The sequence below is a fragment of the Akebia trifoliata genome, chromosome 5, assembly GCF_017979445.1.
Source record: "Akebia trifoliata isolate Shusen 1 chromosome 5, ASM1797944v1, whole genome shotgun sequence".
NCBI lineage: Eukaryota > Viridiplantae > Streptophyta > Magnoliopsida > Ranunculales > Lardizabalaceae > Akebia > Akebia trifoliata.
The window spans coordinates 28261944-28400169 of NC_141379.1; the positions used below are offsets into that span (position 1 = coordinate 28261944).

General features: G+C 33.9%; 10 protein-coding genes across 30 annotated transcripts; 6 read left to right on the top strand and 4 right to left on the bottom strand.

The window, feature by feature from the left end:
* Nucleotides 1-3639: 3639 nt before the first annotated feature.
* On the bottom strand, nt 3640-6805 carry LOC147401954 (uncharacterized). 2 transcript variants are annotated; one of them, XM_086443452.1, is made up of 3 exons: nt 6452-6805; nt 4413-4740; nt 3640-4318 (listed from the first exon to the last, which is right to left on the bottom strand). In XM_086443452.1, the coding sequence occupies exons 2-3, from the start codon at nt 4692-4694 to the stop codon at nt 3938-3940; spliced, it is 663 nt and encodes a 220-aa protein (XP_086299578.1). In that variant the 5' UTR covers nt 4695-4740; nt 6452-6805; the 3' UTR covers nt 3640-3937. The 2 variants fall into 2 exon arrangements, with proteins under 2 accessions (XP_086299578.1, XP_086299576.1); XM_086443450.1 differs by having other exon boundaries at nt 4413-4748; nt 6452-6802.
* A 3609-nt stretch (nt 6806-10414) lies between these two features.
* On the bottom strand, nt 10415-21044 carry LOC147401955 (uncharacterized). 14 transcript variants are annotated; one of them, XR_015178763.1, is made up of 8 exons: nt 20891-20952; nt 16960-17044; nt 14480-14818; nt 13710-14386; nt 13596-13611; nt 11650-12443; nt 11368-11476; nt 10415-10714 (listed from the first exon to the last, which is right to left on the bottom strand). XR_015178763.1 is itself a non-coding variant. In XM_086443449.1 (6 exons), the coding sequence occupies exons 3-6, from the start codon at nt 14816-14818 to the stop codon at nt 10634-10636; spliced, it is 1113 nt and encodes a 370-aa protein (XP_086299575.1). In that variant the 5' UTR covers nt 16960-17044; nt 20891-20952; the 3' UTR covers nt 10415-10633. The 14 variants fall into 14 exon arrangements, 2 of the variants coding, with proteins under 2 accessions (XP_086299575.1, XP_086299574.1); XR_015178762.1 differs by having other exon boundaries at nt 11316-11476; XR_015178764.1 differs by having other exon boundaries at nt 11368-11481.
* A 2351-nt stretch (nt 21045-23395) lies between these two features.
* Nucleotides 23396-36325, top strand: LOC147401956 (uncharacterized). The gene is made up of 11 exons (XM_086443454.1): nt 23396-23801; nt 24973-25068; nt 25886-25962; nt 27675-27754; nt 30371-30431; nt 32149-32216; nt 32357-32438; nt 33925-34005; nt 34103-34180; nt 35348-35467; nt 35853-36325. The coding sequence occupies exons 1-11, from the start codon at nt 23486-23488 to the stop codon at nt 36027-36029; spliced, it is 1236 nt and encodes a 411-aa protein (XP_086299580.1). The 5' UTR covers nt 23396-23485; the 3' UTR covers nt 36030-36325.
* Nucleotides 36326-37184: 859 nt separating this feature from the next.
* LOC147401957 (xyloglucan endotransglucosylase/hydrolase protein 2-like) lies at nt 37185-40793 on the bottom strand. The gene is made up of 4 exons (XM_086443455.1): nt 40589-40793; nt 40014-40114; nt 39612-39805; nt 37185-37720 (listed from the first exon to the last, which is right to left on the bottom strand). Exons 1-4 carry the CDS (start codon nt 40758-40760, stop codon nt 37336-37338), a joined length of 852 nt encoding a protein of 283 aa, XP_086299581.1. The 5' UTR covers nt 40761-40793; the 3' UTR covers nt 37185-37335.
* Nucleotides 40794-49056: 8263 nt separating this feature from the next.
* LOC147401958 (small ubiquitin-related modifier 1-like) lies at nt 49057-52617 on the top strand. 2 transcript variants are annotated; one of them, XM_086443458.1, is made up of 3 exons: nt 49057-49277; nt 51652-51853; nt 52328-52617. In XM_086443458.1, the coding sequence occupies exons 1-2, from the start codon at nt 49197-49199 to the stop codon at nt 51823-51825; spliced, it is 255 nt and encodes an 84-aa protein (XP_086299584.1). In that variant the 5' UTR covers nt 49057-49196; the 3' UTR covers nt 51826-51853; nt 52328-52617. The 2 variants fall into 2 exon arrangements, with proteins under 2 accessions (XP_086299584.1, XP_086299586.1); XM_086443460.1 differs by having other exon boundaries at nt 49067-49277; nt 51652-51801.
* Nucleotides 52618-54881: 2264 nt separating this feature from the next.
* On the bottom strand, nt 54882-63772 carry LOC147401959 (ER lumen protein-retaining receptor-like). 2 transcript variants are annotated; one of them, XM_086443456.1, is made up of 6 exons: nt 63484-63772; nt 57466-57731; nt 57195-57310; nt 55462-55535; nt 55263-55326; nt 54882-55167 (listed from the first exon to the last, which is right to left on the bottom strand). In XM_086443456.1, exons 1-6 carry the CDS (start codon nt 63572-63574, stop codon nt 55131-55133), a joined length of 648 nt encoding a protein of 215 aa, XP_086299582.1. In that variant the 5' UTR covers nt 63575-63772; the 3' UTR covers nt 54882-55130. The 2 variants fall into 2 exon arrangements, with proteins under 2 accessions (XP_086299582.1, XP_086299583.1); XM_086443457.1 differs by lacking the exon at nt 63484-63772 and adding an exon at nt 58951-59834.
* A 17637-nt stretch (nt 63773-81409) lies between these two features.
* XRI1 (x-ray induced transcript 1) lies at nt 81410-84891 on the top strand. Of its 4 annotated transcripts, none has more exons than XM_086443464.1 (9): nt 81410-81678; nt 82707-82762; nt 82856-82972; nt 83059-83198; nt 83653-83716; nt 83803-83905; nt 83992-84032; nt 84137-84217; nt 84306-84891. In XM_086443464.1, exons 1-9 carry the CDS (start codon nt 81659-81661, stop codon nt 84719-84721), a joined length of 1038 nt encoding a protein of 345 aa, XP_086299590.1. In that variant the 5' UTR covers nt 81410-81658; the 3' UTR covers nt 84722-84891. The 4 variants fall into 4 exon arrangements, with proteins under 4 accessions (XP_086299590.1, XP_086299587.1, XP_086299588.1 ...); XM_086443461.1 differs by lacking the exon at nt 81410-81678 and adding an exon at nt 81950-82017; XM_086443462.1 differs by lacking the exon at nt 81410-81678 and adding an exon at nt 81950-82017 and having other exon boundaries at nt 83806-83905.
* Nucleotides 84892-94519: 9628 nt separating this feature from the next.
* OVA5 (Lysyl-tRNA synthetase, class II) lies at nt 94520-110951 on the top strand. 2 transcript variants are annotated; one of them, XR_015178772.1, is made up of 15 exons: nt 94520-94902; nt 96401-96619; nt 96850-96961; nt 98848-98956; nt 99529-99586; nt 99811-99879; nt 102366-102473; nt 102590-102682; nt 102794-102898; nt 107032-107238; nt 107485-107579; nt 108593-108683; nt 109709-109885; nt 110441-110589; nt 110691-110951. XR_015178772.1 is itself a non-coding variant. In XM_086443465.1 (14 exons), exons 1-14 carry the CDS (start codon nt 94645-94647, stop codon nt 110531-110533), a joined length of 1794 nt encoding a protein of 597 aa, XP_086299591.1. In that variant the 5' UTR covers nt 94520-94644; the 3' UTR covers nt 110534-110951. The 2 variants fall into 2 exon arrangements, 1 of the variants encoding a protein (XP_086299591.1); XM_086443465.1 differs by having other exon boundaries at nt 110441-110951.
* Nucleotides 110952-116901: 5950 nt separating this feature from the next.
* LOC147401962 (26S proteasome regulatory complex, non-ATPase subcomplex, Rpn2/Psmd1 subunit) lies at nt 116902-128176 on the top strand. Its single transcript, XM_086443466.1, has 14 exons — nt 116902-117178; nt 118288-118351; nt 120042-120147; nt 120242-120353; nt 120440-120608; nt 123499-123636; nt 123727-124085; nt 124207-124342; nt 124461-124709; nt 124822-125042; nt 125136-125394; nt 126004-126236; nt 126333-126852; nt 127394-128176. Exons 1-14 carry the CDS (start codon nt 117036-117038, stop codon nt 127721-127723), a joined length of 3039 nt encoding a protein of 1012 aa, XP_086299592.1. The 5' UTR covers nt 116902-117035; the 3' UTR covers nt 127724-128176.
* A 3942-nt stretch (nt 128177-132118) lies between these two features.
* On the top strand, nt 132119-137018 carry LOC147401963 (BSD domain-containing protein). The gene is made up of 5 exons (XM_086443470.1): nt 132119-132392; nt 132517-132623; nt 134760-134857; nt 136375-136550; nt 136635-137018. The coding sequence occupies exons 1-5, from the start codon at nt 132182-132184 to the stop codon at nt 136685-136687; spliced, it is 645 nt and encodes a 214-aa protein (XP_086299596.1). The 5' UTR covers nt 132119-132181; the 3' UTR covers nt 136688-137018.
* The last annotated feature ends 1208 nt before the right edge of the window (nt 137019-138226 follow it).

Below are 138226 nucleotides of genomic sequence, written 5' to 3' on the forward strand. Positions count from 1 at the left end.
TTTAAATAGTTATTAACTTTTGATTGGTACCTTGATAATCTATTTAGTAAATATTTTCTTTCTTAATAGTTCCTTAACCTCATCTCTCTATAATGTTTTTGGAATACCCAAACTACTCTGTTTTCTTATTTTCTTCACATATTTAAGTTTTTTAAAGATATCTGCAATCAAATCTGATGTTTTTTTATTATCGTGAATGACGAATAAAGAATGATAAAATCTTGACTTTGAACATTTAAATGTATTTTCAATTTATTTTAACGATTATGACAAATTTAAAGATTTTCTTCCATCTTTTGGTTCGAGTGTATGTTTAACAATTATGATATATCTGCATTTTAGGAATTTTGAGAAGATCTTTCAAATTTCAAAGTTGCAAAGTGAAAAAAAAAATAAAAAAAACTAAATCACATTTACAGTGTTGAGTTTGACGATTTGATTATGCAATTTTAAAAAATGTCTAATTCACACTATAGCGGCGAATATATCCACTGCTATAGTTGATATATCCATTGCTATAGTTTTTATCAACGAATTCATAAATTTTCCAAAAAGTGGTGAGTTCGACAATAAAAATATTAAACTCAACAATAAAACATAGTGAGCTTGAAACAGTAAATGTGATTCATATTTTTGATTTTTTTTTTCATTTTTTAACTTTGATATTGGATAAACCTTCTCAAAATTCCTAAAATGTAGATATCATAGTTGCGAAAATGACAATTGAATAAAGAAATTATGATGAAATCTTTAAAAATTATAGAATCTCAATTCCATTTTTCAAAAAAATAAAAAATTGTTATAAATTGATGAAATAAATTAAAAAATACATCCAAATGTTTAAAATTATTATTCTGAAATCACTGTTCCCAATTTTTATTTTTTTTATTTTTTGAAAATAATTGCAATCATGGTTGGAAAAACCTAAGTATGTGAAGAAGATGAAAAAATGATAATTTGATATTTCAAAAATATTATAATTTCAGATGAATAAAATGTTCAATAAATGGGGTTTATGTAAATAATAAAAAATATTTCCGGTTCAACTTGCTTGATTCGGTTGGTTTAAACAAACTACGGCGGCTTTTAAATGATGAGCTTAGTTGCCAGTTGAACCCACCGTGTTTTAAAACATTTGTTTGATCCTCACTATGACTCACCTTCCTTGCACAATAACGCTATATTTGGATTGAGGGAAGGGAAGGGAAGAGAAATTCATTAAGGGAAGGGAAGATGTTTCACCAGATCTGTAGACGTGAGGAAATTTGCAATGATACCGTTGCCATTACCACATAAAGATGTTTCACCGGATCTGTAGAAGTGAGGAAATTTGCAGGGGAAGGATAGACCCAACTGGTTGTCTAGAGCAAAGGGCCATTGCCGCTTCATGCCAACCATCTATACTACATTCTAACAAAATTCATCATTAGAAACAATCCCATTTCGCCATTTTAATTAGGAGAATAAGTTCAACTAGATTGTAATAAAGTTGTTAATGAAAATAAACCAACTCCATTGTCATAGGTTGTTTTTAAGTCATGAAATAAGATACGAAGAATGATACCACATACCTTCTCCTCTAACCAGAAAGGAGTTGGATAGTTGCGATAACAGCTTTGGTTTGAATGGGGATCCATCATGTCTTTAAACAATTGAACATGTTCACATTGTGAAGGAAACCTGCCTTCAGAAAAATGAAAATTTATCATGTAAAGGAAATTTAAAATAAATTGCAAATCCATACCCCTAAGAGACTAGCATTTAAGATACTTTACATTTTCCTCCTTACCGTCTTTTGTTATGTCAGTTCCCCCAAAAACAAAAGTGAGGTTAATCAAGTGTTAACTATATAATGAGATTTTGTACAAATCTAAATCCTGATCTCAAATGCGCCACGATAAAAGAAGGATAAAGCGCTTGAACCAACTGTTGTATAACAAAATACCACATTTCTCCAATCATACAAACCCACATTCAAGCATCACCAATCCATCACCCATGGACGCAAGTGAGAAAATAAAAAATTTATCCTTAGCTCCCTTTTCTCGTCCACCGGTTCAAGGAACGAGCATTGTTTCCGAATCGCCCATACGTCCGCAGCAGTCACAGTCGTACAAAAAATATTCAGCTAAACACTCCCAATGTGCTAGTGACATTCAATAATCAAATCCACAAGCCTTTCTCAACAACACATGTTTTCCCTTGCATTACAACAAGAGGAGATAAATTTAGTTTCAAATCACTCTGTGAATTTGATCCAACTACGAATTCAGTATCCAATTTGGTACTCTCCCCATTATGATTCAACTCTTGGGAAGTTACAATATAAATTTGCAGCACGCTCCAAGATGTCCTTAATGTCAGCTTTCCCCAGTCCTCTAGCATTTGTGAAAAATTTAAACCCATTTCTGTTGTAAGGAAGATGGCTGAAAATCTGACGAAAAATTTCAGAAGCTTTGAATTTATGGATGGATCTCAATTAAGGTCCCCTAGTCTGAAAATCTGATGATGGGCTAGTTTTCTTTACTAAAATAAACCTCGAACACTGTTCAAACGGCCATTATTAATGCATAAGGTTTTCTCTTTTTTCCCCTACCACATGAAATGCTTAACAAGGTAAAAGATACAATCCAGGTGTGGGAGTTCTACAACCTTAACAGAGTATTATGATTTCTCATGGTTCATTCATTGTTCTAACAAGCTAATGATATTAGTGAGTATAAAGAACCCACATTTGCAACATTTCAAGCTCATCTCACAAAACAGAACTAAGAAAGTTGAGTTAGAATGCTTACTTACTGAAACTAAATGTTAGAAACAAATCTGAATTCCTCTAAAGATTGGAGAATTCTATGTTGCCGCTTGTGATGAATATGAAAGATCCCATGACAGGGATGTGTTTCTATATGTACCCTAATTTTTCTTTATTTATCTCAGGACACAAAAATATCAAATTGTTCAAATTCACGATTCAAATCGTCAAGATTTTTGTAAACAAGATTGATCACACAATAATTTATGACCAATCGAAGAAAGTCATGATTCTCATTGAGCAAACAAGATGTAACTATGTACCCAACCTACAGCCATATTAAAACAATAAGCTATTGCATCACTAGCTTACAACATAATGAACCAACAGATAAAACATAAAAAAAAAACAAAAAACAACAAATAAGATGGCAATGCATAAGCAAAAACCAGATGATTCCTCATTGATTGGTCTTGATCTCAGGTTTTTCAAGTAACTACTCAATTTTAGAAAGTAATAAAAAGAACATTAGTACAAAGCCAAGTTCATCAAGATCACTAGCCACAAATTCACCAGTACAAGCTAAATCATCAAGGCAGTAGTGTCTAACTGATCTGATTTGATGTTAATTAAGTGTTCACATGTTCTCAAGTTCATTTGTCAGGTAGTGCTAAATCTAACAAGGAAAAAAGACTCGCCGCAAACGCACAAAAAACAAACTCAGAAGCACTTCCTGTGGATGATAGATGGACCTGATTCATCGTACTCACCCTTTGAGATCCACATCTGCAAATTCAATACAAATAAACAAAGATTCAAGTAAGAACCAACCATACTAAGTTCATATAAAAGAATCTTCCGGAAAATTGCAAAACAAAACTCACTGTTGAAAGGTACTGAATCAAGAATCCCCAGCACTATTCAACATTGTCATCAAGTATCGCAAACGCCTATCAGCCGGGTTACCAAAAAATGCCCTCATTCTTCCTGATTTTTCGATGAGGAAAGAGTAGGCACGATCAAGTAAGTTTGAATCAATTCCTAATCTTACCAACTCATCAAAAACATCCTCCTCCGAGTAAATACGTGATTGAGTCATTTGAAGAATCTCATTTCCGCCTCTAAGGATATTATTTCTTTCTCTAAGAATTTCATTTCCTTCTTTGATTGCAAATGCAATCTCTTTCATTGAATCCTCAATTCCCGAATAATCTGTTGAAGATGATGCCTTTCTCTTCTTGGATTGTGAGGAAGTTGCACACTGTTAGAAACTGATTCATAAGAAGTTGTTGGTCGAGTATCTTCATGCATATCATATGAACCTTCAAAGCCCTTCAAATAGATATTATCATTTATCACCATATGATCAATATGATCAATATGTGTTTTACCACGCCCACCCGCTTCCATCCCCCCACCTGTTTGCATCTCATTATTCCACCGCTTCACTTTTTCGAATGCAGTTTCAGCACCTTGTCCTGTTGCTTTATCCTTTCCAAAGAGCCTTGTTAGTTTTTCATAGTGAGGTAAAAGTATATTCATACACTTTTTTGCTTCAGGTTTTGCCTACAACAATAAAGAAAAAAAAAATTATGACTCATTATTGTATATTAATAAGCAAATTAAAGTGACATAGTTTAAATTAGTAAAAAAATTTAACCTCAATCAATGCCTTCCAAACTTCAGGCTCAGCATCCATCATCTTTGTCCCTTGATTCCAAGCAAAACCACTCAGACCACCCTTGAAAATATCGTAATACTCAGTGAAGTTCTTTTTAATTGTTTTCATGCGGTTCTTCACGAGTTGTTTATTAAATTCATACCCAAGTCTTTCATTCAATTCAAGCACAATTTGGTCATATGCAGTGGTTGTGAAAGTCCCATTAACTTTGTTTCCATTGTCGTTCTGGTGAACAAATGCGTCAATGAGAACCGTATCCATTTGCTCATTCCATTTCCAAGCTTGTTCATTTTCTGTTTTGTAAGACCTGCTCATCTATAATATATACATAAATAAAGAATTATATTAATTAAACCATAATTTGTAACATAGTAAGTTATTATGCAAACAAGATAATACATTTGAAACGTATATCCAATATCAAATAAGTTCTCAATGAAAATTTAAACCAATAATTGAACATAGTCTTATAATACAATCATCCAACTATAATTTTGCATGTAAATAAAAAAATTAAAAATCACACTTGATTCAGTACATAATCACTCCACATGGTAGATGCTATGTTAATAGGTTCTCCCCCTCTCCAACAGATTGGTCATTTGGAGTAGTTGGTTGGTTAACATTGGTCAACAAAGAGTTACTATTAATCAAGTCAAAGTGCTTTGCTAAAGGGCAAAATAGTATTTTTACGTTAATAGGTTGCTAACCCTAATTCATTACAGGTATTGCAGTTAAGGTTTCAAATCTCGACAGAGATGACTTGCCCAAATCATCTTGGTACCGTCCATGAACGAGATGGATAGACATGGCGTTTCAAATGTGTTGAATCTTATGAGATGACTCAGAAGAGATTTTAGTAAGACTCAACTGAGTCAATTGGGATTTTGTATATTATAATTAAAATAATTATTATTTTTAGAATTTAAATACATATTTTATCAATAAAATATGATTTTATGGCTAAATGTCTTCTATTTTACTGTATTTTAGAAAGAATTAAATTTATTTTGTTAAAGAGTTAAGACCCAAACAAAGGCTCCAAAAATACCTAGCGTTAATGGAGTGGAAATTTAAGTCTTAACCTAAGTATAATAACATATTTTCATATAAATAAGAATAATGATTTTCTGACACCCCCTAATGTAGCATGTGTTAGAACAATAGATTATTTCCTCGTGATACACACTACACATATTTATGGGGATATACAATTGTGTATCCCAAGGGGAAAATGTATGGTTCTAACCTATGCCATGTCCGGGGTCGTGTGCCAGAGGAGACATCAGAAATCACGACTCTATAAATAATTGTAAACCAAGTTAAATGGTTTATCTTGCCCAAGACAACTCGGTCTTGTCGACTAATGAGACAAAAGCCAAACCGAGATTTGAAAATTGAAACTATGATTATGGTAGGGCTCATTAGCCATAAAAATAAAATTGGCAAAAACTAATAGAGGAGAATCATGTTCAAATAAATAGAAGAGAGCTGTTATTTCCACATTAATTTTTGCTAATGCCACACCAATTCCTATATAAATCACCAAAGAATTGCAAACAGTTGGTGTGGCAATAGCAGCTCTCTAAATTGAATCAACTGAACTTGGCTAACATTGCTGACAGATTTATTCTAGTCTCAACCCACGGTTGAGGCTCTCCATCAACATGACCTTTGGGATTTGAGGGAAAATTCAGATTTCCTTGGGATACATTTCTCTTGGGAATCATTAACATCCAACGGTCATATTGATGGAAACCATTTCGAAGATAAAATTAGGAATTGCTAGAGATACAAAGACTTCTCTAGCAGGTTGAGGCTCTCCATCAAACAGATGGCGTATTTCCTAGAGATCAGTACTGGCCTTTTAGGGATTAATTTTTTTTTCTAGAGATATAATTTTCTTGGGAATCGCTACCATCTCAACCGTCAGTTTGATAGAGAGTTCGAACCCTTAGTTTGAGGATCACCATCAAACATACGGTTGAGATAAGAAAATCACAGAAAGAAAGACTTACTCTTGGTTCCGGATTTACAGAGCTTGCCCTCAACAATTAGAGCATCACAGTAGTTGGTTCCAGTGGCCAAACCTCGAGATGAGAAGAAGGAAAGGAGGGATTTCCAAGTAACAGAGGAGGAGATGAGATCGACTCCTCTGCTAATAAAGTAGCCGTTGAGTCTCAGTGTGGGTGGGTCGAGCCCAAAGGTCCGAGCTATGGAACCAAGGTCCAGCCTTTGGTCTTCCAAAGCCACCAAAGGGACCAGCTTCGACAGTGATGGACAGAACAGCTTGATCGTTTCGCTTCTCCCACTCTTCTCCCACTCCCATCTAATCTGATTTCTTTCAAACCTTTGTTGTATTTCATCTCTCTCTCTAGTCTCTAATGGCTTCTCGAAGTGTGTAAAACCTTCTTTCTATTCTATTCGCACCCCAACTTTTATTTATTGCACTCCAAATTTCTTAAATTATTTCTCTCCCCCATTAAATATAAAAACGTACCTTTCAAACATTACAAAAGTTTGGCTTAAATTCTTGAGTTGTGCCGGGGTGATACAGGATTTACTGTGATTCTCACAATTCTGACATGGAGATGCATATATAACTGTTGATGATTTTTACTCGTATTACGAGAAAAACATCTACGGTTATGTGTACAACCTATGTTAGAATTGTGAGAATCGCAATAAATTCCTTGTGTCACCTCAGCATTAGTGTAAATTATTATCTCAACATTATACAATATTATAACACTCGTTCAAACAATTTCGAAACTTCTAATGAAATTTTGAGTGATTTTGGAGATCAAGTCTTAATAATCGTAAAATCATTTTTTCATAATGCCCCCACCGTGATAAAACGGGAACACAAATCATTGATCTCAATAATTTGAATCGTTGATCTAGATGATTCTTGGTGAAATATCAAGAGTGATGATTTTGATAAGATTGATTTCGATAATTTGAATGTTGATATTGATGATTCGTGTTCTAGTGTCAGGATTGATAAATTACAACCTTTGATCTCAATTGTTGTAAATTTCAAACTTGCCAATTAGAACAATGGTAGATGGATATCAATGATACAAGTAGAAATGATGGCCAAGAGTCATTAATAAAGAAATGGAAAATGCTAGCCCCACTAACAGGTTAACATTGTCCATCAACATGATTGTCGAGATGATAGGGATTTTCAAGATAATGTATCCCTAAGTAAAGGTGTATTAATCTGTCATGCCATGTTGATGGTGAGCCTCAATCGTGGTTGAGGCTAGAAAAGTCTCAAAGAAAAAAGTTGTGAGAGAGGTTTATTTTTAATTAGTTATTAACTTTTGGGCGGTAACTTGATAATTCATTTAATAAATCTTTTCTTTCTTAATGGTCCCTCAACCTCATCTCACTATAATGTTTTTGAAATACCCAAACTACTTCTTTTCTTATTTTCTTCACATATTTAAGTTTTCCAAAGATATCTGCAATCATTTCTTATGGTTTTTTATTATCGTGAAAGACGAATAAAGAATGATAAAGTCTTGACTTTGAACATTTAAATGCATTTTTTGATTTATTTTAACGATTACAACAAATTTGAAGATTTTCTTCCAACTTTTGGTTCAAGTGTATGTTTTGCAATTATGATATATGCATTTTAGGAATTTAGAGTAAATCTTTCAAATTTCAAAGTTGAAAAAGCGAAAAAACAAAAAAAATAAACAAAAAACCGAATGACATTTACAATGTTGAGTTTGATGATTTTATTTTGTAATTTTAAAAATTGTCTAATTCACACTATAGCGGTGAATACATCCACCGCTATAATTGATATATCTATTGCTATAGTTTTTACCAACGAATTCATAAATTTTCAAAAAAGTGGTGAGTTCGACAATAAAAATGTTGAACTCGACAATACAACGTGGTGAGCTTGAAACTGTAAATGTGATTCATATATATATATATATATATATATATATATATATATATATATAGGGTCCCGTTCGGCACCCTAAGTTTTACACACACTTTAACAAACGCGTTTTGTCTTACATGGGTTAGAAGTTTCGGAATGAGCTGATTTTTGGTGAGGATGATCTCTATGGTGAGGAGATCATCCTCACCAAAAATCAGCTCATTCCAAAACTTCTAACCCCATCAAAATTGATTTACAAAAAATGGACGGTCCACGATTTTTCAACGTGTAAACATGGGGCTAAACATTTCGAATGGGCTGATTTTTGGGAGGATGATCTTCTAATCATAGAGATCATCCTCACCAAAAATCAGCTCATCCAAAACTTTTAACCCATGTAGGACAAAAAACGTTTGTTAAGTGTGTGATAAAACTTAGGGTGCTGAACATTTCCATATATATATATATATTCTTTTTTAACTTTGGTATTGGATAAACCTTCTCAAAATTCCTAAAATGTAGATATCATAGTTGCGAAAATGACAATTGAATAAAGAAATATGAAGAAATCTTTAAAAATTATAGAATCTCAACTCCATTTTTCAATTTTTTTTTTTTTTATAAATTGATTAAATAAATTAAAAAATACATCTAAATGTTTAAAATTATTATTCTGAAATCACTGCTCCCAATTTTTATTTTTTAATTTTTTTTGAAAATATTTGCAATCACGGTTGGAAAAACCTAAGTATGTGAAGAAGATGAAAAAATTATAATTTGATATTTCAAAAATATTATAATTTCAGATGAATAAAATGTTCAATAAATGGGGTTTATTGCACAAAGGCTTGGCTTGTTAGCATATCTGCATTACAAATAAAATTTTATTTGTTGGTTACTAGGATGAATCACGATGATGTAAATGGTGTAACATTAAATTGTGAGACTGAACCTTGATGCGGGGAAGTCTATAACCGCAACCGTCTCATTTATGTTTGAGTCTCCCCATTCTTGAAATCCATCTCTCGTTCCCCTGTGATCATCGCCATTTTGCGAACCCTTAACAGTGTGTAGATCAACCATAACCTTCATACCATATGTCCTGTAGAAATTCCCTATTATCAAACTTAAGAAATACAAGACTGTATATCATGAGAGTTTACATTTCCACCAATGTTTTAAAAATCAAATTGAGTCCCTGGTTCAATTTGGTTGGACAGATGTATGTTTTTATTAAAAAAACTAAAAATACTAGTTCATCTCATTGACTCGAAATCCAAGTCATTTGGCACACTAAAATATGCAAATTTGAGATTAAAGACATGGTCCTAGACATTTAAGCCTACAATGACGGACCTTTTCAAACTTCTTTCAATTTTTACCTCTCTCAAAATATTGAAGTAAGCTATTTAACTTCTCAACAGTTACTAGCACACATCATCTGTAAACCAAATTCAAGCAGATTATATAATTATAATGATTTATTAAGCCATTTATTTTCGATCAATTACTAGTGAGAGTGGATAACATGGATTAGAAAGGCTCATTTTTTTTATTATTAATATCGTAAAGTTATAATGTTTCTCTAGACTATTTTGATCTAGATTATTCTTGATCGACTGGCGCTAATAGGGGATATTCCATACTAAATATTTACAAAGTCTTAAAAAAAATTTCTTCCTTCCCCATATAAAACATAGTAGTAGAGCTTAGTTAAGAACCTTGAAAAGTTGAAGACAAGATCAACTGTCAATGAAAGCTTGAAGGGCAAGATGGTTGGGAGTTTGATCTTTGAATTAATTTGCTTAACCTTTCCAAGCCACATGTTTGACTCAACCCCTTATCCTTAGTTTTGCTTGTTAACAAATGAGGGTGGTTCATTGTTGACTCCTCATGCATTACTTACTTGGTGGCATTTTTTTAAGGTTATTATAGCTATTTATTTTGATAAAAGGATAGCCATATATAGTAGTCAAATTACATAAAGGATGTTATGTTTCGGGTCGCAATATGGTCTCCATATATAGATGTTAGGCAATTATCTTCAAGTTCTCCTAGGACTGTTTGGACCAACTCATGATGAACATCAATTAAACCAGTATGATCAGTGGAGGATTTGTTTTTCTTCATCAAGGAGCCAGAAAAAAAATGTACATTATCACAATTATTGGTCTCTACCCAACAGATCCCTCAAGCTTCGAACTCATGAGCTCATTCACTTCAACTTGTTGAAGACATCTTTGCAGAAATCAGAAATCAGGGCTTTGACTGCCTTCTTGTGATCAATGCCCCTTCACTGAAAGTAGAATAGCTGATCTTCACTAATTTTTGAGGTGCTAGCTTCATGTTCGACACGGGCTGAAGTGTTCTTCAGCTGTTGAGCAGATTAAGATTAAATTTACACAAAAGAAAATAAAATTCCTGTCTGGCAACATTAAGTTTCGTAAAATCTCCATGCAGGATATTAAAAATGATGAATATATAGATATGTAAATTCCACAGATGCAATCTCCATCGTAGCCTACCACCAGTGCTCAAAACATGGCACGTACATCACAGGTCCAACAACCAACTTAATTATAAGCTACAAGCCAACCAAATCAATGAGCCATTCTAGCAAATGGTACAGAGAACTCCATCCAAAAGCCAGATTATAATCACCAATCGGGCTGAATTTGACCTAGACCTATCAACTAGATTAGACCACACCCATCTTCACGGCATTATAAATGACATAGCTGGACTGGAATGGAGTTCCAAAGCAACTGACATCCACTTTTATATTCACCTTTCTTTGTAGATATACATGGTGATGACCTCCTTGGTTATGATGTGACTATTATCCACTTTTATACACTTAAAAGATAATAAAAATGAGTGTACAATAGGAAAATTGGATACCAGACAACTAAACCACCCTTTACCATTCAAAAACCCTCAATCTAAGCGGAAAAAAAAATAAACATCAATTCAACCTGAAAATCGCATTCCCCTTTTCAAAATTGAACATGCCACCGTTGCCATTACCACATAAAGATGTTTCACCGAATCTGTAGAAGTGAGGAAATTTGCAGGGGAAGGACAGACCCAACTGGTTGTCTAGAGCAAAGGGCCATTGCCGCTTCATGCCAACCATCTATACTACATTCTAACAAAATTCATCATTAGAAACAACCCCATTTCGCCATTTTAATTAGGAGAATAAGTTCAACTAGATTGTAACAAAGTTGTTAATGAAAATAAACCAACTCCATTGTCATAGATTATTTTTTAGTCATGAAAAAAGATACGAAGAATGATACCACATACCTTCTCTTCTAACCAGAAAGGAGTTGGAGAATTGCGATAACAGCTTTGGTTTGAAGGGGGATCCATCATGTCTTTAAACAATTGAACATGTTCACATTGTGAAGGAAACCTGCCTTCAGAAAAATGAAAATTTAACATGTAAAGGAAATTTAAAATAAATCGCAAATCCATACCCCTAAGAGACTAGCATTTAAGATACTTTACATTTTCCTCCTTACCCTCTTTTGTTATGTCAGTTCCCCCAAAAACAAAAGTGAGGTTAATCAAGTGTTAACTATATAATGAGATTTTGTACAAATCCAAATCCTTATCTCAAATGCGCCACGATAAAAGAAAGGTAAAGCGCTTGAACCAACTGTTGTATAACAAAATACCACATTTCTCCAATCATACAAACCCACATTCAAGCATCACCAACCCATCACCCATGGATGCAAGTGAGAAAATAAAAAATTTATCCTTAGCTCCCTTTTCTCTTCCACCGGTTCAAGGAACAAGCATTGTTTCCGAGTCGCCCATATGTCCACAGCAGTCACAGTCGTACAAAAAATATTCAGCTAAACACTCCCAATGTGCTAGTGACATTCAATAATCAAATCCACAAGCCTTTCTCAACAACACATGTTTTCCCTTGCATTACAACAAGAGGAGATAAATTTAGTTTATGAATTTGATCCAACTACGAATTCAGTATCCAATTTGGTACTCTTCCCATTATGATTCAACTCTTGAGAAGTTACAATATAAATTTGCAGCACGCTCCAAGATGTCCTTAATGTCAGCTTTCCCCAGTCCTACAGCATTTGTGAAAATTTTAAACCCATTTCTGTTGTAAGGAAGATGGCTGAAAATCTGATGAAAAATTTAAGAAGCTTCGAATTTATGGATGGATCTCAATTAAGGTCCCCCTAGTCTGAAAATCTGATGATGGGCTAGTTTTCTTGACTAAAATAAACCTCGAACTCTGCTCAAACGGTCATTATTAATGCATAAGGTTTTCTCTTTTTTCCCCTACTACATGAAATGCTTAACAAGGTAAAAGATACAATCTAGGTGTGGGAGTTCTACAGCCTTAACAGAGTATTATGATTTCTCATGGTTCATTCATTGTTCTAACAAGCTAATGATATTAGTGAGTATAGAAAACCCACATTTGCACCATTTCAAGCTCAACTCACAAAACAGAACTAAGAAAGTTGAGTTAGAATGTTTACTTACTGAAACTAAATGTTAGAAACAAATCTAAATTCCTCTAAAGATTGGAGAATTCTATGTTGCCGCTTGTGATGAATATGAAAGATCCCATGACAATGATGTGTTTCTATATGTACCCTATTTTTATTTTTTAATTTTTATCTCAGGACACAAAAATATCAAATTGTTCAAATTCACGATTCAAATAATCAAGATCATTGTAAACAAGATTGATCACACAATAATTTATGACCAATCTAAGAAAGTCATGGTTCTCATTGAGCAAACAAGATGTAACTATGTACCCAACCTGCAGCCTGTTAAAACAACAGGCTACTGCATCACTGTCTTACAACATAATGAACCAACAGATAAAAAATAAAAAATAAAAATAAAAACAACAGATAAGATGGCAATGCATAAGCAAAAACCAGATGATTCCTCATTGATTGGTCTTGATCTCAAGTTTTTCAAGTAACTACTCAATTTTAGAAAGTAATAAAAAGAACATTAGTACAAAGCCAAGTTCATCAAGGTCACTAACCACAAATTCACCAGTACAAGCTAAATCATCAAGGCAGTGGTGTCTAACTGATATGATTTGGTGCTAACCAAGTGTTCACATGTTCTCAAGTTCATTTGTCAGGTAGTGCTAAATCTAACAAGGAAAAAAAACTCGCCACAAACGCACAAAAAACAAACTCAAAAGCACTTCCTGTGGACGATAGATGGACCTGATTCATCGTACTCACCCTTTGAGATCCACATCTGCAAATTCAATACAATTAAACAAAGATTCAAGTAAGAACCAACCATACTAAGTTCATATAAAAGAATCTTCCAGAACATTGCAAAACAAAACTCACCTGTTGAAAGGTGTTGAATCAAAATCCCCAGCACTATTCAACATTGTCATCAAGTATCGCAAACGCCTATCAGCTGGGTTACCAAAAAATGCCCTCATTCTTCCTGATTTTTCGATGAGGAAAGAATAGGCATGATCAAGTAAGTCTGAATCAATTCCTAACCTTACCAACTCATCAAAAACATCCTCCTCCGAGTAAACGCGTACTCGAGTCCTTTGAAGAATCTCATTTCTGCCTCTAAGAATATCATTTCTTTCTCTAAAAATATCATTTCTTTCTCTAAGAATTTCATTTCCTTCTTTGATTGCAAATGCAATCTCTTTCATTGAATCCTCAATTCCTGAATAATCTGTTGAAGATGATGTCTTTCTCTTCTTGGATTGTGAGGAAGTTGCAAACTTGTTAGAAACTGATTCATAAGAAGTTGTTGGTCGAGTATCTTCATGCATATCATACGAACCTTCAAAGCCCTCCAAATAGATATCATCATTTATCACCATATGATCAATATCATGAATATGTGTTTTACCTGTCTGCATCTCATTATTCCACCGCTTCACTTTTTCAAATGCAGTTTCAGCACCTTGTCCTGTTGCTTTATCCTTTCCAAAGAGCCTTGTTAGTTTTTCATAGTGAGGTAAAGGTATATTCATCCACTTTTTTGCTTTAGGTTTTGCCTACAACAATAAAGAAAAAAAATTTATGACTCATAATTGCATATTAATGAGCAAATTAAAGTGACATAGTTTAAATTAGTAAAAAAATTTAACCTCAATCAATGCCTTCCAAACTTCAGGCTCAGCATCCATCATCTTTGTCCCTTGATTCCAAGCAAAACCACTCAGACCACCCTTGAAAATATCGTAATACTCAGTGAAGTTCTTTTTAATTGTTTTCATGCGGTTCTTCACGAGTTGTTTATTAAATTTATACCCAAGTCTTTCATTCAATTCAAGCACAATTTGGTCATATGCAGTAGTTGTTGTGAAAGTCCCATTAACTTTGTTTCCATTGTCGTTCTGGTGAACAAATGCGTCAATGAGAACCGTATCCATTTGCTCATTCCATTTCCAAGCTTGTTCATTTTCTGTTTTGTAAGACCTGCTCATCTATAATATATACATAAATAAAGAATTATATTAATTAAACCATAATTTGTAACATAGTAAGTTATTATGCAAACAAGATAATACATTTAAAACGTATATCCAATATCAAATAAGTTCTCAATGAAAATTTAAACCAATAATTGAACATAGTCTTACAATACAATCATCCAACTATAATTTTGCATGTAAATAAAAAAAATTAAAAATCACACTTAATTCCGTACATAATCACTCCACATGGTAGCTGTTATGCTATCCCTTAAAATTGCTCCTAGTCTAGAGTTTTCATCATCATTCTCTCGAAAATGAAGATCTTCTTAAGATTCAGAATCATTCATGGTCTCTCTATCTACTTTAGTAATAAGACGCTCATCAGGATCAACACCCATTAAGGAATTGTGGAGAATACAACATGCTAAAATTATCTCTGATTGCGTGTCAACTGAGTAAGTGGATTTTGTTATACTTCTTATAACAGGAAATATTTTCTTCGATACTCCAAAACATCTTTCAATTGCATTGCGCAAAGATACATGTCGATGATTAAATAGCTCTCGAGTATTTTGTGGCGCATGTGTAGAATATTCTTTCAAGTGGCAACGCACACCTTTGTAAGGTGCCATAAGTTCACTCTTAAGCATATATCCAGCATCAACAAGGTAATATTTACCTAATAACATTGAAAGTCATTATTACAATAGTATTTTTAATTAGATAAAAGAAATATATATTAATAGTTAAATAGATCACCGTTAAGAATTTTTAAATTATCTTCTCTTGTTAATGCATTTTTAATTATCCTTGAATCTGATGCAGTCTCTTCCCATCCAAGTATGACGTATGTGAATTTCAAGTCAAAAGTACATACTGCAAATACATTGTGTTGGATATTCCTTCCTTCTACAATATCTTGGTGCATTTGTATTAGAAATTTTCACACGAATATGTGTTCCATCAAGTGCACCTATGCAATCCTGATATTAATGTAATATATCAAATTCTATTACAAAAATAATATTTTTACTATTTAAATGAAATTTATATAAAAGGAAGTAATAATTATGTTTACCTTGAAGCATGTGTAGAATCTACTATTGTTGAATATTTCTGGAGAAACTTCTAATCCATTAGGTTGTTTAAGATAAAGTTCAGCTAATGATATTATGCTTCATTCAACACGATGAAAATGACGACTTATAGTCTCACCAGAACGACAAAAAAAAAAATGAAATAGTGCAGTTCCTTACATTTTGTGACAATATGTGAAGAAATTTGGCAACTTACTCTTTAACTGAAACTCGTCAAATGGGAGTAAGTCGACCAAAAGTTTGAAGTAGATTGCATAAATTTTCAAAAGCTTTACGCCCCATTCGTATATATCATGACATTTTTCATTAGTCCTAAGTTCGTTCATCAATTCTTGTCTCACACACTCTCTTTCTAAATTGTTCGGCATTATAGAGCGATCCACATAATTTCTATACTCAGACTGCTTCACCAAATAGGCAACCACAAGACAAACCACGTGTGCAGCCATACGATGCCTTCGATCCCATTCCACAATAATTTTTTTCCAAATTTGACAATGATGAAAATAATCTTCACAAAACAAATCATCAAATTCTTCCTCTCTATTCATCTAAAACTACAACAATTACAATAATAATTATAACAACTATATAGTAATTAACCGTACACATATGTTTACATTATAACACGAGAAATTTTTTAATCCATATAGGTGAAGTGAACGGGTACAATCTATATGTTTATGCCCCTCTTTTAATGAAAATTAAAATATGGTATACAATCAAAGAGAACCCAAAGAAAAAAAACATCTAAAAAAAAAACATCATCACAAAGGAGATCCCTTACACCAATTCACAAAGGAGATCCCTTACACCAAAGGTCGCCAAATTCGATAATGCAAAACATTGAACTATTGGATGGGTTTAGTCGATTATGGTAAAACCATTATTTAAAGGAGAAGAAATTTTATATTTAGCAATAAAAAAAACAGCAAACCCTCTTAATCGAGGGTATGACATTAACAAGAATAGCAGTGGAAATAAGAACCAATTTATTTGATGAATTTTCTAATACACACTCAATGAAATATATAAATAAAAAAGCAAACTAACCTTTACTACTCCTTCGGAGATACTTTCAATAGGAAGTTGATATGTAACGGATTCCTTGAAGTTCAAGTAGTTGTACACGAAAGAACTGTAAAAAAAGTTTAAATGTACATGTGAACCATTGAGAATGGTACAAGGGTGGGGGTTTTACAAAGAAATTCAACACAAAGGAACATAGAATGCAATAGGGAACACAATGCAATCATCTAGATGCAAAATAACAGAAATTACATATGCCCCCCTTCCAACACCACAAAGAGCTATAAAAAAAGTTTAAATGTACATGTGAACCATTAAGAATGGTACAAAGGTGGGAGTTTTACAAAGAAATTCAACACAAAGGAACATAGACTGCAATAGGGAACACAATCCAATCCCCCCCCCCCAAAAAAAAAAGAACACCATTTTGACAACAAAAGAGTTCCATAAATACATTCCAAAGGTATCTTTTTGGAGGATTTTATAGGGCGGTGGGATTGGGATTAGACTGTAGTAGTTTATTATCTACATTTATTGATAATAAAAAAAATAGACACATTCCAAAATTCATTAGTAATCTAATTTCTACAGGTCTCTGTCTCCTTACTGCATCAAATCTCTACAGAAAACACCTCCATATTGCACTCAAGGCACACAGATCGAAAAATAAACAGACTATCTAATCCATTTAAAGAATCAAGACTTAATCTTCATAAAGACCCAAGTCTCTAATTAGAGAACCTTTTCCAAGGATCAATCACAATCCATATCAATGAAAAAAACAAAAGAACAATCAATCATATGTTCAAGGCACACAGATTTACATGGTTAAATACACCTGGAATAACAAAACACGTGGTTTTAGACAAAATTGAATAGAGGAACAAAGTACTTTCAGCGGACCCAAATTATATGCCAATTGAAAAAGGAACAAAATAAACCTAAAATGATGGAACAAGAGTAAATTCAGTGATTAAATATTTACAATTCAATCTTAAAACTAGAGGTTTTAATCAAAAAACGCTTGCACACACAAGAATTAAAATTCAAACTAATTCATCAAATTCAACTAAGATGATCTGAATTAGGAGAAAAATTAAAATCCATTGTAGACTTCGAAGAAATCTTTCCATGACAGAGATGAAATTCACTGACCATACATATGCTCTATCACTATACCTTGAATCCTACGCAACTTTAATGATAAGTGGGTCAACACCAAGTAAATTAAATCAAGAGAACGAAAGAAAAAAAAAATAGAACAAGAACAAATTCAGATCAAACAAGTAATCTAATAAATCTTCTTTTTGAAAACAACAAATGATCCAAACTGTTTTCAACTTAATTTTAAAAAAAAAAAAAAAAAAACCGCCAAGTAGAATTTCGAATTTAGTCCTGAATAAGTGGAATCAAAAGAAATATGGACAGAATCTTATCTACATTTTGTTCTCTGGCGATTAAACTTCCTTTAAAAAATTGATGAATGGTGCATCAAATATCAATCAAAGCAACAATTAAAATTAAAAAACAATAAAATAATTGAAGAATAAATCAGATTTCCATTAGAAGCTTTCGAACGGAATCGAATAAATTACTAGACATTAAACAATAATAAATAAAAAAATACCAGATCTCTCAAATGTGATAGAAGACGAAACTCTGAAATTTGTAGAGTTTGTTTTTATGAAACAATACTGTTTATATTGGCCAATTTGTAGAGTTTGTTTTATGAAACAATACTGTTTACATTGGCCAATTTGTTTTTTGAGGGTTTCTCGAACGACCTTTTATATTGAAGAGGGTTTCTTGAAGAAAACCAAAAGAATGAGAGAGAGGCTACCTCAGGTCGTTACCTACTTGAGTTCAGCTCCTTCGTTCTACACCTCTAGGGTTTCTGAAATCAGATCCAATTTGTTTAAGAGGGTTTTTGAAAAAAAAAAGAAGAGAAATGTGTGTGACGTTGAAAAGGCTTTCTTGAAGAAAATCAGAAGAATGAAAGAGGAGAGGTCGTCTCCTACTCGAGTTTGAGTTCGACCGCCTTCGTTCTGTAATATGTACACCTCTAGGGTTTTTGAAATTTGTTTTATTACTTGGGGTGTGAGTAGTAATAAACAGCCTGTCAATATCTATTTCTTTTGGAAATTTTACAAAAGAGTGAGGGCAATTTTGGAATATAAAATATGGTCTCTTCCCTTCCCTCCTCGTCTCTCCACTTTTGGGGGGAACAAAATTTTTGAGTTTTTCCCTTTTCTTCCCTCCATTTTGCTTATCTTCCCTCCTCACTTAACAATCCAAACAGGAGAAAGGAAGAGAAAATAACATATTTTCTCTTCCCTTCCCTTCCCTTCCCCCATCATCCAAACACAGTGTTTACACTATATATTTTCCTCCACTCCCGGGTGTGTCACGCCCTAGTCAACCCTCGTGACCCTGTTATATACATAGTTCTCCCCCTCTCCAACAAATTGTTCTTTTGGAGTAGTTGGTTGGTTAACACTAGTCAACAAGGAGTTACTATTAATCAAGTCAAAGTGCTTCGCCAAAGGGCAAAATAGTACTTTTGCGTTAATAGGTTGCTAACCCCAATTCGTTACTGGTATTGCAGTTATGGTTTCAAATCTCGACCAAGATGACTTGTCCAAATCATCTTGGTACCGTCTATGAACGAGATGGATGGACATGGCGTTTCAAATGAGTTGAATCGTACGAGAAGACTCAAGAGGAGATTTTAGTAAGACTCGACTAAGTCAATCGGGATTTTGTATATTATAATTAAAATAATTATTTTTTTTAGAATTTAAATACATATTATATCAATAAAATATGATTTTATGACTAAACATCTTATATTTTACCTTATTTTATAAAGAATTAAATTTATTTGTTAAAGAGTTAAGAACCAAACCAATGCTCCAAAAATACCTAGGCGTTAATGGAGTAGTAAGTTTACCAAATGTTAAGACCCAAACCAATGCTCCAAAAATACCTAGCATTAATGGAGTGGAAATTTAAGTCTTAGCCTAAGTATCGTAATATATTTTCATATAAATAAGAATAACGATTTTCTGACGCCCTGATGTAGCATGTGTTAGAACAATAAATTATTTTCTCGTGATACACACTACACATATTTATGGGGATGTACAATTGTGTATCCACGTCCGGGGTCATGTGTCAGAGGGGGCATTAGAAATCACGACTCTATAAATAATTGCAAACCGAGTTAAATGGTTTATCTCGCCCAAGACAACTCGGTCTCATCCACTAATGAGACAAAAGCCAAACCAAGATTTGAAAATTGAAACTACGATTATGGTAGGGCTCATTAGCCATAAAAATAAAACTGGTAAAACTAATAGAGGAGAATCATGTTCAAATAAATAGAAGAGAGATGTTATTTCCACATTAATGTTTGCTAATGCCACACCAATTCCTATGTAAATCACCAAAGAATTGCAAACAGTTGGTGTGGCAATAGCAGCTCTCTAAATTGAATCAACCGAACTTGGCTAACATTGCTTACAGACTTATTCTAGTCTCAACCCACGGTTGAGACAATCCATCAACATGACCGTTGGGATTTGAGGGAAAATGCAGATTTCCTCGGGATACATTTCTCTTGGGAATCATTAACATCCAACGGTCATATTGATGGAAAGCTTTTCCAAGATAAAATTAGGTATTGCTGGAGATACAAAGACTTCTCTAGCAGGTTTTGAGGCTCTCCATCAAACAGATGGTGAGGATAATAAGGAAAAAACACAAACGCAGATTTCCTAGAGATCAGTACCGGCCTTTTAGGGATTAATTTTTTTTTTTTTTTTCTAGAGATATAATTTTCTTGGGAATCCCTACCATCTCAACCATCAGTTTGATAGAGAGTTCGAACCCTTAGTTTGAGGATCTCCATCAAACATACGGTTGAGATAAGAAAATCACAAAAAGAGAGACTTACTCTTGGTTCCTGATTTACAGAGCTTGCCCTCAACAATTAGAGCATCACAGTAGTTGGTTCCAGTGGCCAAACCTCGAGATGAGAAGAAGGAAAGGAGGGATTTCCAAGTAACAGAGGAGGAGATGAGATCGACTCCTCTGCTAATAAAGTAGCCGTTGAGTCTCAGTGTGGGTGGGTCGAGCCCAAAGGTCCGAGCTATGGAACTAAGGTTTTGCTTCTCCCACTCCCAGACATCTAATCTGATTTCTTTCAAACCATTTGTTGTATTTCATGTCTCTCTCAAGTCTCTAATGGCTTCTCGAAGTGTGTAAAACCTTCTTTCTATTCTATTCGCACCCCAACTTTTATTTATTACACTCCAAATTTCTTAAATTATTTCCTCCCCTCCCCCCTATTAAATATAAAAACGCACCATTCAAACGTTACAAAAGTTTGGCTTAAATTGTTGAGTTGTGCTGGGGTGACGCAGGATTTACTGTGATTCTCACAATTCTGAATGCGTATATAACCGTTGATGATTTTTACTCGTATTACGAGAAAATACATCCATGGTTATGTGCACAACCCATGTTAGAATTGTGAGAATCACAATAAATACCCTGTGTCACCTCAGCATTAGTGGAAATTATTATCTCAACATTATACAATATTATAACATTCATTCAAACAATTTCGAAACTTCTAATAAAATTTTGAACGATTTTAGAGAGTAAGTCTTAACAACCATAAAATCATTCTTTCATAATGCCCCCACTTTGATAAAAGAGGGAACTCAAATCATTGATCTCAATAATTTAAATCGTTGATATAGATGATTCATGATGAAATATCAAGATTGATGATTTTAATAAGATTGATCTCAATAATTTAAATGTTGATATTGATGATTCATATTCTAGTGTCAGGATTGATAAATTACAACCTTTGGTCTCAATTGTTGTAAATTTCAAACTTGACAATTAGAACAACGATGGATCGATATCAATGATATTAGTAAAAATGATGGCAGAGTCATTAATAAATAAACGGAAAATGCTAGCCTAACCAATAGGTTGAAGTTGTCCATCAACATGACCATCGGGATGGTAGGGATTTTCAAAATAATGTATCCCTAAGTAAAGGTGTATTAATCCATCATGCCATGTTGATGGTGAGCCTCAATTGTGATTGAGGCTAGAAAAGTCTCAAAGAATAAATTCGTAAAAATTTACTTATTAGAGCCTATGGGAGAGGTTTATTTTTAAATAGTTATTAACTTTTGGACGATACCTTGATAATCCATTTAGTAAATCTTTTCTTTCTTAATGGTCCCTCTCCTCATCTCTCTATAATGCTTTTGAAATACCCAAACTACTCGTTTTCTTATTTTCTTCACATATTTAAGTTTTCCAAAGATATTTACAACCATTTTCGACGATTTTTTTTTTTATTTTTATATCGTGAATGATGAATAAAGAATGATAAAGTCTTGACTTTGAACATTTAAATGTATTTTTTGATTTATTTTAACGATTATAATAAATTTGAAGATTTTCTTCCAACTTTTGGTTCGAGTGTATGTTTCGCAATTATGATATATGCATTTTAGGAATTTCGAGAAAATCTTTCAAATTTCAAAGTTGAAAAAGTGAAAAACAAAAAAACAAAAAAATAATTAAAAAACTGAATCACAATTACAATGTTGAGTTTGACGATTTTATTCAGCAATTTTAAAAAAATGTCTAATTCACACAACAATGAAGAATATATCCACCATTGTAGCTAATATATCCATTGCTATAGTTTTTATCAATGAATTTATAAAATTTTCAAAAAAGTGGTGAGCTTGACAATAAAAATGTTGAACTCGACAATAAAACATTGTAAGCTTGAAACTGTAAATGTGATTCATATTTTTTTTCTTTTTTCTTTTTTCATTTTTAAACTTTGATATTGGATAAATCTTCTCAAAATTCCTAAAATGTAGATATCAGAGTTGCAAAAATGACAATTGAATAAAGAAATTATGACAAAATCTTTAAAAATTATAGAATCTCAACTCCATTTTTCAATTTTTTTATTTTATTTTATTATAACTTGACAAAATAAATTAAAAAATACATCCAAATGTTTTAAATTATTATTCTAAAATCACTGTTCCCAATTTTTTTTTTTGAAATAATTGCAATCATGATTGGAAAAACCTAAGTATGTAAAGAAGATGGAAAAATGGTAATTTGATATTTCAAAAATATTATAATTTGAGATGAATAAAATGTTCAATAAAGGGGGTTTATGTAAATAATAAAAAAATATTTCCGGTTCCACTTGCTCGATTCGGTCGGTTTAAACAAACTAAAGCGGCTTTTAAATGATGAGCTGAGTTACCAGTTGAACCGACCGGGTTTTAAAACATTGGTTTGATCCTCACTATGACTCACCTTCCTTGCACAATAAGTAAAAATTTTCTTTCCCATGGCCATAAAACGACTCAAAGTATAAATACCCGAATCAGAATCAGAATATAGAAAAGCAAAAAAGGGGAATTAGGGTTCCTGATTTCCTGATTTCCTGATTGTTCTTGAGAGATTCGATCATCTATCAATAAATCCTCCAATGGCGGGTCTCTCTCTAAGATGCGGAGACTGTGGGATCCTTCTGAAATCCGTAGAAGAAGCTCAAGAACACGCAGAACTCACTTCTCACTCCAATTTCTCCGAATCGACCGAAGCCGTCCTCAATCTTATCTGCACCACTTGTGGAAAACCTTGCAGATCCAAAACTGAAAGCGATTTGCACACCAAGAGAACTGGCCACACTGATTTTACTGATAAGACTTCGGAAGCTGCGAAGCCGATCTCGTTGGAGGCGCCGAAAGCCATTTCCGATCCTGAGGAGGTTGTTGGAGCTAGTGGAAGCAGTGAATCTGAAGGTGGGTTTAGAATTTTATTTTTTTTAACAATTATTTTCTTTATATTTGTTGTTGTATTTTAGTATTGATCACATTGAGTTCATAGTATTAAATTTCAACACATTTCCACGAAATATACCGAAGTATTTCCATTTCCACAAGTTCCAATACGAAATTTAACCAACAGTTTATTTTTGTATATATTTAGGTGGAAATCATTATTTATTTCGCAAAATGTTTCGATGAATAGTGAATTTCAAGCGAAATATTCTTTTTTGAAAAAACTTATAATTTCTTTTAGAAAGAATTTATAAATGGGTGGCGATCGGAGGCCCTAAAGAGATCCAATCATTGTGCCAAACATTTTTTCAATGTATGGGTTAGAAAGTTTCGGAATGGGCTGATTTTTTGCGAGGATTATCTCTATAATGAGGAGATCATCCTCACCAAAAAGCAGCCCATTCCGAAACTTCTAACCACTATTTTGAAAAATGTTTGGCTCTCTTTAGGGCCTCCGAATGCTTCCCCGTATAAATTATTAATACAAAATTGCATATAACACTCATTCGTTAATATATATGAATTATCTGAATATATTCCAAGTATATTAGTACATTTATATAAGCATGCATACAATCAACCATGTTTCAATTAGTTGGATACATTAGCAATTTATTCATATAATTATTTGTAAAATAAAAGAAATATAATAATGGATGAATGCACTACTTAATAGTTTCTTCATCTTAATGTCTTATATATTAAGTTGTATGTGGTTAATGCAACATAATTATTCTAATTTCCCCTATCAGCTTCTCAATACATGTGTGCATGTGTAGCAAAATGTTGTTGATATTGAATTTCACACTAGATATGGTAGCTTATTGTATTTTGACGTCTTAATTAGTGTGTTTTACTGCCTATTCTATCATTTCCTACTGGTTCAATGAAAATTTCTTCAATATTTCAATCATTTCCAAAAATTGTATTCATTTACACACTAATTGAAATATTTCCATTTCTAGACTAACCGAAATCAAAATTTAATACCTTGATTGAGTTTAATAGCTTAGGTTTTGGGTTTATTGGATCGGTGTCATTGGTGTGTATGTTTGATTTTTTTTTTTTTATCGTGGTTCGCTTATATGAAATTACTTAAATATATCTCCTTTTCTTTCCTTGTAATTTACAGAGATGGCTGTTCCAGTGGTTGATAAGAAATTGCTTGAAGAACTGGAATCAATGGGATTTCCTACACCCCGAGCAACACGGGCACTTCATTTTTCCGGTGAGTCCGTTTATAATTGTTTTTTTTTTTTTCTTTAGATACATTTTGTGCCCAAAGACAAGTTATGCTTCATAAATTTAGTAAGGACATTCTTTGGGATGAGACAGTAGTTAAGACTTAAGACCGACCATTATTTGTTCATTTATCTGTAGAGATGGATAGATTGGTAATGATGTGATATGTCGAATAAATGTTGATTAAACAAAATGGGGAGTGCTTTGGAGTATAATGTGATTGACGTATAACAATCAAACTTAAGGAAATTTTTTTACAAGACAATAATTTTGACCATTCATAATTTAGAATGTTGGACAATTAAGAAATATTTTTCATGGAATTAGCATAGTAGAGATTAGGATCATGGGACGGATGCATGGAAATACTGGGAAAGAAGATAAAAATGATTATCAATGCTGTCAAGGTGCAAGATGAGGTGAGGCACCTTAAATTACTGAAGGTGTTGTGATTTCAAGGAGGGACATGACTCATGCACCCAAGATGGACTTTAGTAAAGTTGCACGGGTGCATACTTCAATGACATTTGAAAATTCTGTTCTTTGTGGAATTTTATTCTCACGTGATTATTGTTGCTATTTTTTTTTTTTGGTAGTTTGTAAATTTTGGTGTCCCAGTCTTAGTAAATTGTAGACGATGAGTTTTGTGAATATTTGGGTATCCCTTTTCCTCTCTAGCGAAAGTGAACTAATGAAATTTACTTCTTAAACTTATATTCACTTTGTATGCACTCTCAGTTGTATACTTGTAGCAAAATGCAGTTATGGGTCATTGAGTTCATTTGAGTTTTTCTTTTCTACAGGCAATGCAAGCCTTGAGGCTGCTGTAAATTGGATTGTTGAACATGAGAACGATTCAGACATTGATCAGATGCCCTTGGTATGATTTCCGTTCTCATAACTGGTCCCTGTGTCACTTTTCAGTTTTTTTCATAGATACAATCATTTAAGCTCACTCACACTGTAATCCATACTTTTTAAGTATGTACAGTGTAGTTTTTATTATCCATATTATATTGCTATTAAAAATGTGGCATCAAGTGATGAAATTGTTAGAAGGATAACTCTCTAAATCCCCACTAAAGGGTGAGACGGGTTAAAGGTTTGAAAATAGACTAAGTCTTTGCTGTCATTCTTGTAGCTAGTCTGTGAAGGAGTCTACAATGTACTGGACTAAGGAGAACATTGGAAAACCACATAAGAAATACTGATTAATGGAAAAAGGGTTGGATGTTTGCACTTATCCAGACAAATGTAATTGAAGTAGTTTGCATAGGCAGGTTGGAGGTGACTGCCTAGAAAGCAGGTGATCACTTTGGATTAGAGAAAGCTGCAATTTTCCTTCCACAAAGCTAAATTTCAAGGCCCCTCCTTTGCATCTCAGCACTCTCCTAGGCAGCTAGGCCACTATCTTTGACCACTCAATAATGTTATCGAGTTCCTCTCCTGTGAAAGTGTTTCTTTGTGAGCAAAGCTTCTCGACTGTTGTTTATAGAAAGTTTTAAGAGCAACAATTGTGTGGAAAACATAATGGATTTTGGTATTTTGAGGGGGACTTGGAAGTGGATTTTTCTTACTCCCACCCTTCTTTAATTGTTTCTGGCATCATCATCATTGTTATAATGTCTAACCCTTATCCCAAAATTTGGGTCGGCTGAATGAATCGTGTTGCACCATTCAATTCCATCTAAAACTATATCTTTTATTAATCCTAGTCTGTATGGTAATACCACAGATCTGTCTGTGATTGAAACCCCTCCTTCATTCTTACACGTATTAAAAAGAAAAGGAAAGAGATCTTTGATTAATTCAAGTGTGTTCTTATTCCTCTCACTACTTTAAACTTCCTCTTTTTTGGTCTCCCTCTCACTATTTGAGAACCTTTACTTATAAGTAGGGCTGTTATCTGTCTTTCTTGCATATTATCGAACATCTTAATTGACTTTCCCATTGTTTATCTCCGTTTTTTTTTTTTTTTTTTTTTTTTTTGGGGGGGGGGGGGGGGGGGAGTGGAGGGGATTGGGGGGACTCCAGCATTTTCGTGAATGCATTCCAAATTAGTGATTTATTTACTTTATTATGACTTGGGGAGGCACTAAGGAATTTTTTTTTTTAAATAAATATCCATTGAAGACATTAATTCCCATGTTCTTCACATGTTATATGTAGATGAATATTAATTCTGATATTAAAGAATAGGGAACATAAAATCAAAGAAGAGCCTGCTGACCTTTTCATCGTGGAAGGTTAAGTTCCATTCTACTAGTTGGCCTATATGGTATCTTTGAAATCTTGTCAATAGATCTCCACTTACACACTAAGTACAAATGTTACCTTGGTTTGAACTCAAGGCATTTTATAGTATTTTATCATGTGTATGTGGTGGGGAGTGAGAACAGGGGGATTTTTCAACCTTGTCAATCAATTTTATTTGGTTTTATTTATGTTATTTGAATCCATTTATAATTTTATGCAAAATATGGAATTAGCTGGCATACAAAATCTACATTTTGATGTATTTAGGCACTACTGTATTTGGTAGGCACAATAAAATTTAGTAATACACTGTCTCATTTACTTAACTGAATTCAGGTACCTATCAACATCAAGGTTGGAGCCCCCAAACCATCTCTTACTCCGGAGGAAATGAAGATTAAAGCACAAGAATTAAGGTTTTTTCTTTAGCAATTTGTTTGTGCCTTCATCAATGTTTTCGATAGTTCCATGTTTACCAAGGTTTAAAGTTTGTGTATTATCTAACATTTTGGTAAGCTAATGGAATGAGATTTCTCAAATGAGACAGCACAATGAATTGAAATTCTTTTTTACATTTTTTTATTGATAGATAAAAAAAAAATTATTAGAAAAATGGAACAAAAAGTAGAAAATACAAAGGCACCTTAAGAGGTCCAGATGGCCATTCAAAGGAAGGCAAAGTCAAAGGAAAAAATTCAAATCTAACCCTTCCCGTCAACAATAAGCTCTCAAAAAAACACTTTTTTGATAGACAAAATTTTATTAAAGGAGATAAAAAAAAGGAGGTCAAGAGACTTTCCTACAAAAGGACTCAAAAAATCAAATCAATGTTACAATCATTTAAAATCCTTTTGAAATTACAGTTCCTATGGAAGACGTTCTCCTACCATGTCAACAATTCCTTTACAGGTTGATCTTCCTAGAAAAGAAAAAGAAAAGCATTGAAAGGCCTCTTTATGGAGAGATTTACCACACCATCTATCTTTACAAAACCTTTCCTATCCTCCTTGTTAAAGCTTTGAGCGGATGGATGCCTTTGATGAACTCAGTATGCACTCCCATACAACCTCTGAGTCATATGGTTTTTGAGAATTGCCACAACCCCAAGTTTCATTTGAGGTAGATTACCTACGAGGTTGCAAGCATGGGGGGAGAAAGTAAGAACGTGTCTTAATTTGGTTGGAAAAAGGACTTAATTACCACATCTCTTCCAATATAGCGAGGAAAAATGGCATGTTAGTTGCGCATGTTACTCATTTGTGGAGGGCAATGAAATCCTAGAGAAACATATAAGGATTTTGATGACCTTTGAAACCTATTTGGAATCTTTGTGATGATAATCAAAACCCCAGGTCATTTGCCAGCCTTTGGTAAACCCTTTGGGTTGGAATTACTCATATGTAGACTCTATTGTTAGTTGATGGAGGACATGAGGACAAATATCTTGAGCAATAACATAGTCCATCGTATAAACAACATCATTGCATGTGGTAAAAAATTCCACTGTCTATCACTGGGTTTATACCGGGGTCATTGGCTGTTCAAGGTTCAAACGCCAAGAGGTTTTTTTTTCTTTTGAATCCATAGTTGGGTGAGAAATGTAGCCCTTCCCCTGATGTAGCTTGAAAAGACTTCCTCAGGAAACAACATTTTTAAAATCTGTGATTGTTGATCTTTTATGTAGGTCTTAATTTGTTTGAGATTGTTAAACACATAGTGAACTTTGACCCAATTAGAAACTTTATATAAGAGAAAACTGATATTCTGTTGTTTGATTACTCTAGTGAAATTCTTCATCTATCCCTTTTCGTACCCATCATGTCCAGACTCGGAACAAATCCTAACAATCGTTGCGAACAAACTTTTTAAAATTTGAAATCCATCCATTTTCAATCATGGAAGGCATTATTGGCTTGGACCCCATTACTAAACCACATTGTTCGCTCAAGCTGATTCACCACCAATTACCATATCAGTTTGGGTAACTTTTTACTCCATGTCAGCCACCTTCTTATTCCTTCCTTCTTTATCGAAAACCTAGGTTTTGTGTTTCTCTTTGAAACGAGTAATCGAGATTCGTCATTCGCCTCTGACACTCCTGTGGTGTTTTCCATGGATTATGGCCGAACTTTGCCGAATTGTCAGTCTCCTGGATTCCAACTACATGACCAATGAAGAAGCCATGATTGGTGTATCTTCCTAGAATACTCATGTCTTCCAAGCTTGTTCCCCATATCAACAGTAATCGAGAAGTTTCCCTCTTTTCAGATCTTCCTAAGACATTGGATAGCATGTCAACATGGCATGTAGATGTGCATGAAATGTGTCATATGGCTGAAGCCATGATCTTTTTATATCAAAATAATATTAAAAGCAGCCTAGCAGTAGTTTCAGGGATAGAAAATTTAATTACATATCTGATAGATAGGAGATATTGAAGCATCAACTAAAGTACTATAGTACTATTGTGCACCTTGTGATTTTGTCGTTAAGCAAGTTTGAAAGTTAAGAATCAAACATACCCAAAACTTTTTGTACCAATGTAATGTTTTTGGTTGTGTTGCACATTTAAGTTAAATCCTCTTTGTACTTCAAAGGGATGAAGGATTGAAGTTCAATGCAGGCATTTTCAATTCTATATTTTCCTGGACAACTTGTGTTCTGAAGGCCTTTACTATTTCCAGTTTTAGTTATCTCTGCAATGGAGTTAGAATACCTGTGTTGACGAGTTTCATTGATGGAGAACTTAGTTGTTTCAAATGACATGAGTTGATTTGATTGATAACTTTCAAATCTGCATTCTTTTTTAAGAAGTATTCATTTGTTTTTTTTTCTTTTTTGATTTCATCCCGCCATGAGTAAATAACTAGGAAATCCATCCACTTTTAAGAATTTATTCATTACTTCTATGACGTACTTAGAAATTCAAAGTTTGCTGTTGTTGTATGCGGATTTAATCTCCTATCTCTTCCATGCTCCTATTTTCTACCTTTGTTATCCCTTATAGTTGTTAATTTCTTACATTTTTCTAGGGAACGAGCACGCAAGAAAAAAGAAGAGGAGGATAAGAGAATGGAAAGAGAAAGAGAGAAGGTATTAAACAATATTACCTTTGCACAATTTACAGGTTTTGTTGTGTTGGCATGACATGACACTTCATGGCACGACACACACTTCTGGGCACTTTCCATACATGTGGTAGGACCAGTTTTCTAGAAGGACCACTTGATGGCATTCTTTTTTAGCAGGTTGGCCCAACATGCAAGGCATGTGGCCAGCACCCACAATGTGCTTATCTTAACCCGTCCAAGCCAAGCCAGGTTCATGGCCATGATGAGTACATTAATTTTCCCACAAATTTAGATTTTCGTCAAGCTTTTCAGGGATGGAAATGATTAGGTTACCCGTTTATCTTTTCCAAAAGTTCTCGCTAGGTAATGCTTCCCTTTACCATGTGTTGGTGCATTTGGAAGGAGTGTAACAGGCAGTTGTTCGAGGGGCAGAACACGCTTTACAAGAAATTATCATTTCTATATCATGGGCCTCCCTTCATTTCTGGTGCAAAGTTTTTAAGGAGTTTAGCGGGATTTCTATCACCTTCAATAATATTTTAACTTATTGTTTATTACATTTTTATGAAACAAACCCATGAAGTTTCTGAAAATGAATGTTCCTTGAAGCAAAAATAACCTTAATATATACTCATTTATTCTTTTTTTATTGTGTGTTGAGGGGTGGTGTAACAGGGCATAAGAAGCATATCCTCTTTTTTTGTGTGTTGAGGAGCAGCGTGGGGCGGGGATAAGGGAGTAGTGTAAAAAAGGCACTATAAAGCATAATGGACTCATCATAAACAAAACTGATCATTACAATGTATTAAATAAGAATTCCAATTGTTTTTTATACCATGACCTTCCCAACCACCTTTTTTTTTTCTTTTTAAATTTTCCAGCTATTTCAGATTGGAATATCTTACTTTTGATAAATATTGTTTGATTAGTAAAAAAAGTTATTTTATATTCTCCACATTTCATTGGTATCCTGGAGTTGGGCGTTTCTCCTCAAATGCATATCTTGGAATTATTTTTGTTTTCTTTTGTAACTTTTGAAATGGATGTTTCCCTTTAAATATTTTCAAGAGGGCATTGTGGTATTCTGTGACCCCTTTTGAACTAATTAATTGATTGACATATGAAATATCAGCAAGCAAAAATATGTGAAAAATGAAACTCTAAAATGTGCCTAAAGATTGTCTACTAGAGTTATGTCTGATGTTTTAATTATTGATCTCCGAATTTTCTGATTGTTATGATATAATTTTCTAGATGTGTGTGTGTGTGTGTGTGTGTGTGTTGTGTGTTTTTGTTTGTTTGTTTAAGCAAGCAAGTTGGTGGGTAGTAATCAGTAGGTGTTCGTATGCGTGTGCGTGCGTGTGTTTGTTTAAGCAAGCAAGTTTGTGGTTAGTAATCCATAGGTGAAGGTTGTTTAAAGTTCATAAGTGTTGATGCATCATGATTTGGGTTCAAAACCCTCTTTCACAAGCAAGCGAGTTAGTAGGTGAAGGTTGTTTAAAGTTTGTAAGTGTTGGTGCATCATGATTTGGGTTCAAACCCCTCTTTAACCAATTAATTACTTGCCCCTAACTGACTTGCTTATCAAAAATAAAAAAGTGAAGGCAGGTTTTGGTCGTGGTATCAACACTCAACCAACTTAGCTTTGCAGGTGTTGTCTTGGCCTTTAGTTGCAAGTTTTAGCTTTGTGCTAATCAAGGTTCTTGCATTTGTTTATCGTAGTTGTTCGTTTGTTGTAGGAGAGGATTCGTGCTGGTAAAGAACTTCTTGAAGCAAAGCGAATTGAAGAAGATAATGAAAGAAAACGGTTTGTCTGGATCTATTTGTTGTTATTGTCAGAATGCCTTTTGGTCTTTCCCATTACTTGGTGTATGCTTTACTTATTGTACCATGCAGTTCACTTAATATTCCTCTCATTAACAAAATATGCATCCTGTGCTATTGTAGTATATTGGCCTTGCGAAAAGCTGAGAAAGATGAAGAGAAAAGAGCAAGGGAGAAAATACGTCAGAAAGTGGAGGAAGATAAGGTATTTTTTTAATTCTCTCCACCTATTTTTTGACATAATTACAGTTATTGAATGATCCAAATTTTGGTTCATATTCATGGTATGATGAAATCCCTTGGCTGTTTTTTTTATAAGTATATCCCTAGGCTGTTCTCATGCATTCAATCCTCATATCTTCAAATTTATGAAGTTTTCTAAAAGTTAAATCTAAATCATAGATTGGCGAAGTTGTACAAATATATAATTGGCTCATGCACATTGATTGATGTTGAGCGTGCTAAAAGGAATCGTTGTTCTCCCCAGTTTGTAGTTTTTCCACCCAAGTATTGTGTCAATGTGCACACTGATCTGGACTAACTGCAGCTTAAATCCGTAAATCCAATGCACTTGCATTCCTCGAACTATTCTATCAAAAAAATTATAAAAATTTGAATGCTCTAGAGAAATTTCATTATCACCCTGAAAGTGAATGAGACAACCCCAAATTTTGGCTTCAACCCACTCTAACAATCAATTTAACTTCTCCCCCCTTCAACAAGATGAAGTTGACTTGTTGGTTTTTGTTTGGGGTCTAAAGAAGAAGGTTTGGAGGTTTCTATACCTTGCAATTGAATTATTTCCTCCGGTTTTAGCTAGTCTTACTGTTGTTTTATATAATTTTCTGTTTTGTATATTTCCTCCGGCTGTGACTTGAGTGATTATTGAGTCACCCATTCAACTCTGCTTGACTAAAGTCACTTGAATCACTCTTTCTGTTTTTTCTTTTGAAGTTTGAAGGTTACAATCCAAAGGATTTTCTTTAGAGTTAATAATGAATGACTTAAAATGACTTAAAAGACCTCAAGGAAAACCCCTTTTTACTATTTACACTTTTCTCATTCATGTTTCCAACTTTGAAAATAGAATCCACATTTGTGTACCAATCTGATGTTTGACTCCATCCCGTAGTTGTCTTGGATGAATGTATTTTTATTATTCTCCATAGATCTTTGAGCTTAAAAAGAACTTCATGGTTTATTTCTCTATCATATGTCCTTTCCCCTTAAAACATCTTTATTTCAACAATCAAGATTTCAAAGTCAACAATTCTAGTTGACCTGATTTGTTCGAGTTTGAATTGAGTCAGTTTCTTTTTCTTTTCCTTAATATTTGTTCACTACCGCGTCAAAAGTGGTTAGATGACTCCAAACAACAGTTGTCATCTGAAGGTGTCACCTCGGTGAGGTGGTAACTCAAGACTCTGTGGCGATACCACATACCTAAAACCCACCTTCACACTTAAACCTTAAAAAAAAATACAGTTGTCTTGTGTGGTTTGTGAATGCTTAATCTTTTGACTTATTTGTATCTCCCTTTTTTTCCAGTGAGCTTAGTAATCATTAATAATAAAATTATTAGTCCTGGATTGCTGACTTTTTTTTTCTTTTTCAAATGGGTAAGCTGGAATTGAACCCACAACCTCAAAGTTACTTTGCACTGTGTCAACTGTTTATGCTTATCTTTGCAGGCAGAAAGAAGGCGGAAGCTTGGGTTGCCAGCGGAAGACCCAACAGTTTCAAAACCCCCCACACCAGTTGTGGAGAAAAAGGTCTTGCTTTGTCTGAATAATGCCTTTGAATCAATCTCTTGTTTGTCATGCAAAAAGTTGGTATTAATGAACACCTATCCTCATATGTAAATTGCAGAGTTTTCTCCCTGTTAAACCTGCTACAAAGGCTGAGCGCATGAGAGACTGTTTGCGATCTCTCAAGCATAATCACAAGGTAAACAAAATTGTTAATCCATGGACTTGATTTGAGCATCACTTCACCAAATGATCTCATCTTTCTTTCTTCTTTTTTTCTTGTAAATGAAAAACTTAATATATCCAAAGAGTTTGTAGCTAGGGAAGAGAGTTCTGCATGTACAAGATAGGCACTTCTACATCATGTACAACAGGAATGTCAGCTCGATTTTGGTCACGGGTGGTCAAAATAATAGTCCAGGATCATCATCCTTGATGTCCATGCATGATGCTAAGGCTCCGTTTGGATACAAACTAGAAAGTAACTTTGGGAGAAAGTAGAAATTTATTTCCTTTTACTTTTAAAAAAGTTTAGTTCATAGACTTCATCAGAAGCGCCTGGTGAATGCTTAAAGGGTTGGGGGAAATCCTGCCCCTCCTACTACTTTGCAATGTCTTCAAAGGAGTAATTTTCTTTCATCTCTGCCTAGTAACATTACAAACAACAGACGATCTGTGACTTAGGTGGACAACCTTGAGGATCTTGTGTGCTAAATGTCCAAACAAAATCTGGCACCCTAGGAGGAAAAGGAACCCTCAAATATTAGAGAAGGAAGATTCATTCACCAAATAGCTGTTAAATAAGCACATAGGAAGAAGTTGCCTGTGATATGGCCTTAGATACTTGAAGAGGGTTTGGAAAGATTTGGGCACCTTTAATTATATTAGTTATACATAAAGAACCTTTGCAAACATGATCACAGTTATGGAAATGCTTTATTTAGAAGAAATATTGTGTGAAAGGGTGAGCCACCAGGGTTGTTTGGGACTCACCTTTCTATATGCCAACTGGTGTACGTTTTCAATGATGTGATACCTCCCATTTATAGATCTCCTCTGCATGATGAAAACAGCATAGAATAGGTTGTAACCAGTTGATTAATATTTTTTATTTTGGCTGAAGCACCATTTATGTTTAATAATCAATATAAGTGATTTATCAAGACAGTTAGCATAATCCAGTTTGCGTTTTCTTTCTTTGTCCGATTGTGAACACCAGTGTTTCCTGTGTACAGTATAGATCCAGCTGAGGCTTCTCATGGACATGACATTTGCACTTAAAAACAATGAATCTAATTGATCAACATTTTATAAACTAAATCTTGTATTCAGTAACATCACCTGTGTTCTATTTCTATGAGGGTAGGATGAGGATGCCAAAGTCAAGAGGGCATTCCAAACGCTTCTAACGTATGTCGGGAATGTTGCGAAGAATCCTAATGAGGAGAAATTCAGGAAGGTTCGACTCAATAATCCATCTTTTCAGGTATGATAATCCATCTTCTTTGAGTATAAACTATAAATGCTGCTATGTTTAGAGTTTCCTACTGACCCGAAATGTCTCAGCCTAGACTAGAAAGAAACTTCAACACCGAACCGTTCATTTTCTTGGGTTGTCCCGGTCGATAAAGTCTTGGTTTTCTCCTGACCAAGGCATCATCTTAAGACGAAAATTTAAACCTTACATGCATGAATGTGCTATAGATGCATGGAAGTTCACCCTAATCTGCTTTCCCTATATAGCAGACTACCCTCTGCACTTAAATAACCGCTCATCTCCGCTTTATCTTTTCTTTTTCTTTTTTTGGTCCTTTTCTTGTCATTCTCGTCTGATAATCCTCTCTTTTTCTTCCAACATTTGGTTAAAACAGGATAGAGTTGGTAGTTTGAAAGGAGGCATTGAGTTTCTAGAGCTGTGTGGATTTGAGAAAATTGAAGGTGGGGAGTTTTTGTTCCTTCCGAGGGACAAGGTGGACATGGCAGTGTTGAACTCAGCTGGGTCCGAGCTGAACTCCGCCATAGTAAATCCCTTCTTTGGAGTTCTCTAAGAATCGGAGAATATATATATATTCTACCATAATGGAGAGTCGTCATGTTATCTTGAGGTCATGGAACTGTGTATGAAGAAGATTATGAAACGATGGCATGCATGTGATGGGCAATTATCGAAGAAAATAGACTCAATTAGGCATTTGTATGTAGTTTTATAAATTTCGTTTGTTGCTTGCCTTAGTTTAGTGATCATACTGTGCACACAGTTCATGATACTTGATGAAACTCTTCTCCAAAAAATTTCCTCCCCTAAAATGGGTTATAAAGGTGGTTCTGCCTTTTTTCTTTGGTATGATTTCTATCTTTGTTGTGCATTTACCAAAAAGAAAATAGGTCTTTCAGTTTTGTGGATTCAAAGCATATTTCATTCTTGACTTGTGATGTCAAATGAGAAGAGCTCCATTGCAAGTCATTTGATGCAGGCAAGATGGATGGGTGTGTTTCCTAAACCTTCTTTTATTTTTTATTTTTTATTTTTTAATTTCTATTTTTCTTTTACAGTAAGGCTTTTTAATGAGATGGCTCAATTAAAGTCAGTGGGCTGGATTGGATTCATTGACCAAGTCAACAGTTTTGATTGTTTTGGGTTGACAAATCAAAATCTCCTTAGGAGATGTTTGCTAAGGGTTAAAGAGTTAACAAGGTTGCTTGGTTGCATAGTTGAAGTTATATTTGGTTAAGAGATTATTTGGGGATTAAGGGATTCTATCATTGTTTGGTTGTGATTTGGAGGTGGTATCGAACCCTGATAATAATTAAAGACTGCTCCATCTTTGGAGATTTTAATATGAACCTAACCGACACACTAAAAACACCTACTAGTGTAGCTCTTTCTCTAGTTAACTCGATCCTTATGGACGTTGTTCCCCTCGTATTTCCCTGCAAAGCAGAAGTTAAAAATTGATCTTATCCAAACCAACTTTTTGCCTACATTCTTTTCCAATGATTAAACAGAACTTGTGTTTTTGGGACAATATTGCCTGTTTTTTTTTTTAGTTAATAACTAAAATACCCCATAGATTTTCTTCGGGATATCAATTTAATGACCAAAATGTTCAAAAAATTTAATGGAACTTCCAAAAAGTGTCGAGAAAAACAACTTAATCATACATCGCCGGATCGCAAAAAACATTTTCCTAATACACACCAAAGAACCAATTTTCCAATCACTATTTTAAAGATAAGTGCTTCTATAGAATTACATCCATCTGAAAGTGCCGCAAACAAGGCCTTAACATTCTTATTTTAAATGGTGGCAATACACAACTGTATTTTCTCCTTGACATTCCATTAGTGGGTCCATCATTGAGGGCATTCGGGGGGAGGTATAGGGTACCTTGGTCCATCAGAACAATAGTCATAGTTCATGTAATTTTTCTTCACATTTTGATATTCTCTCTCCTGGGTAGAGTTTAGTGACCAATACTTCTCTCTATTCCACCAAAGCTTGGTAGAGTGACAATGCTGAGTGTTAGAGTTGTCAGAAGGACATCCAGTAATATTGAAGCCTTTGAAGTTAGCTCTAAATGGTGCTTGAGTCCAATTAGTCTTTGTTTTGCCTCCATCTGTTGCCCAATCTTCCCCATCCCATAGACTTGCCACTATTTGCATTGGGTGCCTTGGGTAGTCTACTCCAATATTTGTTTTGTTCTTGAAAACCCTAATGGGAATATCATCCACAAAAAATCTGCAAAGCCAATTTTACAAAAATATATAAACACGCAAGTTGAGGATTCTAAAACCGTAGGCAATCGAGAGATAAAAAAGAACATGGATTGAAGAAGTGCGAGTAGATATGAATATTTCAACTTTCAAGTTGACATAAAACATTTATATAGAGTTTCAATTGTTCAGTTTCTTAATAAAAATAAAGAAGAGTTGTGCTAGAGTGACCTCATCAGGGAACACCTTGATGTGGTGAAGCGCACATGTCTATAAATGTGTTTACTCATATCTTGGAGAAAATGCATCTACGGGCATGTGCATGCCACCATGTCAAGATGTCCCCCCCCCACTAAGGTCACTCCAGCATTAATCAATAAAGAACATGGTTTCAAAAGTCATCTAAGATCGAGATGTATTGTCCAAGTTGTCTCGATATCAGGCATGAATGAGACGAACGCATAAATCAATTTTTAGAACGAGATTTAATACCTCACGTTCATTTTTGAAATTTTTGGATGAGATGTCTCAAACATATTAGAGAACTCGTCAGAAATGACTCGGTATCAGGCATGGGCAAGACGAGATGCAAAATAGAGTTTTAAAACCATGATAAAGAAAGAACTAATAACACTAGAAGTGACATAAAACCTTTATATAGAGTTTCAATAAGAATAATGATTTTCGTGTCCGTAACACGTCGGCCAAGTATTGACAGAGTGAAGATTTTCTAGTTAGAATATCGGCACTCTTTCAATAACTAAGTTTTTAAAAGAGTTTCAATAGTTAAGTTTCTAAGGCGGTGTTTGTCTGCGCTTATTGCTGGAAAAAAAAAAAAATTCAGCACTTTTTGTCAAAATAGCACATTTGTTTACTCCATATTTTCAGCGCTTATCACTGAAAATAAGTGAAAAAAAATCCAGCACTATTTTGATGTTGAAAATAAGTGCTTAAAAAGTAAGCACTTCGTTTTTTCAGAGTGGACAAGTATGCCCTTATGTTTAAAAAGGATATTACCTCTTATATCCCATGAATAATTATATAAGCACCCCACAAATTAATAAACCCACGCCATGGCCAAATTGTTTTGTCTTATATAGGTTAAAAGTTTTAGAATAAGTTGATTTTTGGTGAGGATGATCTCTACAATGAGGAGATCATCGTCACCAAAAATCAGCCCATCTCGAAACTTCTAACCCCATCAAAACAAGTTCAAGAACCGTAAATCGTCCATTTTTATATTTATTTTAAATCATTTTCTATATAGTTAGAAGTTTCGGAATAGGCTGATTTTTGGTGAGGATGATCTCTAAACCATCTAGATCATCCTCACCAAAAATTTGCTCATTCCAAAAACTTTAACCCATATAAGATTAAAAACAATTGGCTATGGAGCGGGTTGCCCTATTAATAGGGTGCTTTATAATTACACATTCTTCATTTCCATCGAAAATTATTCATCCAAAATTAATTTCTTTTATTGTTAATTTCAAATTTTTGTGACTTGTATAACATTATTATTTTTAATTTAAAATTTATGGGGTTTTAGAAATAAAAATTATTATTTAAAAATGAAAATTTTGGTATTAATTATTATTTAAAAATGAATTGTATTTTAATTTGATAAGAAATAGGCATTTGAAACATGCAAACAATATATAATATGATTGTAAGAGTAAAAAAAGATAATTTACTTGTTTCAACAATGTGTAACAAACATAATTCTACATCTAAACAAACAACTTGTTCAGCGCTTATAAGTTTCAGTACTTAATGCTATTCAACACTTAATTTTTTCAGTTTAACAAACAGCACATAGATGCATATAGAAGGCATATAGAACACTACAAGATGCATGAAAGTTTGTGGAAGCCCCATACACACATGCAGAGAGAGAGAGAGAGAGAGATTCTTACACTATTTGATATAGGTTCCACAAGATTTTGTAAGTATGGAAACCTGCACTGGGATCAAACCAAAGAAGGATCCTTTGTTCTCTATCACCTTTACCATTTGTATAGATATTTGTTTGAAGTGTGTAGGGCTTCCCTTCTCTATTACCCAGGAATTCAAAGTCTAGCTCATCATGGTCATTCCCATGTGAAGTCAGCTGCCATGACAAGAATATATATTCATTCAGAATCACTAACTTCTCATATACTTGATAGATAATAGAAACAAGAATAAGAAGGCCTCTTCACATTCAAATATAGTTTGCAAAATAATACTTATGGGGCTATAAAAGAGGATGATAAAGCTCACAAAACCAAAACCAAAAAAAAAAAACTTAATGAGAAAGAGAAAATTAGAATCCTTACGTAGAAAGCTGTAACAATTCCTGCAGAGTCTTTGCCAGGCAACTTAATCCTCATATGAAAGAACCCAGATCCATAACTCAATTTGGATCCAAATCCAGACCCTATATAAAGCACAGAATTATTTATTTATTTTTAAATTATTAGATTAAAAACAATTATCTCTAATTAAAGGCCTTAATTAATTAGAACTTAGAATATTTTACTATTAATCTTTAAAACAATATCAACTACTAAGTCCAATTCAATAATAAAATCCAATTGGTTACTTATAGATTTCTTTGATACTTTTAACTTATCGAAATAAAGTTAAAATAATAATATTAATTATAATAAAAATGTTATTGCTTTAGAGCTTTTATAGTGTGTGTACCTGAGTTGCAATCATGGTTTAAATTTTTCATACCATATTGGTCGTAAAGCATCAAACATTTTGGGGTTTTAGATTTTAAACCGTGGGTGCAACACTATACATTATTTTTATTTCATTAATTTGGTTTATATGTACTTGTTGACATTATAATAAAATCTTAAATAAACTAGAATTTAAAATAAATAAAAATATAAGAAAAATTAACCAGAGGACTTATCCATGGAGAGTTGGATTTCCCTTCCTTGAGATAGATACGAAACATGGTCATTCCCCCAAGTAATTTCATAGTTTTGATCAAAACTAAAATAATTTGATTTATTCCCAAGTACCCCACTTGCAAAGACAATAACAAAGATACACAATAATAGAGAACCCATTCTTTTTTTAATATATAAATATAATATTTCCAGTGTTGCTCATTGTTTATATATATATACATATAGATTATTGAGAAGCTCATGAAGAGGCAACAAGGGTGTGAACTGTAATCCTGATACCTTACTTCCACGCAATTGCCACTTCCATGATATACCCATAACAAACCATGCATGTCATAATACAAATTCTTTTTAATAGGGGTGAATTGTTGTGGGTCCATGTGTCGTCAATCTGAGATTGCAGTGTCGACGATAGTGATGATCAATACCAATATCTTTATTTTTTGTATACAAGATGAAGATATTATTAATAGAATTATATTTATGTACGAAGTCGTACATAAAATATACTCATCACCTCGGGATATATATCATTTATCAATCACTCAAATTTGAAAGACATCTTTGATTTCGAAAAACTGATCAAGATAGATAGGAATTATTGGGACTTATGAAAATCAGGAATCCTCATAGGCACAAGAAAACCTGATGAGGAACATTGACCTCAAAAGTTTATAAATAATGTTCATTAATGAAATCAACTTAACATTATTCTTTAACATGTCAACCTAGTGTTGAAGGTGTAAGAGGAAAATTATTTCTCATCCCAACAATATCCATGTTTTATTTAGGACCCCTATTAAATATTGAGCAATCAAGTTAGTCGTTTTTTCCAAAAAAAAAATATGGCACTTTGTAATAAATTTTGTTGAGTCGCCTCTATGAGGAAATTATTGTTAAATGTATATAGAAGAATACTAAAGTTCAAGACCTCATGGGGACAATCCCAAAGGGTTGGTCTAGTGGTCAAGCCTTGATAAGCTCTCTAGGAAGGGTAGGTCAAGTGTTCAAAACAATGCGAAGCACTGAATTCCGTGGGGCCACCCTCTAGGTCCGATTGACCCTCAACTCAACAAGTTGCTCATAAGACTTTCAAAGGGGTTAGTGCAGGTGACCATGTGATTAGTCTCATCACCAGAAGGATGGGGATACCCATAATAAGTCACACACAAAAAAAAAAAGAAAACTCGTGAGAACATTAGCATTTTCTATTACATCCACTTATCAATAATACCCCTGCTTATTTGGTCTTTTAGTGGAAAAACAAAGGTATATTAATCTTTTGTGTAATGGCATTATTGTGAATATAAAAAATATTATGGACATATTAAATGTATTTAGCATTTTCTATCACATTCACTTATCAATAATATCCCTGCTCATTTTGTCTTTTAGTGAAAAAAACAATGATATATTGATCTTTTGTGTAATAGCATTATTGTGAATATAAAAAATATTATGGACATATTTAAAGAACTGTAGTTAACATTGATTGTAAACACGACATTTAAATCCAAATATTAAAATACCCTTAGTATTTATTATGTAAAAAAAAAATCAAAAGAAAAAAAAAAACCATCATTGATTTATGGATGGATTGATTCAAGTATCATTTTGAACGGGTCAAGTTTTTTAATTGATTCAACGATTCTTCAACTTTTTTTTATGGGATTAGAAGTTTTGGAGCGGGATGATTTTGTGTGAGGATGATCTCCTCGTCATAAAGATAATCCTCACAAAAAATCAGTTCATTCCGAAACTTTTAACCCATACAAGACAAAACAAAATGGCCATGGTGTGAGGTGGGGTGCCCTTGGTTATAATTGGAGTGCCTTTAACAATACCCTGAATAAATAAAACTTTCCCAACCTCCTTTGTTGCATGTGTTATGTTTGTTTTCATCAATCATCATCACACACGGCATGGTGGGGCCATGTCTAAAGAAGGTGACATCAAAGTGTGTGTGGATTGAGTTGTCCCACACGTCTTTATACACAAAAGTTGTAGCTTTTTCCCACTAACGATTTAATTCGAAAGGGACCTAATTTTTTGTTTTTGTTTCTGTTTCAGTTCCTTTATTATCATAAGGGTCCTCATATTTCTGTGGGCACCTCTCAAAATTAAAAAAAATTGTTTTGGGCACTTCATAGTAAAAGCAAAATTTTAAATTTTTGTTTTCCACTTTGGCAGGCCCTTCGAGTTCATGGTGTGTGTGTGAGTGTGTCTGTATGTGGGTGTGTGAGAGAGTAATTATTTTTAGGAAAATGTTGAACTGCCTTCGTTGGACATTATGTTGATCAACACCGAGATGATGTGGTGGTGCATAGTAAATCGTAGATTTCTTTATTTGTATCTCGAAAAAAAAAAGAAATCTGAGGTTATCTGTGCACTGCCACGTCAGTTTAGTGTTGAACATAGTGTACAACAAAGACAGTGTAGGACGGCTCTTATTTTTATTGGATTGATTAAGAAATAGAGTAATCCAAAATACAAGAACTTTTCGGGAGATTATCCATCCTATTAGTACACTTGCGCAAACACATGTAGGGAATGAGGAGTGACTCCAACATCCACCAAACATGCCGTGAAAGTTTAGCCAGTGACAAAAATGTTGGATAAATGTGCCTGTGCAGAGTCAATTATCCTTTTATTGTTGAAAATTTATTTTTCTTGTAATCCATACTTACAATATTCTTTCTTTATACATGATTTGTTAATGATTTTCTAAATCGGAAATTTTTTGATTTCCTAAATTTTACATGGTATTAGACCATGTCATTCTCTCATCCACATCACTCAGTTCATTTCTCTACGTGCTTTGGCCCAATCTAACCCACATGTGAGGGGGTGTATTGAGTTTAGTCCCACCTCAGACACTCATTGCCTTGCCTCTCTCCTTATAAGCTTTTGGGCATCTCCACTCATTGCCAATTGATTTCAAGTTGGACTCCCAAATTCTACATGGTATCAGAGCGGCTAACCACAGGGATGTAGGAGGCACATTACACATGAGGGAAAGTATCATGACATTGAGATGTATATAAACCTAAGGCAATCCTCACCTTACAAACCGGTTTTGAGAGGATGAGATAGGCTCATGAGCTTCTACATTACTCAGATGACGCGGCAAGGGCACAAAACCGTTGATCTTTTCCTTGTGTATCCTGAAGAAAAAGATCTACGGTACTGTGCCCTTACCATGTCAATCACATACAAATCGAGTGTAAATTTTCAAGTCATAAAATCACGACTCTACATTATTATATGTTAGTATGAGGTATTCTTGTTTTTTTTTTCTCATAAGGTGAAATATGGTAAAGAGGCAATATTATTTATAGCAAGTTCATGACATGAACTTACATTCAAAAACCTGTTTGTCCAATTTCTTGTAAACTTGAAATGGTCACAACTGAGAATGAAACTAGGCATCTTAGGCAACGGTGGGTGTACTAGTTAGTTTCTTAATAACAAGTATATTTATTCAATAATAAATAAATATACTGTAATTTTTACCTACGTCTCTTTTTTAGAATTAAGGTATCTAGGCCTCTCAAAGCATCTGACTAATCCTCAGAGCACATGCAATCCCCTCCCCCCTACACCCACTAGGTAATTTTTAAGATATATTCCTAGAAGTGACCACTAATGAGGGATTCGAACTCAAGACCCGCATCCTCTTGATCTAGCCCTGTGTGGATTGGATTTGGCCTACATAGTGTAACTTGACCTTTTTAGATCAGGTCCGACTTAGGTTTGGGTGTTAGGCCAAACCCAATATGTAAATAGGCCTGAATATGTGCAGGCCGGGCAGGACTTGGACATAAAATGTTATTTTGTTTGCCCTAACCTGCCCGAGCATTAAAGGAAAAATGTGTGACACGTAACTCAACCCATTTGACAACAAGGATGAGACTTTGATTTTGCCCAAACCTAACTCGAATTTCGATCAAGCTCAAAGTTACAAGCACAGCCCTAATTAATGAAACATAAATCTTAGCCCAAGCGTAGCCAGGGTTAGATTTATCCCACCCAAGGTGCACCGTGCACCGTGCACCTTGACATGAATATGCTTCTTGAAGTAATATTGTATAAATTTTCATTGAAGTATTCGATAGTCTCTATTCGTGGTTAAGTTGTTGTAATTCCTTAATTTAACTAATTAATTGTCTTTTATTCATAGTTATTCAAGTTTCCTCTTTTGTGGAATCTAAAGCAAAAAATGTTTTTTTCTTTTTTTCCTTTTTTGTATTTATTAAAAAAGTCAAAGATTCTTTACTTTGTTTTGTATGTAAAGAGTTTAGTAATTTGAACTATGGCAAAAATTAGATTCGTAAAAATTTTGAGTTATATTCGATTTTGGATTGCAAAAATCCGATATAAAATTTGGCCAAAAATATCAATAAATGACAAATATGTGGCACATGCTTCATGCATGTATTATCCATTTCATTTTAAAAATTCAAAAATAAAAAATTCGGCCATATGATAGTGATGGTGATGGTAATAATGATGGTGATGATAATGAGGACATTAGGGTTATTGTTCCATTAATTTTTTTTTTAAAAGACCAAAGTCAAAGGACAAATCATCAATTTGAAAAATTAAGATGTAATCTCAAAAAGATGTAAAGGGTTGTGTCATTTTTTTTTTTTAAGATAAAGGGGACATTTATCATTTAAAAATGTGGATTCCTCCAAAATTTTGAAGTATGGCCACTTCAAAGAAGACTTATGTTACATGTCACAATTTACAAGTTTACACTTTGCAACATTTTTTTTTCCACCGAGTTTTATAAAAATTCATAAAAACCGCATTTTATTTTTTTCAAATTTAAAATCCGTGAATTATTTAGAATAGTTCAATAATCTGAAGAATAATACTTTCATTGAAAAAAATGAAAAATTCATGAATTTCTAACAAAGGTAAAGACAACTCAACTTTAAAATCTTTAGTCCCGCATTGATTAGAAATGAAAATTGTGGTCAACTAATAAAGACATTCACTCTACCTCTTGTTTGCATGTGAATGAGAAAGAGAGTTGGTCTCACGCCTACATGGGAACTTAAGACATTGTGGGATTGTAGTCCATTGTGTTTGGGTCAATCCGTCAGAAAATCTTAATGCACACACATGAGCAGGACGTGCACGCAATAACTCGCATGCAATGGCCAATTTTTATATGTCCTATCCCTTTTGTAATGTTTACCTATATTTATGTTCGTATTCTCTTCTCGAAATCTGCTCCATAGGGCTTATTTGAATGAAAATTTAGAAGATCTAATCCTAATCGAGTCATTCTTAATCATAGTTTTAAAACTTGTAGAATTGACTAGAAACTCAGCCGATTTTAGATTTTGAGGTGACTCAACCCCAGAACTCAATGGAACTAACTCATCAAAACAACTCATTCAACCCAATTAACTTTGCTTGAAAATATCATTTTGTCAGGTAAAACTTCTTTTTATATGTTTACAATTTTAATGTTTTGAAATTATGTTCTCAATGTGGAGATCGTCATCGTCAAAAATAAAAATAAAAATAAAAAAGAGCTCATCAAAAGTTATGGTTTTTTAAATGAACAATTCGATTTTTCAAGTCGAAGTAGATTTTAATGAGATCAGCAATGTCAGAAAGAGCTCATCTAAAATTAGGATTTAAATAAAAGTCGTGATTTTCTTACACCCCCCTACGCTCCCGGACATGGCATGGGCTAGAATCATGGAATTTGTAAGTCACCAGATTTTAATAAATCAGGAATGTTAGAAAAAGTAAGAGTCAGGATTTTTGTACATCCCATAAATATGTGTATTTGAGTACCACGAGGAAAATATAAGATAGAAATTTAATTATTATTATTATTTTTTAATTTATTATAAAGAAGAGTGTCAGTGTCAGGGTCAGCTTGCGCGCACTAAATAATCTCTCCTCCCTGAACAAGGCTTACTGAACATGACTTTTAACCTAGTTGTTCGTAATCACAAATATTAGCAACCAGTGAGAGTCGAACTTGAGACCTCCTAAGAATTGATTGTATAATTTATTAATCTGATATAATATTTATCTAGGCCTCACAAATGGGAAGTAAAATCAAAGAATAAATAAATGTAGGTACATTACATCGTAAATTACTTTTTTTTTTTTTAATAAAATGTAGGTAAATTACATGGTAAATTTAGATGTTATTCTACTATTTAACCCACTTATCTTATATTATTTTTTATAAGAAAAATAAATTTTAAAGAAAGCACACAAATTCTAATATAAATAAAAAAAATTGCACACGGTTGGTGTGGCATTAGTAAAAATTGATGTGGCAATAGCAATTCTCTATTTAAAATATTCCCCATAAGCATTCTTTGAACTCATTTTTTCACAGGCCTGTGTTTCATTTATTAACTGTTAGCTTGACTGCAATTTGACAAAAGGGGGTGAGAGAATACTTTAGATAACTATAAGACAGGTAAGGGCAATTATCAAAATGTTAGGGGTTAAAATGAAATTATGCCAAATTATAAGGGTCAAAGTGTAATTTACCCTAAAGTAAACTACTTCAACAACACATTTACCTCTCTTTTAAGTGGGTTGTATGTACTTTATCATGAGAGAAGGGCTCAACAAAGAAATTTTTCGTGGATAAAAAAGTTAATTCGAAATTTCAGAGAATCCTAATCAACCATTGCAGGACATAAAAATATATACGTTAGGATAGCCCTTAACACATGCAATGTCCTGCGATTTGTTAATTCAAGATTATATGAAATTGTAGATTAACTCTTTTATGCTCAACAAATTATCGATGTTGACATAAATCTTCATTGATTAATATTTGTAAGAATAACGATAATGTGACACCCCTCTCTAACATATGGGTCCCCCCTACACGCCATCACAGAGCTGTGGATCAATTGCCTCGGGATACATAAAATCATAAAAAAAATTCTTGTATATTCTAAGGCAAATGATTTATAGTTTTGTGATGGGGGAGTATATATCAAAGGGGGGCATCAGATTATCATGACTCTATTTTTAATAGTTCAAAAGTACGCTTAGATTTGGATAGAAATCTATTAATGCATTTGAAATAATATATTTATAATTATATAAATAAATATTTTTTATCTTTTAAAATTTTTTTAATAAATAACAAATACGCAACAGACAAAAGTCCATGATTTTGAGAGATTTTTACTCTAGTAGTACATGTATAATCCATGTCTCTTAGTAAATAATTTAAAAACCCCATTAAGGACTATCATAACAAATATTAATATCCATATATATTACTATTATAATGGGAGTAAAGTGAGTGTTGTTGATATAAATCTACTTTATATTTATAATAATATTTTTTTTCATTATTAAAATATTTTTTAATGAATAATAAAAAAATACAACAATAAGAGCCCATGATTCTGAAGAGTGTTCACTCTAGCAATACATGCACATATACTCTCCCTAATTTTGTTTTATATAAGAGAGAAACAGTAAGATTTTTTAATTCCATAAAAAAACTACTAACCCAATGTTTGGATTAGTTTCGATATGAGCTTCTAACTTCAATAGGAAATTGGAAACTTGTTTCTAGCTTTCGATTAAAAGCTCTTTTTTACAAAGTAGCCTAAGACTGCACTATGCTTCTACTTACGATGGAGCACTCCCCATTAGAGCCAAAAAGCACTAAATTAATTCAAATCGGTCCTAAGAGTTGAGCTTTTAAAAGACCCATTATCCTTTCTTCTTTCTCTTTTTTTTTTTTTTTTTAAAAAGCTATAAAAAATTAGAATTAGAATTTTTATTTTTATTTTTTATTGAAGATATAAAAAAAAAAAAAAAACTAAACGACGCAATTACTTAAAGAATTATTTTTTACCAAAATAACCCCAGATTCTAATTTCCTAACTGTATTTATTGGACTGTAACGTGTGCCCTTAGCAAGACGTAAAGAGTCTTAAAGGAGATAAGCAAGAATCTACACATGGACCATAAATAAAGGGAAATCGTGAAGCTGCAGTCCAGAATTCTTCACTGTAATACAATGTTTTCTTGTCTCATAAATTATTGAACTAGAAATCAATTCTGAACATTCATTAAATATCTTAAATCAGCCATTTGGGGACTTCCCCTGTCTATTTAACATATAAATTTATAAATTTTTAACTCAAAATAGTGGCAAAATTTGAAGATGAGAAACAAAGTCAATGCAACTCCAGGGAAAAATTCTGAGGTGTAGCTCCAGGAACCCATCCAGATTTTAAGTACAAGATCTCCACCGTTGAAAATCATAAACCGTATGATATACACGACAAATTACAGCCGTCCCTTTCAGTTCCGCGAAACAAATTTTCAATGGGTGGAAAGCGCATCAAGAATGTCAGTCTTTTTGCCTTTCTCCGGATTCCAAATTCTATGAAATATAATTAATTATATGGTAGTTTAACTGAAGTCAATAGAAAACTGAGAGGTTTCCGTATTTCCAATAAGAAGAACAAATACTTTCGTCTTCTCTCTTTCTATTTTCAACTCTTTGCGGGAAAAACCCTAGAAAGAGAGAGAGAAATTTGGAAAAAAAAAAAAAACCTAATTTTGGCTCTGAAAATGTCAGGAACTGCTGCTCAAGAGGAAGATAAGAAGCCGACCGATCAATCGGCTCACATAAATCTCAAGGTTAAGGGTCAGGTAATGAATCTCTCTCTTTGTAGGTTCTGTTTGGGATTTTTTTTTTTGGTTCTCTTTCATGGGTATCTATGGTTTGTTCGATGAGTGTTATTTATGGTTGCTGTTGTTATTTCTGTGTTTGATTTGTTCGTATTGGATTGATTTGTGCTTCTATTTGTGTGGGTGTGGAGTTGAATCAGTGGTGAACTTGATGGTTTGATCTTAATTGGCTCTATATTGCATTTGAAAATTGGGATTAAAGTTGATCTCCTGATTGAATTTGATTAATGATCATTTATTCTAATTCCAACTTATGATAGATTGGAAAGATTGTATATTTGAACATTTTTATGCATGAATGTGTTTTTATTATACACATTTATTGGGCGGGCGTTTATAGAGGACAAATTAGTTAGATTATCTGATAATGGATCGGCGAATTATTGGGCCGAGCTGGATTTGAACCAGCGTAGACATATTGCCAACGAATTTACAGTCCGTCCCCATTAACCACTCGGGCATCTTCTGATGATCGATTCAACCTCTGATCAAAAAGATATACCTTGGTTATATTTCATCTCTTCAACAAGTTTAGTAATGAGCATAACGGCCCTATTGTTCCGATGGAGAGAAGAACCTATGATTAGCTTTTTGGAAAATTTCCAAACGAACAATTTCAACGACCGATCAGAGTTACGATTCTTGTTTTTAATTTGGGTTTCCAGGGATTTTAGAAGAAGCTGCTTCTTGGGACGTGTTCTTGTTGAGAATTTAATTATTGGCTTAGACATTCTACTTTTTTTATTGAATTTTCGCTTGTTCTTTCTGTGTACATGGCTCATCATACCATTTATATGCATATGGTATGACATATCTGTTGAAATAAATGAAGCAACAAAGAGAATAAAATCACCTGCAAACACAAGGATTGACGTTGTTCGCCAAAATTGCCTACATCCATAGGTGGCAATGAAAATATATTATTGAAGTCACAAAAACAGTACAATTTTAGGTTTTCCAGAGAACAGAATGTATATAGCGTCCTAGGGCTTCTAACGTATTTTATAGTACCGAAAATATCTCCAGAAGTTGTATGGACACCAAAAACTTCTTTTAGGGGCCTGGCCCCATTGAACCCCCAGCACTCTGCGACGAACCTGAGTCTTGCATACCTCCACCGAAGTAGGCTGAGGTTAGGGCCAAAACTAGCAATATCATATGTTTAGGATTCTGTGGAGCATATAAATTTTGGATTGTGCTATACTGCTATTGGTATTAGAATGAGTTTCTTTTCCTAGGTGCATAGGGAATTTTTTTATTGATGGGAAAAGGACAATAAATGGATGGTTGGGAAGGAATGTCTGAATTGTGCGACTCTTGGTTGATAGTGCTTATATATATAAGATATATCAGTTTTTTCCCCTTATTGGAACCCGTTATAGTGGATTATGGGATCTCCTTTTGTGGACCCTATTGGTTGGATGCTCGTCAACATGAGTTTCATGTTTATTTGATTGTTTTTGTGAATGAAGATTTTTATCTCAAAATCGTCTATGCCATTTTTCACGTTTCTTGTAAATATTTTTTGTCTGACGTTGGATGGGAAAAGATGGTGTGTCTCATATATGTAAACTTCTGTTAGGCCTTGTAAACCTCATTAAGAGAGGTTTATAGGAACCTCATGTGCATGCACACTGAATCCTGTTTCAGGGTTTCCCAAATCTAACACTGTATCGATGTCAGACTTTGATGCTCATACCCATATTCATTCAACATAGGTTGCTAGTTTGCAGCAAATACACATCTTCACTCCTATAACAGCAACTCATAGTTAATGAGTTGTATCTATTTTTCTTGAATTTTTTGTTACGTAAACTATGACATTAAATATATGTATGCTGTTGTCTGTGTTTCTCGTGTATTTGACTACCATTTATGATAAACAATGAGTTGTATCATTTATTATAATCATTGAGTTGTATCCAGTTGAAAAGTCTCAATGCTTGAGAGCCTTTTGCATTTATAAGTGTGGTTTGGAAGTGGAAGAGCGGGACCCCCAACCAAGGGGTTTTGTCACATGTCAAACATTTCGGATTGCTAGTCAACTTGGTTGAAACTTGCCACATTTGACAAGATAACTTGCTATTGCTTGGTTTTTTGGGTAACCTGAAGCTTACTGGCTACTGTGTGTTTTCTTTAAAGCACTAAGCCTACCAAAGTCCTTACTGTTTCTTGCTCTTGTTTACATTTATTGATGATATTGCCACTAATTTATTGGTGGAATTTCATATTTATTTCACAAATCCTCAATCATGTGTGGTGGTAATTCATGCATGTGAAAAATCCTCTGTTCTCTTCACCCCTTCTTTGTTTTACTTATATTTTTTTATTGTAGGAGGGAAATGAGGTATTCTTCAGGATTAAGCGCAGCACCCAGTTGCGGAAACTCATGACAGCTTACTGTGACCGACAATCAGTAGAGTTCAACTCCATTGCATTCTTATTTGATGGTCGTCGGCTTCGGGGAGAGCAGACCCCGGATGAAGTAAAATTTTCTACTATTTCCTGAAAAGTGTTATTTTGTGGATATGCTTTTGGTAATGTTACAGATCTTTTGTATCATTCTATAGTTTCAATAGCATAGCTGAATCCTCTTAGGTCATCTAATGCCAACCATTTTTCCAATTAGACAATAGTCAATCTAATCTAGGACACTCTTGAATGGTTTGAAGAGTATGAACCATTGAGGAAAAAAATTTCCTTATGGACCACCACCATTTTTTCAAATGCTATATATTTCTCAGTAAGTCATTAGGCTGGGTAGATCATACTACATTTGACATTTTTATGCCTAGTTCTCGGAATATCTCGGGCAAGACCTGGACAGAACATTGAATGTTTTGGAATGGTTACAGATTGTTTAATTATGTCTTAGAAGAAATAATTTCAATTTTTATCCTTAACAAGTCAATCTCTCTAGATTTCAAACATTACTACTTGTGATGCCTTTTTTTTTTTTTGGTTGCAATTTGACTAGTCTGATATTTTATCATATATGTTACTGAGTGTAGCTTGATATGGAGGATGGTGATGAAATTGATGCAATGCTGCACCAGACTGGAGGAGGCTGTGACCATCACCTGCTGTGAAGGTCTCTTGTTGCAAGGAAACTATGAACGGTAAAAAAACAAAGGTGGGGGATAGGACTCCTGTTAAGTGTCTAGTTTTGGGTTACTATATTAAGACTCTCCTGTAAAGAAAGAGGATCAAGTCGAGATTGTTATACTATTTTGTTAACTAGGTTTGGCTGAATGTTATTTAGGGTACTCTTATTTTGAATATATTATGGATTGACTGGAAATATGTTTTTGGTTCTTTAGTGGTTTCAGTTCTTTTTTTCTTTTTGATCCAAATAGGCCTATGTAGTTAGGATTCGAAAAAAAAGTTCAGAATTTTTTTAAATGGGTGTGGCTTTTTATCCAGGTAGGTGGGTACTCCACACACGGCCTTAACCACCTCTGCCACTTTAAAGTTTATCTCAAACATGTGCATAGGTTTTTAAAATAAAAATTTGGAAAAATTACTGAAAGAAACCTCGCAGAGGGACTTCTTTCTAAATAATCCCTAAGTTTTGGGTAGTTTCTTAATAGTTCATTTAGTAAACTTTTCTCTTTTAACAGTCCCTAGACCTCATCTCCCACATTTCTCACGATTGAATGTCTTAATTGTTTGAATTTATCGTTTTCATCTCAAAAAAATTTTGATTTTTGACTTCTCAAACGAGTTTTGAAGGCACCATTCCATTGGAAAGGACTTAAGAACGAAGAAGACATTATTTTTAAGAGGGATTTTCAAACATTTTGAAAATGTATATAAAAAATTAGGTTTTTTACTTTTTTTTTCTAATTATTTTATGAAAATTGATTAAAAAAAAAAGGTTTTTTTTATTTGAAATCATCTAAACAAGTCATCATCTCAAGTTTTTAGTTTATCTTTTCATGTATTCTAGTATATAAAAAAAAAAAGTAGAAAGTTGAAAATGGGTGGATTTTACTTGTGATGAACTCAATAGTAAATAAAAATCATTTGAGTTCCATAGTAATTAGTAGTGAGTTCAACAGTAAAAATTGTGAATTCGACAGTAAATGAAGAAGCGGTAAAGAAAAGTTAAGTTTACTAAATGTCCCATAAAAAATTTAGGTATTATTTAGAAAGAAATCCCTCCACTAAGGTCCTTAAAGTAATTTAAGCTAAATTTTTTGATACAATGTAAGGACACAGAGAAAAATGTTTATTTGCAAATTTTGAATCTGGGTCTCAGCACTAAGGATCAAAATATTGTATATGATGGGTGTAACCGTGTAATACATTGTTTGATACTGAGACATGTTAGTTTACTACACATTTCACTCCCTTTCATGGTAATTTGACAACGTAGCATGCTTGTAGTTTTTCATCTTTACCTAAAAGATGAGGTGAGTGCCCTTTTCATTTGAGGGATTAAAACGTGAGCGTTAAGTTCAAATCATAGTAACTAAGTTGCCATTATTCGATTTAATTTTGGGAAGAAAAAAAAAAGGAATATAAAAATAATAATATTTTTGAACAATAAGTGCATCATGGAATAAGGATTTCAAGAAATGGAGGCAGAGGTTAAGACGACTTCAGTGGATTGGAAGGAAAAATAAAAGTCGATTCAATCGCCGATTAATTTAGGAAATGACCAATTAATTCCCTGAATTCTAATACGCTATCCCATTCCTATAGGAAAATACGGTGTCTACTAAGATGCGTGCATAGAATACGGTGTCCCATTCCTAAAGAATAAGAAAGGTGTCTACATGGCATATTTTGGTGGTGCTCAAGACACATTAAGCTCTTAACCAAGCCATTTTTCTCTATGGCAAGCAGCACAACATGTTTAATCTCCAATAATAATATAAAAAAAAGTGCCACGGATACACCGTATTTTGCCATAGAATCAGGAAACGGGACTCCGTTCTGAATCGCTGACTCTTACCAAAAATAGAAAAGGGAAATTGAGAGGATTCTAAAGAACAACATATATGAAAGGATTCTTAAAAAACCCTCCCCAGTCAAATCTCTTAAGTTGAATTAAACAATCCTTTTTTTATTGGGCAAAGAATGTAGTCATTGAACACAGTTCTCTAACATAATAATGCATACTATCAAGGCCACTCTACCTTGTTATAGAAACCCATATCAGATAAGTTGAATGTTTATTTTGTTCTTCCATTCAGTTCTGTCTGAACCACATCTCTTGTAAGTTCAAGTGTGTTCATAAGACACCAGTGTTCTAAATGAACCCTAAAATTCTTTTAATGCAGAATCGAAGAGGAATAAGGGTTGCTGGGTAATGCAAAGCTGCAACATTCATATATAGATCTTACAGATTTCCTCTGCTCTTGAACTTCAACCCATTTTCAAAAGTCTCTACTACTTTCAAGCTGAAATGTAGTATGACTTGATGAAAAACCAAGCAATTTGTCAAAAAAAAAACTGGTTTTGTCTAAGAAAAGTATACCAAACTATAACATAATTTGTTGTTCTGGATCTACCATTATATAATTCAGAGTGTTTGTCCATATTGTTGCCTGAAAAGAATAAAAACTAATAAAAAGGTTTAACATTTTCCATGCTCAAATCTTAAAGACGAAATGTTTTTTTTCCATGATGCCATTTTAGGTGTAACCCTCCTTTCCAAGAAAAAGACAAAGATGGCCACCTATTCAACATGTTGAACCAAATAGAGGTACAGACAAGAAAAAAAAAAAAGAGAGAATCTAAGCAACTGTGCGTAAATAACAATTTATATTCATATATTAGCTTGCAATTAATTAGTCGAAGGTGACATCAAGCTGGTAACTGAAGCTTCTCGTTGTTCTTCCAACTGCAAGCACAAAAAAAAAGAGGAGTGAGTTTACAGTTTTCAGGCAAACATCAGAAGATGTTTTACATCCATCTGGAAAAAACACGACCACTCACCTCTGGAAGTAATAATAGAAGAAATCAGCATAGAGTAGCGTCTGAACAAGCCCTGATACCCAAACTGTGACAACAGAACAACAAGAACGTGTGAAGGAAATTTAAAGGTCAATACAAGGATAGGAAAGAGAAAACATATGCAGACATAAATACATACATGTACAAAGTATTAGAGAGAGAGAGCGAGAGAGAGATATACCTATCCAATGGACAAAGTGCGGCTCACTAAAGAAGCGATAAATCCAGTTGAGAATGTACAATGCTCGGTATGCACTGAATCAAGACAGGAATAATAAATATAATGGAGAAATTCTATTTGAACTTTTATAAAATTGAGAGGATTAGCTAGATAAGTGTAAATTGACAAAAATGCAGAACAAATCAATGACTAAAGATAATAAATGCATATAATTACAAGAAACAAAAGGTAGTTTGATTTATATAATAATAGAGATCATCATCATCACCAAACAAGGCTTATCCCAAAAGTCAGGGGTGTCACTGCAAGAAACAAAGGAACAATAGTAGAGATAATCTTCTTTTTTTGTGTGTGTGTGAAGCAGCAAAAGCAGAATTACATGAAGACTTAAAGTGCCCACTTAATTTTTGTTAAGTTCCAAAAAGGCTCCAATATGCATTTAGGGAAACATACAAGAAATAAGATTTGCCAATTCATGTCAAAAGTTTCATGGTTGACTCCGACAATTGTTTAGATACAGATCATGTAAAGGAACCAAAAGTAATAGGTTATCCAAAATCCAAATCCATAGGGGGACTCTAAACCATAATGAACACATGTTGGGTAAAAAACAATCGGGAACTTTAAGATCTCTTAGATTGATAGGCAGTCGGCTTTAACAGGTATAATATTTTTCCCAAGTATCTGAAATTGAGAAGCCATCTTTTATATCAGAAAGGTCATTTTAAGCTCAAAAATAGTCACCTTAGTTTTTTTACATGACTTCTAATATTTAGGACATCAAAACACTGTTTGAAATCTGTTTTTTGGGTTAGTAACAAGATTTAAGGTGTTTTCATCATTATAGAAAATATATATATTTAGATTTCTTCGTATGGACAAGAACCAGAATAGTTTCTTGGCCCTCAAATTAGCTTTCAGAATTTATTTTTTCCCCCAAATAAACAAATGTTATGAGAACAGGGTAAGAAGATTTTTCTTAATAAACGATATGCCCTTTAGTTCCTTTATGAATAGACCCCGAACATGTGAAGGATGTTATTTGATCAACTATTTCAAGATTGGAAGGCATCCCCGTTAGTCTAACAGGAAGTGAAAGTAAATGCCAAGGGCCTCTTCAAAGAACACTTCTAGTTGAATTCAAGTCAAGTTAGCAAATGGACCCCCTTTCAAGGACGAAACACAAATGCCAAGTTTAAGTAATCATTCTAACCCAATTCTAAAGTTTGAATTTGTATTAACTTCATGTATCTCGCTGCAAAGAAACTATGAAATTGTTATGACATCAATGTGATGCAGGAGAAATGCTTATTAAGTGAACACAGACGGAAGAAATGGTCTTGCCAGAGCAAAATGAAGACCAAATCCAGAATATATGTATATGAAAGATGGAGATAACCTAAGTGCAGACCCATAATATTATTATGGAAAGCATCTGCATCATCCCAAATATGGAAGCATATCAGGAGGAGAAACCAATGATCTAATATGTACCATTTGAACAAAAAAAAATAGGTATAATTTGAAAAAAAACAGAGAAATGACAATTTTATTGCTTATGATGTGATATGAAAAGAAGATAATTTTTTTTTTTTAAATGTCACTAAAACATTAAATGAGGAAAAGACCATGAAAAGTCTATAATGTAATTCAGGTAATTATGCAACTTTAGACTTCGTAACAATACATGCTTTAAAAGTCAACTAGAGAATAATTTAGGAATAGTGGTTCACCCGAGAAGGAAAACATATTGTCCTGTCAAGTTGTCAATATTCCGAGTCCTCTGCAATAACACCAGCTGGGGAACTATGGCAACAGCCTCCAGATACAAGGAAAATGTCCACATTACCTGTTCCACAGTATTGTTGCAGACAGATGTAAGAATGAGTAATCCTGTGCAGCTTTAGATTGACCAGAGAGACGACATGCAAACTGAATGGATAATGACAAAAAACAGTAACCAAAAGTATCAGGTATTGACTCAAAGCAAAGAGATGGAAGTACCTCCCTAAAAGTGAACTTCTCATTAATAAGGAGGGCCAAAAGTAGGCATGGAAGTACAAGAAAATAATGGCGGAAGGTGTCTTGTTCTTTATCATAAGATCTACGGACGATCTTGTGGCGTCTCATGTACCAGACAATAGAGAATGAGCTCCCCAGGAATATCAACTTCATGATGGTATTATATAGTGAGTGAAAATTGGTAAAAATATCCAAGTATCGACTAGCAAAAACAATAGCATAGAGTTCTTGAGTCTTCAAAGAAACGCCTGCAAATAATGAAGGTTGGGTGTCAAACATTTTGCATATGTTAACCATATAAAACTGCTTGCTTTGGCCTATAGAATACCAACTAGAGAAATGGAAATGTAATTAAAATAAATTTACAAGATATAATACATAAAAAAACAAAGACCAATGAGATTTAGAACTTAGAAGGTGGCTCGTGTATGCATAGGCCATGTTGCACACATAGGCAAATGGCCAAGTCTCCTGCCTATGTTGGGTTCCAATGGACATATTGGCTATTCCACACCATCATGGACAGGGGCGGAGCGGCCAAGTCTCATGCCTATATTGGGTTCCAATGGACATATTGGCTATTCCACATCATCATGATTCATGGATCAGGTGTGACTTACTTTGGAAAACTCGATGCACCTAGGCTGAGTTGTCAGTCCTCACGTGGTGTGCTACCACAATATCTGGGAGGTGTTATATGTCCAATGAGTAATGATTGGCATGATGGCTTGGTCTAGTGTGGTTATGGTGTAGGTGTCCCAGAGTCTTCAGTACTATGCATGCATGTTGCATATGAGCATTATGACATGATTATAAGTAGGTGTACTTAAATGGTACAGCTTGTGTTGGCCTGACTTGGCAAGTGCACCTCTTGGTCCCTCCAATATTAAATTATAAAATTATACAACCATGACAGTATTATGCTAGACATACATTATAGGAAACACCATGAATGTGTTGGGAGTGGAAGTGTCATAAAAAACCAGAAATTGAACTATTTTATAGTTAGAAGCGCGGGGGGGGGGGGGGGGGGGGGGGGGGGGGGGGGGGGGGTGGGGGGTGGTGGGGGGGTTAACAGAACAGGGGGGACACGTTGGGTAGAAGACACCTGCTAGTAGGATTAATATTACCCTTGTACAATTTGTATCAGGGCGAAGTATGTGTATCAACTTCTGATACACAACCAGAGACTTGGTGATATCAAAATTACAGTGATCAATGGTGTTTTGGTACTCATTTGCATCGACATTTATGCATTGCGCACAACGATTTATATTCAGATTTCATAGAAACCCAAGACTCATACTGTGGTTCAGAGAAAGTGGTGAACTACACCACGTTTGGATTTTTTTAATATTTAGGAGGCAATATAAAGAAGACTGAAACATATTTGAGCTATTGATCAACAACATTATTATGTGTGAAATTCGCTCATTTTCTTTTGAGCTTAAGTCGGGGAGCACGTACCATTTCATCAACAATGCTATGTAAACCAAGTTCACATGTTGCTTTGTCGAAATGTGTGACATATTGATGTGAAGTCATGATAACCAAGTGCTTGCTGAACGTGAAGATACAAGATGTCCAGATACCAGAGGGCCACAGAAACATATCTACTTTGGTAGGTATGGTTGGATGGTTATACTGCAACCATGGATTGGTGTTTGTTCAAGGAACTAGTGGGCAAGATCAAGAAAGGTACCATACAAATGAAGATAAGTCCTCTGTGAAGTCATGCCTTGATGTTAGGAGTGATTTTGTGGTTCCTAATAATGATAGGGTTCTTGGCCATGCAATTTCAGCAGATGCGAGTTGATATCGAGTAGTTTAACTTGAGGACAGTCCAAGATTCTGAAGTGAAATTGCATTCCGAAATGAGAATGGGCCAATGAATCATTGTGTATAGTGAAGAGTAGATGCGTTCAGCACCAAACGATTGGTAATAGTTGCCTAGTAAAGTATAGTTGTGTTTGGCAACAAATGATTAGTGAAGGAACAATGCCTGTTGTGTACCTAGCAAAGAGTAATTGCTTATAGCAATGAATGCTTAGTGAGGGGTGTAGCGAACTATACCAATTGTTTGAGAGCGAATAGGAACATACTTGGATTCACAGAAGGTATAGCTTCAGATAGAATTGAATGGAGAAACATGATTCGTTTAGCTGACTCCAAACTTTTGGGATAAGGAATTGATGATAGTGATGATGATATATTGCGAGCGTTTTCTTCATCACCCTTTATTATGGATCTCAAAGATGCAGAAGGGACCTTTTTCCACCCCATTTATTCAGCAAAAACCAGCCTCTTCCTACTTTCAAACTTGATCGTGAGTTACCCAAAAAAACTCACTTAAGAAAACCAAAAATGCATGCAAAACTTCCAAAATTGCTAATTTTCTTTCATTCCTTCCGAAACTTCTTTTTTTCTTCCTTTTTGGTTAGGTAAAAGAGATATATTGACGAAAGAACAGCGGTTGAGAATACCAGCCCAACAAAATTACAAAGAACTTCCATAACACCCTATGGCAGGCTAATGTTACAATCCCGCTCCAACTTGCCCACAAAATCGTAAAAGAACACACCCCTAAACTCCAAAAATATCTACCACATTGAAAGGAGAAAGAAAATGCCACCAAACCTTCTGGGCTAACGCGAAATGGATAAGCATGTGATCAACTAACTTCTTGCAATTTTTATAGAGAACACAAAAGTTAGGACCAAACACTACCTCTTTTAATTAAGAGATCCATGCTACGGAAATAATTTTTCCCATAGCTGCTGATCATAAAAAAAAAATGAGATTTTTGAGGGCACCTTACCTCAAATTAATGCAGCTAGTAAATGGGAGACGGTTTCACTAAACCATCGACTGATAGAATGCCCTAACTAAGAGGCACCCATCACAAGTTCACACCTAAATTCCACAATCATCCCCATCAACATGAACCAGAACCAAATAAATACTACTAGTCAATCTCACAATATTATCAATCTCTCAATCATTCAAAGATCTACTAAAACCAAAATACCACGAGACTTCATTACCTGCTCTACTTAAGATGGAGGAAATCAGCAGTCCTTTCTTTTGAGATATACCATATAAATCCAAAAACTCCTCCTTCAAGGGATTCTCCCTGCACCAGCAATCCTCCAAAAAGCTAACCCTATTCCTTCTTCTAATCAGGAACCACACTTTCCTTCTAAACACTGCTTCGACCTTTAGCACCCCTTTCCATGCATCACACCCATGAGACCCCAACCTTGTCCACTTTCACTTTCCCAAGCATAGGCCTCCATAGCAAACTTCTCCGCAGTAACACACTTCTAAAGGCAATAAGTTCATCTGACTCAACCTTCAAAATCTCAGGTCACCCTAATTTTTGGTTAACAAATCCACTTCCAACTCACCATATGAAATTTTTTCCTTACCCTCCACAACATGTCACAAGAAGCCGTGAAATATCTTATCCAACCTTAATTCCACACTACGGGGGATTGAGAAGGGGGGCATGAAGTATATTGGGATACTAGCCAAACTGCTTCTAATAAGTGTGACCTTGCCCTCTTTACAGGGATATCTCTCTTGCTATAAGCTAATTTCCTTCCAACCTTTTCTAACACTTAATCCCAAATCACCTAGCTATCATAGGTCACGCCTAATGTTAGCCCCAATTAGGAAGACGAGTAGACTCTCACCTTGCAACCAAAACAAGCCACCAAAAGCTCCACATCCGAAACACTACCTATCACAAAAACCTTACATTTATAATGATTAACTAGACGAGCAGGTATTGCTTCAAAACAACAAAGAACTCCACTCAAGAATCTCAGATGATTCAAATATGCATCTAGGAACACCAAAACATCTACAAATTGAAGATGAGATATTCGAGACTCTCCTTCCAACTAAAGAACTCAATATATTACCATTACTAGCAGCCTTCAAAAATATTCTACCAAACACTTCAAACACCACAATGAATAAGAAAGGAAACAACAGGTCCCCTTGCCTTAAATATCTAGAACTTCTAAAAATGCCACAAGGAGATCCATTAACAAGAATTGAAAACAAAGGCAATGACACACACTTCATAACCCACCAAATCCATCTCTGAACAAAAACCCCATTCAAGAAGGCACATAACTATGAAAACTCCAATTCACACTATTGTACGCCTTTTCCAAATCGATCTTACACCCAGCCCCACTTTACCCACTATAATTTTTTAATCAATTCATTCGTGGACTGTTCCTTGCGTCTAACATTATAGGCTGTGGTCAGCCCAAGGGTCACATGTCTAGTGCAGCTGAGACAAGACAAGATGGCCGGTGAGAATTGGTGATAAAAGGTCCCCATTTGACCAAAGGTGTAGAAGGATCTTGGCCTATGAAGGAGATGGTTGTGTCAACATTACCCAATGACACCATTTACCCATACTTGGAGTATGGTCGGCCACTGGTTCTGCCAAAGCTGCTTAATACCTTCCAGAGGGTTCATCCACCCATATATACAATGGTCTGCCCAATAAGCTCAAGGCCCTTTATTATCATCAATCATAGAGATCAATAGAAACATGAAAGGATATTTTAATCCTTACCAACTTGATCTTGTTGCCCACAGCAACAAACATGCATGAACCATTTCACGAAGTATGTGTCCGGATAACCCAAAGTCTCGATAGTTAGCTCTTGGTCTTCTAGTCCAAAAACAACGTCGATGAAGACGTGTAGGTGCACTATTACGCGGTGGGGATTGTAATTTTCCATGAATTTCTCATTTGTCACTCAACGACAGAAAATTTTCTATTTTTAGGCAGCCCTTACTCTATTCTTCTATTAAGGAATAGTGGGTCAAGAGTTCAGTGGCTTGGGTGTGGGCCTGCCCCCCGAGGGGGGAGTAGCTCATTCACATGCTTGAAATGCCAGAGCCAAGAGCAGCGCTTGAGTGTACCTACTTTATTGACCTTCAATTTTTCTGTCAGGAAAATTGAAAGGATTTAAAGCCTCTCCATACTCCCCCAGGAGGTGAAACAGAGCTGGAAGGCAACCCTCAGGATGAGGAGAGATACAGATACTTAACATTACATGTCTACTAGAAGTAATTCACTAGACTTAAAACCATTACACTTGAAGCTTCCTTCGGCCCCATCAAGAGACAGGCTAGGTACTAAACTCCCGATTTCAGTAGGCCTAATGACTAAACTCTCTATCCAGTAGGCTAACCACACTACCATAATGATAGTGCTTTCAGGCACTGACTACAAATGATGTTACCTTTGTTAAAGTAGTAAGCCTCAGACTTGAAAAAAAATTTAGGCGGCCCTTACTCTATTCCTCTAGCAAGGAATAGCAGGCCGGGAGCTCAGTAGCTCAAGCATGCCCCTCCCCCCACAGGGGGGGAGTATCTAGTTCTCCTGCTTGAAATCCCAGATCCAATAGCAGCGCTTGAAGTGTACCTACTTTATTGACCTTCAGTTTGTCTCAGGCAAAATTAGTAATTAGAACACCACCTAGGATCTCTTTCCCTGCAATGAATGTCTCTTCCAAAGCATTATTTCCCTCATCCAATGCTTAAAATTAGCTTCCTGTGTATCCTAACCTACCATGAACACAAAGTAAAACTAACACACCAAATTTTTACTCCCAAAAAACAAAACAAAAAAAACATTATTTGCTAAACTACAAACTAATCCAAGGCCACCATACCGAAAAAAAGTAACCAACACTGCCTAACAAGCAGAAGAAACCAAGGTTTTTTCTTATGTGAGTGATACAGTTCTATTAACAGATCTGGGACAAATAGAGAACTTTACAGAGGAAAACATCTACTGATATAAAATTACTTCAAAGATTTCCAGAAAAAACTGTAAATTTTTCGGAAAATCAAACCAAGTATTATCTGCCATTGTTTTAATCCTGAATGATATGTAGATAAACAATCGATTAACCAAGAATCCATAATATAAGGAGCAGAAAACGAAGAGAGAGGAAGATTAGGTACCAGCGCACGATTTAATGGTGTGGATCTTGAGAAGTAAGACAAGAACACTTGCCAGATGGGTCATGTCCCCTGCTAATCTGAATATGTTCATCTTCGATTGAAGAACTGATTAAGGAATCGATCAAATGGAGAACAAATCCACTAACAGATGCGATGGATTTGAATCCTTGATACGTATACGTGTCCTTCGATCGATCCGATTAATTTCGGAGCAAAAAAAAACCAGATATATATATAGAGGGAGAGAGACAGAGAGAAGGAAAAACAAGTTAGCTTAGTCGTGGGATACACGGACACGGTGGGATTTTGGGACTAGATAGGGAAAAAAATAGCTTCTTGGTTGATGGAGTTTGAACCGTTAGATTCCAAGAGAAAAACCTGACAATCAATTGGTCCGGACCCGAAATTCGAAATAGCCATTTTCGAGCATGATGGGGTCCGGATCCAATAAAACCGTGTGTAAATGTGAAACACTTTCCTTGCCAATTTAGTAAGATTTCAAGTTTTACTAAGCTAATTTTGGATTAGCATTAGGGATGTCAATGGGTACCCATTTATCCGGAATTGAAATCGAAAACCCTAGTTCCGATTCCCTTTTTATTGGAACTGATTAAAGTCGGGTCTAATATAAAACCGAATTGATAAGAATCGAAATCATTAGGTTCTATCCAATGGGTACCCGAAACCGATTTATTTTAACATTTATTTTTACATTATATATGATTCAAGGTAATCTTATATTTTAAAATTAGCATATGCGATATAAAGTTCTTCAAATTTCATATAAACTAAATATTTGAACTTAAGATGAGTCATTTATTTTTAAATGTATTACTTGTAAAAGAAATACATTTTAATATTTGAAAATAAAAATCATTAAATCATCATTATAGTGGAACAAATTTTTATTAAGTTGATACTTTACAAATAATATATTATTTTTTAGAAGGATTTTTTTATTATAATGATTCTGAAATCATTTTTCTAATTCGATTCTTAAGAATCAAAATCGATGGGTACCCACGATTTTTAATGGTTTCGGTTCCGATTCCACTTATTTTAAAATCAGAATCGGAATCGATAAAATATAAAGATTATGGTTCTAAATATCAAAGGAACCGAATCATTGACACCCCTAATTACCACGTCAATAATCCAATACCACAACTCTCTAAATTTCTTCGAAAAGCTTAGATTCAAAAAAGAAAAAGAAAAATTCATTTGAACTTGATTCAAGATTTTGAAAATGGACGGCTACCAACTTAAAATTGAAATTAAGCAGTGAAAAATAACTATTTTTTGAAAGAAAAGGAATATACATGGGTCCCGTTCCCCACCCTAAGTTTTACCCTACACTTTAACAAACGTGTTTTGTCCTACATAAGATAGAAGTTTTGGAATGGGCTGATTTTTCGTGAGGATGATCTCTATGGTGAGGAAATCATCCTCACCAAAACTCAGCTCATTCCAAAACTTCTAACCCCATCAAAAATAGTTTACAAAAAATGGACGATCCACGATTTTTCAACTTGTAAACATGGGGAATGGGCTGATTTTGGTTGAGGATGATCTTCTAATCATAGAGATCATCCTCACCAAAAATCAGCCTATTCCAAAACTTCTAACCCATGTAGGACAAAACACGCTTGTTAAAGTGTAGGGTAAAGCTTAGGGTGTTAAACATTTCCCTATATATATATATATATATTAAATGGCTAACTTTTTGGCAAAATATTTTTCAAAACATGAGTTAGAAGTTTTGGAATGGGTTGATTTTTGATGAGGATGATCTCTACGGTGAGGAGATCATCCACGCCAAAAATCAGCTCATTCCAAAACTTTTAACCTATGTTTATAAGTTGTAAAATCGTGGACCGTCCATTTTTTGTAAACTATTTTTTATGGGGTAAGAAGTCTTGGAATGGGCTGATTTTTGGTGATGATGATCTCCTCACCGTAGAGATCATCCTCACAAAAAATCAGCCTATTCCAAAACTTCTAACTCATGTTTTGAAAAATGTTTTGCCAAAAAGTTAGCCATTGAACGGGACCCATATATATATATCAACATTCGTAACAGTCTGTTCTCTACAACCCCAAAGCATCAGATCATGTTTTTTAGATGCCACAAGGTGAGCCCAGGGACCTTTAGTAAGACTGGAATCCTTACTAACTTAATAAGGCTAGTCACTCTATGTAGAATATATTATACACTTGAGTTCGGCCGTACTACACATCTTCCATGCCAATAGGGGTAAATGAAGAAATATAATAAAGTTAGAGATGATATTATTGAAGAAAGGGGAGGGGAAGAGGTGAAAAATAACAAAGTTGAAGAGGTGAAGAGGAATTAATGTGGACCCTACTCCACTATAGTTGGAGGGGATGTCTATCCCACCCAAACCATAACAAAGTGGGACCTATCGTCGTATTTTATTATGTAGATTTTAGTTATATACTAAAGTTTACTCATGATGTGGGCGTCCTCTTTAGGTTAGAAGTTAAAGAGAAAAATAATAACATTTAAAATAAAGAGTAAAAAAAGGAAATATACTAAAATTATAGGGGTATTATTGAAAGATAGGGGAGAAAAAATAATAAAATTGAAGGGTTAAAAAAAAAAGGCAATGAAATGGGTAGTGTGGACCCCATTTGTAATGATCCGGAATTTTAACTTGTATCTTAGGAAATTGAAGTTGTGATTCTAAAATTTTTAAATTTTTACTATGATTTTGAAGTATGGACTTTTATTTACAAACTTTTAAGGAAAATGACATCACCATTAGATTAAAAAGGGTCGAAAAAAATCATTTAACTTGAAAGCATGCTTTAATTAGAGGTCGAATTAAAATATTGCCTAATCCTCGAATTTCATGTCAAATTGTGTCAAAAGCGACAATATTTTTCTTGAGTTAGAATTTTGGAAACTCGATTATACCATTAAATCAGCATCAAAAAATTACCAAAAATAGAATATAAGTTCATTTAAAATGAAATTCCAGATATAGACTTTTTAATTAAAAATAAAACAAATCCAATAACGAGCCTTAGCTCATTGAGACTCTTTATATACCAAACTTAAGAAAAAAAATTCAGATTTTTCACATCTTTAACATTCTTCTCCTCTAAAAATAAAATCTTAGAAAAAACCCATAGCCTTTTTGATACCTTTCGACTAGATTTTCGTGTACGTAGAATTTCTTTAAGGGTTCACGTAGGAGAGGAAATAGATCATCGTCGCAATCATCAAGGGAAATAAAAAAAATTAGGATTTTCTATCACATCCAAGAGGAAAGCTTCGAACCAAATCAATATTTCACGTTCTTCGAGGATTTCTCAACATAGATCTAAGGTAGGAAACTTATAGATCTTCCTAATAGTCATAGTTTTCAATGCATGTAGTTTTCGTTTCAAATTTTTTTATATGTTTTGTTATAAATTTAGGAGAAATTATTCTTTTTACAATTTCATGATTATAATTTTTTGTTTCACATATTTTCCTGTTGGATCGATTTGAAATTTGTTTTTGAAGAGTTTGACGAATTTGGGGCAAAATCATCGAATGAGACAATGAAATCCATTTTACTCAGTCGACCCTAGAAAGCAAGTACAAAGTGCACAACTCTTAGTTTGTTGACCCATCTTCCACATCGGTTGATCGACCATTCATCCTACAAAGAACTTAAGAGTGAGCAACTTTTGGGTTCAGTCGACCCAACTTCAAGCTCAAGCAACCTACCCATAGCCTCATGTACAAAAATTCAACATTTTGTAATTTTTAAATTTAGTTGCCCGAACTTGCATTGGCGGCTTGTACATATGCAAATTGCCTTAGAAACCTATTTTAAATCATTTTTCTCATATATTTTAAGAAAAATGAATTTTTACAATTTAAAATTGCTTGTGAGCTTTATTTTCAAAGTTATTCAATATTTGTTGAATTTAAAAAGAAATTGATTAAAGTGTTGAGGGCATAATGTAAAACATCTTGAGTGGGGCCTTATATTTTACAAATGAGAGTATAGGCTCTATTTAGATGTGTATGTTGGCGAGTAGATATCCACGATTATTATTTATTTTATGTTATCTTGAGTCGGTGTTGCATGTTTATTTACTTTTACGTACAAATAATGAGGAGACGATTGTTATTTTATTTGTCATGTTTGACGGTTTTCGTGGTAGGAAACTGGATATCCATTACACACACTTGTAATGTTAATTTTTATTTTGTTTTCAAAAAGAAAAATATATATGTGTAATTATTTTGATATCTATTAAAGAGCCTGTAAATGCTTGAAGGGACAGTCTGCCATGTTATTTCCGGAGTGACATACTATCATAAGATATACAGTTGGGATGGTAAACTCTTATGAAGTATGTGATGTATAGGGGAGTAGCATCACAACTAAAATCTGTGAAATTTTATTTTATCTTTACTAGTAAATTATGTGATGTAACAATAATTAGTAAAAGTGTAGAGATGTATTTTGAAAATCGTATGTTCAACTGACAAGCATAAATGAAGATGACTAATTAGTGGTCACAGTCAATAACCAACTTGAGCCAGATAAATAATGATCCAATCATGGTACGTGCAGTTGAAAGCGCCCTCGATTCCCGGGGTGTGCAGATCCGCTTTTGATTTTCAAGATTTGGGAGTCGCTACCTAGTTATTACAGTCTAGGAACTGAGCATTGACTTAAGATAGATAAAAACAACTAATCTACAAAAAGAAACTAAGTCCGAGGATCATGTTACGGGGTGGAAAGTGTTAGGTACTAACCCTGTCTGACAAAAGCCGATCTCTATTATTTCTCAAGAAGATTACATTGCTAGCAAAAATATAAAATAAATAAATAAAATAAATAATAAAAATAAATAAAAGGAAAATATACATATACGATCGCAATAAGTCATTCCCTTAGAACTGGTAAAGTGATTCTTCGTAAGATATTCTTCGCTTCGTTTCTGTCACTAGATCCGTTTCAGATATCCAAGATGAAGTGCCTCCTTCTTAGATTTGAATGTTTCCTAAATTTTTTTAATGGATTTCTGAATTTTTTGTGGAGAGTTTCTGGGTGTTTGTGAACAAAAACTAGGGTTTGAATGATATGTAAGGGGTTAAGGCTTTAAAATTAAGGTTTTAGGAAGGTTAGAGAGGTTTTTTGACTTACTTTTTCTAGGATTTTTTTGACCTACGAAATTAAGTTGTGGAGGCTCTCTATTTATAGAGTTTTTTAGGCAAAGTTAGTGTTTGATTAGATTTCTTTTAGAATTTTGACTTTAGTCTTATGAGATTGACTTTGTCTTTTTAGATTAGGGTTTTAATTATGGTTTTGACTTGAGTCTTATGAGATTGACTTGGTTTCTTTAGATTATGGTTTTAATTAGGATTTTGACTTAAGTTTTATGAGTTTGACTTGATTTCTTTAAATTAGGGTTTTGACTTAAGTCTTATGAGATTGACTTGATTTATATTTTAAAATTAATTTTATTAAGGTTTTACTTTACATTAATTAATATTTTATTTATTAATTTCGAAATTAAAGATTTTTAAAATTAAAAAATTATCGTTTTTGCCCCCGAAGAGAACTTTTGCGTTTCAAGTTGATTTTCGATGTTCCGAGATGTTTTGGAATCAATTTTTCGTAAGGAATTCAATGGAATTATTGGTTTGTGTATTTATGAAATTTTAGCGTGAAATGATTGTCAACCTTTATGGGGGGTATTTTCATAATTTTGTCGAATTTGGTGAAAATTGATGAAATAATTTATTTGATTTCACTTTGTTATTTTATGTGTTCGAATGAATTTTTCTAAGCGTAAGGATGTTTTGATGTTAGGGGTATTTTGATAATTTGATCATTTTTTAGTGATTTTTATCGTAAAGCTTCTTTTTGTCTTCAAAATGATGATTTTTATGTTTTTGGGATTATATTTTCCTAGCGTAGCGTGATTTCTACAGTTTTGTTAGTTTGAGATACCTAATCTGAATTTCTAAAACATATTTAGTAATAAATAAAATATTTGAATAATCATTCTTTATTAGGAATCGTTGCAATCGGGTTGACTAGTTGATTAATCAGGTGAATACAAAAAATGGGGTGTCTACAGCAGCGTAATGACAGGGTTCCACATCGGTGAAGTTTGGAACAATTAGAATCCTGATTGGGAGTTATCTATTCGTGATTCTCATGCTCTTATCAACTACACTATCACTGCTTGTATTTAATACTATTAGCAATGTTATATGGATTTAAAATTGGATTATTTACAAATTAATAAAAAGATCTATTTATATTTTCAACCTTATTTATATTATATTATAAAATGTTTCATGATTTTTTAAAGGATGATATTATATTTTGATAGTAAAATTGATAAATTAATAACTGTTGAAAATGATTATTATTTTTCGATTATTCTTTACTTCAAGATTTATGTTATAACAAAGCCTACAGTTATTTAAATGTCTAGTATGATTATACGTTTTGCTATTATTCACACTAGAAAACTTACATATGTTTCAAATGATTTAGAATAATTTTCACCCTCATATTTAGGAGATTGTTAGTTTGAGATAGTTGCTTACTTGTTGGGTACCTCCATTGTTACTTGTCCTATCATTCACTGTTTCAGATGTCAGCTATTGATGAGTTAGTCATTGAAGAGCCAAATTTCGAAAATATACTTAAGGTTATTTATATTGATGAGTTGCAGTCCCCTCAACTTTAGGATGATCTTAGGGTTTAATTGTTTGTATTATTTTGTAAAAATTGTGTATTTGAAGTATTGCAACTAGATCATAAGTTATAATTGATGTTTAGTTTTCGCACTCTGATATTTTGGGGATATTAGTTATATTTTTCACTGCAATATTATTATTTTATCATTTGTCGCTTATTTATGTTATTATCATCTTTGGGTAGTATTTTTAGTGCCTTGAATTCTTACATTGAATCATGGGGATTTGTGTTAGAATTTGGAGGCGCTACTCCATTTCACTGTAACTAGAGTGGGATATTTATCCTCGATAAAATTATAATAGTGTGGGACCTACAATTGTTTTTTATTACTTAAATGTGAAGTTTATTAGTATTTAGTATTTCAAATCATTTTTTATCTTATACAGACCTAATTCAATTAAGTTAGGATGGGATTTTATTGAAATGTTGAGGGTTTGATTTAATTCATTATTAAATTGATTCTGCGTTCCAATCAATCCATGTCAGATTGGTCTCATATAGTCACAAAATTCTCCAAATCTTTCAAAATTTTTGTAAAATTCGTTGAATTGATTGTTTGTTGACTAAACCGATAAATTAACTACGAGCTCCTCAATTAATTGTGGAACATGGTAACATATTTACCCTTCACGTTCAAGAGGAAGATCAAATTTTAGAGAGGTTGAAAATGGTGAGTTTTGGTAAGGAGCTCAAAAATATAGTTTGTATAATCATCGAAATTTTTACAATTTCTTTTTTACTCATCTAAATTAACTCCCACCCAATAATTACCAAACCTGAACTTTGTTACTATGGATCCCACAACAACCCTAATTTGATATCCAAGGTTCAAAGTGAAGTATCTAACTTAATGATACTATTAGTATTAAGCTTTAGTCCACTCATACAATATTTCAAAAGAGTCGTTCTAAGCTTACTTCCTTGAACACCACGTTCTAGGGGTGTACATTAGATTGGGTAAATCCGAGAATCAAATCAATTCAAAGCCTGTTGGATTTGATTGGTTCGGATTGAGCATGATTTGGTTCGGGTACAGATTGTATATAAAAAACATTCGATTGATTTGGTTCGGTTCCGGATTAGGGGTATAATAAAACCGAATCAATCCGAGAACTGAACTAATCCGAAGTATATATGTTACGAAGAAGTAACTCATCAAAGTCTTCAACTTTATCTCCTCTATTTTTTTGTAACAAAAACTCATAAAAAAATGTATACAGATCTCTCTCTCAACTCTCAAATGAATCAATCCATTTATGGAAAAAAAATTCAAAGCGTTTGATTCCTTGTTTGTTAGATGAAATATATTATACGAACTTAGGCTTGGATTCGTTAATCTACCATTTATGGAATAGTTTCCTCACTAATTTTTTTTTAGTCTTATTGAGCTTCCTCTAATTTTCAATTTATACAGACTTCAATCAAAATGTAATCATAAAATCATTTTCATTTTAAAAATAGGCATTATTTTTTATCTGATCCAAAGGGTTGAAAGAAAAAATACTAGTTTTTCTATTTTGAAAGTATGAGAACTGAGAACCGATCCGAACCAATCCGAATCAAGGTTGGTTTGGATTGGTTCAATTCTATAGGGTAATTGGATTAGTTCGGTTTCAAATTTGTAGAACCGATCATGTTTGGTTCGGTTTCAATTTTATCAAAATTCGAACCATGTGCACCTCTACTACGTTCAACATTGCGCTAATGTGACAATGTGTAAAAAATCATATATAGTTTTTCCTAGATATACAAGAAAAAAATATGGTTAATTTGCACATTGCCCCGTCTGCCCATTGTTGATTGTAGTGTCCAAGGAAGTCAATTCGATATTTTCCATTTCAAAATTTAAAATATAATTAACATGTAGAATAAATTAGGACTCGTGTAAGATTAAATTTTGATTATTTTAATTATATAATTTAGTTTTATATTATAACTTATAATTTAATATTTTACAAAGGTATTTTTTTCAATATTTTATGCTTCTGAACAATGAGATCTTAGCAACTTCAATGACTCTTTTGAGGTGTTATTTTTTTTAGGTTGACCTTTCAGCTGAAGAGATATTTGCAACAAAGAAAAGAAAATTGGTAGATTTGGGAATGATGTCATTTGTTGATACTTAGTCAAATATTAAATTCCTAAAAGAGATATTGTAAATGTGTAAAAATGGAGATAATAATATTGTTAAATTTGGATTGTTGTCTTTATCGGTTGCTTAATCAAATATTTATTGAAATGATAATTAACTCTAAATCAACCAAAACTCTACTAGACTAAAAATCACGAGGTCAAATAAAAAATTCCTAAATCAATAACAGTTGAGACCTATATTTCACATTCTCCGTAAAACCCCAAATCAACCAAAATACCATAAATAAAATAAATAAATAAATAAATAAAATAAAACTAAATCCAAGATTAAATTCTCACTTGAGTTACGTGGCGAAGATTTACAAAGAGGAAAAAAGCGAAGATGACGATTAAGAGGAGAAAAATATATACAAATATTAAAGAAAATACATAAATATCGTAGAAAATTTTAGATTAAATAGTCATCTGATTATGGTTCAGATATAATTTTACGATATTCATTCAATTTCAACAATAAATCATTAAAAAAATGCCCACTTTTCGTTTAAGAGCAACATAAATGAGTGCTCAACAGGAACCAACATAAGAGAGAAGAACAATTTTATGAGTTTATAATGTGAGCCAATAGTAACGTTCTAAGTAATTATTGTCGCTATATGGATGTCTCTATTTGTATGCCTCACTTTTAGAACGTCACTATTGGCTTAAGAGTCATCGAATTTCTCTCACTCTCCATTAATTTGACGATTTTGGCCCATCGAAAAAAAAAATCGACAATGAAAATTTTGATGCCTTGGTCCGTTGAATTTTATGAAATTCGACGGCCTTAGGCCATCAAATATGGGTATTTTTTATGTTGTGAATATTTCGTTATTTCAATACCTTGTTACTTATTGAGATGACCATGTATTTGACCGTCACTATAAGAAATTATAGCAATCAAACTAATTTAGATGCCACTAAAAATTCATTTACTTGTAATGTATTCTTTCTACTCTTTTTTTTTTTTTTTTTTTTTAATACAATTTTTCACATGCAACCAAACAATAAATTTTGTATCGCACAATCATTTTTCCATGGATTTCAAAATACATGAAAAATGAATTTTCATACAATCAAACACACCCTAAATGGAGAAAGAAGTAAAGTTACAAGTTAGTAACATAACTTAATAACTACCCTAACTACATGATATAATCTTTATTAACGTAAACATGTACATACACAATAATAAAATAGATCATAAACTAATACTATAATATAATTAAATACATACAAGTTATATATATATAGAATTGAAAATTATGTCGCATATGGATCGATACGGATTGAAATGGGCCATGTTGATCACATAAACAATCAGATCCTACAAGTCCATTTTAGTTGGTACTATTACGAACCGGATGTAATGGGTTGAATTTTTGTGTAGACCCAATACATTGTCAACCTTTGCCTTAGATTGTCTCGATGTTTAACATCGATCTCCCACGTGTCAAAAGATTAGCTATTTGAGCAAATGGAATTAGATTGTCACTGTAGGTCGACATATATCCAATTGTGAAATACTTTCCTTACTAACATAGTAAGATCTTAAGCCTTAATAGAGTTATTTTGCTCAAACATATCACCACATGAGCAATCCAACACCACAGCCCTCTAAATTTCATTAGAAAACTCAGATAAAAAAAAATAAAAAAAAATTCAAAAAACAACTTCCTTGGAGTTTTATCCAAGGTTTTGAAAATGGATAGTTACAAAACTTCCACCAACTCCCAAACTTGAAATTAAATTTCAACGGTGAAAAATATATTTTATTTTTATTTTTCTTTTTCAACGTTCATAGAATTTTGTTCTCTACAATTTTGAAGCAGCAAATCATATTTTTGGATTCCACAGGGCGCTCAAGGGTGAAATCCTTACTAACTTAATAAGGTTAGTCGGAATCTATGTAATTTATTTCAATACAAGAATAAGAGAAGTTAAAATAAATTTGTCTTGATCTTTATGAAAACGAGTAAGTAAGGGGATCAAATTGAAAAGTATTAAAGACTAATTGAATATGGTATTTTAGATAAGTTGATTAGAGATGAGGGGTGTGGATTTGTAGGGAATGATGAGGGTAGAGTAAAGAAGGGTATGGGTTGAGATGTGGGTAGATGATTTTTTATAGAAAGGTGATGAGTAAGTAATTGAATGAGGAAGGTGAGTTGAGGTGGTGACATGTGTCCCACCTTGATGATATTGGGCGATTAGTTGTGATTTTAGAGTTTGGATAGATTGATTGGGTAGTTGGTTGAATAAATATGGTGTTGGGTTTTAAATCTAATGGGCTTAGGTGGTAGGTTGGGCTTGGGTATAGTAATATGTTGAGTTGAATTAGGTTATGGTTAGGTTGAGAAGTGTAGAGGAATGGAGATGAATCTTTGGTCCATGGGCCACGTGGGAAGGGCTTTTGACCAGTTATTGAAAGAAAGAGAGTTTTTTAAGGTCTGGGCTTTGGACCCCATTCTAATTTTTATAAATTTTGGGGTATTTTGCATCAAGGGCACAATCAAATTTGAGTGTCTACATTTAACATCGATCTCTCATGTGTCAAAAGATCAGCTTGTGAAAACTAAATTTATTCAATATTCTTAGTTGAATATTACATGAACCCTGATAGGATATTTATTGGGATTACATCAACTAAGATAAGAAAACTAGACTAACATAAATATTCTAATTTACCTAATTGAACCTAATTGATGCAAATCTAAATCTTCAAGATATGTGATGAGATACACCATAGCATTGATATTGTGTATCTCATGCACATTATTATAATACATACACCTTATCTCTATTACTCGAGAAATGGGTTTAGATTGTCACTGCAGGTGGACATATATCTAATTGCGAAACACTTTCCTTACTAACATAATAAGATCTTTAGTCTTGGTAGAGTTGTTTTGCTCAAACATATCATCACATGAGCAATCCAACACCACAACCCTCTAAATTTCATCAGAAAACTTAGATAAAAAAATAAAAATAAATTAAAAAAACAACTTCCTTGGAGTTTTATCCATGGTTTTGAAAATTGACGTCTACAAAACTTCCACTAACTCACAAACTTAAAATTAAATTTCAATGATGAAAAATATCTTTCTTTGTTTTTGTTTTCAACGTTCATAGAATTTTGTTCTCTACAATCTTGAAGCAGCATATCATATTTTTGGATTCCATAGGGTGCTCCAAGGACCCTTAGTAAGGCTAGTCAGAATCTATATAATTTATCACGATAAGGGGAATAAGAGAAGTTAAAATAAAATTGTCTCAATCTTTATGAAAACGAGTAAGTAACGGGATTAAATTGAAAAGTGTTAAAAGACTAGTTGAAAAGGGTATTTTAGATATTCACACGTGTTTTCAAATAGATAACATACCCCTTGACTTCATTTTGCCCTAAAATATTAATAAAAAATGACCTAAACATCCTCGTCTTTTATCTTTAACTAGAATCCTTGATTTTTCTCCTAAAATTTAGTCATACTTTTGGGAAGTAGAATATGATGTATCTTTTAGTAAAACGATAAAAGATTTTCTAAAAGAGACTGAAGATTATGGATTGAAAATAAGTATGAATAGTTTAAAACTATACAACTTGAAAATTTGAAATGAACTTCAACAAATATCTCTTTGGAGTAGTGACATACCACCATGTTTCGCAATTGGTCTTTGTGACAATCTACTCTATGATGATTTTCACTTTGGCTTTTTTGTTTCTGAGTCCCTATGCCACAAACACCCGAAGTTCCCATTTAGTGATCGATATCACTCTTATGCTCTTCTTTTAGGGTCCATGTGTAGTCTTGTCCCCACCAACTCGCTCCTCTTGAGGTTTAAGCTCAATACATGATGTTGGTTCTGGTACCAAATAATTCAAACCCAATCAAATGCATAAAAAATATCAAAATTTTAATAGTACAAATGATTAAGTCTATATCTTTTGGGGGTCGTAACAAGATTAAAGGTTGATGACGAGGGTGGTACTTTGATAAATTTATATTAGTCTTCTACTGTAGACTGAGGTCAAGGGATGTATATCATTGATATGTGAATTTAAGGGTATCTTTAATATTTAGCAAAACTTGGAGGAGTGTATTTAAATCATAAAAATCAAAAATAAAAAAGAAAAGAAAAAGAAAAAGGGAGTGGAATTGTGGAACGTTCAGCAACGTGGAGTCTTTTTTGAGTACGTTACCGGCCCTCGCCTAAAAAGGAACCCACGTTTTCACCTCGGCTTCGGATGCGGGCCCCACTGCTCCGTTTCCCAAAACATATGGCCCAAATCTAGCACTCTTCTTATCTCTCCTCCTTTATTATCCAAATCTCCATCCCTGTTCACTTTATTATGAGTCTTTAAATTTTCAATAAGACTAAAATACCCTTTTATTTTGCACAATTTTGGGAGAAAATCAAAGTAAAAAATGAATTGTGACATCTTTAATAAATAAATTTATTTATTTAGGATTGTGAATTAAAGAATGTATCCACTATCTTAATTGGTAAAATCTACAAGTGATGATGTCTAGACCAAAGTAAAAAATCAATTTAATCTGGATAAATAAAAAAATTCAAATATATCAAAGTAAAAAATAATTTATTTAGTCTTTAAAAAATAAAAATGAATTGTGACATCTTCAATAAATAAATAAGTTTATTTAGGATTGTGAATTGGTAAAATCTACAAGTGATGATGTCTAGACCATAGTAAAAATAAACTTATCAATAAAAATAAATAAATTATTAAAGCATCGATTGAAATTCCATAATTATTTCTATGCAATATCATATGTTTCTGAAGATCTTTAAGTGCTTATTCTACGAAGAGGGATTATGATGACAAATGCCCAATTTTTCGTTTTCTTGCTATGATAAAATTAATGTCTTCGTATATTCGTCCAACACAAGGATGGCTATAATGTCCAAATTTCTTTGTAACGTTATGAAATCTACTTAGCTCTTTTTCACCTAATTCCATTCAAGTAAATGAAAATTCTTCATTCTTTATGGATGGACATAATTTAGTGACTAAGGAAAGGTGCACAATCACCCTAGGGATACATATCTATATTATAAAGAATGGATTGATGGCAATCTCGAAAGTTAATCTCAGAATCTCTAAGTGCTCTGGGAAGCAAGAATTGAAGTAAGAGCTGAGAAGGAAGACCAACAAGTAACCAGACTTATACTAGGGACTCTAGAGCGTTAATTGGAAGACGACGAAATATAATTCCTTGGGGGCTACCTGTGAGGGCGTACCCTCATTTACTTGGTGCGTGTGATGTGCGAGCGTTATACTTGTCCCGAGGCTAGTCCTTGGACAAGACCATGGTCTGTGGACTGGGCAAAGCCCAAATAAGAGTTCAGTCTGCTATCTATAGCGATACTCAATTATTTAAAAAAAAAAAAGTTATTAAAGATTACTAAATAGAAAGAGTTTAATGAAAAAGGAAAATTCTACACTATAAATAGAAGAAAAATTGTTTGTTCGAAGTTAATTGATTCTACACTATAAAGTTAATTGATGTTAATCCTATTTAGGCATCAGAGTTTCTTTGACATGTACCACAATGATGCTTAGACAGTTTCTTGCAAAATTTGATCTAATGATGCTGTGGATCTCGAGGTGTTGATGGGAAAAAATATACTACACTTTCCTGTTTTAATTTTATAAGTTTATGTCGTAAAATTTGTATCGACGACTAATATACCTCTCAAAATTAGAGGAATTAAAAGAGAAAAACAATGAAAGTATGATTTGATGGATAGTGTCACATTGTAACTTTGAAAATAACAACACGGATAATTTCTTAAAAAATATGATCTCAATTTATTTACAAACGATTAAATTGAAAATCCTTCACTTCTCTCTGTTTTAGCCTTATTTATGGGCTAAAATACCAATGTATTTTACTAAGCTATAATTAGAGAAACTAAAATTATTGAGCCCAAAATATCTGATTTGATAGGTCACAATCTACTATGCTACAAAGGGATGTATCAAACAAATTGAGACATAGACAATGCAGTGTACCTCATAAATGAAAACCCATCTGGGTCCCTTCAATTTCACTCTATTAATGACCATAACCACTTTATTTTTGTTGTGCCATTCAATTCTATCTATAGTCATATTTTTTGTTGGATCGTAGTCTCTCGCAAGATTGTAAGTTATGGAATATAAATTTCTGGTCCACAAACCCTTGATGTATTAAAATCAATCCAAAATCTTGATTTTAATTAATTAGCAAAGGTTATATTGGACCCATGGTTTTAAAACTCAATCTAACGTCTCGTCTCATCCATGAAGAGAGCGAGTCGTCTCGAATGAATTTTTCAATACGTTTGAATCATCTTGCTCAAAAATGATGAAAATGAATTATGATTTTAAATCATGTCCGATACGTTTGACTTATCTATCCGTCTCGTTGTTGGACGATATCGAGATGTATTAGACGAATTGTCTCAGTCTCGGACAAGATTTAAGATCATGATTGGGCCTTATAATCTACAACCCCTCCAGAGCATGTTAGGTTATTTGGCTTCGATACTAGTTATACTTATATTTTTTGTATTAAATTTATTTAATGGTATCAATATCAATGCTTTTTCCAAAAAATTGGGATCAGTTCAATTAATCTTCGTCTTCCATATACATTAGTTTATAACCTCGACTTCTGTTAGTTTAAGTGTGTTCATATCTACTCTCGCAATTTTAATCTATATTCTTTTCTAGTGTCTCTAGCTTTCTTAGAGCCTTCAATCTACACATTCATTAAATATGATAAAAGGAGTGAATCCAAGGTCAAAAAAACACAAATGATGATGCATACATGTACACTTTTCTCCATTGTTTTAAAACCCGATTTGACCTCCCTCAATATACATAGAGTCAAGTCAATTGGGGTGTGTCAAATAAATAATTATATATATATAATTTGTTAAATATTTCAAAATAGTCTTTTTATATTTTAAAATTAATAGTTACATAATTCTATAAAACATTATATAAAAGAGCATAACTCGATGAATTTCTAGTCCGACCGGATGCATTTTCAAGTCTACTTTATTGAGTTTTAGAGTTGACTTGGTGAGTTATTTTAAATGAGTAAACTCACAATTCAAGGTCTTTTTGATAACGGGGGTGTTTGGACTTACGTCCAACTAGGGGGACCAAATGAGACAGGGTTAGAGACAAGGCATATGGGTCCAAGAGCGGAGCTAGTAAGAAGCTGGTGGGGGCAATTGCCCCAACAGAATTATGAGACACTCCTATATTTTCAACTAATTACATGTCCCATTTGTCCCCACTCCCTCACCTCTCTCCCCATTTACCCCCACACCCTCATCTTCCTCCAATTTTTGCCCCTACACCCTCACCTCCCTCCATTCAAGTTCTTCAACCATACAACCAATCATAATTTGCCCCCACCACAAGAAAATCTTGGCTCCGCCCTGTATGGGTCCCTTCCCCAGGCACATGCAATGCCCGCACATCGCACGCACGCAAGTAAGTGAGTGAGCACCCTCCCAGGTGGTCTGAAGGAAATATTGCTCATACTAGGTATCGAACACACAACCTACGAACTCTCATCGCTTATTGGATCCAAAATTGCCATTGAGCCACCTCTTCGGGGTTGGTGAGTTTCAAGGTAACATGATGAATTACAAAACAAGTTTTTTTCCCACGATGTTGAAGCTAGCTCATCGTACGAGAAAAAAACTATACTATAGAGGCTAACATGCCATTGGAGTTGCTAATCAGTTCTTAAAAGGAAAAAAAAAACAATTTAATGTGTCTCCCCTTGAAAACATCGTGTTGCACACTTAATTAGGTATACTAATTTCATGAGGTTATCAAGTCCATCACGAGTTTTATGTTCTATTGGAGCAATAACTTTAAAGAATTTAGAAGAATTTTTATAAGGATTTTTTTTTCATCTAAATGAGTACATGGTACTTGAGGTCATTTTAATATGGTTGTTGCTTTTGCTTTTTGTTACTCTCTCTTGTGATGGATCTTGGGTGAGTGGCCACCCTCCATTTTCTTTTTTAATAAACTTCTTGCCTATTAGAAAAAAAAAAAAGTATACTAAATATTCCATGACCTATAAAATAAAGTCATATCCATATAAACTTAGACATGAGCACCATAAAAGGATCAAATCTATAGTTAGAAATCAATCACAAAAAATTATCTAATATAATGACTCAAAGTCACCAATTAAATTGAATGTTTATCTTAGAAGTCCATCAAAAATCAAGGGCTAGAGGTAGTAGGATTGTTAATGGTTGAGCCAGTCCATAAACACCTCGATACCAATCATGCCTAAAAAGACGCTCATTTTTTCAAGGTCCCCCCCCCCTCTTCTTGACTTGACAGTTACAGAACCATAAATCTTCTTGTGTATCCCGAGACAAATGATCTATGATTTTGTGATGGGGGCGTATAAAAAAAGAGAATTAGATCATCACGACTCACTTCAAAATCCTAGTTGAAACCTGACTCTTCTAATTGTTAGGTCAAGCTAGATCAAACCAAATAAATAATCGCTTAGTCTAAGCCCCTTCGACCTGGCCTATTATGAGTCAGGTTGAGCTGACCTATGAATTTTCTTATATATAATATATGAAAATTTATTTATAATATGAGTTATCGGTGATGAGCCTACGGTTGACCCTAACTTGATATGGACTAAAATTACCAAATAGGTCTAGTAATACCATCCAAACCCGTTCGATGATGCGTTTGTCGACGGGCTGGATTTTTTAGTCCATTACAAATAGAGGTCCAAAAAGAATTACATGAAACATTAGACGTGAAGCTTTGGGTCTTTAAACATAATAACAAATTTGTGATATTGATATATTGATGACGTGTCAATATATGTCTTCCATTAAATTCTCATTCATTTTCCCAAAAAGTAAGTGGCATAAGGTAATTTTGACAAAAACAATGTCTAAATTATATAAACATTTGTTTTTTTAATTGATAATTAAGGTAAGGTTAATAATGAATTAGTTGTAGATTAATAATAATCCCTCGAACAGCGGAATTTGGGCAGCAGCCTCTCTCTCTCTTCATGAAGAGAGAGAATAAGAAGCAGAGAAAAACAAAAAAGAAAGAAAGAGAAGAAGATGGTTGAGTCTCTGCACATTTCTCAAGCGACACTGTCCAACATACATATCTAATCTGTCAAGTAACGGCTAGTTTTCATCTTGTTTTAGAACTATATTATTGATTTTTCAGACCCTGTTCGTCTTCTTCATCAGTTGTTGCGGAGACCCAAATGGATTACTCCAATGACAAGTGAGTTTGAACCCCTCTCTGTCTACTTGGGTTTGTTTTATTTTTAATTTTGGCTAATGGGTTGTTCTGGAAAACTGGAATCAGTTTTTGGGATTTTTTTTTTCGTGGTAGAAATGTGGAAACCGACGGTCTATTTTTGGTTGAGTTTGAACTTCTTTCTGTCCATTTGGGTTTGTTTTATTTTTAATTTTGGATGATGGGTTGGTCTGTAAGACTGGAAATCAGTTTTTGTGATTTTAGTTTTTAGTCTTTTACCTTTTTTTTTTTTTTTTGGATTCATGTAGAAATGTGGAAACCGATGATCTTTATTTGGTTGAAATGCTGGTTCTGTGAAATGGGGTTTGTTGACTTTTGACATTTATCCTCTTACTTTGCAAATTTTGTAGGTTAAATGTGCATGAGGTTCTAGTCTTTTTTATTCTTTTAATGGGTTCATGAGTTCTTTGATTTTCTCTGCAAGTTTGTTATGCAATGCTTTATTAAATCAATATTTTCTCCTAAGTATTTAGATTGAAATGCTAGATTAGACCTTTTATCCTGCATTTGATATTTGAGTGTCCCTGTAGACATTTAAGAATCTTCAGTGGGACTACTTATGTTCTGTTTGTTTCTGCAAGGCTAGATCTACTCATCTCCTCTATTATTTGTTTAATTTTCAGTTGTTAGGTAGAACTGTTTAGCCTTTTGTTATTATCCATATATATACGGTTTTTTGTTTTCATTATTTCTATCATATAATGTACATGCAATGCAGTCCATACTTAATTTTTTTAAATTATATTTTAATTTTAATTTTTAATTTTTTCTCTACTTACTTATCCCTTGTAGATTTACCAAACAACTACTATAAAATGCAGCGCATAATCTAGTTTCAGATCTGAATTATCTTACCCTTTGTGATTTTCTTTTGCTTTAGATCTAAGTCTAGATTCAATCTTATTGATTTGATTTCCCCATTTATGTGTATTATTTCTATTTTTTATCTTTTTATTGAGTCTTGACCGCTCGTCCTGTTTTATGGTTATTAGCGAGCCGTGGAAATGGCAAGGGGAGGATTATTATCTCCATAAGGATCCCAATCTTGGTAAGTCTTTGTTGTGGTTATTCTTGTAATATAGTAGACAAGACATGGAAGACGGTCTCTTACGTGGAGTGGGCCTCTTGTTGTTTGGAACAGACAACTGCCTTTGGGACGGTGTAAGCCAGAATGAAGAAGATCTTAATTACATGTTTGATGAAACGACCCCGATTAAGGCTTGCGGGGATTTGGCTTACAATGTATCCGGTAGTGGGAGTGAGTTTTTTCTCTCTTTTTTTTTTTTTTCCAATGCTTCTAGTCTTAAGATGTAATTACTTCTAATGTGAAAGAGTGGATTTTAGAAAACACAAGCAAGGAAGCGGAAGTATGTAAAGAGTCTTCTTCTCAAGTAAAAAGAAGGCGAATGCTACAGTTCAACAGTCATGTTGCCGATTCTTTCCTTTGCGATGAACAGATTCCATCTGCATTCCTAAAATTAAAGGTCCAGTATTCTCTCGAGGACATCTTCTCATGTGTTAAATTTTGTGTATTCTTTCGATGAGTGAAATGGTAGGACAACAATGTATATGGAGTTGGGCTTAGACCCATAGCTCAGTTTGTTTGACAAGTTGCAAAACAATTTTGACGTGGGTTCAAGTCCAGCTTACCCATTAAGGAAAAAAAATTATATGGAGTTTGTCACTCTAATGTATATTCATCTGTAACTAAATGGGTAGTAGAAAGGGCGTATTTAGTTTAATGCATAGTGTTCATTTTCTATTTATTATTATTATTATTATTATTATTATCATTATGCTGTTTTTTTTCTCATTCAACTAAAGAAACCCGAATATGTATATTTTTTTGGGTGGGTGCTGGTATGATACTGCTATGCATGGTGATGGTATGATCCCCTTCTTCTGTCATGGAATATAAATTTTTCATTTCATATTCAGGACAGAGAGGACTCGATGGAAGGAGTTTTACCTGAAAACGTACAATGGGCTTCGGGATTTCATGGTTTGTTGCTCTCCAAATTATTTTCTTTTTGTATCAGTAGTATAATTCCTTTGTCAGGATTGTTCTAATCATGTAATCCATGAAAGAAGGTAGATCTGCCTCTGGCAATGAGGGCTTGGATCAATCATCCGAGATGTGGCTTTCCAACTGCTTTAATGACGGCGAGATGCATTTAAGCTCTGATGATATGTATGCTTGCACACATTCTATTTTAATATTAAAATTTAGTAGTCTTACCACCTCATAATTGATTGTTTTGATACATGGACCCGCAGGAATTTTTCTGGGGTATCTGATGATCAAGTCGATATTTCCGGTTCGTAAAGTTATATTTCGATGTTATCTTATACAATGAGTTTTCGTCTTTTTCTTCCAATTTTTATCACGATGAATCTTTACCATAGCATCACTTTTTCCTAGAGTTCTGCAATATCCCGTCCGAAATTGAAACTGATATGATGCAACATTATCCTACCCCAACTCCTCAAAGAGTTTTTAAAGGTATCTGTTTGTTTTCAGTCTTTGTTCTGCAATTTATACTTTAAAGCTTTAGTGCAACCATTTTGAGACTTCTTTTCGACACACTTAGGTCGGAAATCATACATGAGGACTCCTACAAAGCTGGCTTCTTCTGTTGCTTATCCCTTTGCCCTTATCAAACCATGTGGGGTCCATGGAGATGTAACTCTGAAGGATATAAATCAGCGGATCCGCACGCCACCTCCATTGAGATCAAAGCATGATAAGGATGACAACCCGTCGGCTTCTTACCCAACTTCCGCTTTTTCTGGGAAGCCCGTTGTTGTCAAAACCAAAATCCGTACCGAAGGTGGCAAAGGAAGTATAACAATCATGAGAACCAAGGCTGAGGAGTTACATTTTTTTTCCCTTTATTCCCCCCTTTTTGTGAAGGTTCTTCTCCATGATTTGCTGAAGCTGTCTCGTATAGAAATTGACGTTGGGTTTCATGATAGGAACTTTTTCTTGGATTCATTGAACACATGAAGTGTTACGTTTCCAAGTGTTTACAGTTGATGTTTTATACACAATAACTTTGATTTTCAATATTAGGAGGAGGATCTTTATGTCTTAGAGATCCTCCCGTTGCTTTTGGCTTCAGAAAATCTTAATATACTTTTAGCTTATTTCTTTAATGTGCAAAGTTTGTTTGTTTACTTCCACATGGCCTTAGAAAGATGTCTCGATGCTTTGAAAATTGTTTAGATGTATATTACTTGCTGATTGTGTGTTATAAGATGCATCTAGACTTTTTTAATGGTCAACCAGCTCGACTAGTTGTTTTGTTAATGGTGGGAGATTTGTTTCTTGAGAAGTACCAAAGAAAGAAAATATCTTCCTCATTTACAATTGACAAAAGACTTCACTTGTCACCGAATGCATACATCTCTAATTCCAGTTTCCACTAACGCAGATTCACCTCTATGGCAGCAAATGTGTTTACATGTTTTTTCTGTGACCACTAACTCTTATTTTCTGAAGTTCATGAGGAATAGAGATCGGATGGCTACATATGAAGTGTTTTAAGTGCTATTGATAAATTAACAATATGAGCTTTTAAATACACTGGCGTTTAGGTTCCTTTTATTTCCCCTGGGTGGTTAAGCTTGGATCAAACCTGCGACTGTGGTTGCGGTGCAGAACACGAACCAATTGAGGTATGGGTTATGCCCAAAGTAAACCATTTTTTGCTGTATTCTTTGTTATTTGATTCAATAGCTTTGGTGATTTTGGTCTGCCCTTCTCATTATATAATTTTCATTGCTTATGAAAAATAAGATAAATATTTTGAGCTTGATAGAGTGTAGTTGTCTTAGTTTTATTAGAAACCTTTCTGAAGTTTCTTGGAGGGTCGTGGAATTTTCTCCTTGCTTAGTTGATGTTCTATCTTTTTTAGAGGAGGCACATTTCAATAGAAGTTTACATCTTAGGCCTAAATTCTTCTTTGTAGTGGAATACATATACTTAGATAAAAAAGACTTTCTTCATTATAAATTTTCTTAATCTTTCTGATATGGACTTCCTAATTCCTATGATATAATCTTTCTGTTAATATAGTTTGCGTTTTCTTATAAAAAATGATATAAGCTTTCCTATGATACAAATTCTTTCTTTTTCTTTGTATTGTGTCATTTTTTTTATACATGGGTATCCAGACTTAGTCTGACTAATCCCACGGACACGCCCGTCACCACTTCCAGCACGTGCCTTATGTACCTGGCCTTTTAAAGCACCAGGGTGGTGGGCAACAAGTATAGTGTCATTTTCTTTTTTCTATTTGTATAACTGTGGTTATGTGGAAAGATTGTTGTTTGGGTGTTCATCTTTCATTGAGTCTAAAGGATTTCTTGGTCAAACATATGTCGAGGAACCCTACTAAAAGAAAAAAAGAAAACATATGTAGAGGCAGTTTAGTAATAGTGCACTTTCTCATAATCAGGATATTAGATTGCAGTACTTATGCATGTATGAATTGTATTTTGATAACACTAGATATACAAATGTATTTTCTGTGGACCGGACATACATACCATATTATTTTGAAGGAACTCAAAAACTTTATTTTCAAAGGAAGGATATGTTATAAATGTGGAAAGGATGCTTACACGAAGAAGCTCTTGTTGTGTAGATTATTACTCAAATGGGTGACAAGGGTAGTGACCATTATTTTGAAGGAACCCAAAACTTCATTTTCAAAGGAAGGATATGTTGTAAATGTGGAAAGGATGCTTACATGAAGAAGCTCTCATGTGTAGATAAGGTAGTCCAATGTTATTTCAACTTGACAAACTTAAAGGGGGAAGAGAGAAAAAAAAGTGAGGGTGGGGTGTGGGGAGGGGGGAGGGAGAGATAGGAGATTGGGAGTTGTACTATCACTATTATGTTTTTAATGTTCATATAGGAAATTACCGATAAAAAAAAAATGTTCGTATAGGAAATTATGGATGCAAACTTGTCTCGGTTCCTACCCATTCCAAGATCAATTACTAAATGTGGTAGATTGTCTGTGACGTCATTGTTAGGTGTTCCTATAGAGTTAGAGTTGGGGTATCACTATCATTGTTTTCAACATGCATGATAAGAGATAATGGGCACACACTTGTTTTGTTATTATTAGTGTGGGAGATTTGTTTGTGGCATTATTGTTGGGTGTTTCTTCCTATGAAGGTTGTTCGTTCTATGTTTTGGCACATAAAAAATCTGTAGTTCTTCAAGTTACAAGACAACTGCTTTAATTTATTATTATTGTTATAAAAATATGGTTCTGATGCCTTCTTTGGAGTGATGTTATGTAGAAGCTTAAATTTTTGGATTTGAAAAGTTTTTTTCAATTTAATGAGTGTACATGAATTATATGGTAATTATTTTGGTTATTGACTTGTGGAGTATGGGTTTTATAAAATAAGGTGGAGAATGCTAGGATGTGTAATAAACTCCATTGACAGAACCAGTAAGGAGTTATATTGGTGTGGATCGAAGGCTGTAAAAGAGAACGTGAAAAAGGGTGTGGATTTTGGTTGTGTGAAAAGATTTGATGGTATGCTCTTTAAAAGACCCATTTAGCAGATTTCAAATTATAGAAAGGGGCATGAGGCAAAACATGAAAAGGTTTGACGGCATAAAACAAAATATAGAGATTTTTTATTAGCGAACAATGACGAATCCACTTTCTTTGCATTTTTCTGAACATACTTCTAGCAATATAACATCTGAGGCTGGTCTAATGTTTCTACACATCATTGATAAGTGCCCTTTTAAAAACTTATTATGTGATGAAGCAGAGCTTAAGGTGTTAAGTTTTGGGGAAATGCTTGAAAAGATGAGATTGGGAAGGGTAATGAAACATTGGGTTTGGTGCTGTTTTGTCGGTGGACTTCTACCTATATATCATGTAAAAGACTATAAGTGGGGTTCTAAGGCCTTAAGTTGAATGGAGGATCGGGATTCACTCAGCTGACCCCAAATTTTTGGGATTAGGCTTTAACGACAATGATTGTAAAAATATTAAGTAAATCTTGAAGATGAGGCGTGTTCATCACAGTTGGATGGCAGAAATTATAAGTGGGATTCACTCAGCTGACCCCAAATTTTTGGGATTAGGCTTTAACGACAATGATCGTAAAAATATTGAGTAAATCTTGAAGATGAGGTGTGTTCATCACAGTTGGATGGCAGAAATTATATTGATTGAGACTTTGGTAAGGATGTTTTCAAATCTTAGCTTCAAGACAAAGTGCTTTGCTTGAAAAGATGACTCATATTTTGTAGGTGTTAGTCTTTCTTGACGAGATTGGCATTTCTCATTCACTAGTTTTTGTTCTTGATTAATGTCGGATTTATTTGAAGAGTAATGATTTTTTGACGCTCCCTCTGACACTCGTAATAACCATAAATCTTTTTCTTGTGTATCCCGAGGCAAATGATCTATGTTTCTGTGATATTATCACGAATCTTATTTGAATGGTACAGATTTTAAGCCTTGGGGAAGTATTCTTTGAAGACTATATTGAAATGAGATGTTGTGATCAAATTCAAACCATATTTGTTATGTTCTACTCGTGTTTTATATGGAAGCACAATTTTTACAAAAACAATATATCTAGAATTTTGAAAATACGGTGACAGATATACGTTTAACAGAAGATGTTAGATTCATGATGAACTCATTAACTGCCCTCCTAATCAGATATGAACCTTCTCCTTTCTAGTTTACTTTCAGCGTTTTTGGAAGGCTTTCGTATTTGTTATTTCTGATTTCTCACAACCTAAATTTGTTCGATAGAATCGAGTCTGAATTTAATTTCTGGAACCCATCTTTGACTTGCATCAGAACTGATCTGTATGTATTCCTTACTAGTTTATTACTAAGTGACATGTTTGAGTGATTTTCTGCACCAGTTTTCAAGATTGAATCTCAATTTGCATATTTGGAACCGATTTTTCAATTTTGGCGCAAACAAGAAAATGTTATCCCTACTACTACTTTACTTAAAGTCGCTCATTCGAAGGATTTCTGTTTCTTTTTGAAATATTTAGTTAGAATTGATTCCGAATTTGCATGTTTGCAACCCATCTTGGAATTTTCCTATCCCTTTGTAGTGAAAATAAGAGAACCATTTGCCTTACTAGTTTGCTTAGAGTCTCTGCTGGTAATGACTTCTGCATCTGTTGTTTCTGGTTTTCTTTTGTAATATTTTGGTTAGAATTAAATTTGTAAATGTTTGAAAACCATGTTTAAATCATAATTTAAAATTTTCAAAAATTTGATTCCAAACAAATGTATGAGAATCGATAATATCCTTGCGTGGTGGGGGCTAATCAACCCAACTTTCAGGCATGGGTGTTATCATAAGATATTCCCAACTGTATATAGGTTAAATCTGGACCCTACATGTGTTTAGATTTGAGAATGGTTTAATGAATGAGTGAGATATCCAGCATTGCCTAGATGTGTGGTACTTAAGGAGTTTGTTATTTTGCTCAACATAGCACGGTGGAGTCGAGTTGACTGTCTATCCATCCCTAGGCAAGGAAGGGGTAACAGAGTAATAGGATGAGCTGTCATGTTTGAATTTAAATGGGGAGGATATCCCGAGAATTTTGAAGTGATTGATTGGGTCAATCATTTTCTTTCTTAAAGAGAATATCTTAGAGTCGTGATAATCTGACTACTCCACGTGGCAAATTCAATTGACTACCCTGACGTGAAAAGTTCAGGAATCGTAGATTTACTCTTCTCAAGATACACGGTTCCCTTGAGATACACATTTTAAAGGGGAAGTGCAGTCATGTATCCCGAGAAGCACAGATCTATAGTTTCTGAATTTGTCATGTTAGGGTAGTGGATTGATTTTGCCACATGGGGTAGTCAGATTACCATGATTCAATATCTTATTATATAGATATTTTCCATTAATAAGTCCAAGGATTTAGAAAGTGATCTTGAGAAAGACTAGAGAAAATTAAAAAAGAACTTTTGAAAGTAGCATATATCAATTATTTCTTATAATTTCAATTCTAATTTGAACGTCAGAGGGTGTTTGACAGACATCATATCAGTGTTCCAACTATCTATTCTTTAGAAGAGGAGAATCCATCATCAAAGTGATTTGAGTTATTCGAGGTAAGTATGTTAAAATACCTCTACGCCAACATATCAATTATTCACGTTCTTCACAATCTACCCTTTGAAAAACCTAGAAACTAGACGGGATTCTATGATTGGATTCCCAAGTTGACACCTTCCATTCCAACTTTGTGAATACTATATATATGTATGGGAAGAGATTGCATTCACCAAAGGACCATGTCGTCACATTGGTCAAAATGACACCTCCGCATTGTGTCCTAGATTAGATTAGATTTTTATTTTATTTTATTTTAAGGAAAATTACTTAAAAGACCTTGGTGGAAGGAGTTCTTTCAAACTACTCCCTAAATTTTAGGATCACACTTTTATTTTTAATCAATCCCTAAACCCCATTTCCCACATTTCTCACGATTGAATGCCCAAATTGTTCAAATTCATTATTTTCATAAAATAAAATAAAAAATGGATTTTTGGCATCTCAATTGAGTTTCGAAAATTCCATTCCATCATAAAGGATTTAAGAAGGAATAATAAATCATTTCCAATGATTTTTTTCAAACATTTTGAAGATGTATGTAAAAAATTAGGGTTCTTTTTTTTAATACTTTTTTTTTCTTTGTTTTTTGAGGAAAATGGATCAAGAATGATTCTTTTGGCTTGAAATGATCTAAACAAATCATTTTATTAAGTTTTTAGTTGATTTTTCTATGTATTCTAGTTGAAAATTGAAAATGAGTGGATTTTACCAGTGTCGAGTTCGACAATAAATAAAAAGTGGTGAATTTGACAATAAAAATAGTGAGTTTGACAATAAAAGTTATGAACTCGACAATAAATAATTACTGAACTTGGCACTAAATAAAAAGTTGAGAGTTCGCCAATAATGAGGGACCATTAAAAAATAAAAAACTTGCTAAATGGATCGTCTTATCACCCAAAACTTAGGGATTATTTAGAAATAAATCCCTCTATCAAGGTCTTTTAAGTAATTTTCCCTCTTTTTTTTGCTCGATATAACACTTTGAAAATGGATACCCACTGAACTTTTTCTTATGAGTCATGATTTTCTAAGTCGAAAATCTTTGCTCGGTCAATACTCGACTGATGTGACAAGGACACAGAGCCATATATCTTTTTCTTGGGGATACAATAGGAAAAGAATCTATGGTTCTGTTCCCTTGCCACATCAGTCGAGAATTGACTAGGTGAAGATTTTCTAGTTAGAAAATCATTATTCTTTTCTTATATAGTTAATAACGTCCGGATGGATTATTATTATTATTTATTTTTATTTTTTTTGACAATGACATCTTATCGATAGTATATGTTAGGGGATGCTTCTACCAATTCTTCTAGGACTTGCCAATGGATTGAATCAAACCAGAAATCTAGTCCAAAAACATTGGGTATGGATAGATGTTTTGGATTCTGATAAAGATTTGATGTACTAAGGATTCGATCTGATATCTCATTGGATCGAATCTGGATCAACCATGTCCCAATTTGATAAAATATTAGAGAGTACATAAATTATATATATTTTTTTAGATATATGAAGTTTATTTGGATTTTGTATGTCAAAGCGGGTTTGGCCTATTTGGATTTGATCCGATTGTTGTTGGATTGGGTATGGGTCTTAATATTGAGATTTGATACTTATCAACTTAGTTCTGGATCTGATCCAACCATTATTGGATTGGTACCAAATCGATCTCGATCCTATCTAGACCCAATCCATCGACATCCCTAAGTTCTAACATAGTTTTGGGTAGGGGTTTACATGGTTCGGATTTTGGCAAAATTAGAACCGAATCAAACATGATCGGTTCTACAAATTTGGAATCAAACCAACCTTGGTTCGGATCGGTCCTCGATTCTCATACTTATTATTTTTAATAGTAAAATTAAAATAGTTAAAACTTAAAACTAAGCAAAATAAATATTAAACAAAGCATCAACATACTTATTATTTCAACATAAACAAAGTATCACGCATAACACATTAAAAATAAAAATCATTTAACACTTACCTTGTAAGAGATGATTGAAGATCAAAGTCATTCTTGAAATCAAATGTTGTTTGTTGCTTGTTCAAAGTCGAAACTAAATGTTGCTTGTTTCTTTATGATTAAAAGTAAGGGGGCAAATTTTTTTATGAGTTTTTGCTATAAAAAAACAGAGAAGATGAAGTTGAAGACTTTGATGAGTTACCTTTGACACGCTAACACAGTTGAGAGAGAGAGAGAATAGAAGAATGAAACTAATAAAGTGTTTTATTTTTAAATAATAATAATAAGAGATATAAAAATTGGTTCAGTTCTCGGATTGGTTCAGTTCTATTATACCCCTAATCCAGAACTAAACCAAATTAATCAGATTTTTTTTTTATACAATCCACACCCGAACCAAACCATGCTCAATCCGAACCAATCAAATCCAAAAGACTCGGATTGGTTCGGTTCTCAGATTTACCCAATCCAATGTGCACCTCTAGTTTTGGGTATAACAATATGGCATAACTTGGACGGGCCCAATATGAGAGTTGGGCCTGATGTTTTTGAGCTAGCAGATCCAACTTGAACAAAACTTCTTACGGCTTTAATGACCGCAAATAAATATAATATATTTATTTGACTCATGTTTTTTCGAGTAGCGTCATTGAACATAGGTTTCAAATCATGGTTTTAAAATCTCGTATCCTATCTAGTTTCCCCCATCCCCACCATGTTTTCGAAACTTGTTGAGACTAAAACATATCGGCTAAGCTGTCTTGGTATCGCCCAACAACGAAACGGATGGACAAGTCAACGTATTAGAAGAGATTTAAAACCAACGCTCATTTTTCTCATTGTTGAAAGAGATGTCTTAAATCGATCGGAAAACTCGTCCAAGATGACTTGGTTTCGTTCACAGACGAGACATCAGAACGAGTTTTAAAACCATGATCCCCATTGGAAAAGATATCGAGTTGACTCGTTTAATTCATCTAATTTGGATGAGTCAAATGGTTTAGAATGTTACTTACAAAATCATATTTTATATAAGAAGTTAATATTTAAATTATTAAAAAACTAATTATATTTATAAATAAAAAATCAAAGGGGCATTATTGGAGTAATTAGTTATGTTACATTGTAATATAGTGTACTACGGTACATCCTATCATATCTATTGAGATTAAGATAAGGCTATATTGATTTGGTTGAGATTTTATTAGGGATAGAGTTATCTCTATATATCATTTGGCTTATATAAAATCCTAATAGGGTTGCTGTAATTATTATCTAAAAGAATCAATGATATCTCACTTTTTTATGTGGTATCAGAGCATAGTCTCTTTTGAGAGACCAATCTAGTGGTTCGACAGTGACAACACTATTGACGTGCTGTTATTCATTAGATTTTTATTTTATTTTTAATGAATAAAATCTCCAACTCTTATTCTACAATTTTCTATCTCCTTGATAGTCTTCATTTTTCATCACTTATAATCTTGATCAAGATATAATTATCAAGTCATTTTATCCAATCAAAAGCTTTTGAGAGTGATCATATGATTTGATTTAGTGATCATCGGTTCTGACAGACTCCATGATGAGCAGGATGCGACAGTGATGACTTCACAGACAGTCAATGGCCATCGAAAGCATGATAGATACTCGTTGGCAACACTGACCATTTAATAATTACGATCTCAAGGAATTTTATGCTAACCAATCATGCGCTCTTTATTCAAAGGAACATATGATTGTGTGAGGGTATTGGAGTAATTAGTTATGTTGCATTGTAATATGATATACTACAGTACATCGTATCATATCTATTGAGATTAAGATAAAGCTACGATTCAACTTCAAAGTAGAGAGACTACTAAATAGGACTGCAACCTATGCAGGTTGGAGGGTAAACCCATGCTCAACCCAAGTGGCAAAACCCTCAACCTAAGCTCAACTCAACTTGACCATTGGGTCTAAGCTCAACCCAAGCTTGATATTATAAAATCGGGTTAGCCCAAGTTTAGATAATTTTGGATGGTTTGGTCGAGTTGGCTCGTTGAATAATCATAATTTCATTTTAATTAGTAAATAAACTTAATATTTTAAAAAATATATACAAAATAAAAAACAAAACTAATAGTTAATAAAAGCGAATACAACCTTCAAATCCCTCATTGAGAAAATATTTAGACAAACAACAATAAACCAAAGTTGACATTAATATTAACTAATTGTCCACAGTTCATAATAATAAGATGGAATAAAAAAGTTAAATAAAAAATATATAATTAATGTAAAAATTTTTATATATTAATATTTGGCATCAAATTGCTCAAACCCTCAACCTGAATTGAATTCGGTTTGAGATATTCTAACCTTGGCTCAACTCATTTTCTACATAACTCGACCTATGGGGTTGACTTTGAACCAATCCATTCAGGTTGCAGCCCTACTATCGAATGATTTTAAATCTTGTTCAAGATTGAGATAACTCATTCGATACATCTCGATATCGGCCACCACCACCGAGACAGATAGACAAGTCATCTCAAACATTGAAATCATCCTCAAAAGTTGTTGATTAAAGTCATTCTAATACCTCATCGAGTCATTGTTAAACGAGACGACTCGAATAAATCGGAAAATTCGTCCGAGACGAGACGTCAAAACGAGTTTTAACTTTTAAAACCATTTAGATCTGACTACAAAGTACAAAGAGAGAGAGGATAAACGGATGATCTATGGAGGGAGGCGAACTGAACTGAACTCAACACCTCTCGTCCTCGTAAGTCGTATCTCTTCTAACAAGAAAAGAAACGAAAATGGAGGCATTGAAGGCATGGAGATCATCTTCACATCCTTTCAGACACTTCTTCCACTTCGCCTCCTCTTCTTATCCTTCTTCTTCCACCACCACCAGATTCTTCAAGGTCAGATGTTGCTCTTCTTCTTCTCCCACCCCAACTACTACTACTACTACTACAACAACCAAGAATTCCGACCGCAACAGTAGGAGGAGATCATCATCTTCATCTTCTACCTCTGATAGAGAATCCATTCGCGCCATTCGTCTCAAAAAGGTAAATTAGTTCATCAACCATGAAAGCTATCCAATTTTTTTTCTCTCTATCAATTATCAATTGTATTAATAGTCTGTTTCAGCTTAAAATTTCATACATTTTGGTACCATTGTACACCTCATAATATCCATTGGTTTAGTTCTCCAATAAATTCTGGGGTACCCTTTGGTGACTAAAGTTTGTTGGCTTTGAACCCAATTTTTGTTTTTTTAATATTTTTTTTTCTCTCTTTCAAGTATCAATTTGTATTAATAGTCTGTTTCAGCTTAAATTTTCATGCATTTTTTGTAGCATTGTACACCTCATAATATCCATTGTTTTAGTTATCCAATAAATTCTGGGGGTACCCTTTGGTGACTCGAGTTTGTTGGCTTTGAACCCAATTTTTTTAAATATTTTTTGAATATAATTTTTCTCTATCAAGTATCAATTGCATTAATAGTCTGTTTCAGCTTAAAATTTCATACATTTTTGTAGCATTGTACACCTCATAATATCCATTGGTTTAGTTCTCCAATAAATTCTGGGGTACCCTTTGGTGACTAAAGTTTGTTGGCTTTGAACCCAATTTTTGTTTTTTTAATATTTTTTTTCTCTCTTTCAAGTATCAATTTGTATTAATAGTCTGTTTTAGCTTAAATTTTCATGCATTTTTTGTAGCATTGTACACCTCATAATATCCATTGTTTTAGTTATCCAATAAATTCTGGGGGTACCCTTTGGTGACTCGAGTTTGTTGGCTTTGAACCCAATTTTTTTAAATATTTTTTGAATATAATTTTTCTCTATCAAGTATCAATTGCATTAATAGTCTGTTTCAGCTTAAAATTTCATACATTTTTGTAGCATTGTACACCTCATAATATCCATTGGTTTAATTCTCCAATAAATTCTGGGGGATACCCTTTGGAGACCCAAGTTTGTTGGCTTTGAACCCAATTTTTATTTATTTATATTATTATTAGTAATATTTGTTTTTTCAGATCATCGTTGTCGAAGTCTTACCCCAAATAAATCCAACTTCTTTTGGGTCCTCTTCTTATTCATTTAGAACCTTCAATTATATGTTCCTTCTAACTGGAGTTGGAATAGTCTCAATTGACTCTCTTAGTTTATTAGTTGTTTGATCTACTTGTACATTATCTCGAATGCGTTTGTTTTTATTATTAATGTTAGATAAGTAAGGTAAATTATATTTAAGGAAAAAAAAAAAAGAATTTGATAGCTTTGCGTTTGAAATTGAGTCGACTTAAACTTCCGTGCTTCATTCCAACTAATCGTTATCCTCTCTCTATTTTTTTTCCGATCTTCACACACAGACATGTTATACATACATATGGCTATGAAATGTATGGAATTCTAATAATTTATGTTCTTTCATGCATAATGATTTGTTGCTTAATTTAGTGTGAAAAAAACTTGAGTTTGACATTAACAAGTGGGAAATAATTTTACTACTTCCTTTTTTTCTTGAGAGTTAACTTAATATTTTTCTCAGGTTGAAGAATTAAGGAGTAAGGGTTTTGAGCCTTATGCTTATAGATGGGATAAGACTCATACCGCTAATCAGCTGCAAGACATATATAAGAATCTGGGAAATGGTGAAGAATCAAGTGGTGAAGAGGATTTGGTGTCTATAGCTGGAAGAATCGTTGCTCGTAGAGCATTTGGAAAACTTGCTTTTTTGACTTTAAGAGATGATTCGGGGGCCATTCAGGTTTTCTTCATTTTTCATTATGCTTTTGCTTTGTTAAGATTCTTGAATAGTTGAATTCATGTGGATGTGCATCATGCATATATATTTATTGGAAATCCTAATATATTTTACGTTGTTGGATGCCATCAAGTTTGGGCTTCCACTCAAACCTCGATCAATCGCAACTCTACATGTATCTTCATAAATATTTGAGTGAAGAATTAATCTAATGTTCTGAATTTGAGCTTTAGCTCTACTGTGAGAAGGAAAGGCTTCTAGATGATCAATTTGAGCAGTTGAAGACGCTTGTTGATATTGGTGATATATTGGGTGCAAGTGGTTCAATAAAGAGGACTGAGAAAGGTGATCCTCGAAAAACTTTTACTCTTTATTCAATTACTAATAAGATTAATGCTTTATGAAGCTATATGCCGGGTAATTAAAAAACCATGTCCATATAATTATAATGATTGTAAAAGGGATAAAGATGTAGAATTAGATAAGTGCTAAGACTAGGAAAGCGGAAAACAGAAATGAGAATGTTTGGGGAAATATTAGAGTAGACCTAATAGGAGATAAAGGAAAGTCGTTTGACATGGTTTGGGCTTATACAAAGAAGATCAATAATAAAAATAAGTAGGAGTGCTTTTGTGCAAGTCAAAGGTTCTAAAGGGGTAAGTAGGAACCCAAAATGATATGAATGGAGGTAGTAAGAAAATATATGAAGATATATGCCCTCACTAACCCAATATAGAATTGAATTGTAGGATGGACACTGCAAATCCCAATTGGGCTGAGTTATAAGATGATGTTTACTAGTAGACTATTTGCTACTATTATTTTCAATCACTTGAGCTACAACCTCAATCATACTAGTTGCTATAATTACCAATATAAATAAATATATATGTATATATTTTAGTTTCAATAGTAGCACCAACTGTCATTATTGCCATTATTCATGTTATTTACACTGTTACTATTTTCTTGGTTGGATAAACAATGATTGAATTAGTGATACAAATTTTTTGATTAGTAATGATTTTACTAAAAGCAAAAGAGAAATACAATAAAATCAAGGAGACCTACTAAGGAAAAAGAAACTGACACAAAGAAAAGAACTATCCAACTCCATTTGCAATAAGATCATATATGAATACTAAGTCCTCAAGAAATAAACACTTGCAATTCCATTATAGTTTAGGCCATTGAAACAAAAAATGCTCCCATATGATGTCATAAATCTCTCCTCCCCGTGTATGTTGAAGACCTTATTTCTCTCTTTCTAAAGGCCCCACAAAATCATGAAGGGGACAAACTCCACATTAGCCACCTTTTAGAACAAAAAACATTATGTACCAATGATGGTTCTGCATTAACCAACCACGAAAAAACTCAAGTCTGATGTAGGAAACCTCTAACAACTTCCAGATTGTTTAAAGAAATAATCCCAAAGAACTACTTATCAGAAGAGGGGAAAAAAGAACCCCAATCAACTCTAAGGAGATCACAATCGTAAGATGATTTATAGGTCCTTGTTGGCCTTTCACATGATAGTACAATCAACAATAATTCTCCTATGGTCAATTAAGTGAAAATCCAATGTAGATTTTGAATGGTTTTTTGAGCTCCAAACCAAAACTTCCTGAGAAATGGATCTTGGGGAAGATTCCAAATCCAAATAGAAAGATATAAACGTGAACAAACCATCCCAACTCAAAACCAGATCCATCTAATATCCTCCTAGGGAGAAATGCGATACCCTCCTTGAGCTCTTTCTCATTTTTATCCACATTAAACCTTTTTTCCTTTCCTTTCCTTTTGACTGGTAATCCACATCAAACGAACCTTGTTGTCCAGAATTTCAATTGACACCATTTTGAAATCTGATTCCATTCTTTTAGTCCTTCTAAATCCATATAAGGTCTATCCCACTCTTTATTAATTCTAATAATCAAGCTTGCATAATTCTCTCTTCGGTGTCATTTTTTTCCTTGAATTAGCCAATTCCAAATTGGTTGATTCAGTTATACTGACAGTTAAGTGTGTTCTAATAATAATTTTTCCTTTATGACATTGGGTCTACATAAACTACCATCCCAGCCATACTACTTTGTTTGATATCTGAGCATTAACCTGATGGAGTGTTTCTCATACGTTTATAGTTCTACTAACCATGAGTATCATCTGATGTTGCTTTTTTGTTGCACGACCTTTGGATTAATTATTTATGCTTTATCTTTTTCCAGGGGAGCTTTCTGTTTGCGTCAATTCATTTGCAATTCTTACAAAATCTCTGCTGCCATTACCAGATAAATATCATGGTCTAACTGATATAGATAAGCGTTATCGTCAACGGTGACTTCAAAGTTCAAATCATCATCATCATCGTTATTATTATTATTTTGTATTTTACATTATTTATGTTCATTTATAGAAGTTCTAGTAGAATTATTTCTTTTCAGCAATATACATATCTAGGCAAACACAGAGGAAGGGTACGAGTATGACCATTCTTTCTTGTGTACCCAAGAAAATGAATGAGTGTCCTTCATTAGAGTCTGAAAATCATTTCAAGCACTTTTAATGACACCCACATGGTGCAGCGAACAAGTTCATGGTTAATAGCTTGCGACAACAAGATCCAAAGTTGGATGGTGTGCGTGTTGCACAAGGTCTTGGGCACATGAGAGTGCTTGCTTCTTTTCTTTTTTTTTGGCTGGAGAGAAGCTCCATCACTTTCACTCTTGTATGCTTACTTGTTCTTCTACCCTCCCATTCTTTGAAAAATCTCTTTTTCACCGATCAATAAATTCTTCCTAATTACTTTCAATGCTAGATTCTTCAGTTTAGTTTCATGGAAATATGGTTCTAGGTTTGGTTAATGTTAGTATCTAACCTGAACTTTGCTGCTCATGTTTTATGTTTAGGTATGTAGACATGATTGCAAACCCTGAGGTAGCTGACTTATTCCGGGCAAGAGCTAAGGTAGGAACTGTAGGAAGTCCATTGTTTTAAGCTACCATGAAATTTTTTTCATCTCATTTATAGAAGACTTGCACCGTTTTGTTCCGTGTTCCTTTTGTTTTTTTGGGTCAGATACTATAACCAAGGCAGAGTTCAACTCTTGAGCAGCCTTGATTTTCTCTCATATGATACAATGTAGCCCGTGATTATTGCAGCATGTTTGCTAATTTACCATATTCGCATAGATTGTTTCAGAGATACGCAAGACAATGGAATCTTTGGGCTTTATTGAAGTTGAGACTCCAGTGCTACAGGTTTGTCATTCTTCCGTGTTATGTTTGATTTATATTTCTTCTTCATATTTCATAAATAATTTGTCGCTACTTAATACAATATCCCTAGAGGAATCTGTTTTATCCAAGAAAACAATTCAAAGTCTACTCATGGTTATAATATCAGATCATCAATTGGTTAGTGGAGACTGGCCAATGCGAATGCTAGATATCAAAGTTAGATGGGAGTTAACTTGCCTGAAAGTATACTTCATACTGTGACACATTTATAATTAACTGAGATTTAGGATCTCTTTTGAGTGACTGATGGAACAAATACATTTTAAACTGGCATTCTCCTTCCAAATGTATTGCAGTCACTCATTACTTCAAATTTTTTTTGCAAAAACATACAAGTAAAATGAGAACCTTTTTATTATTATATTTTTTAATAAGAAAGGTTAGATGAACTATGAACAAGCCAGATGAGGGAGGTTGGGGATGTGACCGTAGTAATAAAATTCCTTCATTTCCTATTTTGTTTAATATTTTCATTTCCAGAGGAACTGTTTGTATCTATTTCACGAAATCATTACTCATTTCAACTGATAGTGAACGCAGAATTTCCCATGAAATGTTACAAACTCTGGTTATAAGGTTGTAATAGCTCTACCACTTGAAAATTGACCACTAAGATTAGAATCCTTGCCAAATCACATTTTTGATCAAATATGGGGTTTGCTTCCTTTTGCCTGTTGGAAGGAGAGAAATTGCAGTGCTTTTCAAATTAAGGAAGTGGACCTTCACAAAATTGTTCTCATCCTTAAGGTTCTTATGTATCAATGTTTTTGAAGGCATGCGAGGCTTACGCCTTGAGGAGCACTTCACAGTGAGTCTCATTAAAGGCACTTGTAAAAAATGTAAAAAATAATTGAGGCTTACACCTCGGACCATGAGGCGGTCAAAAGGCGGCGCACACCTTACATTAATTTTTTATTTTTCTATTATTGAAACTATCTATTAACTCTATTATCTATTTCTTCATCTATCTTCTTGTTCGTATTCTTATTCTTTTCTTTCTCTTTTTTTTATTTATTTGCTTAGCAAGTGATGTTAATGGTTAGTAATTAAACAATGAGGACGAGTTTTTAACCCAGGTCGTAGTATCAACACTCATAGACTTTTACCAATGTAGAAAGCTGGCACCTTCAGAAACTTATTTCTGAGCATTTAGAAATAAGTTCAAATATACAATAATAATATATGCAAAGATTGTTGTTGGATTGATTTAATTCATATAAAATTTTGAATTATTTAATATTAAGGCGAAAAGTTATTGAAAAAAAATCTAATTAAATTTCACTTATCTATTGCAAAAACATTCAATTATTCAAACGTAATTTTTTTTTTTCTGAAATATAAAATAGTAATATTTAATATTATTATTTATGTAAGGGACTAAAGCTAAGAATTCAATTATGTGGATTTGAAACTTGAAAAATTAGGAAGTGTTTGTTGCTACTCTAATTTTTATATATTTTCAATATTTATGTGTCATTATTTATTTAAAAATTCCATACGCAACCAAGCCTCTTTTCTTCAATATAATTTAAACTTATCAAAAAAATAAAAATAAACTGTGCGAGGCTTACGCCTTATGCCTTGAGGCTTACTTTGAGTCGTGGTTAGCCAATCACCTCACCTCATGCCTCAATGTCTTAAAAAAGTTGACCTTAACAGTAAAAGCAGCTTTAAGTACACAGGGAGTGATTATAAGTACTGATGGAACTGATTATAATGGCTGATGTAGCATGATTTGATGGTTAAAGTCATTTCCATCTGTACTCATAATCACTTCTTGTCTACTTAAAGTTGCTTTTATTTTTCTATCTGGCTTTTAATACCCTGTATCTACTTGTAATAGAAAACTGTGGATCTTCATCCCCACACTCCACATTTGTTTATTATATGATGGTTGATGAGTCTGTTTGCATTCTTATTTTATCATATCATAAAGTATTAATAGAAATTCCACAATTTCCATGGTCATTCCATAATTTCCATGAAAATGGATGGTTTTCACACTTGTTGATTTTTTTTTATTCATGAAATATCTTACTTCCGAGCTGACTGAAATCCATGACAAAATCAAAATTTAGTTGCTTGTATGTGATACAAATATAACTTGGGACTGAAACTCAACAAGTGGGAATGACATGAATAAAACTTTGAGATAATAGTACTAAACATAGTAACTATGGTTTAAGAACTTGATTGAATATGAAAATTTTGGCAACTTTACTTGACTGGTTTGATACCTGAACCATGAACCAGTTGCAAATTACTTTTCAAACATCCTAGAATGAACTTGAAGTCATTAGGATTCTTTGACTTGATTGAGCTTTGTGAAAAAGATACTATAAGTTTCCTAATATTTTTTCTAGGTGTCATGTCAAATATCTCATTGTATGTTTTAAATGGAAAAAAAGATCTATTTGTGATTGACCCTATTTGATTTGATCAACCAGGGTGCAGCTGGTGGAGCAGAAGCTAGGCCATTTGTTACATATCACAATTCACTTGGAATGGATCTTTATTTGAGAATTGCAACTGAGTTACACTTAAAGAGAATGTTGGTAAGAATTCGCACATTTTTTCCTTCGATTGTTTCGCATATGTTTTTTCTTCTTTATTTTCTGATAATATGGTCTGGTTGAAGTTAATGAATGAGATATCCATCTGGGAATTGCAGGTAGGAGGGTTTGAAAAAGTTTATGAGATTGGCCGAATATTTAGAAATGAAGGCATTTCAACTCGTCATAATCCTGAATTTACAACTATAGAGGTAACATGTCTTTTTTTTTTTTTATCAATATAATTTTATTTTCACAGCCACACACTTTATGTTTATGTTACTTTGCATGTACAAAATGTTGATAGCTGTCATTAACTTTAGATGTATGAGGCATATTCAGACTATCAAAGCATGATGAACCTGGCAGAGGAAGTTGTTGTTCGATGCACTCTTGCAGTTCATGATAAGCTTATCATTGATTATCAGGTGAGAATGATATAATTTTACTATGTGTTATTCAATATTTCGATTCATTTCCCTTGTACGAAACTGTTCGGTTCTGGGAATTGCCAATTTTATTGTGAATCATGTGTATTGAATCCCACATAGATACATGCACGAGTTTTATGACAGTGTTCTTTTTAAATTTTTTTATCGTACCCTTCTCATGCTGAAGTTTCTTCTAGGGATCTCATGTATCTTGTTCCCCTAGGAATTTTAAGGTCCAGTGATGCAGGTTAATCTCATAGAGGTTGTTTTTTATGTTCTTCTGGGGTAAAGTCTTCAAAGAGTTCAAGGGGGTCTTCTTAGAAGATTTCTTAGTTTGTTGGGATTGGATTTGTAACTCGGCTTTTATGTAGCTTTCGTTCGAGCATCTCCGTTTGTGGGTTGGTTTCTCGACCTCCTCCCCCCCCTTTTTTTTTTCTTCTTATTACAATTTTACTTTTAAAAAAAAATGTGGCGTTGGTATTATTAATTTTTTGGTCAACAAGTGATTGAAGGCCTCAATTTTGATTCCTCTCCAAATCCTATCCAATTATCCATCAAACAAGCCAAAATTCCCACATGATTTAAGTTATTTTGGCCAAATAATATGTATCTTTAATAAATGTTATGTATTGGATTGAATAAAAGGATGAACTCTCCATACAAAAGTGGGATAAAAGGAGGATCTCATTCTCCAACATAACAAAAACTACAACATAAGTCCACACACAATTGCTCCCCCCCCTCCTCCTCTTCCCTCTTTTCTAGCAACAAATGGTCAAACCTTAGATCCCTAAAAATTCCAACATAGTGGATTTCCATGGTAGACCAATCCCTTGATTGGCATCACCATATATAAACGAAATGTTATATATGCGGTCTCGGTCAAGATAAACAAAACGTTAAACCATTATCATTAGCCATCTCTAGTCTACCTCCCCAATATATTTGACTTGTCCTTAAAACTTCTTCAATTTCTCACTTTTGTATAGCCCAACAAAGGGAGTGGAGTGGGTTTAAACTTTGCTGAAAGGTCATTATACTCTAGGTGTCATTCTCGCTATGGAATGTCACTCTCATTCCCACTTTCTAAAATAACTCAATTAGAACTGGTTTGCAACAATCACTTCCAGTTTGTTCTCCTGCTTCATCCAAGTAAGGTTTTAAAATTTTCTTTATATTTTATTTAGTTGTTTTATTTTAATAATTTTTAATTGGAGATGTGTTAATTTGTTTTTTGATATGTAAAATTATATTAAAAGAAGGCAAATGAAGGTCGAGATGACCAGCCACTGCAGCAAACATACAAAATAAGCAGGACTGAAGGCCCACAAAAAAACCAGAGCCAGACTCACAACTACATCTAATGTTGCAGACCCAATCCAATCTCCCTACAAAATATTCAGAAAAAGCCCCTCTAATTTGAAGATTTTACACTAGTAGTAATGATTTTCTGAAGCAAACTTGAACAGTCCTCGAAGATGTGGCCATTCCTCTCCTTCCAAATTCCCCAAGATACAGCGAATGAGACCAAACTCCAAAAGATCCTTTGAGAAACAATGTTTGTATTAATAAGTAAAATTTTATTGGAAGAAGAGGGAGCCCAAAAGTTATTCACCTTGGAACTTGGATGTGTCATCTTAAGATGTATGTACTCTGTTCTTTTCACTTTAAGAAAATTGAGAATAATGAAGCATTACTTGGGAAGTGGTTTTGGAGATTCAGCAAGCAATGATGCTCTTTGGAACTGGGGCATTCAACACATGATCGGAATTTTGATAGTTGTGAGGTTATTATGAGATGAGAGTTGGACACTTATCAAAAAAAGAGATGGGAGTTAGATGGAAATCATGAAGATTCATGATGAATTTTCCATGGAAACTGCCTTCAAAGTGTGAAATGGTGCGACCAAATGATGTGAGTTAGTGCTCACTGCTCATCAAATAGGAGAAACTTACTTGAAAAAGGAGAGAAAGGAACATACCTCTTCATTGTTTTTGAGAAGATGTAATAATTTTATGATTAAATGACCTTAATGGAGACCTCTTTGTTTGTTCTTTTTATGAATCCCCTAGATGGATGTTACGGGGAAAGGCTAATTAAAATAATGTAAAGTAAATTGGTCATCCTTGTATATGATGGTAGTAATGGATATATCCTTGACAATTGGTTTTATTAAGCCTGTTGAATGGAAAAATTGAATAAATGTATCACGTAAACGAGAGTTAGGAGGATATCAATCATCTGTTTGTTTATTGTCACTTTGCTAGGAATCTTTGGAGCTTGTTGTTGTTGTTGTGCGTATGTTATGGCTGTTTCGTATTGATATTACAAAGTAGGTTTTTGTTTTCAGCTTGGTCTAATGGGCATTTTAGTTCTTGCTGTAAAATTCTTTGGATGGTTCTTCCTTCCACTTTTTGTTGGGTCCCCAAAAGGAGCACCGAGAAAGATATTACAATTTATATTTCAGAGGATTGTAAGAATATTGTGTGGCTATTAAGAACTGTGATATTATGACTCGATTTTTTACTCGGTCAATACTCTCTTGACGTGGAAAGCAAGTCAACTGTTTTTAGTCTCTACAGTCAGTTGCCATGTAGACTATCTCGCCACGTCATTTTAAAAACACACAAATTTCAGCCCGTCAAGTTCAGTTTTAACCTTTGAGTAATAAAATTTGGGATTTTTTACTTTTTACTTCTCCACCAAGACAAAACAAAAAACCTTAGAAATTTCTTGTTGCGATTCAGCTTGTTCGAAACTAATTTCGGAGTTTAATCGAAGCCAAATCAAGCTGTTGAATCTCTTTTTAGGTCTCTCTCTCATTGTTTCTAGGTTGAAGAAAACAAGAGTATGGGATTTGTATTTGTCCACAAATTCTTTATCTTCAAGAAGCTGAATATATTTTATTTTTCAAAAGAAATTAAAACAGGACAAGCTAAGCACAACTGTTTGACTAACTGTTCAACATACTATGCAAAGAACAAATAGAGGGAATGAAAGAGAACTTAATATTATTAGACTTGAACGTCTCGATTTGGCTTCGATTCATCAATTCAACTCTGAAATTAGTCTTGAACAAGCTGAATCGCAACAAGAAATTTCTGGAGTTATTCGTTCTGTGTTGGTGGAGAAGTAGAAAATAAAAAAATCCCCAATTTTATTACTTAAAGGTTAAAACTGAACTTGACCGGTGATTTTGAGCTGAAATTTGTGTTTTTTAAGAGTATTGACCGAGTAAGAAAAAATTGAGTTAGAATATCATGACTCTGCTATTAATGCAACTGGCAGTCATCTTAAAAGTATTTCAGGATACCAATGTGGTGGATTTTGTTGATATTGAGTCTCTTATTTTGATGGATTACTGGTTAGGTAGCTAGTTCATTCAACGAATTTTTTTTTTTTTTTTTTTTTGGGGGGGAAGGGCGGGGTGTTGGGGGGTGGGGGGGTGTTATATATGTTTATAGTTTTTTCTGTTCTTGGAATGCTTTTCTTGTACAATTCTTTGCGCTATAAATTTCATAATTGCTTGTTAGAGTGTTTTGAGGTGTGCATGGTTCCTCTTTTCTGATGTGGTGATTCCAGCATAGACGATATTAGGGTGGGAAGTTGTGACTCTATTTCACCCGAAGAAGGTTATTCCTGTTCACTGGCTCCTTGAGCAGATTTATTCAGTGTTGTAAAAGCTCATTCTTATGGTCCTATCTTATTCTTCTAGTTCTTCTATATTTTGTCTAATTTAGTCTAGCCTGATGTCCCGCCAATAAGTTCAACCTTATTCCTCATTGGAAGCCCATAGAATTTATCCCTAAACTCTCACACCAAGTGAACTTCCTCCGAAAACAAACCCTAACCTTTTAGTACTTCTAACGGCTAAAATCAGCCCAAGTTTCTTGAATTGTTGGTCGATTTGGGGACTATCTTAGATTGCCTAGTTTACTGATTTCCGTGGTAATAATCTTATGCTGTTAAACTTTGAATAATGTTTAACTGTGTATGTTGTAATTTAATTAAGTTTTTAGAACCACTTAAAATTTTAAGTTGTCTTAGTTATCGTTTGGATTGTTTTGATAGGTTTCAAAAATACATGCTCATCAGCTATTAAAGCTGATGGAGATTGATTTAATCTGCAGGGAATGAACATAAGCCTAGAACGGCCTTGGAGGAGGGAAACCATGCATAATCTTGTTAAAGAAGCCACGGGCATTGACTTTATTGAATTGGGCAATGATGTTAAAGTTGCTAAAGAAGTTGCTGCAAGGGCACTTGGAATTGGTCATGATAGCAAAGACAGATCTTCCATTGAAGCATGCCCATCTGTGGGCCACGTTCTTAATGAGGTTAGCCTTCAAAGTTCTACAACTCTCATAATTGAACTTTCAATATTTTCTGAGTTATTATTATTTTTTCAATTTAGAATGAATCACATTTCAAAATTGATTATTTATAAATAGTGTTGTGGTTATCTTAACGGTAACTATACGTTTGTGTTTTTCAGAAATGTACTGTTATTTTTCTCTGCGGCTATGATAGGACAGTTCATTCACTGATTATTCTAAAAATTTTGTTTAATGTAATTGATCCAGGTTTTCGAGACTGTTGTAGAACCAACACTTCTACAACCCACATTTGTTTTAGACTATCCAATTGAGATATCTCCTTTGGCTAAACCTCACCGAAGGTAATAATTGATGAGCTTTCCAAGAAATGTTTGCTTTTCAAACGATTTCGTGGGTGCCTTGAAATGTAAAATATTTTGAATGCAACCACTCTGTTAGAAATTTTTTAATGCCTTTGTAACCTTCTTGTTTATCCCTCCAAATATCGCCTAAATACTCATGTTCACGTTCAACTGCCTAAGTAATAAAATGTCCCGTTGCCTTGATCAGTTGCGCCTTGTGATATGGTGCTTTTAATGTCATTATAATTAGTTTTGTCAGAAATCAGCAAAATAATACACTACACTTAAAAAATGTAATTAATTTAGAGAGCTGTTATTGGCACCCCAACTTTTACTTGTTGAGCCCCAATTTAAAAAAAAGGAAAAAGAAAAAGAAAAGAAAAGAAAAGAAAATCAACAGTAAGTTGAGGTGCCAATAAAAACGCTCTCTCTCTCTCCTCTGTGTGTGTGTGTTTGGAGCCTAATTGTAATCAACTGCCGAAGTTGTTTGAATGTGTTATATAAGGCTTTATAATGTTGAGGTAATAATTTGAACCAAACTTTTGTAATGTCGAATGGTGTGTTTTAATCTTTAATTAGGGTGTGATAAATAATTTAAGAAATTGGGGTGTAAAAGTAAAAGTTTGGGTTCCAATAGCAGTTCTATTAATTTAAGGTCATTTTGTAGGAAGCAGGGCATATTTTGGAATGAGGTTAGTACGTTTGTGATATATTTCTGAAACTCCTGCGCTTATCTAAATGTACCTCCTTATTTTTTATAAAGAGACCGAGTTCTTTTTGTTTTTTTAATTTTTATAACCAAGTGTCACTTGCATCGACATACAATAGCATCTCCAGAAATGTGCTTATGTTGGCTTCTCTCTGGTGTTGTTTTGGTTTATGCACATTTGAAATTATGTTCATGTTTCATCCTAATTTGTTGAGGTGGAATTGTTTTTAATGTTTTTGTATCTTCTATACTAGTTAGGCTATTTTTGAACTATATGGGTTTATCTTTCTCCTTTTCCCTTTAGGCATGCAGGCTTGACTGAAAGATTTGAACTATTTATTTGTGGCCGTGAGCTTGCCAATGCATTCTCTGAATTGACAGATCCTATGGATCAGGTAAGCCTTAATTGTTTTTGGTTTTATAGATACACTCAGTGTAAATATTGCTTTATTGCTTTAGTGACGTATCTAAACAGAAATATGTCATCTATTACTGTGTTGTGGGCATCCAAAGGTATCTTGAATTGCATTGATTGATCTTTATATGTAAGTAGGAAGCTGATTTGTATTCTTTAATACAAAACTCTAGCTCAACAAAATGAACAATTGGGGACTAAAAATCTAGACAACTTTTGCTGCAAAATGGAGACTACTCTAGTTATTTTCATCTGGCCATGGTTGCATGTTGGGACCTAAAAAACATCTCATCTGTTTACTGACGAGTGATGAGAACAATCATTTATCTCCAAACCTAATTGATTATCAAGTCTTGTACTGTTGCATTGCAAACTTCAATATTTGTGGCTGCAAGCATTCGCATCTTGATGTGAATCAACCCAAGAAGTAAAAAATCCAATAGAAATTGATCCAACTACTACTTCTGAACAGTCCTATTGTGCATCTACAACTGCTACAAAGGAAAGTAAACTCCTAGGGTACTCTATGGTTCAATCTTGGATGTCTCCAACTTCAAACCTATTGGGTGGGGTGGGGGGGATTTTTCTCTAAATGGTTCAAAAGGTATCTAAAAACCATGCCCTAATGTACAATATAGGTGCATCTAGAGTTGAATGAAGAAACCAGATTCATGTTGCCGACCATGAACCCCTTTTTTCACTTTATCTTCCCATTTTCATCCTTAAACTAATCTCTGATTTATTGGGTTTGTATAAGGGAATTTTGTATTGCCTCAGTGGTTGAGTTTTACTTTCAGCTTTCTTCATCTTCTGGTTAGATACTTGCGTAACATTTCTAGTCTTCAGTCCAAGGTTATTTACCATTCTTGGATAATTTCATTCATTTATGCATCGTGAAGAACTGGGTCATCGTGTTAGTCTCTGTTAAAACCAAAATAACTTTATTAGTTTTTTAGTTTTTATTTTATTATTGTTTGATTTTATGTATTGGTGTTTAAATGGCAGAGAGAACGCTTGGAAGAGCAAGTAAGGCACCATAATGAAAAGAGAGCTGCAAGTGGTTCTCAAATAGATTTTGCTGAAGAAAAAGTTAAGAAAAGTGATGATGACTCCTATGAAGTAACTCTAGACGAAGATTTCCTGACAGCTCTGGAGTATGGAATGCCACCAGCTTCAGGAATGGTATGATCATTCATCTTCTTTATATCTTGGCTGTGTTTCTCTGGTAGCTTCAGAGATTCTTTCTATCTTCAACAAAACACAAATTTTCAAATAATTGAGTAATTTGAGAGGTGCTGGTTTTTTGTATCCTACACACGAATGCATCTCAACTTGGATTAACAATCAGATAACAAGAAGAGAAAAAGCTTTAATTTCAAATTTTTATTTATTCTTCTGGAACTTCTCATATACAAACTCGATATACTTTGCTCTATTATTGTGATTAAGTTTAGAGTAAGTCTAGCCTTACTAAGTTACTAAGATTTGAAATCTTAGCGAAGGTCATTGAGCTCACCTTGTGGCATCCAAAAGCATGATCTGATGCCATAGGGATGTAGAGGAAAACATTTTATGAACTTTTTTTTTTAAAAAAAACCTTAAAAAAAAAGTTATTTTTTCACCGTTAAATTTTAATTTTAAATTTTGGAGCCTGGTGGGAATTCAGTAACCGTCCATTTTCAAATATATCTTCTCCTCTCACGCAGACTTTAATGCAATATTTTTTATTTTTTTAAGGGATTGGGGATTGACAGGCTAGTAATGCTTCTGACGAACTCTGCGAGTATACGAGATGTTATTGCATTTCCTGTCTTAAAGATTCAGCAGTAGCCGTTTCTTTTTACTGGGAAAGGAAGCTATCAAGAATTTGGCTTTACGGATCAATGGTCATCTTTAAAACCAGAGAATTATTATTATTTTCTCTTTAAATGCAATTTTGATTTGAAAGTCATGGTTACTGATTCTTAGCCTTTTTCTTACAAGAAAGTTATTTAAGAAAGTTGGGGCATTTCCGAGGAGAAGCGTTCGACGTAATGCAACATGTGAGATAGAACCTGCCTGGGGTGCCCATGTATGATTGAGATGAAATAATATGCGATTGTAAGTGAACAAGGGTAATTTATTTGTATGTTCTCTTTGTTTTATTTGGGTCAGTTGTGGCCCATTGCATACATTTGGAAGATAAAAAGTTAATTTTGAGACTTTCCAGAATAAAATCAAGGTTTAGAGAAACTGTTTTTTGGGCTCAGTGCAGACTTCATAGCCTGTTAAGACTAATTCTGGGGTTTTTATTTATATGGGTAAGAGCATCTCCAATAGAAATGTTAAAATCCACAAGTTAAAGATGTCACGTAGGCACTTTTGTCAGATGTTAGCCCATTTTTAACAAGTGAAGTAACTTAACATGTCTAAGAACTCCATTGTACGCACTAGTGCACACATGTTAGCCACCTTTTTGTAGCTGTTGGTTTTTTTTTTTTTTTTAAATGTCAAAACTAACACATTAGCGAGCTGACACCCTTAACAAGTCCCCTAACTTGTCCATTGAAGCAAATTTGCTGGTTAAATTTTAGCTTCTGACGTTAACACGTCCACTAGTCCATTGCAGATGTTCTAAGTTGGACTTGAACCCACGACCCCTAAGTTGTTTTGCAATATGTCGAACCAATTGAGCTATGGGTCTAAGCCAATGGCTTCTGGATTTTATTATTATTGTTTCTATAAATAGGAGAAATGAGAAATTAACCTTTTCTCTTATTGTTATTACCATAGGATTTTTTATTTTTTTTAAATAACAAAGAAAATTTATTAAAACTGGCACATAGATTGATAAAATATCTATAGTAATTTAGTTTGATTATAAGTAATTATTTAATATTTAAATTAATAATGTGAATCTTTCTAAAGATATTGGCAAGATTTTTCTACGACAAAAAAAAACTATCTCAAAGATTAGGAGTCTACTGGAGCAACCTTGTTCCATTCCATTCTATCTAAAGCAAAGTCTTTTGTTATTTAGAGCCTGTTTGGATACACATAGAAAAGTAACTTCTTTATTTTTGAAAGTTAAAAGTTAAAAAGCTCGTGTGCATTTACTTTTAAAAAGTGAAAAATCTTGACTTTTTAAAATGCAAAAGGAAAATACTTTATACTTTTTAAAAGCTTTACTTTCTATCAAAGATATTTTCTTCTTAGTTATTTTTTTACTTTCTACTGTCTATCCAAACGGGCTCTTAGAGAGTTTAAAATATTATTTTTACTACAAATCGACTTACAATTAGATGTTATGGTATTTTAAAAAATCACATTTCTTTTTTTCATAGGTAAATGCTTGATTAGTGGTCAGCTATAGGTAATACGGTTAGTAGTTAGGGTTAGTGATTAGTAGGTAGCATAAGAAGTATGGGTTCAAGGGGATTTGAACCTAGGACCTGAGAACAACTCTTCACACGTTCATCACATGGATTGCGAGGGCCATATTGTAAACTTGTAATGGAGTTAATATGTTTTAAATTGGTGATGTACTCCTTAAACTCGGTCTTCTCTGATGGGCTAGTCAAAATTACTTGCATGCCCTCACCTTCAACATCTAACAAGAAACCCTTAATTTTTTTCCTTTCAAGATCACCCAATCTTCATGCTCAAGATTCTATCTCGAACCTTTAAACCTCACGGTAAGATATAAACTGGTGAGGTTCAAAGTATTGGAATGAAAATAACTTTGAATATAGTTAAAAGAAAATTATTGTAATGGCGGAAGAGAATTTGTCAGAAATTCAAGTGGTTGGTTTCGGTTCTTAAATTTCCACCTCGAACTGATTTGTGAGCCAAGCGAGCAATCTGCGCTTGAGCCACACGCATCTTGCGATCAAACCACTGCATGCGAGGTCAATGACTAGATAGCCACAGTAAGATGGAAGGCCCATCAATAGAATGGAATGAATACGCGATGCTTGAAGATAATGGATTTATCATATAAAAATTAAAGGTTGTTGGGCTAGATGTCCAAGATGAGGTCATTTTTTATTAATCATTAGGAAAATTTATTCAATAGACCCTACGGGAGGGATTTTTTTTCTAAACAGTTTTTAACTTTTAGGGGGTGACTTGATAATCCATTTGGTAAATTTATTCTTTCTTAATAGTTGCTAGACCTCATCTCGCCTTATAATATTCTTAGAGTTTCCATTTTCTCATCTTCTTCACATAATTTTTTCAATGACGATTATAATCATTTCAAACGATTTGTTTACTTTTAATGATGAATGAAGGATGATATACTCCTATTTTGAACAATTTGATGTATTTTCGATTTATTTCAACAATTTGTAACAAAACATGACGAACAAAGTTGGGATTCTAAAATTTTTCAAGATCTGGATCATATTTATAGTGTCAAGTTCACCATTTTTATTGTCAAACTCAACATTTTTATTGTCAAGCTCACCACTTTTTATGGTCGAGTTCACCAATTTTTAAGAGGCATTGCGGTAGATACATCCGCTACTGTAGCTTAATAATAAAAATGGTTGAATTCGACAAATTTATACTAAACAATTTAAAAAAAATATATCGAATTCTTCAATAACTTATAGGGACAATGATTGTGAGGGACTCTTTATTGAGAATATGTATCAATAAGTCCCCTAGAATAGAATACTAACCATTTAAGCCTCATTTAATAAAATATTCACCTATTAGGATTTTTTGAAGATTTTTTAAGAAAATGCCTGAAATACCCTTTTAACAACTTTACAAAGTGGTTTAATATAAAAATATATGGAATACAAATAAAAAACTTGACCAATTTATTTGGTTATTAATATTTTTGTGTAAATAAAAAATAAATATTTTACTTATTAAAATCTATTTATAAATTCAATATAATTTTATTTTACTTATATAAGTAGACTTGCTAAGTTTTTAATTGAATCAATTTGATGAACATTCAAGTCGACTTTTAAAATAATGTTTTAATTATTTATATATATTTTTTATAAATTTAAATATATATAAATCAAATTAGTTTGATGATGATAGTAACCATACTCATCTCCATCATCATAATCATTTATGTGAGTTAAAAATCACTAGTTTTGGGAAGAGAAAAGAATGATTTTTTTTTCATTGTTATATAAGAGATGACTATAGTCAAGATGCATATCATTAATTTTAAAACATGGGATTACTTCAAATATTCTCAAATAAACACGTTTATTTAAACCTCGAAATTTGTTGAAAGGGTAATTAGATCATTTTCACATCAAAAATCATTTTTAAACTAATATTTGAGAAAATGAGTGCTAAAGAGTCTATATTTAAAAAAAGAAAAGATTTTTTGATACATATTTTCAAAAAATAGGTCTTTGAGGTCGTTGTCCCTAATTTTTATATTTGTCCCATCGAAAAAGAAAAAAATTGCTAAACTAATTTTATATAACGCTGTATGCAATACTGCACCTCGTTAACATGGTGGTGTGCACAAAACCATATTGTTTTCCTTGAGGTATGACTGTTGTAGACTTGAGGAAAATCAATGATTTTGTACACAAACAATGTTGTAGGATGTCAGTGTAGCATGACTCAACGGAGAAATAATAGAGAGATTTACCAGGTAGACCTATCTCTCGCAACCTTATTTCAAAAATTTCTTACTTTATAAAGTTTGTTACTGGACAAACCTTATTTTATGAATCATGTTAGAAATTAGAATAACTAACTTAGAAAGATTTCAAATCTTACCAAGTGTTGTGGGCTCACATGAATTATCAAATTGGCAATCCAACACTATGACCTTCTACATTTCATGGAAAAAGTCAAATTAAAAAAAAAAAAAAAAAAAAAAAATACCTGTAGAGTTTGATGTAAGGTGTAGAAAATGGATGACTAGATGAAAGTCAACTTTTTTTTTTTTTTTTTCAAATTTTTTTAAGAATTTTGTTCTTTGTAACCTTGTGGCATCAGATCATGTTTTTGGATGCCACAAATTGAAGTGGTTAGGATTCACTCCAAGGTTTGTTGAATAATAAATTAACCACATCAATTTGAATTTTATGATGTGGATCCCAGTTCAAGGTTTATTGAATAACAAACTTGATAAAGTAAGGTACCTTTGAAATTTTCATAACTTCAAGCAAGTTTTGTAATAAAATAAGAACAGTAAGATCTGCCAAGTAAATCTCCCAAAATAATATGGATTAAAAAGGAGGGCTTTTATTGCCACACAACTTATATTTAATGGAGAATCAACACACATCTAGATGTTCTAAGTAAAAGATGGTGTGGTAACATAAACTTTTTTAAAATTGAAGAATGACCCCTCAAACTAACTTCTATTAATGGGCCCATGAAGGTTAGCTAAACAGCATGATATGTGTGCGTGATAGTTTGTGAGAGACTATGCAACTTCGCTAAGAGAGTGACGTTTGGTGTACTCATCGGGAGTACAAATGCCTCAGGGCTCAATCATTAGTTGAATTTCTCGAGATTTGTATTTGTTTGAATCATCGATGTAATCGAATGGAATGGACCGAAGGAAAACGTCCTGCCAAGGGGGACACCAACATGACTGTTTTCCAACGTCCAAACGGTAATTTAGACCTATACGCCTCCATGTTTTGGTGAATATTTGAGATACTCCCTGTATTTTCAAATTGGATATATATCCTTTGACCCTAGTCTTCTCAATTGACTAATAAAATGACCCAAATACCCTAAACTTCAATCCATACTAAAAAACCCATGATGTCAAAATGATTGGATTTGGGAGAAAAAAAAGTTCAAATATTGGTCTCTATAAAACATTTGAATGTATAATCTCCACTAAAAACGTTCAATCGGGTGAGACAAATTAATGCTAACATTCCAAGGATTGGAAATTAGAAAGAAATGTTTGTTGAATAATCGTGACCTTGAAACATATCAAATCACATACTAGCTATGGGTGTCAATGGTTGGTTCGGTTTACAAGGAATTTATAACCATAATCATTATATTTAGTCCGATTTCGATTCTTATCGATTTTGGGTTCGGTTCTAAAATAAATAGAATCGAAATCGAAACCGTCAAAAATTACGGGAACTCATTGGTTCCGATTCTCATGAATCGAAAGAGAAAAAAAGTATTTCAAATTATTATAACAAAAAATTTCCTTAAAAAAATAAAATATTATCAACAAAATTATTAATTTAGTTATATTTTGTTATACTAAAAATATAAATTAATGATTTTTTTTCAACACTAAAAAAATTATCTTTGTTAAAAGTATTACATTTTTATAATAATAACTCATTTTAAGCTCTAATTGATAATTTATATGAAAAATTGTATATAACATGTATTTATTTTGAAATAAAAAGTACCTTAAATCATCTATAGTATGGAAAGAAATGACAAAGTAAATCAGTTCCGGGTACCTACGGGTACCCATTGGATAGAACCTAATGGTTTCGATTCCTCTCGATTCGGTTCGATTTCATTTTAGACCTGATTCTAATCGATTCCAATAAAAAGGGATTCGGAACCAAGATTTTCAATTTCAACTCCGATAAAATGAATACCCATTAACACTCCTAATAATAGATTCGTTTGTGAAGTCAGCAACCAATTAAACTTACTCCTTCCAAGGGCTCCTCAGACATTCTCCTTTCTGTATATTTTAAGAGATGAAGACGAGGACATCTAAGTAATTTTATTAGTCTATTAAGTAGGACAATGAGGGGCGTATCACCAATTTGAAAACATACGTGAAATTTCAAGTATTTATCAAAACATGAAGGGTCAAAGAAAATACTGAAGTAACAATAAAATTTACATGATTTTAAACATTGCTGACGTGGATGTGTCTATAGAACCCTAGATGCTTTTCATCAAGATACGAGTGAGAGGCATCTATGGTTCTATGTACACTAATGTCCCTAACGATGTCAATTTCAATGTTACTACACCATAACTCATAAAATAGGTTCATGTCTACGTGGCATATTTTTGTTGATGTTTAAAATAAATGGTTTTTTAATTTTAATCAATTCATACACGCATCCCAATGTATTTATTTCCTAATTAAATTTGCCACGTAGACACTGTTCGTATATGTATAAATGACACAACGTATGAGATATTGACTCTTTTTAAAAAAAAGAGAAAAAAGAAAAAAAGAGGAGGTAACCGGATCCGCAAGAAACCGAGAAATTAAGAAATCTTTTATTTCTCGTACACTCTATGCTCTTGAGTTTCTCTTCTCAAGAAAGAGGAAAAACAGGGAGTAGGGTTTTTCTTCCTTTCTATTATAAAAAAAACCCTAGTTTTGACAGAGAAATCTATCAGATTAGCCATGGCGACGATGGTGAGTTCTGCAAGCGGTCTTCTTGCTATGCTGAATGAGCAGCACCCAGTGTTAAAGCTCCACGCACTCTCAAATCTCAACACATTCGTCGATCACTTCTGGCCTGAGATCTCCACCAGTGTACCCATCATGTATGTTTCAATCAATTTTGTTTTATTTATTTTGGGTATATTATGGTTTGATACTTTTGATGCTTGTATGACGATTTGCTTTGTCGATTTTAGATCTGTTTTTGGAGGTTGGGTTTTTCTGATTAGGGGAAAATTTAGGGTTTGGTGAATTCCTTTATTTGATGAAATGAATTGATTGCATTGGATGGAAATTAGGGCTCGATACGGATATGGTTATTGTGGTTAGATTTTATTGGTTTTGGTTTTTACGTTTTTTCTGATATCAATTTCTGCAGAACTTGTTTGAAAGTTGGAATTACAGTTTGTAGAGATAGATTAGTTATTTACTTTGGCTCAATTGAGGGGTTTTCTACATTATAAAGCAGATTAGTAGTCAGAACTTTAGTTATAAAGTACCTCAGATCTTGGATATGAGCTATGTAATTGGGTTGTTTAGTAATTTTATCACCCAGGTAGTGGAGGGGTGGCCCTGGAGTGATGTGAGATCGTGTCCTCCCCCGCGATTATACCCAATACGGAGTGATATTGGATATGAGTTATGTATTTGGGCTTTTTAGTAATTTTACTACCCGGGCGGTGGAACCACCCTGGGTTGCTCCCTAGTGTCGTGAGATTGCATCCTTCCCCCTCAATTATGCCAGTTTGTGGTGGCTGTCATATCCATAGGGAATTGTCCTACTTCCATATGGGATAGGGACACCCTGAGTAATGAAGAAAGGGGTTGTTTAGGCATTTACATGGAGTTTTCCATTTAACACTAATGGCTACTGATTAATGTTTAGGCTGGCGGGCTTGCCACAAAAATAGGTCTCCAAAAATATATCTGGCGGAGTTTACCTGATTTTCTTTGTGTTCTATGGAACACTATTAGGTTTTTTGAGTTTTGAACATTCTAGAATATTATATATAGAGAACGATGAAGCTTTGTAGGGTCCGGAAATATTTTTGATGATCTTGATAGATAACCCCCGGTGGAAGCAGAAACTTTCCCATTTTTGCAACTGTAAAAGCAATCTTCATAGTAATATTTGCCAACAATTACCGATTTCTTTGTGTTCATGTTCTTTCATTTTGATTTTTGATAAGTGCTATTTTCATTTTTTGTGCAGCGAAAGTTTGTATGAAGATGAAGAGTTTGATCAACGACAACTTGCGGCATTGCTTGTTTCAAAGGTCTTAATCATGTTCTTCTACGATACTTTTTTATGTTGGTCAGCATTCTTGTGTCTTTTTTTTGGGGGCATATACAATTCATGCAAGGCCTAAACCAAGATTTCTATTGCATTTGCTAGATGCTGATGATCCTCAAAGTTGTATATATGGAAACATAATTCCACGAGGAAAGTTCATTTAGGATGTCAATGATTTTTTTTTTTGGCTATAAATTTCTCAACATTCTCAAATGTGCATCACATCCTAAATCCTAAGATGCTTGAATACAACCAATGTGTGTACCAAGAGTGCAAATATGATCCAGATATTCTTGAAGTCCAGAAATTTCCTTGAACATTGTTACCATGTTGTTTACATATTACAGTAATCTTTCCAATATATAAAGTTCATAATATCTGCAGAATATCTATCATCATAATATTATGTCAATTTTTATTTATGTTATCTGTTGAGAAACATAAAAAATTTGTTGGGACTTGAAAAATAGCTGACGAAACAAGGAGTGTTGTCTTTTCTTTTCTATTTTTTATTTTGGTTTTCTTGTATGGTGGCTATCTTGGCCTTCTGTTCCTTTTTTTTTTTTTTGGTTATTAATAAAAATTTTCTTGTAAAAAAATATTGATGCATTTGTTCATTGTTATCATTGATTTGGAACCTTGAGTTAAATTGAGAGCATAGAAGATGGGACTTGGATGTCACTACATCGTACGATAACAGGACAAGGATGTGTGTTGGGTAGTTGGTATCTAACATGTGTTTGGATTGCTTGACACACTAACCCCACAAAGCAGCAATTCCATATGTTTAGAATTATATTTTTTGAAATATTTAGTTTGAGTATATATACAAATAATTTTATTTGGATAAATTGATATGCATTATAATCAAATACAAAAAGGTCTTATCCCAAAGTTTTGGGGTTGATAAACGAATCATGTTCTTCCATTCCACGATGTCCTAAGCTAAGTCTTCTATTTATCGAAAGTCAGTTTATATCTGCTTTCATTATCTCTATTCATGTTCTTTTGTGTCATCTTCTCACACTTTTTGGATCTTCAACATGAATATTTCTTTTGACTGGTGTTGTAACTGGCCTTCGTTGAACATATCCAGACTATCCCACTCAACTTTCTCTTAATTCATCGCTTATTGGACTGACTTCTACATTTTTCAGTGCGTCTGTTTCTAGTTTTGTCTTTTTTAATTTGTCTAGTCATCCATATCGACATCCTTATCTTAGTTATACTCAATATATTACGATGGTGGTTCTTGACTGCACAACATTCAGGTCTGTAAAGCATAGTTGTTCTTACTACTGTCCTGTAATTTTAATTGATTAGTATGTGTACGTAGCATTCTATAAGTGTGCCTCCATTTTAACCATCCAGCGCTAATTTTATGGGTAGCATCTTCCTCAATCTCTTCATCCTTCTACATAATAGACCCGATAATGAAGTGGTGTCTCTGAGGTATTTCTAGACCATAAATTTTTTACTGGACAGTCCTCCTAGGTGTGAGTAGATGAGAGAATATTTGACTGAAATCAATGTTCATTTGTAATACTCGCCATTGACACCACAAATTCTTAGAAAATGGTGTCTTTGTCAAATAGGTATGCCTTGTTTAAAATTTTCATTTTGGGTACAACTTCAACCTTTTTCTTACATGGATTACATTGGTTTTTCCACAGGTTTTCTACTACCTGGGTGAGTTAAACGACTCATTATCATATGCACTTGGGGCTGGACCTTTATTTGATGTTTCAGAGGACTCAGATTATGTCCATACTCTTCTTGGTTAGAACTGTAATTTCTGTTGGTATGTTTGTACACCTTTGAAACTATGGGATTTCCTTACTAATTAATTATCTTGTTTTGTGTTCTATTTCAGCTAAAGCTATAGATGAATATGCAATTCTCAAGTCTAAAGCAGCAGAGTCAAACGAAGAAGCAGCAAAGGTGGATCCTAGATTGGAGGCCATTGTGGAGAGAATGCTTGATAAGTAAGTGGGAAGCTTTTATTTATTTATTTATTTATTTATTTTAATACTAGAAAGCTGCTGGATTTATCTTACTTTGCTTCATTTAGGTGTATCTCGGATGGAAAATATCAACAAGCCATGGGAATTGCTGTTGAATGTCGGAGATTGGATAAACTTGAGGAAGCAATTATTAAGAGTGACACTGTTCAAGGAACTCTGTCGTATTGCATTAATATCTCCCATTCCTATGTTAATCTCAGAGAATATCGCCGCGAGGTAAAGTTATCTTCCCATACTTGGCTGCCGAAAAGCTGTATTTGGAGTTCATACCATCAATATATTCAAGTTAGTGTATCATTTATATCATAAGAAACTATGGTTGCTATTAGTTGGTCTTATATGTTTCATATCATATGTCATACTAGGATGGAGTTTGCTATATCAATGATTTCAAGGGCTTGGGAAGCTTATGCCAGAAGGCTTACCTGGGCAAGGCTTTGAAAATAGGCCTTGAGGCATTAAGGAAAGGCCTGTTTCTCTGGATGGCTTGTGCCTTACGGCAGACACATGCTCTTGACGCCTTTTGACCAAGGCATAAACCTAGTTGGTTGTGTTGCATTTCTTATTGTTTTCTATAGTGAAGCAATAGGTGATTAAGTGGGATGGCTAATATTCTTGGAGAGGGAAAGTTACTTTTTATTAGATTTTGTGTGCTTGTGGAAGAGAGTAATGATTTCTTTGAGCATTAGGAGAAGAATCGATTGAACTACTTTTTGATTCCAAAGTTTGGGAAATAAATGAAGAACAAGAATACATATAGGAGGGGATGATTACTTTTAATTATGTGTAGGAGGTGATAATTCCCAGAAGTTTGAGTTTGGTGAAGCACTAGGTGATTAAGTGGGACGCCTAAAAATTATGTGAATCATCACCTCCTAAAGTTTGGGAAATAAATGAAGAAAAAGAAGACATATAGGAGGTGATGATTCACATAATTTTAGCGTGACATGTGCCAAAGGAATTAAATCAACTTCATGACATTGATGATTGGTTGCTAGTTATGGCGACTTGCAATTTGAGAAGTAACACCCCCCTCCCCTTTTGGACGGGAACTTATAAGTCAAATTGGAAGTTCTTTGTGTGAAACACTCCTATGCTAGTGTAAAGATCAATACTCCGAACACTCCTGTGTTATTAATATGTTTTAGTTGAAAATTTGTCTCATGCAAAGATAAAAGCTTGGTTGTCACTTGAGGGAAAAGGGTCCATTTTCTTAAATATTGTCTAACTTAGATGTCTTTAATTTCTATTGTATACAACTTTATAATAGACTTTTGATTGAGAAGTTGTAAGATGCATTGAAAGCTCCCTTAAAGATATCTGACAACTATTTCATGGTTTTTGGGGATGATTGTTATATTTTGTGGAGCCTGATGCTACTGGTGTACAGGATGCACTGTTAGTCAAGTGACAGTTTCGGTGGGTTGAGTTTTGGTGGTGGTAGTATGTTATCCCTATTTCTTTAGGGGTATCTGTTGTCGATTTTTCATTTTATGTGGGCCAATGATTGTAATTCTCTTGACCTTTTGAGAATAGTGAAATCGGTCATGGCTTCGTAGTTTTTCTTTGATTTAGGATTTTTCATGTTAACTCATATGTTGTGCTTGATTTTTTTATTATCCTTTCTCGTTCGTTCTTTTTTACTATGTTGTGGTTCTTTTTTCTTTGATTGTTAGGATTTTTTTATATTGCTTTAGATGAATGGTTAGGATTTGTTCTCAGGTTTCAAGTTAGGTTTCAAGGTTGTGTTTCCTTATAAATATAGGTTATGAGAACATGTAAATGGACTTTTTGATTTATTAATAATGATTTTGATAGCTTTTGGAGCAAGCAGGTTAGTGGTTAATAATTAGTGGGTGAAAGCTGGTTTTGAACTAGGTCGTGGTATCAACACCTATGAACTTTACCAACTTATCAAGCTGGAACCATTAGAATCTTTGCCCTTTTAACTCATGGTTACTGAAAAATTGGGACTATGTTATTCAGCTTAGTTATGTGTGCAAAAAACAGGGTGTTAAACTAAGAGTTTACTTTAGCATGGTCCGTTACGTTCTTAACCCAAGTTCTTCAAACACTCTTCTTCTGATTACATTGAGGGAAAATAAAATGAGGAATGTTGTATTAGCCCTCTCTTGCATCTATGTAAGCCATTATAGTGATGACAAATAATGCTTGAATGCCCAAGGGTTTTGCTACTGGAGGCTCAACTGCGAGTTATTTATTTGTAAAATGTTTGCTTGTGTCTTGTTATATTGTCATTTTGGTGCTATTTGTCGTGTTTGCTTCTGATGATTGGTCTAATGGCATAGATTCATGTTCACTGGTGATCTCGTAAGAGGGGTTCACTTTAGTGACAAAGTCGGGTTCAGGAATAATTTGAGATAAAAAATCCAAAAAAAAAAGTTAAAAATTAAGCTGATTTTTTGGGTCTGGTTTGGCAGCCAATGTTAGGGAACCAACGATTTGTCCTATATGGCTTAAAAGTTTCGGATTGAGCTGATTTTTTGGGAGGATGATCTCTATGATGAGGAGATCATCCTCACAAAAAATCAACCCAATCTGGACCTTCTAACCCCATCAAAAGTGATTTAGAATGTGGACCGTCGATTTTTTACCTATATATAGAGATCATCCTCCCAAAAAATCAGCCCAATCTGGACCTTCTAACCCCATCAAAAGTGATTTAGAATGTGGACCGTTGATTTTTTACCTATAATGGATTTAGAAGTTTCAGATTGGGCTGATTTTTCATGAGGGCGATCTTCTCACCCTAGAGATCATCCTCATAAAAGATCGGCTCAATCTGAACCTTTTAAGCCATAGAGGACAAAATTGGCTTCCTAACATTCGCTACCGAACGCCACCATATATATATATATTCATATATTTAACAAAGCATTCATTTATTAATTCACAAAACTCGCATTTTTTTTTTTTTTAAGTACGCGATTTTTTTTCTTCTTTTGAAACTTCGTGAATTAATTGGGATTAAATTGTCGATATAAAAAATTGTGAATTAATCCAGACTTCTGAGATTTTTGACTCTATGGTTTACAATGATGTTTAAGATGGTTTTCTTATAATCATTTACTTTTTGTAATTACAGGTTCTTCGTCTACTAGTTAAAATATTTAAAAGATTGCCATCTCCCGATTACTTGAGCATTTGCCAGTGTCTTATGTTTTTGGATGAACCTGAAGGTGTAGCAAGCATATTAGAAAATCTTTTGCGATCCATAAACAAGGTACCTACCTATTTTTTTATTTTATTTTTAATTATGTCTATGCTTGACCATTAAAATTGTGGCTGTCCACTAAAGTCATTTGGTTTTCAGGATGAAGCTCTACTGGCATTCCAGATAGCTTTTGACCTTGTTGAAAATGAGCGTCAAGCTTTTCTTCTGAACGTGAGAGATCGCCTGTCCGATCCCAAATCTCGAACTTCCGAGTCTCTGCCACATGATTCTAGTGACTCAGATTCCGTGCAAAATCGGAATGCTACCACTGGAAATGATGTTACAACTCCATCAGAGGATGCAAATATGGGAGATGAAGCTCGTGCTCCTAATGGGAATGTAATTGTAATGGATCCTAATGAAGTGACTTATTCTGAGAGGCTAGCAAAAGTCAAGGGAATTTTGTCTGGAGAGACATCGATTCAGTTGACTCTACAATTTCTCTACAGCCATAATAGGTGAGGAGCTTGATTGGTCTATCACTTTATAGTATTGACATTGAAACATAAAGTGCCATGATGTTAGTTTTTCCTGAAAAGGCCTCAAGGAAGTGCTAATGCCTTTGTGATTTCTTTATAGGTCGGATCTTCTAATTCTCAAGACTATAAAACAATCTGTTGAGATGCGGAATAGTGTATGTCACAGTGCAACAATTTACGCAAATGCAATTATGCATGCTGGAACAACTGTGGATACTTTTCTAAGGGAAAATCTGGTGATTCATATATCTTGCCTTGTGTCCTAATTTGTCTGCTTTGTTGAATTTAAAAAAAAAAAAATACTGTAAATTATTTTTATGTAATATTTTTAAAATATCTTATGTGGTTTGGCAGGACTGGCTTAGCAGAGCTACAAATTGGGCCAAATTTAGTGCAACTGCTGGACTAGGTGTTATTCATAGAGGTCACCTGCAACAGGGGAGGTCATTGATGGCACCTTACCTTCCTCAAAGTGGGGCTGCTGGTGGTGGAAGTCAATATTCTGAAGGTGGCGCCCTTTATGCTTTAGGTTTGATTCACGCTAATCATGGCGAGGGAATCAAACAATTCCTTCGTGACAGCCTGCGTAATTCCAATACCGAGGTGCTTTTGTAGAATTCATCTCTCAATTTCATTTGTCTCTTGGTTTCATTCCTAAGTTCATGGGATTCTGGCCATTACCAATGTCATTTTGGACATATTTTATGCTTTGCAGGTTATTCAACATGGGGCATGTTTAGGACTTGGTTTGGCTTCTCTAGGAACAGCTGATGAAGAGATATATGACGATGTCAAGAATGTTCTTTATACAGACAGTGCTGTGGCTGGTGAAGCTGCAGGCATCAGTATGGGTCTTCTCATGGTTGGAAGTGCAAGTGAGAAGGCAGCCGAAATGCTTGCGTATGCACATGAGACACAACATGAGAAGATCATTAGGTGAAGTCAAGCACTGTGATTTTCGATTAAGGCTTATAGTTATTAATGTTTTTCAGCACTTTTACTTATCTGGGTATTTTAAACCTATTTCAGGGGATTAGCACTTGGCATTGCTCTTACAGTTTATGGGAGAGAAGAAGAGGCTGACACATTGATTGAGCAAATGACTCGGGATCAAGATCCAATTTTGCGTTACGGTGGTATGTATGCATTGGCATTGGCATACAGGGGAACTGGAAACAATAAGGCCATCCGTCAGTTATTGCATTTTGCCGTTTCTGATGTTAGTGATGATGTAAGGAGGACTGCAGTTCTTGCCCTTGGGTTTGTATTATACTCCGACCCTGAACAGGTGGGTGCTTTCTTTTTCCTTCTTTCAAGTGGTTATTGCCGGAGCTTTTTAGTATAATTTCTTCTTTGCTGAAGGCGACTTTCACAAGCCTTTAGAGAAGGTCGAGGAATTCATTTTATGTATTCATTTTTTTGTATTCACTGGTTTACACTTTTTATGTCAAGTCTTTTCTGTATCAGACCAGAACAGATTTGTGTTCCTGAGTCCTAAATTCCTAATGGAATTTGGCGCAATATAAAATTTTGACTTCAAAGAAATCCAGCCCAAGTAGATAGATGGGACTGGATTTAATAGGTTTACCGGTTTTTATGTTTGAGTTGTCATGCATTATTCCAGATTTGTATTCTTCAAATAATTTTCAATTGAATGGATTGCTTAGCCTTTGAATTGAAAATTTAGGTTTAGCCATAAGAGGGACACTTCCAGACCCGTACCTTTTTATTTTATTTTATTTGTTTATTTATTTATTTATTTTTATGGTTTCTTTTTGCATTTCTTTTTTATCCCATGATGACTATATTTAGACAGTTTACATGGCTAGTTTTTTGTATCAGACGAGAACATGTGTATAAAACTAATCCAGATCTCACCGTTCTTTTGGATGTACAGACACCTCGAATTGTTTCCTTACTCTCGGAGTCGTACAACCCACATGTTCGATATGGTGCAGCTCTGGCAGTAGGCATATCTTGTGCCGGTACAGGTCTGAGCGAAGCTATATCACTGCTAGAGCCTCTAACATCCGATGTTGTTGATTTTGTTCGTCAAGGGGCACTTATTGCGATGGCTATGGTTATGGTTCAGTCTAGCGAAGCTAGTGATTCCCGTGTTGGAACTTTTAGGTATTTGTAGTTTTTATTATTATTTCTGTTGTCCACTTTGTAGTTTGTATCGTTATTGTCTCATCCGCTTCTCATGTGGCCTTTATTGCATTGTAGGCGTCACTTGGAGAAAATAATTCTTGATAAGCATGAGGATACCATGAGCAAGATGGGAGCGATATTGGCTTCTGGAATTCTTGATGCTGGTGGAAGGAATGTAACTATCAAATTGCTTTCTAAAAGCAAGCATGATAAAGTCACTGCCGTGGTCGGATTAGCTGTTTTTACTCAATTTTGGTATTGGTACCCGTTGATATACTTCATTAGTCTGGCATTTTCACCGACTGCCTTAATTGGCCTAAACTATGACTTGAAAGTCCCAAAGTTTGACTTCCTTTCTCATGCTAAGCCTTCTCTTTTCGAGTATCCTCGACCAACTACTCCGCCTACCACAACATCTGCAGTAAAACTTCCTACAGCTGTTCTATCTACTTCTGCTAGAGTAAAAACAAGAGCTAAGAAAGAGGCAGAGCTGAAGGCAGCCAATGCTAAGTTGTTGGGTGAGGAGTCTTCTTCGTCTGCTTCGAGTTTGGGAAAAGGAAAATCACATGGTGAGAAGGATGGGGACTCTATGCAGGTAATTCTTCATTCATTTGCTGCTGTTATTCTATAAGATGAGAAAATTATGCTCTCAATAGTTTGTACAAATGTTTTATAACCTATGTTACCTGGTCTCTCTGTTCGAGAACCTGGTTCGTAGGGGTGTAGGAGAGAGAATTTATGTCGGTTTACTTAGGTTTGGTAATTTGGTTCGCTGAGTTCTTAGTTCGGTTCACTTATATACATAATTCGAGATTGCAAGTTGTAAGTATGACCATAATGTTAAAAATGCTTGGCATTACATAAAGAAAATATATATAATTATCTGAGTTCTAAATGTAAAATACGTAGATGGCCATTAAAAAAATATAATATATATATTGAATATTAATATATAACAGAATGAAATGAAAAACTTCATAAATATAAAAAATGACAAAAACAAAAACGGTTTGTTAGCTAGAAAAATAATTGTGGAGGTCTCAGTTTCGATGATGTCTCGCTTGGGATGCTGCCGTGGTGGCCCCCAATCCTAATATTTTATGGCCTTGAGTTGATGCTTATTAATTCTGTTTCAGGTTGATGGCCCGTCGGAGAAGAAGGCTGCTGAGCCCGAGCCCACATTCGAGATTTTGACAAACCCGGCTAGGGTTGTACCGGCACAAGAGAAGTTTATAAAGTTTCTAGAGGACAGTAGATATGTGCCTGTGAAGTTGGCTCCATCAGGATTTGTTCTCTTAAAAGACATACGACCCACTGAGCCGGAGGTGCTCTCTCTCACCGACACACCCTCATCTATGGTATCCCCCTCTGCAGCTGGATCCGCAGCAAGTCAACAGGGACAGGTGTCAGCCATGGCTGTTGATGAAGATCCTCAGCCACCTCAGCCCTTTGAGTATACTACTTGACGTGGTTTTTGACTCAAATTGTTTGAAAGTGGAAGGGTACTCTCTTGCTTTGTTTGGACTGAGGTGTATCATCAATAACAGGTGTGCTTTTTTACCTTTGTGGCGCTGCAACTAGAATCTTTAATTATTGAGTCTCAATCTCTTAAAGAGACACGATGGAGCTCTCAATCTTTCTGTTCCTGAGATGGTAGTGTTTTATTTCCCTGCCCGCCCCTTGTAACTGTGATTGATTTTTCGTCAAAATTTGGGAGTGAACAAGGTAAGGTTTTACTGCGACGCCTCTTTTTTTTTTAAAAAATGTTCTTAAACAGGCTAAAGTTTGCTTTTTTATATTTGTTTTAAATCAAGATTGTAATTCGATGCGTTTGCATCTTGTTTGAATAGAATGCATTCTCAAACTGTGATGCCAGTGGGGTTTTAAAACTTGAATTGGTTTGATGGGAGTTTGGATCATTGATTTTATTCGAGTTTTTATCTTTTTTTATGAATGAATATAAATATAAATATAGGTATGTATTTCATGAGTAATAGATACGTATTTTAATATCTTTTAAAAATAGAAACATTTATTGATTCACTTAACTGATCAATCAGGATCCAACCTGATCTGACCAATTTGACAAATATTTGGTTCTATATCATCGTGTACTTGAATGCGAACTCAAAACAATACTCCAAGCCTTGGGCCAGGGCTGAACGTTTGAGCTGGCTTGGAGGATCTAATTGTTTTTTCTTTCTCGATGGGTGAACCCATACTAAATCAGTTTTTAAATGGGTTAAATATACATATTTAAAATAATTAAAAAAATTTATATTATAAATTGGATTAATAGGTGCAACAATCACAAAATCTGAATTTATACATATTTAAATTCTTAAAAATCATTTATGGTTAAATGTAAAATCACCTATACAAATATGTGGAGGAATATCCTTGATTTGTGGAACTCCAGCAAAATATAAATAACTTGTAAATTCGTTTGAAATATCGTATCGTTTGAATGTTTCGGGTAATGAAAAATATGGTATCGACAGAAACATTCCATGCACACCGATACATTTAAATATATACCCAATACATTCTCGAAAGATCCGACTCAATGTTTCGTATCGATCTTGGCCGATATTGATGCATATCGACCAATGCATTCCAATTTTTCAAACCATGAGAATTGTTACAATAATTTTCAAAGAATTTTACGTGCTTCTTTTTCCGTCTTCCCTCCTCCCTTCCAATCCATGATCCTTGATTTTCGAAAGACGGAAACAATGCCACCTGAAAAAGGAAGGCAATAAATAAATTTTAATCAAAATTTGAAATTGTAGTTTGCCTAATTCATAATTATCTATGCAAAATCCATTCATTAATAAGGAGTCTATAATTTTTGAGATTTCTTTTCTAATTAGATAAGATCAAAATTTAATTATGTCACCTGGTATGATAAGATGATGAGAGGGGTGTGGATCTCAAGATGTTCTTTGATTTTCCTCGAGATATGTTCCCATGAGATCGCAATATATGAAGATTATTCCTAACATCGAGATATGCATTTCTAGTTTCACATGTCATATTTAGATGAAGTACTATTTTTATGTCCCTACAAATTTATCCTACTCATTTCGGCATATTGGACGGTTAAAAAGCTAGTTGAACATAACAAAGATCAGGAAAATCTTTGTAGGTGATAAACTATGAGAATTGAGATTATTTGAATTTGTTCAACAAATGTGGATTACAAATTCAATTAAAAAAATAAAAATATAATTAAAGGTCCTAAAATAGTGAGAAAAACTCAACGGGCGTATGTTTGGATGTTCAAAAGTGATTGGGTGTGCTCCTCAAGTTGTGATTTTGAATCTTTATATGCTCCTTTAGAGAAATGTGATTACTTAAATGTCGTAATATGTGACAAAGTGAGATGGTGCGCACGGCCCCAAGGAGATTAGTCTCACCAAAGGTAAAGATACTCCTTGGGCTAAATAATAATAATAAATAATGAGAAAGAAGTGGTCTTAGATATTTATTGGGTAGAATGGGATTTTGTTACAAGTGGATTTATTGGTTGAGGTGTGTTTCTTCATCAACTTTTTTGATCTTGGTGAACGGGTCTTCAGAAGGCTTGTCATAAGCTTTAGGGGTATACGACAAGGAGATCTTCAATTGTAGTTTGCAAATGACACGTTGATTTTCCTAGATGCTGATGTCGAGCAGGTGAGGTTCCTAGGAGGTATTCTTTGTTGCTTCGAGACGGTCACTAATTTGCGTGTAAATCTTAGAAAAAGCAAAGTGTACTTTGTGGATCAAGTTCTAGACGTGGATTTCTTGACTGCGACGTTGGGGTGTGATGTGGATGTTTTTTCCTTTTCTTATCTAAGCTTACCCTTGGGAGCCCCTTATAAGAACAAGAGTCTTTAGGAACCCATGATATAAAAACTCTCTCGAAGGTTAAGTGGATGGCAAGTGAACTACTTATCAAAAGGTGGTAAGTTAATTTTGATTAAAAGTGTTCTATCTAGTATCACAGTTTACTATCTTTCCTTGTTCAAATTCCTAGAAGCATGGAGCTAAGGCAAGATAAACTGTTTAGAGACTTCCTATAGCATAATAGAGTAGGGAAAATCAAGTTTCATTTGGGTACTTGGAGGAACATTTGCTCAGTTAAGAAAGGGGGAGGTCTTGGATTCAAGAAGATCATAAGGCTCACTGGGGCATTGCTTGAAAAATGGTTATGGAGATTTGGGGTAGAACAAGAAGGATTATGATGTAAAGTGATTGGCACAAAAGTTGGGGAAGATCTGTCAGGGTGGGAGAGTGGTGCAACTAGAAATCCCTTTGGCTATGGGGCGTGGAAGGATATCTTGACGATTTTACCTCAGTTTAAAAAAAAATGTTGCAAGGTGGGAAGGGGGGATAAAGTCAAATTTTAGGAGGATATTTGATGTGGGGACTACTCGTTGAAGGAAAGATTTTCGTGATCTTTCTGCTCTCCATGAAAAAGAAGCATTCGGTTGCAAGTTTTAGAGTGTTGGAAAATGAGTCTATAGGATGGGATTTGTGTCTCAGAAGGTTGTTGAATGATTGGGAGATGACGGAGGTGTCTGAGTTGATAGGTTTGCTAGAGGGCGTGACAGTTAATGAATAAGCGGATGATGGAAGAGTTTGGGCTTCCAATAAGAAAGACTTATTCTCGATCAAGGATTTCTACAAAGATCTCACTAGTAGAAGAGAGATGTCTTTCCCTCACGTTGTGGTTTTGGGCCCAAGTGTACCCTCCAAAGTTGTTTTTTGTTTTTTTGTGGATAACTGTTTGGGAAAGAATTTAAACGCAAGACTTTCTTAGAAAAAGAGGTTTTTATAGGCTGAATGGATGTTGCATGTGTCTATCTAACAAGGAATCCGCCAATCATCTTTTAGTTCACTGCGAGGTTGCAAGGTATGGTATCATGTTTTCTCTATGTTTGGGGTGGATCGTTGTACCCCAGGTTCCATTGGAGGTATTTTTGAGGAATGATTTCAATTGTGATTGAGTTTTCGTCATGCAAAGAAGTTAATTTGAAGTTCAGCGCCATTTGCAATTCTTTGGAGTATTTGACTTGAAAGAAATGCTAGAATTTTTCAAGAAAAACTAAAGTCAATAGGAGAGTTGATTAGATCAATATTTGATCTTCTTTTCTCCTGGTGCAAAATATTCAAGGGGTTTAGAGGGTTTTTAACGAGGATTTCTTATCGCGCTGGGATTTCGTTTATAATATTATAATTACCAAGTTCTTTTTACCCTTTTAATTTTCTTATACTTGTTTTCTTTTGGGAGGGTCATCTCGACTTCTCTTTTTGTATCTTTTTTCAATCTCATCAATCAAAATAAAAATAGTAAATCGATAGATAAACTCAATTTCAAGAAAATAAGACTTACTTAAAAGTCCAAATAAAGCAAAATGAAGAAATATGATTCATTTAATTCACACACACACATCTTTAAGATAAGACTTTGTTGTTTTTATTATTGTAGATTTCTATAAAACAATTATTATTTTTCTATATAATTTAAATTTTTATATTCTATAAAATGAATTATGATTGAATATCTATTATTCTAGAAAAACCCTTTCCTTACTATCATAGTGAGGAAAAAGGCGTTACTAAGTCTCATCCACCACCAAAAGACCTTGGGATACATAAAATAAAACCTCGAAATTTTTAATGAATCTCAAGGACTTGTTTGGTACATCTCGAGGTTTTTAGTTGGTGGATGAGGCTTAGTGAGGCGTTTTTTTATTTCACAATGATTAGTAAGGCTAGTCGGACTCTTATAATATAAAAAAATATTTAACGAGATGACTCGTTTAAGAAGAGATGACTCAGAACGAGAAACCACTTTTGAAAACCAAATAACGAATCAAACTCACTAACCCTCTTTCCCTCTGTGTGTGTTTAGAGTTCATAGAAGGGATGGAGTGATGGACTTGTCTTCTTGGTTTCGTAAAGCTCTCTTGAAGAAGAACAAACCTGAGTCTTCCATCACCACTAACACCAACACCAACTATGGATCAAAAGCAGAACGAAAACAACTACAAGAAGAAGAAGAAGAAGAACTAGGAGTGACGGATCAGTTGCGGGACTTGGTCAAATCCTTCACATTAGAAACCTTCAAGAATTTTCCTCTTCAAGGTATAATTCTTAACTATCTCAATAAAAATCTCTGATATTTTTTTCTCGTTTAAATTCTTCTAATTTTTCAAAATTCTAACCTAATTCAAACTTAAAAAAGAAACATATAATTGAGTTGTTGCAGATGATCAGGAAACCAAAGTAATTGCTACTTTGGATTCGGAAAATGTTCGGAAGGATCTCAGCGAATGGCAGGAACGCCACGCTTCACTTGTACTCTCCAAAGTCAAGGTAAGAATTTAGATTTATTCCTTATTTATTTATTTTAGCTTCGATCAATCGTTTGATCTTGTAAGTAGCTTTTCATGTATTGGATCGTTTGGAATTTGTGTAATTGAGGTATAATTACGGATGATAATGCAGATTTTAACTGCCTAAACTTCTTCGACAATCCTGGAAATTCTCCAAATCAAGGTTTTGCTATTAAATTTATTCCTATGTGAAATTTGAATGGTAATCTTGAAAAAATTTCAGAATTTCGCTGCAATTTCAGTTAACATATGGAATTTTTTTTATATGAATTGGTCTAACATACATTGTTTGAAATTGATATAAAATTCTGAGAATTTTTAAAATCCTTTTTTGTGTCTCATTCATGGTTTTAAAACTCGGTTTCCCGTTTCGTCTCGTCCATGCTAGATACTGAGTCGTCTCGGACAAGTTTTCTGATACGTTTGGGACATCTCGTTCAAAAATGAAAAAAATGGACATGGGGTTTTAAATCTCGTCTGAAAAATTGACTTGTCCGTCTGTCTCGGTCTTGGACGAGTTTTGAAACCATGGTATCATTATAGTGTTTTAATGTTTTTGTATTCAATTGGCCAAACTCATATATTAAAAAGTACTACTAATTGTAAAATTTGTAAATTTAATGCCTTTAATGGAGAAGATGATATGTTAAAGACCTTCTCTAGTGTTATTGAGGAAAAATCTGTCAATGAGGATGGTATTGAGGGCTTAGAGAAGGTGAATGGTTTTAGGCATCAAAGATCTGGAGAAAAATAGTTGAACATTGAATTTTGGCAATAATATTATTAGAATATAGAATTGGATTTTAGATATTTGATTTAAGTATTGTACTATTCATAAGTATAGCTTTCTACAAATGGGTCTGGAGAAAAATAGTTGAACATTGAATTTTGGCAATAATATTATTAGAATATAGAACTGGATTTTAGATATTTGATTTAAGAATGGTACAATTCATAAGTATAGCTTTCTACAAATGGGTCAGGAGGAAAAAAGTCGAACTACCTTAAGAAGACTCAAGACTTATGCGGGTTATGTAGATGGTGAAGAGTCTTCATGAAGACCAAGTGACCTATATTTTCTCCCATCCCTCATATCTTTCTATTTGAAAGCATATTATTAGGTTATCTTCTTTCGTTGGAGACATTTAAAGCTTCTTTCCTATTACCTTTTTGTTTTAGGCTTTAAGCTTTGTGGATTAGTATTTTTGATTAATGTCTCAAAAGATCTATAATTGATCCTTTTCTTTCCCTTTAACTAGAGTAGGGCAGTTGGTTGCATATAGAGTTCAGATTATCAAGGAGATTGAGGAGACCTTACAACGTAAAAATAAAAAACCTAAAGATAATATCAACACGTCCTACCTCTTTACAATGTGATCTTAGCTGAGTGCAGCATCCTCTCAAAATTATCCCTAGCAGTCCTTGGATAACTTGTTCGATTTGTGTCTAGCAGAGAAAACCCCAATCTCCTTCTAAGTTGCCTAAATTTACAAAACTATGAAGTTATTTGATTGCAACCAACCAATCATATTCCTCCATTCTATTAATTCGAGTGCCTTAATATCTACTCTTACTACCTCAATCTATGCTCTTTTATGGTCTTCCGTACACTCTTTTACAACCTTCAATGTGCACATTCCTTCTAAATGATGTTGTCGTCGACTCATCAATCTTTCGTACACATAACCAAGCCAATCTTGACTGACTTTCCCTGCCTTGATCGAGGTCTCAACTGGTTAGTTCATTTCATTACCTTTAGGGGCTGCGGACATTTCATAAATGGTTTCATTTCTAGTTTTATCTTTGTTAGTCTTTCCACTCACCCTCTCAACATTCTCACCCTTGTTAATGGCATACACTCATTCTGTGAAGTACATTGTTGATGTCAAGCCTGAATAAAGAGGATGGCTATGCACAATTTGCTGTGGGTGTGAAATCCTTGCCACCTCCAAACATGAGTCTTGATTCTTCCAATTTATGAGACATAATATTTAGTATTTATTTTTAGGATAAGGCTTATATGATGATTATGATTTATTAATGCATCTTGGTCCTTGCCTATAGTAGCCTTATGGAGTATTTTCTGTGTTAACTTTATGAATATTTATACTTCCAGGAAATTTCGCAACTTAGATATGTTCTATGCCCTCGCCACTTAAAGGAGAGACAATTTTGGAAAATATATTTTATGCTTGTCAAGAGCTTCGTGGCTCCGTAAGTATCTTTCCTTTCAATTTAAGCAATCTTTTCTTGGTGCTTTTGTTAAGAGAAAAATGTAGCCAATAACCATCGCAGGGATGGTTGAGTGGTAGCCTTGGGTATCATTAGATTTGATCTCTAGTTGGTCTCAAGTTCGAATCCCACCAACTATATTCCTGTGGTGGCCACGCACTGGCTTGGACCAAGTAGGCACCAGCCATAGCCTAGGTGCGGAGCGTTGGGACTAGTCAGGTGCACGCAAGCTGGCCTGGATACCCTTTGTTATAAAAAAGAAAAGAAAATGTAGCCGATGAAATCACACTAACAATTTATTGAAGTAAAAAAATAAAAGAAGTGAAGAAATAGACACCACACTAATGCTGAATTCAATCAGTATGAATTGTTTTGGTTTCCTGGTATATATTTATATTTTGTCAATATGTTAATCAAGGTTAAAGCAATACAATTCTCGATAAGTAACATCTGTGTTGCTAAATCAATTAATAATTTAATGGAAAGATAAAGTTCATCTTCAAGTATTATCAAGTATGTCATACTACCCTTCCTTTGTGAGAGGTCATGGTTTTTTGTTTTGTTTTGACTCCTGACTTATCTTCAAAAGAAAATAAAAAAGGAAAAAAAAGAAAAACGAAAAAGAATCAATGGGTACAAGTTAATTGTTTCTTCGATAGAAAAAAGATGGTGTAAAAGAATTTGGATGAGGCTGAGCCAAAAGTTTGGTTTTCAAAACTCTGGAATTTTGTTACAGTGGAGACTATATCTCAAATTAAGTCCAATATTATCAAATTTAACTTGATCAGTTAACAAACTTCTCCCTTAAAACATGATGGGCATGTTTTGAGCTGGTATTATCATAGATAACAACCCAAGAGGAGTTCAGAGAAAAAATAATGGACAAGGGTAGTAATTAGGGAAGTCAGTTAAGTCGTGGTGAATATGTCATTTCCTTTAAATAGATAATTTGAATTGTTAAAGGCAATGATTGGTCTACCTGTGGCTTACTTGCTGCCGTACATTCCAAATAACTCATTTAAATCAGGATTTCATTATTTTAAAAGGTGGTAGCATGACGTGGTTGATACCTCGCGCGTCTCGACATCCAGCCAAAAGTTTCTTTTTTGTTGGGACCAAGAACTAAGCAATGTTTTAGTGTACGGTTTCTGAAATCTCTAACATTCTGTGGTGCTTTTTTTTTTCCCCGGTTTTGTTAACGTGTGCCTTTAGGGCGTTAAAGTGCAATAAATACACTTTGGAAATTGGAATCTGAGGGTATTTTGATATATTAAAAAAATTTGAGGGCATTTTCGATACAAAATCCAATTTCCAAAGTGTATTTATTTCACTTTAACGTGTGCCCTTAGGGCACTTGTTAACAAGAACCTTTTTCTTTCATATGCATGGCTGGACCAACGCTGAGTAATGTTTTTACAACGTACTCTTCATTTTCTGCTTTTCTCTTTCCACTGACTCATAGGAAGTGTGTATTTATTTACCTCATTGGGTGAAATCAGATACGAGTTGAATGCCATAAGGAAAGCAAAACTCCAAAGGATTGAAAAGAATGATGAGAAGTCTTTGGACAATGCATTTGAAGTGGAGATGGCAGAGACAAAGAGAACCACAAGTGTGTCACTTTTTCCTTTGGAGCATGAGTTGGGTGATGGTGAAAGTAGAAATGTTGCAGAAGGTACCATAATGTTCTTTCCAATTCTGTCGTAATTTTTTTTTTCCAGAATGTTTCCACATTAACATCTTTAATATTCTTCCTTAGGTGAGGTGAGAAATGATGGTGAGGACCTGGTGAAGACGGTTCAAATTGCATAAGGAAAACATGTTAGGTTTAGATCGTGTTAGAGACGTAAAGACAGATTTCTGCACCAAGAGGAGCTTCCACCAGTTGGGCTGCTGATGGGTCTCTAAGACAAATTAAACTTCAACACTTGGTGATTTGCAAAGTTGACTCTGCAAGGTGTGTTGGCTCCCCATTTGTGTCTCTTGAGTATTGTTTGCTTTCAGAAACAAACAATAAGTACGATCTGAATTGAAGCAGTTAAGTCTGTCCTTCATCATCCTTTTATTTTCTCAAATTGTTAGATGTGTTGGTGTCAATGAATATTGGTTTATTATGTATCAGGCTATCAGCATAATTTGATTACCATCGAAATCTACTGAAGTGTAAGAATAAAAAAAAATGCATGGGACCTGATTCTGGACCACCTAGTTAATAGTAGGTCCTGCACTAAACCCCACGGGGGTAGGCCTAGTGTCAAGTCGAGCCTTGATAAGCTCCTCAGGAAGGGTAGGTTAAGTGTTCGAAACCTCACGAAGCAATAAATTCCTTGGGGCCACCCTCCAGGATCCGGTTGACCCTCGACTCAACCAGTTGTACGTAGGATTGCCCAAGGGGGTGGTGCATGTGACCGTGGGATTAGTCTCACCTGAAGGATGAGGATTCCGATGATAAGGGAAAAAAAAAATGGGTCCTGAACTACTATATTGCTAAAAATCTTTACTGCTGTTATATAATGAATGAAGGCTAAGTAGAAGTGATTCGAAACAAATTTTGATCCTACAAATGGCTCCTACCATTACATTTAAACTTAATATAATGAGGGTCATTTTGATAAAAATAAAATCAATAACATTGCAATGCAAGTGCAAGTGCAAGTGCGTACAACACCATAGAATCATATTGGTTAGTTTTCAAAATTACATAAATATCATTTTGTTTTTTACTATTTAATATTCAAAAATCCTTTAATCAATATTTTAAATTATAGATAAACCCGTTTGATACATGTGCAATTGCACATGCCACTTTTCTAGTTAATTATAATTCTAGATGCGCACCATATGTACAGCTGGCATGACACAGACCATCAGATGTTGCATTGATTAACAACTTGGGATATATCTTTATAGACAGTTTTTCATCGTGGACAATAGAATATATGGGTAGTTCCATCACCCTATTTGTGATTATCCTTAATTCTATTAACCTTGTCAGGGATTTGGAGTTGAAAACACTGACCAGAGTCCTCTGTTTATTAAAAGGCATTCTTTTCTTGATGGTGTTATTTATAATTGTGGTCTTAACAGATAGATTCATTTCTGCTGTTCTTTGTGGAATCGAAGAGTAGTCCAATCTTCCACAAACAAAGTATGAGATAGAAGGGTGCCTAAATTTTTATTACCAAAGTAGATGGTAGAAAACAAACTAGTTGAATTATCATCCATGGTTCTAACTTCAAAAAGTGGGACCGATGCACTCCGGGATCAGGATTAACTGTCTGCCACAACCCATTATAACTAACCCCCATTCACCTTTACTAGCCACTAACCGTTGCTTGCTCGCTTAGAAAA

Bases quoted from the DNA above. Each gene is read 5' to 3' on its own strand.
- LOC147401958 (XM_086443460.1), top strand. From the start codon at position 49,197: ATGTCAGGAACTGCTGCTCAAGAGGAAGATAAGAAGCCGACCGATCAA. The intron at 49,278-51,651 runs GTAATGAATCTC...TTTTTATTGTAG, and splicing joins ATCTCAAGGTTAAGGGTCAG to GAGGGAAATGAGGTATTCTT. The intron at 51,802-52,327 runs GTAAAATTTTCT...TACTGAGTGTAG, and splicing joins GAGAGCAGACCCCGGATGAA to CTTGATATGGAGGATGGTGA.
- LOC147401963 (XM_086443470.1), top strand. From the start codon at position 132,182: ATGGACTTGTCTTCTTGGTTTCGTAAAGCTCTCTTGAAGAAGAACAAA. The intron at 132,393-132,516 runs GTATAATTCTTA...GAGTTGTTGCAG, and splicing joins CAAGAATTTTCCTCTTCAAG to ATGATCAGGAAACCAAAGTA. The intron at 136,551-136,634 runs GTACCATAATGT...ATTCTTCCTTAG, and splicing joins AAGTAGAAATGTTGCAGAAG to GTGAGGTGAGAAATGATGGT.
- LOC147401954 (XM_086443450.1), bottom strand. From the start codon at position 4,748: ATGAGCAGGTCTTACAAAACAGAAAATGAACAAGCTTGGAAATGGAAT. The intron at 4,319-4,412 runs GTTAAATTTTTT...TTATTGTTGTAG, and splicing joins TTTGGAAGGCATTGATTGAG to GCAAAACCTGAAGCAAAAAA.
- LOC147401955 (XM_086443448.1), bottom strand. From the start codon at position 14,818: ATGAGCAGGTCTTACAAAACAGAAAATGAACAAGCTTGGAAATGGAAT. The intron at 14,387-14,479 runs GTTAAATTTTTT...TTATTGTTGTAG, and splicing joins TTTGGAAGGCATTGATTGAG to GCAAAACCTAAAGCAAAAAA. The intron at 13,612-13,709 runs GTGAGTTTTGTT...TTGAATTTGCAG, and splicing joins GATTCAACACCTTTCAACAG to ATGTGGATCTCAAAGGGTGA.
- LOC147401959 (XM_086443456.1), bottom strand. From the start codon at position 63,574: ATGAACATATTCAGATTAGCAGGGGACATGACCCATCTGGCAAGTGTT. The intron at 57,732-63,483 runs GTACCTAATCTT...CATTATTTGCAG, and splicing joins CACCATTAAATCGTGCGCTG to GCGTTTCTTTGAAGACTCAA. The intron at 55,536-57,194 runs GTGAACCACTAT...GTCTTGATTCAG, and splicing joins CAATATGTTTTCCTTCTCGG to TGCATACCGAGCATTGTACA.
- OVA5 (XM_086443465.1), top strand. From the start codon at position 94,645: ATGGAGGCATTGAAGGCATGGAGATCATCTTCACATCCTTTCAGACAC. The intron at 96,962-98,847 runs GTGATCCTCGAA...ATCTTTTTCCAG, and splicing joins AATAAAGAGGACTGAGAAAG to GGGAGCTTTCTGTTTGCGTC. The intron at 107,580-108,592 runs GTAATAATTGAT...TTTTCCCTTTAG, and splicing joins TTGGCTAAACCTCACCGAAG to GCATGCAGGCTTGACTGAAA.
- LOC147401957 (XM_086443455.1), bottom strand. From the start codon at position 40,760: ATGGGTTCTCTATTATTGTGTATCTTTGTTATTGTCTTTGCAAGTGGG. The intron at 39,806-40,013 runs GTAAGGATTCTA...TTGTCATGGCAG, and splicing joins GAATTGTTACAGCTTTCTAC to CTGACTTCACATGGGAATGA. The intron at 37,721-39,611 runs GTAAGAATCTCT...TTGGCTTTGCAG, and splicing joins TGGAACCTATATCAAATAGT to ATTTTTTGTGGATGATATTC.
- LOC147401962 (XM_086443466.1), top strand. From the start codon at position 117,036: ATGGCGACGATGGTGAGTTCTGCAAGCGGTCTTCTTGCTATGCTGAAT. The intron at 120,148-120,241 runs GTTAGAACTGTA...GTTCTATTTCAG, and splicing joins TTATGTCCATACTCTTCTTG to CTAAAGCTATAGATGAATAT. The intron at 124,343-124,460 runs GTGATTCATATA...GTGGTTTGGCAG, and splicing joins CTTTTCTAAGGGAAAATCTG to GACTGGCTTAGCAGAGCTAC.
- LOC147401956 (XM_086443454.1), top strand. From the start codon at position 23,486: ATGGCGGGTCTCTCTCTAAGATGCGGAGACTGTGGGATCCTTCTGAAA. The intron at 23,802-24,972 runs GTGGGTTTAGAA...TGTAATTTACAG, and splicing joins TGGAAGCAGTGAATCTGAAG to AGATGGCTGTTCCAGTGGTT. The intron at 32,217-32,356 runs GTTTGTCTGGAT...GTGCTATTGTAG, and splicing joins GAAGATAATGAAAGAAAACG to TATATTGGCCTTGCGAAAAG.
- XRI1 (XM_086443461.1), top strand. From the start codon at position 81,965: ATGTGGAAACCGATGATCTTTATTTGGTTGAAATGCTGGTTCTGTGAA. The intron at 82,973-83,058 runs GTGAGTTTTTTC...AGTGGATTTTAG, and splicing joins CAATGTATCCGGTAGTGGGA to AAAACACAAGCAAGGAAGCG. The intron at 83,199-83,652 runs GTCCAGTATTCT...TTTCATATTCAG, and splicing joins CTGCATTCCTAAAATTAAAG to GACAGAGAGGACTCGATGGA.